Source organism: Mercenaria mercenaria, chromosome 12 (genome assembly GCF_021730395.1).
Source record: "Mercenaria mercenaria strain notata chromosome 12, MADL_Memer_1, whole genome shotgun sequence".
NCBI classification, from domain to species: Eukaryota; Metazoa; Mollusca; class Bivalvia; order Venerida; family Veneridae; genus Mercenaria; species Mercenaria mercenaria.
This window is the reverse complement of record NC_069372.1, coordinates 57,381,240-57,525,418: the sequence shown is the minus strand read 5'-3', so window position 1 is coordinate 57,525,418 and position 144,179 is coordinate 57,381,240. Positions and strand designations below refer to the sequence as shown.

The 144,179-nt window shown below is 34.3% G+C and overlaps 8 protein-coding genes and 2 long non-coding RNA genes across 12 annotated transcripts in view; 3 read left to right on the top strand and 7 right to left on the bottom strand.

The window, feature by feature from the left end:
• The window catches only part of LOC123534989 (sodium/glucose cotransporter 4-like), a 15,095-nt gene extending 8,303 nt beyond the window's left edge, over positions 1 to 6,792 (bottom strand). The window contains exons 1-9 of the mRNA XM_045317493.2: positions 6,586 to 6,792; positions 5,878 to 5,949; positions 5,385 to 5,489; positions 5,057 to 5,116; positions 4,365 to 4,469; positions 3,828 to 3,933; positions 2,709 to 2,789; positions 789 to 994; positions 175 to 310 (exon numbers count right to left, since the gene is read on the bottom strand). Coding sequence (XP_045173428.2) covers positions 175 to 310; positions 789 to 994; positions 2,709 to 2,789; positions 3,828 to 3,933; positions 4,365 to 4,469; positions 5,057 to 5,116; positions 5,385 to 5,489; positions 5,878 to 5,949; positions 6,586 to 6,669 — 955 coding nt within the window. The 5' untranslated portion in view covers positions 6,670 to 6,792. The remainder of the gene's footprint in view (positions 1 to 174; positions 311 to 788; positions 995 to 2,708; positions 2,790 to 3,827; positions 3,934 to 4,364; positions 4,470 to 5,056; positions 5,117 to 5,384; positions 5,490 to 5,877; positions 5,950 to 6,585) is intronic.
• Positions 6,793 to 25,203: 18,411 nt separating this feature from the next.
• Positions 25,204 to 39,399, top strand: LOC123534384 (dynein regulatory complex subunit 2-like). The gene is made up of 10 exons (XM_045316611.2): positions 25,204 to 25,320; positions 29,445 to 29,594; positions 30,697 to 30,949; positions 31,822 to 32,045; positions 32,711 to 32,908; positions 33,501 to 33,578; positions 34,589 to 34,729; positions 36,520 to 36,672; positions 37,580 to 37,797; positions 38,867 to 39,399. The coding sequence occupies exons 2-10, from the start codon at positions 29,457 to 29,459 to the stop codon at positions 38,961 to 38,963; spliced, it is 1,500 nt and encodes a 499-aa protein (XP_045172546.1). The 5' UTR covers positions 25,204 to 25,320; positions 29,445 to 29,456; the 3' UTR covers positions 38,964 to 39,399.
• Positions 39,400 to 42,777: 3,378 nt separating this feature from the next.
• On the top strand, positions 42,778 to 64,112 carry LOC128547410 (uncharacterized). Its single transcript, XR_008366510.1, has 3 exons — positions 42,778 to 42,825; positions 46,580 to 46,808; positions 63,982 to 64,112. It is a non-coding gene; the product is annotated as an uncharacterized LOC128547410 (long non-coding RNA).
• Positions 45,061 to 49,794, bottom strand: LOC123533791 (refilin-B-like). Of its 2 annotated transcripts, none has more exons than XM_045315666.2 (2): positions 49,303 to 49,794; positions 45,061 to 45,988 (listed from the first exon to the last, which is right to left on the bottom strand). In XM_045315666.2, the coding sequence occupies exon 2, from the start codon at positions 45,834 to 45,836 to the stop codon at positions 45,246 to 45,248; it is 591 nt and encodes a 196-aa protein (XP_045171601.1). In that variant the 5' UTR covers positions 45,837 to 45,988; positions 49,303 to 49,794; the 3' UTR covers positions 45,061 to 45,245. The 2 variants fall into 2 exon arrangements, with proteins under 2 accessions (XP_045171601.1, XP_045171602.1); XM_045315667.2 differs by lacking the exon at positions 49,303 to 49,794 and adding an exon at positions 48,243 to 48,557.
• LOC123533390 (alpha-(1,3)-fucosyltransferase 7-like) lies at positions 53,492 to 58,834 on the top strand. Its single transcript, XM_053520161.1, has 2 exons — positions 53,492 to 55,880; positions 57,688 to 58,834. Exons 1-2 carry the CDS (start codon positions 54,705 to 54,707, stop codon positions 57,745 to 57,747), a joined length of 1,236 nt encoding a protein of 411 aa, XP_053376136.1. The 5' UTR covers positions 53,492 to 54,704; the 3' UTR covers positions 57,748 to 58,834.
• On the bottom strand, positions 63,532 to 69,488 carry LOC123533389 (alpha-(1,3)-fucosyltransferase fut-3-like). The gene is made up of 2 exons (XM_053520162.1): positions 64,946 to 69,488; positions 63,532 to 64,093 (listed from the first exon to the last, which is right to left on the bottom strand). Exons 1-2 carry the CDS (start codon positions 66,083 to 66,085, stop codon positions 64,034 to 64,036), a joined length of 1,200 nt encoding a protein of 399 aa, XP_053376137.1. The 5' UTR covers positions 66,086 to 69,488; the 3' UTR covers positions 63,532 to 64,033.
• Positions 69,489 to 69,765: 277 nt separating this feature from the next.
• LOC123534301 (uncharacterized) lies at positions 69,766 to 75,432 on the bottom strand. Of its 2 annotated transcripts, none has more exons than XM_045316474.2 (3): positions 75,312 to 75,432; positions 74,270 to 74,616; positions 69,766 to 71,592 (listed from the first exon to the last, which is right to left on the bottom strand). In XM_045316474.2, exons 2-3 carry the CDS (start codon positions 74,599 to 74,601, stop codon positions 70,236 to 70,238), a joined length of 1,689 nt encoding a protein of 562 aa, XP_045172409.2. In that variant the 5' UTR covers positions 74,602 to 74,616; positions 75,312 to 75,432; the 3' UTR covers positions 69,766 to 70,235. The 2 variants fall into 2 exon arrangements, with proteins under 2 accessions (XP_045172409.2, XP_045172410.2); XM_045316475.2 differs by having other exon boundaries at positions 75,272 to 75,426.
• A 14,874-nt stretch (positions 75,433 to 90,306) lies between these two features.
• Positions 90,307 to 92,624, bottom strand: LOC123535344 (uncharacterized). Its single transcript, XR_008366332.1, has 2 exons — positions 90,863 to 92,624; positions 90,307 to 90,624 (listed from the first exon to the last, which is right to left on the bottom strand). It is a non-coding gene; the product is annotated as an uncharacterized LOC123535344 (long non-coding RNA).
• A 33,776-nt stretch (positions 92,625 to 126,400) lies between these two features.
• On the bottom strand, positions 126,401 to 134,611 carry LOC123534288 (uncharacterized). The gene is made up of 6 exons (XM_053520156.1): positions 134,453 to 134,611; positions 133,725 to 133,941; positions 129,178 to 129,326; positions 128,842 to 128,995; positions 126,815 to 126,998; positions 126,401 to 126,567 (listed from the first exon to the last, which is right to left on the bottom strand). Exons 1-6 carry the CDS (start codon positions 134,466 to 134,468, stop codon positions 126,535 to 126,537), a joined length of 753 nt encoding a protein of 250 aa, XP_053376131.1. The 5' UTR covers positions 134,469 to 134,611; the 3' UTR covers positions 126,401 to 126,534.
• Positions 134,612 to 144,033: 9,422 nt separating this feature from the next.
• The window catches only part of LOC128547409 (transcription intermediary factor 1-alpha-like), a 6,050-nt gene continuing 5,904 nt past the window's right edge, over positions 144,034 to 144,179 (bottom strand). Inside the window, exon 2 of the mRNA XM_053520158.1 lies at positions 144,034 to 144,179. This exon is cut by the window's right edge and continues 2,218 nt beyond it. The gene's annotated coding sequence lies outside the window, so the exon portion shown is untranslated.

Genomic DNA, 144,179 nt, shown 5'->3' with positions numbered 1-144,179 from the left:
ATGTGTATTTATTTCGTGTGATAAAAGGACATGCAGGTACCTGTATTCCATATATTTATAAATATACCGAAATTACTAACAAAGAAAGTAAGAAACAATAATGTAATAACAGAGGAGATACAAAAAACTTCTTTATAATATACAATACATTAAAATCAAGATATAAAGCAATACCCGGATATAAAATTCTGCTGATCATGCCGGGCATTATCATGATAAACATAGGGAGTATTTTAAGGTAGCCGGACACCAGCGACCCAGCTTTGGCATGTGGCAATGTCTTGGCGGCTAATGATCTCTGTACTATCACCTGCCAATATAAAGAATTGATAAGGCTTAGCTGAACCAACATACGTATGTATAACAAAAACCATAAAAGAGGTAATGATGTTACTTACGTTGTGAACTTAAAAAAAAGTTAATTTCATAATTATAACATAGCAAGCACCAACGAGTAAACGTTTCAAGCGAATGGTCTACCTATAATTATTTTTTAACTCGCGTTTAGTTTAAATGTATGTTTCGTAATGTTCAAAAGAATTATGTCAATTTCGATGAAATTTCCTTCAGAAAAATATATGTAAACATTATTAGCAATGACGGAGTTAGGTTAAACCTAATGTATCTGTATGAGATAATTGAGAGTGACATACATGAGCCTATAACAAGCCTTGCCTTACTGGTTACTTGCTGGCAAAACTATAAAAAGCATGTTATCAAGTGGTTTATCTGAACTATATCTGAAAAATCTAGAACATGAGGTTACTTGAATTTAGTAGAATTTTTACCTGGTCACAACAAAAATACCACAAACATCCAAATAATATATGGAGTGTTGTTCCTAACCAAGGTATATCAGATGTCACTGGATGACGTAATATATGAAAAGCATCTTCTCTCGGCAGACCGCATGTACTGTTTGTGTCACGAACGGCTGTTGTTGCATTCATGTACATTGGATAAAAATTTGCAAATCCACCGATTTCTTTAAAACCTTGAAATAATCAAATATGTTTACTGTTTGACTCACCTTCTCCGTAACAGGATTTTTGTGTATGTCTTTTATAACTGTTTAATGAACTTACTGCTCTTTTCAAAATTCTACGGAACTGAAAAGGATGGTAATACAATTATTTAAGTTAAAAAAAAATATTAATTAGTTTTGATTTATCATAAAAAATTATATGCATGATGTTGGTATGGTATTTTCGATTGTTAATTTCAGTAATTATGCACATCTAATTTTAATTTTGTTTGCTGATTAGTCCAAGTAATGATAACAAATATTCGAAATTGTCATGAGACCATACTTTTATACAAGATTTTATCCTGCGAATTGAAAAAACAAAAAATGACTAATGCTGTGTGGAGAATTATTTAAGAGTGATGAAACGGTTAATATATATTTGGTCTTGAAACTTAAAGTAAATCATTGCAAAAACATCCCTATTAAACAAATGTTCATTCATACTGACAACATTTCCGTGTATCGTTTTAAAGATTATATTTGAAAATATTAACAGTAACATCTATGTTAACATAAAATCAACATGCGTGTCAATAGCTTAAGATTTAAAACAATACACACCTAATACCTGTATAGCTGAAATTTATTTTAAAGAAATAACTCTTATAATGGCATTTAATTGTGAGTGAACTTTTATAAACACATAAGTCAAATTCCTTTGATGAGGACTTTTTTACAATCCCCATCCATCCATCCATCCATCTGTCTTCGAACATTATTTAACTACTCTTTCGGATATGATTAACAGACGCACAGTCATTGCAAGAGCGTTTTACAAATATATTGACATTGAGAAGTCATTATATATCATAGAAACATCTACTTTTACGACTACTTAACTGAGCTCCACCATCAATAAAAAGCTGATAAGGAAAGGACCTGTGGCAATTTCAGTTATGAGGCTTTTACCCGTTTCAGATTGCATTCATGTTGAACAAATCAAGACTCTATCACACATTACTAGGTTAAGCTGAGTAGTTCCTTTGAAATGTGGAACGGAAGCCAATTAAAAAGTTTCCACTTGGACCTAGAGCATGCGCAATATTGCATGTTCTTTCTGTGCATCGAAGTGTAGTTCGAAAACTGACCAATATCAAACGAAAATCTCTACATATCTATCTTTACACGATATTTAACACAGTCATAGCCAATCTATGTGAAAGTGCTATTGCATGGCACTACATTCTCTGATGTTGGATATGAGTTACATAAATAAATATCACTCAAACAAATCTAACTCAAATGTTTACAATTTGAAACGGATAATATCTGCAAGGAAAAGTCGACAGCATCTTTCCTTAACACCACTTTTGGTAGTTCAGCTAGAGTTTAGTAGCCATCTAATTAGTATGTCATTTTATCATTTTACATAAATACGAATTTCCATATCTAATCAGGGCAGTTAAAGTAAGTTTCTTTGTTGCAATCAATACAGTTTCAAAACAATCACCTTTTTCAAAGTATGTAGGCAATTACTTAATACTGGACACTTACTAAACATTTTACACCCATTTACCACCCTACGAAAGGTATATCAAACTTGATAATAACAACAAATACAAGAACAATAATAGTGATAATACAAATAATACAATACTGGCTGTCTGTCATGTAAGGGGTATAAATATAAAATTGCATGTGAACGGACATATATAGAAAACCAAATAATAATGTTACTTACTCAGTACAGTCAGAACGATAGAGCCAATCAGCATAATTCCTGTCTGAAAGGTGTCTGTGTATATGACGGCGGCCAAACCACCTTTAACAGTGAGAAAAAAAAGGTAACATACTAGTTAAAGTTTCGACAAGTTTGTTTTTCCTACCTAAACTGTGCTACATAAAATACAAAATATAGCTTTGCCCTTTCCTTACAGGAACATAAATGATTTGAGCCGCGCCATGAGAAAACCATCATAGTGCGTTTGCAGTCAGCATGGATCCAGACCAGCCGGCGCTTTCGCGCAGTCTGGTCTGGATCCATGCTGTTTGCTAACGGTTTCTCGAATTGCAATAGTCTTTGAAAGCGAACAGCATGAATCCTGGCCAGACTACGCGGATGCACAGACTAGTCTGGATCCATGCTGATCGCAAACGCACTATGTTGGTTTTCTCAGAGCACGGCTGATTTAGAATGAATCGCTTTTTAAATAAGCTTACACTGACTCCGTTCCTTAGTGCTGATCATCAAACACGTCATAAGCTAGACTGAAGCACATAATTTCATTCTAAATTCTCCAATATGCACTACAATGGAACTGAAAACAATTTACAAGGATATAAATGCTTGATCTCTGGTAAGAATGAGACGGCGAATGCCATATTGGAACAAGTTGTTTATTCTACGTAGATTTTTTATATTGTGTTAGAGGAAGACACCATTTGCACTTCCCTGTAGCGTTTCAGACATGAGCAAATGGATTCAACGATAGAAACAACGACCGTCAAGAACACAGATCGATGGCTTCCTCATAGACACAGTCCTATACACTAAACGAGATTTCGAGCCCACGTCGAAGTCTTCACCTTAACCACCACCTTAACCAATCGATAATAAATACCAACACTCTATATAGAGGAGATATTTATATTTGAGTATAACAGTATGAATTGGGGACTAAATTAGATTGTTATCGTAGCTAAACTACCTACAGTTAAATTACATATATTGAACAAGTCTCATACGTTGTATCAAAGCTCATGTTTACTCGAATTTAAAATGTTTTCACCTCTACATACACAGCCAACAGTTCCTGGGCAAAATATTATTACGTTAATTTTGAGGTTAGGTAAAACTTACCAAGAATTGTAAAAATGCCGGTAACTACAAGCAAAACAGCCACTGACAAGTACATATTCCAACCCATAGACAATTGGATAAAAAGAGCACCAGCAAATATGCTGACCTGCAAAAGAAGCAATCTGACACCAAAATGTATACATGAGACGCACCATGAGAAAGCCAACATAGTGCATGTGCGACCAGCAAGTATCCTGACCAGCCTATGCATCCGCGCAATCTGGTCAGGATCAATGCTGTTCGCTAACGGTTTCTCTAATTATGGTCGCACATGCACTATGTTGGTTTTCTCATGGCGCGGCACATTTCGTATAGCTGTAATTCAGTTTCACAGCAATAATGTCGAACAGAACTTTTGCTTTGATCTATAGGCAATTAAAAACAGAAGAAATCGTGCTAATATTGATTCAGTTTGGATACGCTGTGGACTGTGGACGTTTGTTCGAGTTAAGCTAATATCGAACCTCTCAGAAAGTGATAATGATCTCAATATTTTAGTGATTCACCATTATACTAAACATATATAAAAGAAATTACCGCAAGTTTAGTCACAATATACAGAATCACAGCAAGCACACTCAGGTAGATTCGTATTCTTTGCCCTCCAAATCGTTTAGTCATATATTCTGGCATTGTGTACACCTATTAACAATGTGAAATCGAAATAGAGAGACATCGAATAACACTGAGGTTAAAATAAATCAAAATATTAAGTTGTAACTCGTGAGTAACTCATTACTTTGATGATCGATTACTGACATAATGTTATACTTTGATCGATTTGATGATTGTGTGTTTAATATAAGAGCCTTCCGTGCCTTGTTATACTATATACTATCACAACAGGGAGTAAAATATGTCTCCTGAAGGTTTCTAACAAATACAATCAATATCTGGACATAAAAAAGATTATAGCCATACAACCCTTTTTATAATAAAAGCAAAATGCTTCAAAAATTGAATGCATGGATGTATATATAATGTACGTGCATACTTCACAGACAGAGGCAAAAAAAAAATAATAATAAAGGAATACAGTGGCGCATCACCTTTAACGGGATGTGGCAAAACACCATCTGGAGGTTTAAACTGGCTATTTAAGACACAGACTCTAATAATATTTTTTCTATGTTTTGTATAGAAATAAGCTTATTACAATATTAAATAACTTCTACTTAGTATTAATTCTATAGAAAATTCGGCACTGCTTTATAGCAAACCTGACTTACCCCTGCAGCAACATAAACTGGCACAAATATCCATGCTAGAACAATTAGCAATGGCATTGCCTGGAAAGACAAACGTATGAAACACAAATATGCACAGCATGCATTTAGTTATTAATAATTAAATGAGTAGCTTTCAAACGTAAACTTATTCATCAAAAAAAATATAATAAAAAGTATATGTCAGTCATTTTAAATTAAGAAATCAGCCAAGCGCAGCTTTCTATACTTGTTTAAAATATTATGTAATGCATTGTAATGGTATAGCATTTCACACAGTAGATATTAAAGTATTTGTTGTCTATGCAAATTCTCGTTATTTCAATATTACCAGCCATTCATAAAGAACAATTGAATATCCACTGGCTGCCCCTGTTCCTGCCAGGCCAATGAAATGTTCACTTCCAATATTGCTAGAGAACAACGATGCCCCAACCTAAAGAAGATGATTTGATTAAACAATATATATCTTTGCTCCTGCTATGAAACGGCACTGCGAAGTACATATTTAACTTAAATATAATTATCTCAACTCACTTAACTCTTCCTCATTTTAAAATAGACCACACTACGTACAAACGCAAAACGTTATGTTTGACAGTCCCTACTTTTGAAAGCATTTATAACGTTTTAGCGATTTCATTAGAGTATTGAGTTTACTGGTTCAGTGTAAGGAACGAATCTGTATCGTATAGAAGTGAAACCTGTAGCCAAGCTTCTTTCGACAATGTGTCATATTTTCAATGAATTTATTCATTAACCTGTTTACAAGTTATACTTTTACCCAGTCTACAGAAATGTTACAAAAGAACGCATGTACTTACTGGGATCCATGACATTGAACGTCCGGCTAGAAAATAACTCCTTACTGTCCCTCTGTTTGGTCGGCACAAACTCTATGGATGAAAATAATCAATCACGAGACGTAGTCCGCAGTATGTATTTACTTTTCATACATATTGGCAATATTATATGTATACCTATAGCAAATGAATCAATGAAATAATATAATTAACTATTTAACTATTTAACTAATTTCAATTGGATGCCATCTTTGAACTTTTCTGATATATATCCGAACATCGTTAGATATACATTTAGTACTATGGAATCATTTCATTTCTTGCGGATGAAATTTCTTGTAGACAAACGGTTATGAATTCAAGGATGTCAAATTCTAAAGATAAAATAAAAAGGTTTTTTTTTTTTTTTTTTTTTTTTTTTTGGTTGCATTTAGGTTCGTTGAAAACATGCAACCACGATATCTACAAAGATTAATCCATTACTTATATTGATGATTTCACCGTAGTTGGTTTAATCGCATATATAAAACAAAATGTTTTGAGATAATTGTGTGTTTATATACTAGTAATCATAGTGTTCAAGAGATCTACGGCAAAATGGAATAGTCACATGCACACAACTGCGATCACAATGGCTATAGAAAGATTTATAAAGAAACTATAAAGAGTAGTTTCCGCTTTGTAATTGTGTGTATTCAGATTTCTATTCCAAAGAAGAGTTTTTTTTACCCATATTCCAACAAGCAAAACAAGAACAAAATAAACAACAACAACAGCGATGTCTCCCCAGTGAGTTATCCGTCGTGTCTCCATTTCTCAATTGTCTGGCACCCTTGATATAAAATATAATCCAGTATATTAATTTAGTCTGAAGTCTACCAGTTTCCTATCAGATTCTTAGATACAAACATATCAGTTATAATAACATAAGCCCCAAACCAAACTTGAAAACTAGATCACAAGATAACGTTAAGATGATAAGTAAAGTATGTCAATCTATGAGATTACAAGCGCTGTCGGCATAGTGGAATGACCTGCCGGTTTATACTTGCCTAACATTGGAGATTAAAGGTTAGAATCGTTATAATTTAACTTAAATTCGATAGACTGTCTCGTTAATATTGAGAGTTATTCAGCACTCTATTAATGATCTTAAAAGCAAATGGTCTGTTTCACATAACGTCCTAGATCTATCTTCAGAGTTTATGACATTGTGTTGTTATTATTGTAAAAGTTATTAGACTATTGGCGCCATGATTGCGCGAAGAAACAGTTCAATCATATTTAATATAATAAATTTAACAAAAAAGAACACATAAGAATGGAAATAATTTATAGCAAAACAGTGCTTTCACTATTTATACACGATGGTCGGTTATACCTCGGGCGTAATAATTTCACGAGGGCGCAACAAAACTTTTTGTTGGAAATGCACTCCTTTACAGATACATGAAATGTCTACGTTATGTACCACAGACGAATTTAAAATAAAGAAAATGTCCAAATCGCCCATACTTCTACGTCATCAATCTCACAAATTGTTGACATAAACCCGTGACATAAAAAAATTGTTCATGATGAAACCCGTAAGAAAACATAATACCCGGTATTAGGTGTACGTTTCTTTTTCTATATTCAGTTCAATGGTAGGCTCTTATTTGAGGCCGAATAACACTACAGGCTCATTTCGAAAATCAACCCCTTAGTGATTGTCCCATAATTTTTCGCATACCCACATACTATAGTACGGGCTAAATCAGGTTCATACTGAACCTCGTATACTATTTTTCCAAACGAAACATGATTTTACTTAAGCTGTTGCATTAGATCTGGTGCATCATACAATAACCGTCCTGAAACCCATGACAATTTGCTCAAAAATCCGTTCTAAAGGTTCATCCGTATCCACTTCTTCGCATGACCCCTGTGACATCCCTAAGAGCGGCTATGATGGCGCCTTACCTCAAATATGTTGGATCGCTGTATTTCGTATCAATCAGCTATAATGATGCCATGCCACCAATTTATAGTGTGAGCAAATGAAGAACAAACTCTTTTCCATAATTTTACTTGATACATAATATGTGATTACAAATGTATAATACTAAGCATTGATGTTTTAGAAAAACATTTCTAGATGAGAATATATATTTATTGAATGAAAACTATTTTAAAAAATGTACTTGTTAAGTTTAGGTGACCTTTTTGTTCTAATGTGGTATAATCAGCATCACTTGTTGAAATCTCTACAAATTTTAAAATCTATTTCATTTTGTTGCGGTTCGATACTTAGGTTAAATACACGATAGACGTTAAGGCCTAACTACGACTCCAGGCAATACGAGTTCAGGCTCCGCGTCTCGCTAATAAGATGTCCTTAAATTTGTGTTTTGTACAGTAAAAACATGTCTGTAAGAAGTTCTCTTTTATATCCTGAACTGTCCTCCAGCTACAACCACTTAAATTTCTCAAAAGGAATCAGCTGTACTGACAACAGCACTTAAAGGTCTAGATTGACTACTATATAAGTGTCCCTCACCCCCCCCCCCCCCCCCACCCACATCCCAAATCCAGTATACAACTCCCATCTTATCTGCTGTTTATCAGCAGTTATATAATAGCAACTGATTAGAGGGCAATTAGCACAGCAGGGACCCCAACTAGACCATGAAGATGTGTGCAGTGGAGTTTAGAGAAATTAATCTTTCTTCAGTAAATGTGGAATGATAATAATAATAATTATTATTTTGATATAATGTAGATGATAACTATTACTTTAAATTAATGTTATAATAATGATAATAATAATATTATTATTATTATTATCATCATTATTATTATTATTATGATTAGTATATTATTATCATTATTATTATTATCATATTACATATAGGATGATAAAAGATACAGTAATAATATTGAAAAAAATAATGATAGTAAAACACAAGTATAGTGAAAACTTCCTGAGTTCTTTGTGCTGACAAACAATATTTTTTTATTTGGAAATTGATTTTCATGTATTCATGTAATCAACATTATTTGAATATAAAATTATTGTGTTCCATCTATACTCAATTTTCATTTTCAGTATGTTGCCAAAAGGGACTTTTTTCATGCTTTGCTTTGTAACTTTGAAATTCACATTCTGCTTTCAGTTCAGATAAAATTAATGTTATTTACAGTATTCTGCAAGCTTTAGATGAGTGAAAGTCACATTTTTCAGAAATATCAAAATTCTCCAGTCAGAATTTGAAAAAAAATAAAAGCTTGCACGTTTCTTTAGTAAGTTTCGTGTTATTTCATTATTGTGAAAATAAGTTTCTTATTATTTTATTATTGTGTTTGATCAACAAATATTTTTCTTTACATAGAAATGCCAAAAAAAAACTAGTATAACTTTAAAAGTTATTAACTATTCATTAATTTAAAATAAATTACATCGTTTCCCCTTCTCACTAATAGATACACTTGTAAGGTAGACTGACTCTCCAATAAACAATGGCCCTTGTTTATTGGAGCCATACTGTGATGGTCATTAGCCCCCAACTGTGCTGGTGAAGACAAAAATCCCTTGACCCACTGCCAAAATCTAGGCCTTTAAGAAATTTAGAGACACATAATTAAAATTACTTGACAAGAAAGCCGTGATTCTTAGAGCTTTCCTCTTCCAGTTAGAGAACAAGTCGAAAGATTTCTTGTGGCCAGAAGTTATACAGACCAGAAATTGTTTTGGATGTATGTTTGACCACTCAGCCTAAAAAGTAACTTATGGGTGAATACTGTACTTGTTTGATTGTTTTCCGGAAAATTACGGACATTGACGAAAAAAGAATTTATTTACAAAATAAAAACAATAGTTAATTGCTGTTCATTAACAATATCTATAACAGTATCCAAACCTGATTCTTTACTACTTTTGATATATTGTTGCCTGAAAATTATCTTTGCCAGCTATATTGCAAAAATATGGCGATCCATAAATGCGATAAGCCAATCTCATATCGATAAAACAAATCACGTGAAAACACCCATGAGCTACACTACTTGTTGCTTTCCTATCTAACCTGCGACATGGAACAAATAAGAATAGGATACCAACTTCAAATGTACATTACAAGGAAGTTTAATAAATTATAGAATTGAAAGTATCTGTTCTTACAAGGAGTGTACCATAGTTAATGCAGCAAACATATTATCTTTAATATCATATGTATTATCAAACATTTTTACTACTTAAGATGTAGCCAGAAATAAGGAAGATGTTACTATACAGATGATAATTGTTCGTTTCAGTATAAAATCAAAATATATTTCACTAAGTGTTGATGAAATCCATGTGCAATGTAAATCATGGTGTTCAAAAGAGAAATATATTATCAATTTTACACTGAAACAAACAAATAGTACTTTCATGTTACGTATTTAAATGTTTTTAACTAAATTATGCCCATTTACCCGCTAAGCGTCAAGTATATTGTGAACGATGTCATAACGTCAGTTTCTAGATTCCTCTTGGAATTTGTTTTTACAAATGATTCGTATTCCAGAATCATCAGCATATAATAAACATTTGTTTTTACAACAGCATATATATTACTGGCAAATGTTAAAACCAAAATCGGACCTAGTATAGACACGTGTGGTATCCCACATGAGACAAAATCTGGATAGAATGGATTCTCGAAACATCAGGTAATCGAAATTTTCAGAATACATACTAGTAAATCATCTGACAGAATGTGAGTTGAAACCCGATGCCTTCTAATTTCATCAGCAAATATTTCTTTGGGTTTAATGGTTTATGTTGAAGCACTTCATTTTTTCGTTGCGGATAAAGATACCAGGTATCCTTTCCAGTATTATTGTTGGCACTGACGGGCACATAGATAGATCTTTCGGCCTTCCACATGCCATTTCGTAACCTTCTCACATGGACAAATCACACATGAGCCGGATGTTCCTGACAGATGCACACAAATGAAAATGAAGTAAGACGTCTTGTGACGAAACAAAGACACTAAGTAGATCTCCATTTCATTTTATCATTTTGCAGCATAATGTTATACAATTATGAAGCTATATTGGAGGTTATTTTAACAACTTGGCAAAGAATAGATGTATTATTCTGAAATCTTGAAACAAATTATCAGCATGTTAATTTCACAGCGCTAGCTTTTAGTACATATTATAGCCCAAGATAATTATCTTTGAATATGTATATAAATTTTCATTGATGATTTATATTTATTTGCTGTCGTTGACACATACTATTTTGCTGCTATTAATAGTCTGACATTTTTTTAAAAGCTGGGTCTTTTTATGTTACTATATGTATCAAAACTCAAAATTCAAACCTTTGAGGCATGGGAATGCAAAATTCGAACAGAGAAGTAAGTATATCTTTTCGTAAATAGAGACCCTTAAATTACATTAGAATGTTGCCATTCACATCAATGATTTGCATTATCTTCAATGCATGTTTATAAATGAAATGTTTCACTTTTATGTTGTTGTATGTTTTGTTTACAAATTGAAAAACTTTAAAACTATTAATTTACCGGATAATGTCTGTAGCATTGTGGCATCTTGCACATTCTTCATTCCTAAAAGTAAGAAAACTATCTCTGCAGGCTGCAGGCTTTGTCGTTTCGTTTAATGTTTTATTGCACGATATTTTCGTACCATCATCTCCTGTGTCTACCATATAATACGATTTACCTTCTGTTGTACGGTCTACAATATGCATGTATGCAGATCCACATGACAAGTATTTTGCAATGTCTGAATAGCAATTTGTCACAGGTAAAGGAGCATCAATGCAACAGTTATGTTCGAACAAACATGATTCCTTACATGAACAATTCATACAAAATAGAAGTAAAAGTAGAGACAGACATCTTTCTTTTTCAGGGCGTGATAACTGAAATGGCAGTTCTCGAACAAATGTAGATAGACATGATTATTCTTCAGGGGGTGCAAATAATAACAATAAAAACAATCAAGGTCATTACAGAAATGACACTCTGATAGACTTGATTACATTTCAGGTCTCGGTCCAAGTCCAGCATGAAAGGTCGTGGTGATGGCAATAAACGCGGGAGAGGTCGTGGTTCCAGCAACAGGAGGGGGCATTTCAGGTCAGCGCAGGTTTTTTGAATGTCCTTGGATGGAATATAGACAGTAGTTCGGATAATTTTAAACTTAGGAAGCAATGTATAGATTTTTTAAACTTTGACATTTTAGGAATTGCTGAAAGTCACCTGTTAGGCTTAGATACTATTGATCTAGATAATTATATCTGGTATGGTAATAATAGGAAAGCGCACAAAAATGCAAAACGCGGTTTAGGTGGAGTGGGTTTTTTAGTAAAGAGTTGTCTTTTAAATGATTTCAGCGTAAGCATTTTAAATAATTCACATGAAGGAATAATGTGGTTAGCATTAGCTCACAAGCATGAAAATTACTCATTTTTTTCCATGTGTTTGTTATCTTCCTCCTGAAAATTCATCACGTTTTTCAGATACAAACTCATTTTATGAAAACTTACTTAGTGATATTTATCAGTACCAAAATAAAGGATTAATCTTTTTATGTGGTGATTTTAATAGCCGCTGTGGCAATAATGATGATATTATTGCAGGTGTAGATAACATTGTAAGTCGTGATATTGTTGATTTTACTTGTAATTCATATGGTGACATGTTGATACAATTTTTGATTGACTGTAGTATGTGTATATTAAATGGGCGAAACTACATATGTAATGATTATACATCAATTTCATCAAAAGGCTGCTCCGTTGTTGATTATTGCCTTGTCACACATGAAAATCTACATTATTTTTCAGATTTTAAAGTGACACATATTTCTGATTTATTGAATACTATTGGTATACATAATTGTTTTTCTAAAAATATACCTGATCATTCTATAATTTCATGGAAAATCAATACACCAGACACTGAACAATCAGATAATTTGAATAGCTTTTCAAATGTTGAGGAATGTGTAGCTCCTTATGACAAATTTGATTTAAAAATATTCCCTCTGACTTTTTACTTGATACTTGTACTCTAACAAAAGTTAATCAGCTTATTGATAGGCTTGAACAGGGATTGCGTACACAAGGTGATATTGATACAGCCTATAGTGGCTGGTGTGAAATTGTGAAACATGAAATGTATGAAAAGCTGCCTCATAAGACAATATACTCTGGTACTACTATTACAAGGAAAAATAGAAACTCGAAACCGTGGAGGAATCCGAATTTAACAAGTATTTTTAAGAAACTACATACGGCTGAAAAGGAATGGCTCAAATGTAAAGAAAGAGCCAGAAAAAACAATCTTAAGCACATATATGTATCTATTAGAAAAGAATTTGATAGCGATGTCCAAAAATGTAAACGTTTCTATTGTTACAATAAGCAGAATGATATTTTGTCTGACCTAAATGATAAAAATACAGAAAATTTTTGGAAAAGTATTGGGAAGTTCGGTATTATATCTGACCGTAATATCTCTATTCCTATGCAAGTTGTTCTTGAGAATGGAACTGTTTCTTACGAAGTCAAAGCTGTTTTGCAAAAGTGGAAAAATGATTTTTGTAATTTATTAAATGTTAAAACTGATGATAATATTTCTACAGTTCATATTAATTCTTTTACACATAAAGTATCTTGTGATACGCTTGATAACGGAATAAGTATATTAGAAGTTGTAAAAGCAATAGAAACAGCCAAACTAGGTAAAGCAGCAGGGGTTGACAATATTCCTTCAGAGGTTCTAAAAAATGATTCTTCTTTGTTTATTCTGCATAGCTTGTTCAATGTATGTTTTGAAACAGGTCAGGTCCCTTCACTCTGGACAAAGAGTATCATAACCCCTATTCCCAAAGCAAGTTGTAATGACCCACTTTCTTACTGTGGTATATCACTGGCTGCTACAATGTATAAAATGTATTCTGGTATTTTGAATAACCGTATTGTAGCCTGGACTGATGAAAGAGATGTTATTGTTGAAGAGCAAAATGGCTTTTGAAGTAAGCGTAGCACTGTAGATCACATCACTAGTTTGACAAATATCATTGATACACGCAAGAAAAACCATCTCTCAACTTTTTGTGCTTTCATTGATTTCAAAAAGGCCTTCGATTCCATTAACAGAAACCGCCTTTGGCAAAAATTAATTGAAATTGGTATATCAACCAAAATGCTATCGGCAGTAAGATCTCTTTACAGTAATATCTCTTCATGCCTACGACTTAATGGATATTTTACTGACTGGTTTTCTGTCAATACAGGCTTACGTCAAGGCTGTTCACTGTCTACTGTTCTTTTTAATATCTACATTAATGATCTTGCATTAATGTTGAAAGGTACAGAGAAAGGTATCTATATTGATAATGAAAAGGTGTGTATTTTGCTTTATGCGGATGACATTGTCTTGATTGCTGAAAATGAAGCTGATTTGCAATTCATGTTAAATCTGTTAAATGATTGGTGTAAAATTAATTGTATGTCTGTTAATACCAGCAAGAGCAATATTGTACATTTTAGACCTACCTCTATTCAAAGATCTGATTATTTATTTGTATGTGGTGAATCAAAATTAGATTATGTCGGTCAGTATTTGTACCTTGGTATTGACAGAACACCTTGATTATAATGTAACAGCAAAAGTTGTTGCCGAAGTGCTGGACGTGCCCTGGGTCTTCTCATTGCTCGCTTTAAAAACAATGGAGGCTTACCATATGATGTATACACAAAACTGTATTATTCAATTGTATGTCCCAATTATAACATATGGCTCCTCAATTTGGAGAACTAAGGTATTTTCATGTATAAATGCAGTCCACCACCGGGCCATGAGATTCTACCTTGGAACAGGAAAATATACACCAACTGTGGCTGTTTATGGTGAAATGGGTTGGAAACCAATCCTTATAGATCAGTGGACTTCAGTATGTAATCATTGGTATCGCTGTCTGAGTTATGAAAATACACGTATAAATAAAAAGATCTTTAGCTGGTCCTGTAAGAAAGGTAACTCAAGATGTAAGAACTGGTCATTTATTGTTAAAGAAAAATTTAAGTGTTTAGAATTAAATGACTTCTTGCAATTACCTTTCTCAAGAAAACGCTTAATTGAAACTATGTCTACTGTTTTGTTAAATACTCATTTAGAAAAAATGGTTTACTGACATTTCAAGACTAACTGGTGTTAATGGTGCTGGTCAAAATAAGTTACGAACCTACAGAATGTTTAAGAATGATTGTAATGTAGAACCTTATTGTAAGTTACTTATGTCTTTCTCTCATAGATTTGCATTGTCTAGATTCAGGTGCGGTGTTGCACCAATAAGACTCGAAACGGGTCGTTACGAAGGTTTAACAGAAAATCAACGATTGTGCCCATTTGGTTGTAATGCTGTAGAATCAGAGATACATGTTATTCTATGCTGTCCGCTTTATACTGTTGAACGAAGACTTTTATTAGAAAAGGTTACTTCTATATTTGTAAACTTTGAGAGTCTTAATGACAATGATAAACTGGTTCTGTTATTCACACATCCAAATTTGATAAGAATAGTTGCAAAAACCTGTTACGATATACTTAAAAAAGAGGTAATAATTTATATAACATAAATACAGTTTAATGCACCTGTATAGATAGGCTTTTATTTATTTATATTTTTTTACTAAAATGTATGTAGATTCATTTAGTGCACCTGTCTAATCTGGTTCAGTGTCTTATAACCCTTTTTTAATTAAATTTTAGGACACATCTTTGTGTTATGATTAGCAGACATGTCTTGCTTTTTACTGTAATATATGAGAATTGATTAAATTGATAAATATGGTGATAAATTAAAGAGTAATGCCGTGTGGTGGGTGATGTGGATTTGGTCGTCTTGTGTCTCTGTATGGCGAGTTAGGGGACTGCAGTGTTCTCTTATCAACTCTTAACAACTACAACAATTGCGGTGTGGTGGATGGGAGGGTGCTGTGGTTCTGTTCCTGGTGGCTTGGATCTGCTGGCTATATCGCTTGTTGGACCACTTGCATTGGCTGTCACACGGTGATGCTCATTATATTATCATTAGAAACATATATTGAATAATGTGAAATATGTGATATGTAGAACTTTTATATATATAGTCTCTTGTAATTCAAACTTGAGTGGCCATTTACTTGTGTTTTATAATGTATATGTCATGTTTTTATACTGTAAACATGTAAATGGATGAGACAGTAATAAACAATAAACTCTACGGACTATACCATTTACGCACATCATATATAAATGTTTCCTGACTACAAAAATTTAAATATGAACAAACTGTCGACGCCGTAATCTCCACATATTCACTTAAGCAAATGCCTGGTGATAATGTTTCGGCTACCCTGCTTGGTCTCATTGAACTGTCTCGAAATTTTGGTTCTAGTTTAACATGTGGCCAGGCTTCTCAGAAACTATATGTAACCAAATGGTTTGAAACACTACATAATTCTCTGGCATCATAAGCAGGATGTCTAGTTTTCCTTTCGTTATATTCACATTCGCCCTATTCTTTTCCATTCAAAAAACTATGACGTTCATGTTTTATGAAAGCTAAAGGAGAGGCATCGCTGATTAGTAATAACGTGCCGCTGTTTTGACGACGTCGGCGTATAGTCAGAAAGAAACGTTCCTTAGATGACTTTGCTGTTGTTCCATCGTTTAAACAGAATAGTCGGGAAGCTGATTTAATGTTAACTGCAACAAAATGATTGTGTGCAATTTATAATGTAACCTTGTTTACAATTGCAAGGAAATACATATATAATGTAAATTTAAGAAATTAATTAACTTGTTTCGATGTTCATGCGAAATAAACGACAAAATACGATCGGCAAATTAAACATGAACCACTAGTCCTATTCTGTCATTGTTTTCGCTTGAACACCAGAAAAAAAAAACAAATCTTTAAAAGAATACCTATTTTGTTATAGAATTAAAATGCATATTTTCTATGTATCAGTTTTTTTCACAGCAACATAAGTTCTTGTATATTGATTTTAAACACGGCATCCTAAATTTGACTTATATTACGAGGTTCCACTTATTTCATTAGTATTTCGTAAAAAATATTAAATTTTAAATTTTCTAACACAAGACCTTTTTTAAGTTTTTCTGCAAGAAAAAGCTAGCAATCAAACAAAGTTAAAGTTATCTTTCTTTCCCTGTAGAAATAAGTCAAAAATGTAACGAAATGATGAAAGGAAATGTACATTTTACTGATCAATCTAATGGCGATTAAAAAGAACTAAATAAATCTCATAGGAACCCTTTCATTAAAAAAAAAACATTACTTGTTTGACATTTTTCGGAAATTTTTTTTATATCTTTCATATTTTGAAATGAAAGGGAGATGTTATTTTAGATATCTTAAAAGCTATTTGCGATGTCATATATTTAAATGGCGAATTTTGTTTATTTGTACCTTAGGGTTTGGATATCATTTTCATTTTCTTGACATTTTCTTCTATATACCGTTCTTATTTGAAAGTTTTTATTTAGTTCTATAGGGAAAATACATGATTTTTCTTGTTATAACATCTGCAGAATCCCGAGAGGTCGGTTGGTGACCGAGTCCGGTAGCACGAACGTACCAATGATTCCCGGGTGACTCTGAAGATGTTATATTACGAATTGAACATGCGCTAACGCTATTGTAACGCTGTTGTAACATAAAACGCTTAAAAACTAATAAATGAATGAATCATCCCGCAGCGTCATTAAGGAGGTAGGTTACCTTCATATTTGTATGTGCGCATGTCCAACCGGAAGCTAACATGACGATTTACGACGACGTTTACGACAAATTAAATGTGTTTGTATATTCATTCTCCTGAAAACAAATCATGAACCTGCCTCCGATCTGATACTTTATGGTTTAATAATGCAGAAATAACGAAACAATTGCCGCAGAAACGCTTCAAAACAATGTTGCCTTAAAATGACGTCATTGACGTCATGGCGTTACGTGTCAGTTACCGCGCAAAATTAATAGCTTTTATCTTGAAAGTACGTAATTCTGTGCATTTTCTTTATTTTAACTATCTTCAAATAACAAATATTTGCTGAAATATTTGTTATGAATCTTTTGCTCTGAATAATCATCAATATTTTGCTTCTTTTATGTAGTTATATTGAAACGTTATGCGGACTCTAAGAAAATGGATGATGGTAACCAATGTTATTTGGAATATAGTTGGATGAAAGGTTACTTGTAACGGCCATTTTCAGATAAAAAATCTAGCAGTTTGATTTGTAATACCTATTTTTCAGGTTCCGTTGATAATTTGTTACTTATATACTAAAAATAAGATCTAAAACTGTTGAAATTTCAGTAGAAAAATGTGGTTCCTTCAATTTAATTGATGTTACCATGGAAACGAAGTCCGTGACCTATGTATCTAAATGTAAAATTCAAAAGTGTTGTCACTGGTCTATTTAAGAAACACAACTTCGGCTTTTTATTTTCATTTCAACAATATCCATTAGAATAATATCAGCATGCTGAACGATTTTTCCATGAAAAATGCCAGGCGAGGGGTACTGCCGTATGTATTCTAAGCTGTGAAATTTGTTTGAATCAACGCAAATAACAAGAAAATATAACTTACGTTAGAAATAATATGTTTTAAAGCTACATTAACTAGAAAGATAATCTTATTCAATATTTGTTTATAAGAAATTACGACAAAAAGCAAGATATAAGCTATTTCAAACATCTCTGTTGCCATGGTTACTGTAAACTTTAAGAAAAATAGGGTACCATGTAAAGTGCATGGTATTTTGCTTATAATATTTCCCAAATATTCCATGTTAGTCATTAACAGAATGCCACTTAAGCCGTCGGAAACCCCTATTTTTATACATAGTTGTTTAAAAATGAGAGAAAATGCGTTACCATGGAAACACGAGCCCCGCGACACATGCATTTAAAGCTTATATTAGAAAGCTAACGTGCATACTAGTAAAATTATCGATTATGCAGACTTCTACGGATATCAATGAAACTAAAATACACTGAAAAGTGTTAAATATCCGTATTTTCCTTCTTCTTTTAATATGAAATACCTTTAGAGGGGCATGTTCTTCAAACCTAGATAAAAATTGAATTTGAAGGGACAGAGACAAACGAAATTGAGATTGTAGCAGGTAAAACTTCATATTACACGAAATACAAACAAATGTTGCGGTTAAACTAACTTGAATTTACCCTTGTAACAAGGTAACCTACCTCCTTAAATTTCCATGAAATGCGTGGGCGTGTCTGCTTTAAAATTCACGTTGACGTCATTTCCATTTTAAATATCCGTTTGGGGCAGTATTGCGTTTACGCTATGCCACGGAACGCGCATATATAAAAGGGGTTTAAACAGCACCAAACCGCGAGAGTCTCTCTGTTCACGCACGTTTTCTTTCTTGTTAAAACGCCCCTGAAAAATGACAAGAACAGCAGTTTTGTGCTAGAATGTAAGGAAAATGTTTTGTTTTTTTTTCGTCTGCAGAATCCCGAGGGATTGGTTTGTACCCGAGACCGTTTTATGCTACGATGTTTTTATAAGAAGAACAATAAAATTAATAAGTTCGTAAATTTAAGTGTCATTAAATGTAGGGATAACCATCTTTTTTTCGTGTGTAAATGAACATGCGCTAATGCTATTCTAGCATAAAACTCGATAAAAACTACATTATCCGTCAAATGCGCGGGAGTTGTGTTGTTTTGTTTTTTTTTTCACGTTGACGTCATTACCATTTGAATTATCGTTTGGGACCGTTATACATTTACACTCTGCCGTGGAACGCGCATATATAAAATGATGGTTAACAGCACTTGAGCGCGAGAATCTCTGAATCATTAGACCTTACATAATTTTCATAAATAAAATAATTTTTGAAACGAAACATTACATGCATACAAATACAGGTGTTAGGGATTGGACAATTTTAAGAGTACAATAAAAGCAATTACGTAAAACCTATGACTAAAAGTTATAAAATGGCGTCCAAACTTTAAAAATAAAACGCCATATTATAGACACTCAATTTTATTATATTTCATTTTTTTCTGTTTTTGCTATGTCAATGCCTTTTCGCGTTTGTTACATAATCTTTAACATCAAACTGTCAACATATTGGTTTTGACATTATAGATATACAATATCACTTACACAAGTATAGATATTATAATTAGCAGTCTTTTATTATAACATAATATGAAATTCTAGCCTTATATTGATGGCATTGTTGAGATTCAAATTTGTCTTACATTTACTATCTCCTATGTAGGACTAAGTATAGCTGTAATTTTGTATTTTTAAAAATTTTGTTTCCTTAAATTTATATGCTTATTATATACTCCGGGAGATCAATACTTGTGCTCTTTGTGATTTTTTTTTATTTTCCATAGAGAAGCCTAGCTGTTGCCAACTGGGCGAGTAGACCAGTTGGAAAGATAAGACATTTAAACGTCGGTAAGAGCCGGGAGTTCTGATTACCTTGGAGTATGTGTTCCCTTATGTCAATTTTTGTTCATTGCGTTTATTTGCTTCTCTTTTATTTCCACAAGGACTTTTTCTTAGCATGTAAACTGTAAATATGTCTTCTTTAGTAATAGATTAGTCAACATCTCTACCTTATATGAGCCTGGTGCTATTCAAACTATTTAATGTAACTATTAATAGTTAGTATTATTTTTATGTTTTATTGTTTTCTAACTGTCTTATATATATTCTAAACCTTGTCCTACGTCTTATGTTCCCCACATTGATCCAAACCTTAAAAATACCCAATTCTTAACGAAACATTATGAAATTCAGAGCATTTAAAGATCACAGTTTTAACAACCTTGTAAAATTTTTAATCTTAAATTCTTACTTTAAATACGTAAATATTTTCTTTTGTTTCTGTTTTTAAGTTTTTGTTGAGCACCGCATTGCAACAGAAATTCAGTCATGAAAAGATGAGCAGCTGACCTAACCAGTGTTCCTGGCTAATCAGTTCTCTACTAGCAAGTGCTAACTTCTCCATATTGAACAGAGGTGGAGGTTGAATGACTTAAAACACAATGTCCTGACAAGTAACGAAGCATACTGTGTGCAAAAGAGCTAATATTAACTATGTTTCAAGAATACTTTCTAAATACACATGTAATTGATGCAATAAAACAAGGTTGTTGAAATGGTAACTTAATATGTGTAAAATATGTTACATAATGATTATTCCTGCGAAGAAGTGTTTACACTAGATTCTATGTCAGCAAACAATTTTGCTCACATTATTTAAGAAATAATTTATAGCAAAAGGGTGTTTTAACACTATTTATGCACGATGGGCGGTTATACGTCGGACGTAATAATTTCACGAGGGCTCAGCCTGAGTGAAATTTTTTGTACGACGTATCACTGCCCGAATGTATAAATAGTGTTAAAACACGGTTTTGCTATTAATTATTTCGATTCTAATATGCCCTTTATCTAAAGCAGTAGATAGAATATAGTTTAAGCGCTCTTTCTTTGTCGCAACAAAAAAAACCTTTGACGTCACCGCACGTTGACATGACGTCATTCTAGACAAGCATATTAGAATGTTATTTCATTGATAACATTTATTTATATGATTTATTTAGTTTGAGTGGTCTCATTTTATTTCTATTTCACTGGTTCATTTTATGCAAATTAGCTAAGTTTAAGGATGTACGAGCGAATTTTTTGCAACGTTAAGAATTTTTTCATACGCTGTGAGCTTGAAGAACATTAGTTTCCAAGACAAACAAGAGCAGAAAAAACATAGGTCATCGAACTCGTTTTAATTTTATAGGGTATTTTCTTCACCCACTGTTTACGCATTTCTGAAATTTTGTAAAATTGAAAAAAATGTTGGTACTTTATAAAACATATAATATCCTACTTAATCTTATAGAGATTTCAGGTCTTACAGGTTAATATGAATATATGGTGACGTCAGTTTTATATAAGCATAAATGTCACTAACAGATCTTTTTAATTTTTACATGTTGACATAATTACCCCACCCACTTTATTTTCAATGGAAAAAACGTATTTAGATCTACAAAAAATATTCTGACGTTATGATTTTCAAAATATTTTGCAGCATTAATGACACACACAAATGCTTCAAAATGGAAAGAAAAAAGTTGGGGTCACTGTGCATCTAAGAGATTTATTAAGAAAAAACTGTTAAAAAGTGGTGAATTTTGATATTTTTGTTCTTTTTGTTTTAATTTATATTTTCTAGATAATATAAAGTGCTATCTTGAAAACTTTTATTCTATTTATAGCTTAACATTATAATTATGTATCAGTCAGACAAATATCAAAACAAAACCTGATCTACTTTAATAGATATTTAAAATTACCTACCCCTACCCCATTGTAAATCTTACGTCAATTTTAGGCAAATGCCAGCCAAAAATAAGGGTGGATTTTTTTTTCTTCGCAAAAAGCATAAAATATTTGTTTAAATGGTATATTATTAGTCATATTTAACTATTTAGCATTAACTTTTGGCAAAACTTTTGTCAATCTGACTAAAGTACCTCTCCTATATTACGCTACGCATAGGATCTGAAAACGACCTATTCATTGCCTCGTTCTGACGGCTCTTTCGCTAGCCATTCAGAGCCTAGCTTACAACATCTTGCAAATCTACATGTAGCATTGACTTTTGATATTTACAATTCTTATGTCGTAATGTATCAGATAGCTGGTTAGCTCAGTCGGTTGGCCACTTGCTTTGTAAACGAGGGGTCCCGGGTTCGAGTCCTGGAATAACCGCATATTTTTCTTATCCTTTGACAATCGAACAAGTCGTCTGATTGGATAACATAAAAATAGCAATAATGGAAATCCAAAATATACAGAAGACGAATGTGAATGGGTCGTTCTCAGATCTTCGTTTAGAAGATCAAGTACTTTAGTCAGATTGAACTTTTGTTAAAAAGCAATATTCGAAGAAACATTTTTCAAAATGGCGGATATCCTGAAAAAAAAAACTCGTACATCAATAAATTGATTTAAAATTTAGAAAATGTTATTTTTAACAGAATTTTGTCATTTTGTAAAATTCACATTGATATTCATGAATGTGCAAATTAGTTAATTAACATAAAATACTGCTATTAAAAGGCCAATTTCTCAGCTCCATTTTTATGCAATGTTTATTGTTTTATCACTAAAACTGATCAAGATATGACTAATTATCATCTATATGGTTGTCCTTTCCAAAAAAGACCGATTGCCGTGGAAACAGTTAAATCATATATAGGTCGGATGAGCTTTTTTCACGGGAATATTTATTACTTTTAAAAAGTTGGTCCTGCCAAACAATCTGGTACATATGAAAAAAGTCTAGGCGTGCATGGTAGACGTTGCTGGTCCCTGTACTATAATCCATTTGCTATACTCATAAATTGTGTAAAACTGCGTTTTCAAAGTACATGTATCTGTAAAATATTATAATGCTTAAAACAGTACAATACATAAATAGAACATTGATGCATGTCTTCAATAAACTACTCTTGTTATTTTATTGTATCTTTTCTATGTCTGTTTTATGCATGTTATTTTTGTATCTTCGTCCCGTAGACAGCTGTCTTCCAAGTAATAGTTTAGAAGTTGCTTCAAATTTTTAGCTAATATTAAAACATCTCAAGGGATTCTTAACCGTGTGATCTTTTTGCTATGAGGAAAACAAACCCATTATCGCTATTGGCAATTTCTTCATTATTTAATGCGGAGTATAAAGATTTGCCTGTGGTTGACAAAGCAATTAGCGCAAATTTTCTGTTTTATGTTTACTGCTTGAAATGCGAAAAATTAATTAATTCGTAAATTTATATTCTTGCCTTAAGACAAATGCGTACAGTTTTTTAGGATCTTTGCTTTTGGTGACAATGTCTCTTCCATAAGTGTTGTAATGTTTCTTATAAATGTTGGTTGTCTTGCTGGAGTTCTTTTTAGCATTGGAGAACCTCATCATCTCTTTTTCTAGTAGTTATGTGATAGACTGGCTTTTTTTTTCGTGGAAAGGTGCTACATTTTCTTCCGGTTTAACCACGGCTGACTGACCCAAACATGATTGATTTTCTAGGTGATCTATTAATATTTGTTACTTGTTTATTTTTTTCTAGGCATTCCTTTCGAATGGCTATTAAGTAAATCACAATTTTCAACTTAAAAATAAGAAGATTAAGATATATATGGCCGTAGAAACTTTTAATATAATTAATAAGCAGTCATCATCTTATCTCCACCACTTAGCTAAAATAAAAAATAAAATCTTATTCTTTTAGATACACCAACACGGCTGAAGTCCCACACGTAACAAACACAAGATATGGTCTCAAATCTTTCGTAATGCAGCTTCCAGACTCTGGAACTCATGGTCCCAGCATTTCAGAGATGTTACGGGGCTGAGTCAGTTCCTGGGTCTAATTAGCTCGTTGCAGATGCTCTTGTTGCTCTAATTAAATTATGTTCCTGCTTTTTCCACCCTCTATTAACCTTTATATTTTTCAGAGTGCTAACAGTAATATGCATGTGCTGGTTGCTTGTATTATGCATGTTTTAGTTTCTCACTTATTTTATATTTTTGTATGTAATAAATACCTTTTCTGATGATTAAATAAAGAAATGCCTATAAATACGCGATTTACTTGCCAACCTGAACTATTTCATAGTATATTAAGTGGGTGGGATATGATAATGTATATATATATCTATTGACAGAGCTTCAATATTTACCTATTGCATAATTTATTGGAAAAAAATAAAGGAGTAATTGAGACACCGGTGCGAGAAACAATTACTTACACGACGTCACGCTTTAAACGCGATTTTCTCGAAATCTCGTTTGCCGCATTTGGGCAAAAAGTCTCGTGGCCTGGCACATTTGTCTGCTCTTAAGTAGTTCTTCTTCCTTTATTGACTTCTGAAATGCAGCTGTTTATCAGTCGATAACAAATCTGATTTGATGTGGTAGATGTCTTAAACCATTTTCTAAAAACGCATTAGTGTTCTTTTTCACCGACTTTAAATATCATTTGTATCTTGTATCTATAGTCTGCCCATCAGGACGCCATACATTAAGTATACAGAAAAATATTAAGATACTGGTGAAAAATAAAGTCCTCCTTTAAAATAAGTTATTTAAACATTCGCTTAGGATATGAACATCATTATTCTGATCAAACTGATCATGTTAAATGACAGACATAAACACTTTGTGGTTTATGGCCGAAGGAAAAACAGTAGCAGTCTCATACCTAAAAATTAAGCGCTTTTCATAATTTCTTTGTGAAACAGGTCACCGTTTCAGTATCCACGGACAACACGGATCAATACGAATTTGATTGTTTATCTTTTGACAGCAATTTTCTTTAAAATAACAGGTAAATTATTTGATCATAGTGTCATGATAATTTTTATTCAGTAATTTCGATAAACATTACCTACATTTATGTGTCAGAATGCACAGAAGTCTACCAAAACTCGAGTGATGGAAAACATTGGCATAATTTAAAACTCTAAACATGCTCAAGTTAAGGTTAACCTGCAGTTTAGCATGAAAATACGCCAGCAGTACCCACATTTGTATGAGATTAAGCATCACTTATTAACATATGAAAAATCAAACCCCTTAGTATTCTGAAATGTTCAGTTTCCTATCTCTTTGCTGAAATGAACACTCCATATTGAAAAGTAGCCTTTTATGCTGTAGTTTTGATCCCCTTAACACTTCCTTCCATGCATGCGAATTAACACAGACTTGTGCGAGGGTCAGAATTAGATCAAAGTATATTTTGGGCATTCCTTCAAAGATATAAATAGCTTAAAACACAAAGCAATATAAGTTTTAAAACATGAAAATTATGCATATAGTAAGTGTACTCGGTTTCGCACAGTTCACGGTTTCGCGTACCAAAGAATTTTCCGTTTCTTGTAATGAAATACATGTACTTGCCAAGAGAAATTTAAACTGGTGAAATCAAGGGACCAGGTCTCCTTTTGAATGTTCCTATAGTTTTCTACATCTACATCTACATCTACATCGTTACAACCAACAATCGATTTCCGATTATGACTGGTCGGCGCTGTCAGAGAAACAGTTGTTAAAGAAATTTAGTATATTACAGTATTAAAAGTAAAAGATAAAAGGACAGTATGCTACAGTTAAAATAGGACAGAATGGAAGAATTACATAGTGACTGCCGCCAGCCTCTCTGTAAAGATACTGAGGCTGGGGCTAGCTTTGACTGATGTGGGGAGGGAGTTCCAGAGACGGATGGTTCTAGGGAAATAAGAGTTAGCAAAGTATTGAGTGCTGGAATAAGGGATCAAGTAGTTCAGGTTTCTAATGGGGGACAAGTAACCTTGGTCAATAGCAACGGTCTGGGTCCTTACTTTGTAAAACAAAAGTAATGAACAGTTTAACCTACGGTACTGGAGAGTTTTCCATTCTAAGGATTTCAACATTTCAGTTACACTGCTTGTATAGTTGTAATCATTCATAACATACCTAGCTGCTGACCTTTGGACTCGTTCAAGTTTATGGGTGAGGGTTTTCTGCCAGGGATGCCACACAGTTGAACAGTATTCTAGCTGTGGGCGGACATAGGTGGTGTATGCAGCTTCTTTGACCTTTATGTTATCTGTCTTGACATTTCTCTGAATAAATCGAAGGGAAGAGGTTGCCTTAGAAGTTATGTTTTCTATGTGTAGTGACCAGTTCAAGTCATTGGAGATAGTTACTCCTAGGTATTTAGCTGATGAGGTGGACTTTAACTCTGTATTATGTAACCTGTAGGGATATATAAAGGGATTTCTCTTCCTACTTACTCTAAGGACTTCACATTTGTCGGGGTTAAATTCCATTTGCCAGACTCTTTCCCATGTTTCTAATTTATGGAGATCTTCTTGAAGGGCTATGCTATCATTATTTGATTTGACAGTGAGGTAAACGATGGTGTCATCTGCAAACATACGGGTTTTACATTTGACTGAGTCAGGCAGGTTGTTAATGTATACAAGGAAAAGGCAAGGCCCAAGGACAGACCCCTGTGGAACTCCAGACAGGACTGGAAGTTCGCTGGACAGGTGACCTTCAACTGCGACCTTCTGGGTACGATTAGAGAGGAAAGATTTGACCCAATTAGTTATTTGGGGACTAACACCTAGGGATTGTAACTTGTAAGTTAGCCTCAAATGGTCAACTTTGTCAAATGCCTTAGAAAAATCCATTACGATGACGTCAGTTTGTTGGCCTTGTTCTAAATTACTATAAAGTTCCTGGGTAAAATTAATAAGCTGAGTTTCGCAACTATGACCCGACCTGAAACCATGCTGGAACTGGCTGATAATATTGTGTTTGTCAAAGAAGGACATAAGATTTGAAACCACGATGTGCTCAAGGAGTTTGGACGCAATACAGGTCAGAGAGATTGGTCGATAGTTGCTGGGTTTTGATTTGAGACCTTTTTTAAAGACTGGTGCAACTGTTGCCTTTTTCCAGTCTTGAGGGACAATGCCTGTATTTAGGGATAAATTGAAGATGTGGCAAAGGACGGGGACGATTTCTTGATGAGGTTCCTTGAGAACACGGGGGGATATTTCGTCTGGCCCCGACGCTTTATGTGGGGATAGGCCAAGAAGGAGCTTGTCAACACCCTCTGGAGTCACATTTATTTGGTCCATTAGGGAGGAAGGGGATGTTAACAGTTTGAAGCACAAATGTTTAAGGCTTAGGGGCTTAGGTGGGGAGAAAACTGATTCAAATTGCTTGTTAAGGATGTTTGCTTTAGTGACAGGATCAGTATGGGTGAAACCATCTGATTTGAGTGGAGCTATGCCGACATTTTCTTTTTTGTTATGTTTGATGTAGCTATAGAATTTCTTATTTCTACCAGGTTGGGAATCATGGCTAAAGATGACGTTTTCCATGTATGACCAGTAGGAGGCTCTTATTTGCCTTTGTTATAATGTAGGATTTTAGGGACTTCAGTTTCTGGTTCTTAGCTTGATTTGGGGATTTGTTGAGTTTGTGATAGAGTTTATCACGCTTGTGGATAAGCCTGATAATTCTGGGAGTTAACCAAGGCAAGTCGGCACGGGATTTGGATATTTTAGTAGGGATATGCTTGATACAAGATTCATTTAGGCTGTCCTTAAATGAGTTCCAAGCCTCATCAGGGTTTGTATAGAAACGACAAGCAGGCATTCTGATAAAAGACAAAGATATATAAAAGTGTAGTAAAAGTATCACCGAGACAGCATAAAATTAGACACCACTGAGGGTACCTCGTTTGTGCATGGTATAGCGACATCATTATGATAATGACAGCTAAAAATACAGTTTCTACAGAAGTATCAGTGTTGTGCAATTTCGATTCAACCAATATCCATACTGTAGAAAGAATTAGAGAATTTTTGTCATGGTGTGCGAAACCGGGTACAAATATGTCCAAATAATGGGTCATTTTCTGGCTATATTGGAGAGCTAACAGTGGTGAGCAGTTATCACATGAAAAATAACCTAGTGCATAAATATAGAGCCATGTATCTATTCTTCTGCCTGAAAATGCAAAATAATAAATTGCTTCCACATATTTCAGTTTATTTCAAGAAGTGTGTAAAAAGTGTGAAAAACCAGGTACACTGACTCTACATAAAACCAATCATGTCATCGGTCCATATATGGCCCAAAATGTGCACTGCTGCAGTGCACAACTGTGTCCATTTGTAACCTACTATATGCATTTGGTTACTGGGCATATCTAAGACAGTGGATCACTAAAGAGCTTTCTTGTTAATTCGCACCCTCTGACTGCATATGTGTAGAAAGTCTTGTTTAATGTGAACAGTTAGTATTTACAGCACAGTTCACTTTGTTCATTCCACCCTGAAGCCACTTGTATTTAGAATTGTAAAATAATGATGTACATACTGGATAGTGTAACTTTTTGAAAACACATATCAGCTGGGATTATTAGTTTCTGGATGAACTCTATGAGGATAAGCTAGGATTACGGAAGTATTTCATAGGTATCAAATATATGTTAGGACATGAACAGGTCTAGGAAAGTGGTAAATTTACAGATTAGCTTCTCATCCTGTCTACATTATAGATATCAGATAATCAAAGAACTTCAGCCAATGTCTTCTTTTGGTTGTTTTGTTTCTGCCAATCATTTTGTTTTAAGACCTCATGTTTAGTATCCTTTATCAGTTCAGTATACCCATGCAGTTTTGTTTTTTAGGTTAACACAAGCAAGGTTCCATTGTAAAGACAACCAGTATCATTTAAATGTCATGTAATGAACATTGCCTTTTGGCAGCTATATATGTGTTCAGTCTACATTCACCAGTTACATGAATATAAAAAGCAAATTAGTTTAAATAAAGTTTAGTCCAAAAGAATTCAGTGTTCCCTTTAACATAAAATGTCTGTAAATCCCACACAGAATGTTAAATATTAAGTTAAAACTCACCATTTCGTATTTACGCTATCTTATTTCAGTAAAACATCAAGATGCCAGCCAAGAAGAAGAAGTCGGGAAAGCTGTCGAAGATGACAGAGGAGGAGAGACTGGCCTATGAGGAACAAAAACGTTTAGCTGAAGAAGAAATGAGAAAAAAGAAAGAAGACATGCTTACACAGTTCTTAAAAGTACTAAAACCAGATCATTTTAACATCTGTACAAAATATGTTGATTACATATTAATTTATTCTGGATAATTAATTATGCAGTACTACACTTATATTAAACTTAATTAACCTAATTTTAAGAAATAATTTACCCTAAATTTGAAATGAATTATTGTGCGGAGCTCAGATGTGAAGAAATGTTGTAAGATAGAGTGAAGACCAAGTGACATGATAGATTGCAGGTCTGAACCTCAATGGTTTTATTCAACAAAATATTACTGCTTTAGATATCTCATTTCGGATCTGAAACAAGAGAAAGGATTACTTTGTACATCATAAACTACAGTCACCAGATCACATCCATTAAAATTTTTCAGCAAGCTGCTGTAATAATTGGTACTGTGACATGATAATTGTGATATACAAACAGTGATTTTGTCGGAAAATAACTTCAAAGGTTCATTCGTTTTTTGTTAACCCTTACTCTGCCAAATTTCTGTAATGGACTGCTCCATCATTCAATTTGGGCAATACCATTTATTATTCGAAGGGCTGACTGAATAGCGAACAGTGCAGACCATGATCAGACTGCACGGATATGCAGGCTGATCTTGGTCTGCACTGGTCGCAAAGGCAGAATCACTGGCTGCCAGCACTGGCTAAGATTATATACATAAACAAATTTGCTTATTTTAGAATATTTTATTTTATCTGTATACTGTAAAATCATTTAATTTCGTGGGCATAAAATTTTGTGGTTTTAGTCAAAAGGCAATTTTGTGGGGATATGAATTCGTGGATTTCAACTTTTGAACATAAAATGAATGGGAATTTTACATGTTCGTTGGCATTAAATTGACTCAACCACGAAATCCACAAAAATTAGTCCCCCACGAATATTAATGATTTCACAGTTAATGGTTATTATATCATTGAAGCTTCACTACAGTAAGTTTTTAAATTCATAAAACATATTCCGAAAATTTTGATTAAACTGAGACTGTTCACGTTTTTTGTTTTAAATAAGAATTTATATCAGAATCATTTCTTTTGACTTTGAATTAAAATCATCATCAGCTAAAAAATCAACATGAAACTACTTATTCATTTTTCTGATGACTAGGACAAATTAACGAAAGAAGAACGAGCCACAAGGTTTAACTTGAACAAACTAAATCACCAGTGGCGGAATATTATGAGAGAAGCTAAATCGAAGGAACTCAAGAAAGATATAGAAATTCTCAGTCAGACATTTGAGCGTGTTGTGGACCGGAAAGATGCGGTGATTAAGTCGCTGGCCAAGGATCTGATGGAGGCAGAGGAACAGTATGCTATGGCACTGAGGAGTCATCTCCAGAATATAGACAACCTCATAGGTAATTTTCTTCAGTGATTCATACATAAACAAAATGAATTCTGCATGGTATGTTCAGAGTTAAATCATGATAAAATCAGATGTTATTTTGGAATATCTCCTTAGCAGTGCAAATGAGATTTTATTATTAGATCTAGATTTATAGTTCTTTCCATTGGTCTAAACACAGCTGTGACCTAAGCGATAAAAGTTTTATCATAATACAGATAGATATAATTTTGTAAATATATTGATTAATTGTATTTCACAAATATCAATAAGAACAGGAAAAAAATCTGTATTGCATTACACGGAAATTAGATTCTTGCTTTCATTAATATTCAGGGCCCTGATAATAAGTTTATAAATAGTGGTTTTTGTTTCAGAGAAATATATTGTCATTTCTGGGTTAATAGTTGAAGATTTATTATGTAGCTTGATCTAGCTTGCATTCAGCTCTTAATTACACATTTGCTAAGTCAGATCACACTAAAGTCTTGATGCTTGCATGTTTCATGTGATCCAAACCTGAGAAAATCCACATGTCGGTTACAGCATCCAGGATCAGACTAATGTTTTAATACCCCTACTATATGGACTCAGGGTAGAGGCACAAACACTTTAAATTGACTTGTGCAAAAATCTTTATAAATGAACATGCTATGGTATTCAGCAGTGACAGCATAACATTGTGAGGTGATAAAAACATACCACCATACACAAGTTAAGATGTCAAATTACCAGATGTCAAATCTACAGACCTGTGTTAATGTTTGGAATTTACAAATAATCTGCAAGTTGTTTGATTTAATTTGATATTAATAGCTACATATTAGTAGCATTTAAGGTTTGCTCTATATCACTATTTAAATTCACTTGATATTGATTCTGCAGATTTACAGAAGTCAAGATTACAGAAATTAAAAGACGAGTACGTGGATGAGTTAGAGATTATAAAAGAAGAGTTTGACACTGAGCGTGCCATCATGGTAGACCAACATAACACAGAGATGAATGATATAGCTGATATTCTTTTTGCAATGGAACAAAACTTTCAGGAAAGAGAGGCAGAAGCAAAAGGCGAGTTCCAGAGTATGAGGGATGAAATTAAGAATAAGGTATTTGAAATGGTGGATTTCTTACTGTGGTTTATGTGAACAAAATTTTTATTGATTTTAAATGAATTTGCAACCTTAAGCTAACATGTGGACAAGTAAAATGCTCAAGTTAATTATCTGAGGTCTCAAATGATCTTACCATTGGCTATTTTGTGCTTGCAGAATTGTTTATATGTTTTTAACAGCCTTTCCAGCAAACATTTGTTGTATAACGGACAAATATGGATAGGTACCTACTCAGTGATTTTGATCTGACATTCATCAGATATCAGACATAAACATCTTACTGCTGTATGTTGGTAACAATCTATCAACTTTGCGAAATTTGTATAGGCACCAAAACTGAAAACCACACTGGTCTTGTATAGGCATGATATAGATAATGTTTGCTGAGCTTTTTGTCAGTGTGTATTTTCTTCATGGACACCTTAACTGCATAGGAGTTTTGTTGTAATAATTTAAAATCAAATTGAAAACATATAACTTGCAGTCTCCCAAGAGTTAATACTGACAGAAAGACTTAAATATGTTTGTAGAGCAAAGGTTTTTGTTCTGGATGGGGTACATTACAAAGGATTAATATAAAGTTGTAAAGAAAATATCTCCATTTCTAGAGAGGTATCATAACACAGGTAATACAGTATTTTTTTTTCATGTATTCCTAGAATCTGGAGGAGAAACATGCACTGCGTGTCCAGTTAGAACAGAAAGTAGATAACTTATGGATGCAGTTCCGAGATGCTCTGCAGAACTATAACATGACCACAGAGGAAAGAAAAACAGCATTTGAAGCCCTGAAAGTCAAGGATGAAAGAAGTGCAAAAGAGATTGAGTCACAAATGAGAAAATTACAGAGAATATCAGTAAGCTGTATAAAAAAAAGTTTTTATTTGTATAGTATTTGTACAGTTTTGAATTAAAAAAAAACAATCATGGGATTTTATAGGACAAATCCTGATTTTAGGTTTTGAGAAGCTTCCAGAAAATTTACCTCTAAATATTTTGTTGAAAAAAGGACATTTTTGGCTTTAAAAAATTAGGTGTACAGAATTGTCTTTTTACCCTTACCCTGCTTAATTTCTAAAATGAACTTTCCCATCTTTCAATTTGGACAGTACCATTAACTGTTAAAAGTGGTGCTTACCATAAAGATATTGACTGAATGGCGAACATCTGTGCAGGCTGATCTTAGTCTGCACTGGTCGCAGAGGCAGAATCACTTGCCGCCAACAGGCTAAGGGTTAAAACAATTATGCAGACCTGAATAATTTTCATAAGGATGGCTGATGGAATACATTAATTTAGGGCTAAATTGTTGTAGCTACTATATTATCAGTTTATTAAACTATTCTAAAGAAATGAGTGTTTTCGATAAGTTCTGTTGGACAAATTTTTGCATCATTTGTTAAGCTATGTATAAACTAACTATATAGTTGTATTTCCCTCACCTTTTAGGATCAGATAGCTGCGTTGAAGTCAAAGATGGCAACAAATGCTAAGGAATGTGAGGAGAGAAACAAAATGTTGAAGGAGGTAGTGTATTTACATACATCCAAATTGCCATTTAAGTGTAATCCTGTTCCACCTGAGGTTTATGTGGACAGGATGTCAGTTATATGCAGAGAAGTCACCTTTGTACTCCGGGGAAAAACTTAGAATAACTGATGGCGGTTTCATAACTGTACTGTTGAAAAAAAAAGAGTTAAACAACAAGCAAGCAAACAGAATCAAATTACAAAATTTACTTTTCCTTTGATTGACCTGTCAATGCCTCATGCCACTTCTGTCAGAATTAAAAGTGTCTTGTGAAGTACTGTATGCATCCTTTTAGTCCTTATCCTGCTAAAGTTCTATGATGAACTTGTCCATCTTTCAATTTGGACAGTACCATTAACTGTTAGAAGGGGTGCTTACCAAAAAAATACTGACTGAATGGCGAACAGTGCAGGTCATGATCAGACTGCATGGATGTGCAGGATGATCATGATCTACACTGCTCGCAAAGGCAGAATCAATCGTGTCCAGCATGGTAAGGGTTAGTATACCATTGTGCAATAAATACAGTATATGAAAATGTGACTGGAAATCATAGATAATGTTATAAATTAGAGATTTCACATCTAGATCTGTAAAAATCTGAAAATCTCATGATACAAAACAAGACATTATTTCAACATGCTGCAGCTGAATTATTGAAAGCCGATAGTTATGGACTAGTATTTAGAGGGGAGGAGTTTAAAACAAGCAAAACAGGTGTATGTAAGCTGATTATAGGTGGGAGAGGTACCTAATACCATTATATCTTGTTTTGTATGTGTGGAAGTTATGGGTTCATTGTGGAGAAAAGTGTTAGGTTTTGGAATTCATGTACTTGTCGTTAAACTGGTCACAATTACTATAGCTGAAAAAGGGTTGAGATTCAGTGTTGTAGAGAACATGTTATACACAGGTTGAATTAAGATAAATCTCTATACAATCAGTTTTTCACTTGATTTTGTTTTTGTATTACATACACAGCTCAAATTCCTAATTTTACATTAAAGGAAAGAGAAAAGATGTTGAAACATTTCCAGGAGCTCAAAGCTCAAATGAACAAAGTACGAGAAGCAGAAAGAGATAAGCTCACCAAGGTTACACTCGAGAGTAACGCAGCTATCAAAGAAGTCAAAAGACAAAATGATAAGGTAAGTGTTAGGTACTGTTGTATCATCTATTCTCTAACATGTTTTATGTTTGTTGATTTCTCATTCAGTATATAACATTACCTGTCCATTGAATTTAATATTCTGAAGATTGGTGTTAAATTATCTCAATTAATTTTGATTTTTGTCTTTAGAATAAAAAAGAATTACAGTCTTTTCCATTGTAAATTTCAGCAGTTTAAAATTTCTAAAAATTGCAATGTTGATCCTATCTATAGGTGTACATGTATTTAACTGAAACCCTCAGTGTATATATCAGTTGTTATAAACACACTTTTTTTTCAAAATTTTAATATTACCAGGAAGTTACAAATAATTTTCAAATGAAAATCACAGTTTTGCCAATAAAATTAAAGTGATTAACTGTACCTTAAACATTCAAAAAGCACCTACTTTAAACTCAGAAAACCTGTTAAATGATACATAATTGATACCTGCATCTAATTTGCCCAGAAAACTTTTACAGATTTACTAATAAAGTAGTCAGTTAGTAACGCATTACTGCATGATCTAACTGTTGAAAAACTATGATGATCTAAACTGAAATGTTATGATTGAGTGACATACAACAATAAAAATGATGAAATTGTGAACTCTTAGTGGGACAGTTAAAATTTATCACTAATAAGACACATGGTTTATTTATTGTATATCATAATGGTCATTAAATTTCTAATTGAATTACCTCCCTTTGGCCATAAAATTGTCACAGCTGTTAATGGAAGCATGAAAAATAGCAAGCTCTGTGAATGTTGATTTCTCTTTCGGTATAAGGCATTACTGTTGACTTTGTCATTTTTCTGAAGAAGGATAATAATTATATCTCAGTTAATTTTGATTTTTTCTTTAAAAATTTGTTTTGAAAAATATTAAATCTTTTCCATGTTAGTTTCAGCAGTATTAATTTTGTTAAAGTTGTAATTTTGATCCCATCTTTCGGTGAAAATGTATCGACACGAAACTTTCAGTATATATGAGTTATTATAAACACACATTGTTTTGTATTGGTAATTTTCAAATGCCGGATAATTATAAATGATTTTTCAATGAAAATCACATTTTTTCAAATAAAATGAAAATGATAAAAGATACCTTACATATGCAAAAAGTACTTATTTCCAACTCTGAAGGCCTGATAAATTATACTTGCATCTTACAAAACAAAGCTGAATTTGAAAAAAAAAATGTGTAACAGATTTGGCAGATAAAAAAGTAGCTTTGTAGCACATACCCTACATCATCTAAACTAAAATATTACAAATGGGTGACAGACAACAACAAAAATGATAAGATTGTGAATTCTCATTGGGACAATATCAACAAATGTATCCTGCAGGCAAGATTAAAAATGGTCAGTAATAAGGCACTTTGTTTATTTATTGTATATTATGGTCATTAAATTTGTGATTGAATTACCTCCCTTTGACCATACATTTATTACAGCTGCTCAGTATATAAAGAGAAAAGGAGATCCTTTGAATGCATGAAAAATAGCAAGCTCTGTGTGATTAGGTCTGTTATTGAGATACAATGAAAAGTGTAGCATCCCCCCACAGTCTCTAGCAATGGCTAAACTAAAAGAATATTGAATGGACTCCATGTCTGATTTTAAAAGAACTGAAAACAATAACAACATTGCTCTAACACTTGCTTGATATTATTTTATGTTCTGCATTGCAAAGCTAATAAATAGAACACTTTCAAAATGCAGAAAGAAGATTTGATACTTAAAATGTTTAACTACAATTAATTCATTCTATGACTGGTTTTAGGTAGAACAGATACTTAAGGTATCGGAGATGTGTCGTAAGTTGGAGACAGAAGAGGAGAAAGTACTTCCCTTCTATGCATCTTCACTCACTAAAGAAGAACAGGAGGATGTGGATGCAGCAGTTATCGAGGCTCCATCAGAACCTCTTGCTAATGTAAGTTAACTCTTATAGTGTTTGTTTTGTAATTTGTGCTTTTGTTAAACAGTTGTCTCCCTTTGGCATGAATGTCATTGCCTCCCCTGGGTTAGAAAAGAAAGTCCACACATTTTAAGGGAAATACAGTGATGCAAAGCTAGGTGGCACAATGGATTAGGGATAGAGCATCAGGATATTGCAGGTCCGAGTTTTGGTCATTTTTTGTCAGTTGATGCAACCATCAAAATTATGTTGCAAGTAATAATAAAATATTGTTTCTACTTTTGTGTCTAACATTGGCAAATATCAGAAGAGGCCAATTTTATTAGTCTGTGATTTTGCTGAGCACTTTTTTTTCTACTGCTTATATTTTAACAAAACCTTGTGTAATGTAGGCTAGCTGGTATTTGAATTGTTCAAAATAATTAACTGAAAATTCATGTATTATCCTGATTTATAAGCAACAGAGACTGTTCAAGAATTGCACTTTCACCATAATTAGTACACATGAGTACCTACCAATAACTCACATTCGTTTTACTCTTGTCCATAGAAAGTTGCCGTTTCGTGTTTTAGCAGTAGTTTTTTTCTATACAAGTAATTATGCTCTCTGCTAGTGGCCTGCATGGCTGAGTGGTTATGGTCACTGATTTTGAGTCACTTGCCTCTGACTGACAAGGGCCCAAATACCTCACTTGGGGTGTAAAAATCTAATTATCTCACAGAGGGTCAGTGATTCTGTCCAGGTGGTTGCTCTTGTCTGAAATAATGCCTGCGAGGCACCTACGGTCTTCCTCCATCATGAAATGCTTGGGAGTTGCCAAATGACCTGTAATTGTGGTTGTGTAAATGAAATGTTAAACCCAGAAAGTGTTTTGGATACTTCTTGTATGTGATCATTTGAATTACCTTGTACATTTAACAGGCTATGCATGAATACACCAGCCTAGAAAACTTTTGGAAACGACACAACAAAGTTCTCCTAGATAAACTAGCACTGGACAAAGAAAGACAAACATTACTCGGAGAAAACCAACAGTTACGTACCTTGCTGAAGCAATATTTGGATGGCATTTCTGTCAATGATGAGATCATCAGCCAAGTCAACCCACTGTTTATTGTCAACAACAAAACAAACGTCAAGTATGTTACATTTTTGTTTTGTTATTCCAATTATAAAGGTAAAGTTGGCTTGAATCTTTACGAAATTGCTCCTAATAATGAAACACCTGAGTCCATATTTTTCAACGTTTTAAGCTTAGCTATTTGAATTTTGAAAGGTTTGATGTCTAAAATTTCACACTTAAAACATTGATGAATATGGGCCCAGATTCCAAGGCTATAAACACTGACTTTGGAGACCAGTCTAAGACTGAAGCCTTACCATTGGTCAGTATCCAGATTCATCTCAGAAACAACCAAACAGACACAAGAGTTCACAGACTGGTCTCAAAGCTCAGATTTATATTCCTGAACACTGCAGTGGTATCTAACAAGGAAGTTTGGTACACACCACCTCTATGTTGAGTGACTGAAACATTATTTACTACACTTCTGGACTCATTATAATTGAGCCGCACCTTGAGAAAATCAACATAGTGCATTTATGACCAGCATGGATCCAGACAAGCCTGCGCATCTGCGCAGTCTGGTCAGGATCCATGCTGTTCGCTAACGATTTCTCTAATTGCAATTGGCTTTGAAAGCAAACAGCATGGATCCTGACCAGACTGTGCGAATGTGCTGGCTGGTCTGGATCCATGCTGGTCGCAAATACACTATGTTGGTTTTCTCATGGTGCGGCTCATAAATTATATAGAGGGCAGGAGCATTGGCATTGATTATTGCTAAAAATAGTGTAGGTATGGGAGTCTTAGAATATTCTTTAGTAGAAGATTCCGTGGCATCTTGTACCTGGCACTGCTTAGAAACAAGAAATCAGACACTTGAAATACAACTGGTTTACACTTTCAGTTTTTAGTGTGTGTTTTCACCTCTTTGTACTACTAACTGCTTTTCTGGTAAACATGTTTGATTGAAACTTTCCAGTAGTTACTTTATATTTTTGTCAGTATTCACATCTGTATTAGATTAAGAATTTCTGTCTATTTTTGTATGATATGACAGACTGTTTATGATATGGTTAGCATTTTAAAAAGAACAACTTTTGTATGCATGGAACGGTTAGTCACATTTTCCCCTTTCTTTTCAGGTTGAATGTACCAGTTCATGACCCAAGAATACGTAGACCAGCTGCCCAGACCGTCGTTGAAGCTGCTCATGTGATTAAACATACACTGCCTTCTTAGAGTTGTAGAACTTTATTTTTATATGTTAATGAACTTTGTTTATGAACTGTGCTTATGGACTCTGTTTGTCGAATGTATTTATGTTACTTGAAAAAAACTGTGATATAGAATATATCTTATTTATGAACAATGGTTTTGATGTATGTACATTTTATGTATAGATAAATTGATCAAATATAGCATTTATTCTTTTAGATGCCTGTCTTTGAATAAAAATCGTTTTTAAAGAAAAACATTCCATTCAGAATCATGAGTTTTCAAAATATAGATATTTTGGCATGCATATAGTTCACCAAAACAGCACTTGTCAAGAATTTGTCAAATTTGATGTATTTTCTTGAAAGGAAATCTCCTTTATTCTTTTACTTAATTATGTTGTTTCTTTTATAATTTACTGTAAAATATGACAATAAAAAATAAATTGTAATATGAACAATTTTATTTTCTCTGTTTTTTTTTTCTGTAACAAAATATAAATTTGCATTCGAAGACTGTGTCGTTACACTCTGAACATGTGTTTGCTATATATTTTTCATAACGGTTAATGCATTAAGTATCTATATAGGAACTTAAGTCTTCCTAGGTGGTCCACCTATGACTTTATATCATCACTTTGCCATTAATGGACTTCATCCAGTAAGAGTGCCAAAGGCCCAGGGGGGCACCTTAACATCTCAAATTAAGGTTGAAAAAATAGGCTAAGCATTTATCTTGACTGTGGAACCCGAAAAGTTCTATGATAGAAACAGGATTCTAAGTGTGATTATAACTTATATGAATAAGGCTGGCTCCATTTATTTCACTGGGCAACAAAATGCAAATATATATGACACGTTATTGTCAGACGCAGTTTTTACAGCATTTCTTGTCATTGTCAATGATTATGATAGTGATACATTACACCATCACAAGTAGATGCCATGTTTTGCCATTGACAAAGTCCGCTTCGAGTGCGGGAGGTCGTGGGTTCGACCCCCGGCCGCGTCATACCAAAGACGTGAAAAATGGTACCAGTAGCTCCCTTGCTTGGTGCTCAGCATTAAAAGGGAAACTGGCCTCTTCTCTCATACCCTCGTGACGATGGATTCCATCAGGAATGAGGTATCGAGAGTTATTAATATAAGTTGTAGAACATCCTTCACAATCGACCTAAAATAAATTATGTATAAACTAAAGACAACAAACATGCAGTATGATAATAAATATAAATTATGGTTACCTGACAATGGGGCATTGCATAAAAAAACAATATTTCATAGTGAACCGGTCATGTGATCACGAGTGCCTTGTTAGTAATTTTTAGCTCATCTGATTTTTTGAAAAAAAATGATGAGTTATTGTCATCACTTGAGCGGTTGTCGGCGTCTGCGTTGGCGTTGCCTGGTTAAGTTTTATGTTTAGGTCAGCTTTTCTCCTAAACTATCAAAGCTATTGCTTTGAAACTTGGAATACTTGTTGACCATCATAAGCTGACCCAGTATAGCAAGAAACATAACTCCATATTGCTTTTTGCAAGATTTATGGCCCCTTTTGTACTTAGAAAATATCAGATTTCTTGGTTAAGTTTTATGTTTAGGTCAGCTTTTCTCCTAAACTATCAAAGCTATTGCTTTGAAACTTGGAATACTTGTTTACCATCATAAGCAGACCCTGTACATCAAGAAACATAACTCCATCTTGCTTTTTGCAAGAATTATTGCCCCTTTTGGACTTAGAAAATCAGTTTTCTTGGTTAAGTTTTATGTTTAGGTCAGCTTTTATCCTAAACTATCAAAGCTATTGCTTTAAAACTTGCAACACTTGTTCACCATCATAAGCTGACCCTGTACAGCAAGAAACATAACTCCATCCTGCTTTTTGCAAAATTTATGACCCCTTTTGAACTTAGAAAATATCAGATTTCTTGGTTAAGTTTTATGTTTAGGTCAACTTTTTCTCTTAAACTATCAAAGCTATTGCTTTGAAACTTGCAACACTTGTTCACCATCATAAGCTGACCCTGTACAGCAAGCAACATAACTCCATCCTGCTTTTTGCAATAATTATTGCCCCTTTTGGACTTAGAAAATCATTTTCTTGGTTGAGTATTATGTTTAAGTATACTTTTCTCATAAACTATCAAAGCTATTGCTTTAAAACTTGCAACAGTTTTTCACCATCATAAGTGGACACTGTACATCAAGAAACATAACTCTATCCTGCTTTTTGCAAGAATGATGGCCCTTTTTAGACTTAGAAAATCATGGGTAGGACAATAGTTCTATTATACAATAAAAATCAGATGAGCGTCAGCACCCGCAAGACAATGGGGCATTGCATAAAAAAACAATATTTCATAGTGAACCGGTCATGTGATCACGAGTGCCTTGTTAGTAATTTAACATTTACTACCGTTGCCAGGAAGAGCCCAGACTGCTGTCGTTTATTTCCGAGGACACAATATTGAATCATTACATGTTCAGATGACTACTAGGACCCTGTTGTTGGTCAACTGTCATTTACTATCCTGTCGTTCGTAATTTCAATAACAGTAGGTTTAGTAATGCCAGTTACTGCCAATGGTAAACAACTCGTCAAACGACGACTTATTGCCATTAAAAACAAACAACATGAAGAACTTGTCACATAGTCTCGAGCACCTTGTTGACATTTCTTATTACCATTGACAACAAAGGTCACGGTAAACTGGCCACATGACGTCGATTGTCTTCTTTACGTTTCTTATTACCATTGGCAACGAAACGGCACGGTAAACTGGCCACATGACGTCGATTGTCTCCTTTACCTTTCTAATTTCCACTGACAACAAAATGGCACTTGATGTCGAGCATCATGTTGAGGTTTCTCATTTCCATCGACAACAAAACGTCACGGTGAATTGGCCTCGTGGCGTAGAATATCATCTTGACGTTACGTATTTCCATTGAAAACACAAACGGCATGTAGAACATGTCATATGACCCCGAGCGTCTTGTTGACGCCAATAATTGCCATTGACAACAAAACCGCATGGTAAACAGGTCATAATTATGACGTCTTTTTTACGTCTCTTGCCATTGACAACAAAACGGCACGGTTAACTGGCCACATGACATGCGTCTTTTTGACGTCTCTTGCCACTGACAACAAAACGGCATGGTGAACAGCTCATATGATCTCGAGCGTCTTTTTGACGTCTCTTGCCATTGACAACAAAACGGCATGGTGAACAGGTCATATGACATCGAGCGTCTTTTTGACGTCTCTTACTGCCGTTGACAACAAAACAGCATGGTGATCAGGTTATATGACCTCGAGCGTTTTTTTGAATTTCCTGAATGCTAAACACAGCAAAACAGCATAGTAATTACACTGGTCGCGTAGAATACTAATCATATTTTCATTTTTGTCTGGAGTTGTTAGATATGCACATATTGTAATGAAACTTTATATAATAATTCTAAGATCAAAGCTATAATTGTAAATTCGTATTTGCTCTTAAGTAAGTTTCAGACTTTAATCAAAATCGAGTTAAAATAAATGGGTCTAAAGTGTTTCAAGTCTGAAATTCAGACTTGGGCTTCAGTATGCTTAAATTAGTTTTGCTCATCATTGTTAGATTGTGAAGAAACTTCACATGGATGTGCATTCTGTAGGCATGGACAGCTATATTTACATTTTCTCTGTTCGTTCCGTTGATAATTACGACGTGTATTTTGTATGGTCCGCAACACAAGCGATACTAAAAGTTACGATACCGTGCCGCAGTATGACGTCGCTTGCGTGTAGTCAGGGAGAGGGTTCCTTAGATGACGTCGCAACGGTTGTTGTCTGGGGGACAGAGTGATCAGGAAGCTATTCATAGAAATACATTTTAACAAAGGTAAAGACAATATAACGTTAGAATAAGAAGTTATATTTGAGCCAAACCATGAGAAAACCAACATAGTGCATTTGCGACCAGCATGGATCCAGACCAGCCTGCGCATCCGCGCAGTCAGGTCAGGATCCATGCTGTTCGCTAACGGTTTCTCTAATTGCAACTGGCTTCGAAAGCGAACAGCATGGATCCTGAAAATTTGCCGTTCGCAAGCCTGCTTGACTGACTGATGACAAACAAATTTTTTCCAGCATAATCATTAAAACATTTTTGACTCGAGTAGGATTGTTATCATTCGGATTATCGATAAGTGGTGGTCCATGTTTCTGTTAAGTGGAGTAGCTGATTACCTTGTTGCCAAGGTAAACAAACTGAAATGAAATATGCAATCTGACTTAATGAGACTTTTATTGACAAAGCGGACAACCAGTGCAAGATCGATGCTCTATTTATACCGCTTGAATATTCTATCAATTTAAGCTACATTTTGCACTAATATGCGAAACAATGCCAGTTTCTGAAGTCATAACAAGCTTATAGTTATCTACCTAAATGGAGACTTGTTTTGACACTTGTATGTAACAGGGACATTTTCTGCTGATAAGGACATAAATTGTTGGTTTTCCATAGCCATAAACAAAAGCGTTCCTGTAAACGGTTTTAATACTTTAGAAAATAAATTACGAATTGAGGCATGTGGGCGGACATACCCAAGACATAACCAATATCATACTGGTAATAAATTATGGTTACGGGATTTTGGTTGCTACTTTAGACGGTATTTTGATACAGGCTTTCGACTTTTTTAAGATACATGCTTTTATTTTATTAACAATTTTCGGTCACCTAATCTAGGCAACAAACCTTGAAAAAGAATGTCTGCTTCTCATTTCGGATGTTGCTTGGGCCGGATCATGCTTTTAGAATAGACCCTGTTGTTTTCCAAAACAGACTCGGTGGTAATGTAAGTTTCAGTTCAATACAGTCTGCTGGAATTAAGTTCAATGCAGACTGCCTTAATTTAATCAAAAGAACCTCCTTCAAAGACAAATTAAATCTGAATAAATTAATACCTAAAAAGTGTGTACTGGTCAGAAAATTAACAGAAAACACACTTTCGATGTGCATATTGCATACAAATCTCAAGAATTAGACGTTTTATTCTTGCCTACCTAGCGGGGAAAGTATACATTTATCCGAGCACGCGCCAGGGATAGATATTCCAGTCTTTCCCTAGGGAAAAACCTTAACGCTCGGTTTTCCATTCCACACTGTCCCTCGGGTAGGGAAAACCCCATCTTGCACAGGCAGGCATGTAAGATCCTTATATTCTTATAATGTGATACGCAAAACCTAAGACATTCTTTAATTAACACTGCAATTGCTTATTAACGCATACTCGGGGGAAATGCAATGTACATACACAAAATGTCGACAAAAAAAATGAATTAAACACTATTATGTATAGTCAAAACATCAATGTTTAATGTTCAAACAGTAAGAAAGTACATTTAAAGCTGATTAATAACCTGATTATTGGGACATATTTTGCATATCGTGTACATCTAAAAAAAAATTATTTTCGCAATTTAAAACATATTAAAATATCACAAACACTGCATTATGCAGCGCAATTAATCACTCCGACTTTAGATGCATTAATTAACCACTATTATTCAAAAGTTATACAGTAAATACATTCTAATCTGTACATTAATTGGAGACTAGAGTGGTCTTTATTTCAAGGTGATATTTTATTCACCGGAAATGATTGATATCTAAATCGGAAATCAGATAAGTGGCCTTTAAGGAAAGGTCGTCTTTAGAACATGTTTGACTGTATAACTAACAAAACTTACGAATTAACTGAATTCTACACAGCGAGTGGTTTAAATTTAACGTTTCCACGGTCTGTCAAACTTTTAAATGTCACTCTTTAACTCGCTTAAAAATCTATTAACCTGGCGAAAACGAATAACTTTAATGAATCAGTAGTGATAAAGATCTATAGTCAACATAGGTAACCAGCTTTCGGACGAATTTCATTTTTCTCCAATAAATATTACTGTATATGGTCACATGAAATGTTTTATTTCATAATATCTGTGGGTTTTTGAATGTGCACATCTGATGATAAATGTACGTTTTACACAGTTGCATGTACATTACGTAGGTATTAAATAAAAGCTTGGAGGAGAAACTCCCATTTGTTTAATGGTGCAATAAACCACTGAAGAAGAGTGTATCTACACAATTTTATATAATCAGTCAAAACTAATGAAATTCACAATTTATGACACGGCAATAAAATGCGGGACAACTTTTTTGAACACATTCCGTCATGATGCATCTCTCTGGTGCAGAAGACCACTGTGAACTACAATCCAATTTAATTAAACTAACCCGCTCAAATCTTATGGTTGCTAATATCCGTTCAGCAATAATTCTCCGTTCACGAGTTGGGGAATGTTTTTGTTTTCATCGTAACTGTCTTTATTCCATCTTGGTAGGAAGATCTGCGAGGCACCTGGGCCATCCGAAATGAACATTTTTTCTTTGCTTTCATCTTCATCACTAGTATCAGTGTCACTTACATCCTCATCTTCTGTGTCGTTTAGAATCTTACTTGTAGTGTAAGTCCTGGCTTTGAATTCTAAGGTTGTTTTAAACCACCGTCTACATTCGTCTATATGATAATCCACAAGTGTCACAAAACTTCTTTGTGGTCTCTTTGGAAAAATTATCAAAGTGTCACTGAATTTTCGCGGTTTCACCTTTGGTTCGTAAAGTGTTTGACTCTTAAATCTCTTTTTGCCAGAGTCTGGCAAACAGATCACAGTATCCCTGAAAGCCACTGGTGTAAGAATGGGGGCCATTTTGACCTCCTCATTGTAACGTTTCATTGTCACAAAATCCACATAACTTGCTGACCGTTTCTCCTCGTAATTTACTAAAGGACACACCGACACCGTTTCAGTCACATTGTCAGGTACAATAAGCCGTTCGCTTCTCATACTACCTTATAAAGTAGGTCGGTTTTACTACTTTATTTTGAAAATGTGTATGAAGTATAGTCTGTTCGCGAAATTTCGAACACACTGATTTTGATGACGTAGTAAATACAAGTCTTAGTTTGCTCAGTTCTTGTTTGAAGTACACTGCGTACCTGAAGAAAAAAAATCTGTTATATATTTGTTTATAAAAGTATATCAACGAAATCTGAAAGCGCAAAATATTTTGCTCTAAAACGTTTCAACATGCCGATAGCAAGGTTAATAAAATCATTTCGTAAATAATTTACAAATTGATGTCATGTCAACTTGGTGATAAAATCAGATTAAAAAATATGACAGATTTGTCATTTATGGGGCTGTATTTTATAGGTTAAAATATTAGACAGCTCTGTCCAAACACTTTCTGTAATTTGGTCATAGATATAATTCAATAATTCTTATTCCAGAAATATTGCATTCACATCCCTGCTTATACCGAACTATCTTGATATTCTTCAATATTACCCCTAATAATATTTTAAACATAATACATGTATTTATATAAAATTACAGTATAAGTGTACATGAACAATCAATGAGATTATAGCAACGTCGGGCCAGAAGTTCTGCCAACAGTAAGAAACTACTGAACGAAAGAAAATATGGAAGTATGTCTAAGCATACTTGGCACTTGGCATTATATTTCAGATACGGGGAGAATTATACCTAGTCTGAATCCAGACTCTATGTTTTGTTCATTGTAGAATTCTCGACAAGCTATCCAAACTTCAAAATTTTGTCCTTTTTCCATCGGAGACAAGATTGAAGTGAAAGAAATCTGTCTGTTAGCCAGACAAATCTATGTATTGAGACCTTTCGAAAAATAGTGTCTTGTCGTTCGGAAAATAACTCGGGGAAACAACGTCTCCACCGAGATCGGCAGGGTTTGAGTAGTAATTCAAGCCCCTCCAAAGACAGGACGGTTTCAAACATGTAAGTCGTTTAATATAAAAAAAAAACTATATCGTTGTACATTAAATGTAGTATGGGTTTCATTAGATGGTAAGATCATATACCACTTCAGCAACAAATTAAGTGCGACAGGACGTTATTAGATACACTTGGTTAGGCAAAATGAAATTAATCAAAGGGCGTTAACTTGACAGGGTAAATAAATAATGATAACCAGAGGTTAATGTACTATACAAAGAAGTTGGGGGAAAAATAAAGCTTATTTGTATCTATAAAACATGCGTGTAGATCTATTTAAATAATTTATAACTGGCTTTTTTTTCATATATAATGATCACCATTCAAGAATTTAATGCAATTAATGCAATTTTTAAAATCGGTTCTAATGGGTCTGTTGAGTATTATTTGCAAGAGAATCACCTTTATAATACATTTTCTATAGCTCTTCAATATAAGAAAGTACATAAAATTAGCATAAACGCATTTATTCTGTAGTTTGTCATGTTACAGTTTTTTTTTTGTTTGTTTTATATGATCGTAAACTTTTCAACATGACTGTTACAAAATGGATAAACTTTAACGTGTGTAAATGCAAATATACACTGATACCCATCAAGGAAGTGTACGCTTTACAATTTACACAAAAGAGATGCGAAATATGAATGGTTTCTTTTCATGTTATACAAATACTTTCCATTAATTTAGATGATTTATGAAAGGGAAGTAACTTCAGGCATGCACAATAATAACATTAAAACACGAAAGCAAAACGTATAGGTAAAATATGATTTAACAATATATCTAAGCTGATATTATAGGAGTTTGATACAAAGAACAGACAAGGTCCTTCTACTCACATAAAATTATTAGTGCTTGGGTAACGCAGTAAAAATCTTAATATCTACATACCAAACAAATATTGCCCGGAATTACTTTGTGACTACGTCTTGTTAAAACATCAAATGTGAGTACTTTTATAGTTTCAAAAAGTTTAGCCTAACCCCGCTTGATATATCTGTATTAGTTTGTAAATAGTTTGTTCTTTGTATCTAATGGTTGGTAACGGTGACATAAAAGCTACCCAAAGTTTCATATATATATTTATCTTTAGGATCGAGTTGCCTGTCCTTGAAATAAAATTATGAAATATAGTCTTCATGTTTTAAAGCAGTCGCGCATTTAAACGATTCCTAGTAGATAACGAAGTTTGAAATTGGTCGGACAGCTAAATCACACTTAATTTTCTGATAAATATGTTAACATTTTAACAGGCAATTTAAATATACAAACAGGTCCTCCTTATCCAAGTTTCCAAGCTGACTATGAAGAGATGGCGATAATTTGATCATGTCTTTTATCGTGTATATGTAGTGTATCATACATATGTGTCATATTATGCACATGTATATGCCTTACATGTATATAAACCTAATTGCAAAACGAAAATCAACATACCTTGCGGCTTGAGATGTAACCGATTAAATAGTTAGTTCGTATAACTTCCTTTGTGTTTCTCTATCCTAAACAGGAAACTTTTAAAATCGAATATATTAAAGTTGCGTGTGAAACGCAACTTGAAAAGTTACAATACAAAAGAGTTTTCATGCGTGTAGATTCTCGTAAATAAAGATGAGATCCTAAAAATTCTGATATGTATATCCAAGGTGTGATAAAGCAGTTTTAGCAATTTGTTTTGACATGTCACTCGTCTTTATCAAACGATATTTATATTAAAACTGATTGCTGAACAAGTCCTTAAGCTGTACATGGTTTATGCAACTTAATATGATAAGGTTTATAAGCCTATTTAGTATGCTATGCATCAAAAAATCAAATGAATTCAAGCAGACAAATTAACTGACGGCTAAGTACATTTAACTTCAATTTATATTCTAATTAATTGTTACATACATATTTTTACATATGGATCTGGATATACAAAATGGTAATATCCGGTTTAAATACTGACAAAAATACAAGAAAGAGAATTTGTTGTCACAAATTTCAATTTGATTAAAAAAACAACAACAACAGTTCACTTGTTAACTCGACCGTGATGAAAATATTGCATCTGGTGTTCATTCGGTGAAAATTAGTTTGATGTTACATAATTATCGTATGATATAATGACACCTATAGTTTTTGCATGTAAACACTTATAATAAGCAAACGTTTTAGATAGATTACCCCAATGAAATGATGGTCTTATCAGCGGAATTCCTCTGTTTTGTGACATAATTTATGTATCAGTACAATGGAATATCAAAACAAAGAACAAAAAATTTGTTTTGCCTATTCCAGCAAATCATGCTCCAGCGTGTATCAATATTTGATTGCTTTTATTGATTCTTGCTATATGACATTGATCGATTATTGATACGGTCATGAATAAGTAAATGCATTTTTCTAGTCAGTACCTGGTGAACATATTGGTAATACACTTTCTTTTTCAAATATCTGACAAGTTATTTCTACAGTTTATAATAAGTATAAGTACAAAGTAAAAATGTCTCACCTTCCGCCTTAGATTGTATCGTTCTGTTACATTCAAAGATCACATGTAAAAGTCCTGAATAAGCCGAAAGTAGTCGTAAACTCCACGACTTTCAAATTCAAAATAACCGCTTTTAACGCTAGCTAGCTATTCTAGTTCAAAAGCTTTTAAAATAAAACCAGCGGTTTGTCAAAAATGTAAATCTCTTTTGTAAAAAAAGCTACACATTTAAATTTTATTTTCTTTGTTCGTGTGCTAGTGGCGTATTTTCTTTAATCCAAACTATCGAAGCGTTCCGCTGTAAGAATCTGTTTAAAGCTTAAGCTTTACAACAAAGAGTAGGTGTTTAATCCGTAAAAAGTTGAAAAATACAAGACATAACTCGAGATAAAAATTATCAAAAAGGAATGCAATTTGAAAGTCGTTTTATTTGCTTTATCGAGTGTTTATGCAGTCACAATCTGCCGCAATACAGACACTTTATAATGTCAATATTTCCTTTCTGTTTGTATATCACATATATTATGTTCGTAGGTGGGTCAATACCTGTAATATTGAGATCGATATCTCGAGTGTCCGGGACACACAAGTCGGAAAATATTTTACGGCCTGTCAGAAATTAATAATTATTAATAGTTATAACTGTCCAACATTGTCTTTTTAAGAGAAAGCTATAAAGTCTAATACGTATCTGGTTTGGTGGAATAGTTTTCGTTTCATATATCATTTCATACCTAATATTCAACTCGGATTTAAAAAGAAAATCGCTTTCAGTTTAAATTTTTTTCGCGTTTTCGCGATTTTTGAAACAGTGGTAGGCTCGAAAATTTATGAAACATAACTAGGCTCGCACTAGTCCGTACCGATGAAATGTTTACTATATAGAGGATAGGCCTATCTGTTTGTTTCACTGTGAGACTGAAATATCTTTCACCAGTGAACACTAGATGCAATATTTTATTCCACGAGTGAAAATTGTATGTTGTGATTTTTTGAACTTCGTCAAATCTTTCAAAAGATCCTTTTAGTGTCAGTATATGGCTTGGATTCAGATATTTCTTTATTTGAGAGCTGCAGACCTAGACATTTTCAGAATCAGATGAATTTTGTATAATAAATGTTGATTCTACGCCGAAAGCGCTTACGGCCGCGGAAAGGATATATAGGATATTTCCTGCAACAACAAATATAATTAATTTAAGAATTTTATGAAAAATTGTAGTATGTAAGGTAGCAGGGTACAGTTCGAATTTTGGCCCCCGTCAATATTTGTTATAATTAGAATTTCGTGATTTTGGATGCATTACCAACTTTTAGTAACATCTCGAAACCGATAAAGCGGGACAGATTACCTATCATAAAAATCAATAAAACCAATAATCCAATATCATCGCTACCGGACGGATTCGTTGATTTCCGTATTAATTGTTGTTGTTGTAGTAACACGGGGGAAAAATCGATAATTAACATCTTTGGTCATTATCTGATGCATTTACAGGCGGGCGGTTTGCTAAACGATATACTTGAATTGAATGAAGTTTTTATAATTATTAAAGTTAAAATCGGAACAAGTCGAAAATTTATATAATACTTTATTAGTTGTCAAATAAAAGTAATATTTAAGAATATGAATATGTTATCTAAAATATTTAGAAATCGTTACATTTTATACATCGAACACATAGATTTACTTTTTTTTTAATACTTGAAAAATCATGCTAACGTATATCTATGTACAGAAAAGAAATATTTACGCACAAGAAACTGTCTGTAAATAAAATAAATATTCAAGAATATGAATATGTTATTTAAAATATTTAGAAAGCGTATATACTTCCTCTATACGCGCTTTCTTTCACATATTATGAACATTAGAATATGAGCTTTTGATTCTAAAATATTTTCAAAATTCTAAACGACTAACGTTTTTCAATTTTCATCGTAAAAGGTAGTAAAAACAGCAAATTCTCATGTATTTCCATAACATAAAGTTTGTCAGTAATTAAGTTTTGAAGCCTTCATAAGAAATATAGCATTTTTTTTTTTCAAGATATCTAAAAAGTATTTTTGTTGTCGAACGATCTGGAGGCCGGTCGCTTTAAAGAAAAAGAAGTATAGAAATAAGACTTATACTTTTAAAAGGAAATACTTAACCCTTACCATGCTGGACACGATTGGTTCTTCCTTTGCAATCTGTGTAGATCATGGTCAGTCTGCACATCCGTGCAGACTGATCATGATCTGCACTGTCTGCCATTCAGCCAGTAACTTTTTGGTATGCACCCTTTTCATAATTAATAGTACTGTCCAAATTGAAAGATAGACAAGTTCATTATTGTAATTTAGTATGGTAAGGATTAAGTTTTTTATATCGTGCCCAAATAGAAATATCATATTTGCGTGACTTGAATAAGTACTGCTGACAAATACTACTACCATAGTATACTTTAACTATAAATATATTGTTACAGGAAAAAACAACATATTAAATAACAATAACTTCATCAATATCTCAATTTTAGAATAGCAGACTTAACTAAGTAATAACTTAAGATTTTTCGTGAAATTTGGGCCAGGATCTTTACTCAGTAGATATTTACGGAACAACACTGTTAACGATGTGAATTCTAAATTTGTACTGATTCTTTCTACTGTCATACGATTCATGAAATAAGGGTAAAAATCGTAAAAACAAATTTCATGAAAGAAAGGGAAAATACTATATAAAGACAGAAGAAAGTGAAAGACATATATTACAACGCAAAAACCATAAAACCATAAAAATACCCATCACTTATAGTAAATGGGGTAACATATTTTTTATGACCCGCCTTGAAACAACACTGACCGGATATTGTTTACCCCTAGGCAATATTGTAATACACAATAAAAGTCAAAGGGTAATTTTAAGATATTTGTTACAATTAAATCAAATAATAGATATCGCATTTTTTTAAAACGAATGATTAAAGAATTTACCAAAAACGTGCATTAATTTAAGAATACAGAATAATATATACAAAGGAGGTTCGGAAAGAAGCAGAATTATCAGTTCATCAAGGCTATCTTTCAAATTAAAGTTTGGTCATATTATGAATAATAGAAAATGATTTTTTTTTGTTTAAAAATTATTAAAAAATCCCACATGAAGAAAAAAAGCTGACCGCGTCGGAGATCGGACCCGGACCGCTACCGCAATAAAAAAAAAGTCTCCAGATCGTAATATAGGTATCTGGAAATAAATAAATTAATCAACGTTATATTTCTTAAGAATGCTTTGAAACTCAATTACTGACAGGCTATATTTTACGAAAACACATGAGAATTAGTTGCATTAAGTATATTTTGCGATGAAAATTGAAAGCATTTGTATATTTAACGCGAATTGAACACTAAATCCTCCATAGCGTTATTTTAAACGACAGCAGATCTAGGTTTCGGCGTTTCTGAGTTCAACAATTAATTTGTTTTAAATTGTCTAATTACAATCTGTTTTTGTTTGTTTGTTTTTTTTTTTTTTTTTTTTGTTTTTTTTTTGTTTTTTTTTTTTTTGTCAATGTGAAGTTGCCTACAATTTATAGGCTTTGAGCTATAACAATTTGTACCGACAAAGTCAGACTAGCAGACGACAATATTTTCCGTAACAGTTTCCGAGTACTTACGGATGACGGCGGAAAAAGCCGGAATTTTTTAAGAAATGTTCACTGTACACACTAAAATGTAAAAAGGACCAAACAAACCATTCTAAAATTTAAAACAAATTACACATAACGAAAATTTAATAATTTTTCTACATTTTTAGGGGTATCGAATTTTTGATTTTTTGCGGGAAATATCTCATTTTATCTGTTATATTTGAAAAAGTCAGTTTTTTTTACCCGTTTCCTTCAGAGTCTATATGAACTGAGGTGGGTCTATTTAAAGGCAAAAAGGACCAACCAAATATTAAAATATTTTTTTTAAAAAATATTCATAATATCCGGAATAAATTAAACTTTAATTTGTGGGGTATCGAATTTTTGATTTCCAAATAGAACTTTTTCTATTTAAGTTTAAGTATTTTTTTCCTTCTTTGTTTATATAGGCAAATTTATCGATTTTCCAATAGATCGATGTTACTAAAAGTTGGTAATGTCTGTAAATTAAGGTGAGAGATAATGATTGTTAATTCTTTAGAAAATTTATGCAGCCGACACATGTAAAATTCTGATGTCAGTTGTAAAACTAACTGCTGATAGCTTTGTATGAATCAATGAGTAAGTCACCTTTTCGCAGAAAATTCAAATCACGGAAGGGTTCTGTGCTTGTTGATTGATACTCAGGAACATTTTCGCTATTTTGTGAAAAAAAAAACGAGCTGGATGGGCCAGCATTCAGTTTATATCCTGAAGTTCAGTAAGGACTATTAAATTGAGAAATGCAATAACATTGGGCATTGTTCTTGCAGCGGGATCATTGCAGGCTGTTCAAAAAGTGCAAAATTGATGATTTTGGCATGCTATTTTTCATGGATGGTGTAAAACTTTCGTTTTGATAACTTTCTTTATTCTTGTATGAGAATCCCGATCTTGCCATTAATTAAAAGCACAAAACATGCACGCAATTTATAAAATGGCCACCCTGATTCTGCTCATAAGGGAAGTGCAATATTGCGACTTGTTACATGTAAGACTGTCCGTGCCCAAAATTTTCGAATCAAAGTGTACCCTGCTAGAGCGCAGATTAAGGGAGACTATTCAGCCAGCATTTTCCCAATGGATATACTTTTTGTCTCCCTTTATGAGTCACTGCAAGACACGAAACTTCCCTCGAACAGGTAGGTCAAAGAAGCCAAAGATCTATATTCCAAGCAACTGTGTTTAATTCGCTTCTTTTAATGTCTTTTAATCTGATTATAACATTTACATATTTTCTTCTGGGAAAGCATAGATCAATAATCATACCTGGAACAATGATATCATGAAGGATTTTCTATCTTCTTCCCAGATCATACTGATATTAAAAGGATTTGAAGTGTTTACATACGTTGATACATGTATATTTTGTGTCCAAAAATTGTATCGATATTTTACCCGGCGTCAACATCATAAATACTGAATAGTAAATGGAAATTCCTTAATTTTTGAAAACCGTTATTTTTCGGAACAATTTTTGTCACGACTTTTGTAAATGCAGTAGTTAATCCGTGTGTACATGGACTTGTACAGCGCTACTCGCTTTGTTCGGCGGATTAAATCCGATTTGAAATTAAATCCTACCCCAATATATATTTATACATAACCGCATGACGTGTACACATTTATTGACTTTATTGTGTTTAAATGTCGATATTGTATTATGGAAGTGAAATACAGTGTCAATATTTATGCTAAATACTGTGTGGAAGTAATCTATAATTCCGATTTGTGAATGATTCCACAGACATGGGAACAACTGGGAAATTTACAGGAATGCAGCGTGTTTCTGTTCAAAAGTTTATCAAATTTGGAATAGTTCTGATAGCTTTAGTTCTTCTTGTACACATCATTGCGTTTTATCATGTTGGATTTGACAAACATGTCCAAACAAAGGGTGTTCATTTTGTTGGAGAAGAAAGGTATATTAGGAAGCTGGGAAAAGGTTCAGCCGGAAGTTATAAAATATTATACTGGTTACCGTTCAATAACGTTAACCAAATGAACTACGAAACCAAATGCATGGAAACATGTCCGGTAAAGTGTGAACTAACAGACAATAAAGAAGATATAGACAAAGTAGATATGGTCAACTTCCACCTGACAGATTTATGGACAGAAAACTGGAAGATTAATACAAAATCTATCATAAAATTCCCTTCTTACAGGAGACCAGATCAAGTATGGACGCTGACCAACCTGGAACCGCCACCGAACTTGTTCGGGAATCTGCGTGTATTTAACGGCATATTTAATTGGACGTTATGGTACCGGAAAGACGCGACCGTGCATCTACCATACGGTTTGCATAAGAGGTTAAATGCTCATAAGGCTGCTGAAGCAGCAAAAGCTTTGGAAAATAGAAATTTCTTTAAGGAAAAAACTGGTGAAGTAACAGGAGTAATAAGTAATTGTAAAGACAGCAATCGTCGGTATAGATTTGTTAAAGAGTTAGGGGGGTATTTAAATGTTACCATGTTTGGATATTGTTACAATAAGATATGCGGGGACCCTCTGAAACACGCCTCGTGTGACAACGTCACTAGCAAGTATAAATTCTACTTAGCTTTGGAAAATTCTAAGTGTAAAGATTATGTGACTGAGAAATACTGGCAGTCACTAAATAGAGAACAAATTCCTATCGTAAACTGGGATTTAAAAATGGTGAACGAAAATATTCCAGTACCTGGTTCTTTCATAAGTATCTCTGATTTTAAAGATGTCAAAAGTCTTGCAGACTATTTAAAACACGTGAGCACAAACGAGACGCTTTATAACAGTTATTTTGATTGGAGGAAACAATATAGCATCTCAGGCAGATGCCCATCTTGTATTGTTTGTCAAGGATTGCATGAAGGTCGACATCCGCAGGTTATAGAAGATCTGGACGGATGGGTTCGAAACGACGTTTGCGATAAAGTTGAAGTAAGTTTCTGTTTTTTGCTAATAAACTCATCTTCCAACATTTAGAGCTATGCTTCAGTCACAGCAATGCCTCGTCATAAGACATCATGCGTATGAGCCGCGGCATGAGAAAACCAACGTAGTGGCTTTGCGACCAGCATGGATCCAGACCAGCTTGCGCATCCGCGCAGTCTGGTCAGGGTTCATGCTGTTCGCTAATGGTTTCTCCAAAAGCAATAGGCTTTGAAAGCGAACAGCATGTATACTGACCGCGCAGTCTGGTCTGGATCTATGCTGGTCGCAAAGCCACTATGTTGGTTTTTTCACGACGCGGCTCAATTATGAGTTTAGAGACCGGTCTCAAAATCTCCGGCTTATGATAACAAATGACTGGAACATATAGCAACACTTAATCCAATAAATTGTTTCCGGTAACATGCTCAAAATACTTAGGGTAGGTAGGTCGGTATTTTTTTCTTATTCTTTAGGACTTTTCGGAAATTATTTTTGTGCCAAAAAAGAAATGAATACAAATAAGGGGTTATGCCTTTAGCGTATCAGTAAGTTAATTTCTAACATCACTGACCATGTTTAAAGGTCATAAAAACATTTAGGGTCGAGCCAAAAATTTAGGATAGATAGGAATATCGGAAACAAACAGTTTTTAGCTCGACTATTCATAGACTAGTATAGCTATTGGACTCACCTATGCGTCGGTGTCGGCGTTCCGATTTGGTTATGGTTTTGTATGTAAGCTGATATCTCAGTAACCACTTGTGGGAATGGATTGAAACTTAACACACTTATTCACCGTGATAAACTGACTTACACTGCACAGGTTCCATAACTGTATTTTTCTTTTTTACAAAATTATGCCCCTTTTTCGACTTAGAAATTTTTGGTTATTTTTTTTATGTAAGCTGGTATCTCAGTACTCACTGATGGGAATGGATTGAAACTTCGCACACTTGTTCACTTTCATGATCTGCCATGCACTAAGCAGGTCCCAAAACTCTTTTTTACAAAATTATGCCCCTTTTTCGACTTAGAAATTTTTGGTTATTTTTTTATGTAAGCTGGTATCTCAGTACTCACTGATGGGAATGGATTGAAACTTCGCACACTTGTTCACTTTCATGATCTGCCATGCACTAAGCAGGTCCCAAAACTCTTTTTTCAAAATTATGCCCCTTTTTTGACTTAGCAGTTTTTGGTTAAGTTTTTCACACACCTGTTCACTGTCATGATCAAATATGCACTGTGAAGGTCCCATAGATCTACTTTGTATTTTTACAAAATTATGCCCCTTTTTCGACTTAGAAGTTTTGGTTAAGTTTTTGTATGTAAGCTGGTATCTTAGTATCCACTAATGGGAATGGATTGAAACTTCACACACTTGTCCACTGTCATGAGCTGATAAGCACTGTGCAGGTTCCATAACCCTGTTTTGCATTTTTACAAGATAATGCCCCTTTTTCGACTTTTGTATTTATTCAGTTGACAAGGCTGTTGAATAGTCGAGCGTTGCTGCCCTCCGACAGCTCTTGTTTTACGCCTAACGATCTTGCGAAAGGATTTCGCGTTTTTTTTATCTAGGTGACAGCCGAATCTGAAATAATCTCAACAAATATACCAGCAATGTTCTTTTATTAATTCATGAAAATTTAGTTCAAGTTAATTTCTTTATGTTTACTATTATTGCATGTGCGTTGTAAATTATGTACTTGATTAAAATGTTTAGATATTTACCCGCTTATTTTGACGGCTGTGACCATGAGACAGATGTGACCAATCGTCTTGGCTAACGCGTTATTCCTTTCCTTTTCAGCTTTTGAACAGCCTTGGAACACAATTAGACGAATTCCTTTTCTGGAAGCTCGGTGTATGAATGAAACGAATAAACATCAGATACCAGTAATTTGTTTCTACTAGTAACAAGGCACTGTTTACCATGAGAAAGACGAACAACTATGACAGGGCGTATATTAGTGCTTAAAAATGATATATTCTGCGAAGAAACATCCAGCTTAGTGATAAACTGGTCGCCTCACGCAATTACATAATAAACTTATAGTATTATAAACTTGAACATTTAATTCGTTTAGAAACAGTTTCTGATCGCATGTATTTATCAGCTTGGATTGGCATAATTGTGAATTGAAAATCAAAAGGCTTTTTTTTATAATTATTAACATCATAATATGATCTGAGCTGCAGCATGAGAAAACCAACATAGTGCATTTTGCGACCAGCATGGAGCCATATCAGCCTGCGCATCCGCGCAGTCTGGTCAGGATCCATGCTGTTCGCTATTAAACGGTTTCTATATGAAAGCATGGATTCTGATCAGACTGCACGGATGCGCAGGCTGGTCTGGATCCATGCTGGTCGCAAATCCGTTGTGTTGGTTTTCTCATAGTGTGGCTCAATTTTGAAATAATTTTCATTTAACAATTTTAGTTCATTACCTTCTCAAATCAATACACTAAATATTTGTTTAAAGATATGTTGCAGAACATTTAGCAAACAGAAGAAACCAACACATTTAATGTTTAAATAATGTCTCTTTATAACAATTTAATTATATATGACGGTTTATGGAAGGCTGCAACCGTCTTAATTGTGTCAATAGTACGGTGCTGCTATATGTTTGACAAAATTTACGATATCGTATTTTAGTATTTTATGACCCTAAACACTGGGTATTTTCAGCGCAGTAACTACAAAGGATCAAAATATCGAAGTAAAATGTGATTGTCGACAAATCATGGTTAAGAGCTGGTCGAAAGAGTTTACTATAATGAAACAACAGTGGTTTTAAGAACTAATAAATACATATTACATATTATTTCTTTGATTTGTTGCATATTGTCATCGACTGGTCATTTCTGCCACAATTCTGTCAATTAATACCAGTTTATGCGCACATTATTAATGTATGATGATGTAAAATTAAATTTTGCTTATTTCTGATAGGGGCATTGTTCGGATTTGTCAATTATTACAATATCCGATAAACAATTAAAAAAAAATAATGACGTTTTAAGTTTGGGTTTAATTTATTTACACTATAGCTCACAGGAGCATAACGACGGTGTCGATCGAAATTCCCGAAGAATAAAAAGGTCGTCTTCAGGAGAGGCAAAAGACTAATTTTTAGTGTTTCCTACCTTTTCCAAATGACACATAAAATATCGAATAATGATTTTTTTTTCAGATCAATTTCTGAAAAAAGTAAACAACACAGAACATCCATACTTGCAATGCTGATTGGTATTTGGATGTGGTACATGCTTGACTATTGAAAAGACCCTTGTAACTTGAGAAAGTGTTAAAATTCACTATTCGTTTTTTTTTTCAATCAGCGAATTCATTCGGCATTTTCTATCTATCTCATTGTTCGGTATTTTATTTCTTCATGTTTCACCCCTTTCTCATTGGCTAATTGATCCCAGATTTGGAGAGAATGTGCGCGGGAAAATGCTGAACATTATTCTTTAAAGAAAAAAGTAAGCATTTTCGTTATTTGGGATTTTCGATCGACACCGTCGATAAATTGCTCGAGGCGAGCTATTGTGATCACTCATCGTCCGTACGTTAGTAAAACTATACTCGAAACAAAAACTACTAAAAAGAAAAAAAGAAAAAAAGTCTCCAAATGAAATCTCTTTCCTCTCCCCCTTCATTTTATTAGCTCATCTGATTTTTTTTAAAACAAATGATGAATTATTGTCATGAGTTGATCGGCGTCGGTGTCGGCGTCGGCGTTGCCTGGTTAAGTTTTATGTTTTGGTCAGCTTTTCCCCTAAACTATCAAAGCGATTGCTTTGTAACTTGCAACACTTGTTCACCATCAATAGCTGACCCTGTACAGCAAGAAACATAACTCCATCCTGCTTTTTGCAAAAATCATGGTCCCTTTTGGACTTACAAAATAAGATTTCTTGGTTAAGTTTTATGTTTAGGTCAACTTTTCTCCTAAACTATCAAAGCTATTGCTTTGGAACTTGTAGCACTTGTTCACTATCATAAGCTGACTCTGTTCAGCAAGAAACATAACTCCATCTTGCTTTTTGCAAGAATTATGACCCCTTTTAGACTTAGAAAGTGTCAGATTTATTGGTTAAGTTTTATGTTTAGGTCAACTTTTCTCCTAAACTATCAAAGCTATTGCTTTGAAACTTGTAACACTTGTTCACCAACATAAGCCGACTCTGTGCAGCAAGAAACAGAACTCCAACCTGCTTTTTGCAAGAATTATGGCCCCTTTTAGACTTAGAAAATATCAGATTTCTTGGTTAAGTTTTGTATGTAGGTCACTTTTTCTCCTGAACGGTCAAAGCTATTGCTTTGAAACTCAGAGCAGTTATTCGCCATTAAAAGTTGACAATGCACAACAAGTACCGTAACTCTATATTGCTTTTTGCAAGAATTATGGCCCCTTTTGGACTTAGAAAATCATGGGTAGAACAATATTTCTATTATACAGAGACAAAAAATCAGATGAGCGTCTGCACACGCAAGGTGGTGCTCTTGCTTATTATTTAAATATAATTTCACTGAAAGGTTCTTTGGATGACCATGCGCCATTTTTGTTAAAACACAGGCATAAGAGCAAGCGGGGCGTGTATGTTTTGGGCGGTGTGTGTGTGTGGGGGGGGGGCTTCCAGAAGTATGTGAGTGAGGGGGCCAGCATATGCTTTGGACCCCAACTTTCGAACCCAACAACTGATTTTTTTTCGAAATAACAGAAGATAAAGGTAAAAAGCCAGTTGAGACAACAGCATTTAGATGTACTGATAAGAATTTTGTGTGACATGTATTGTCAATAAGGGGAAACTATTCAGGGAAAATATAAATAGGTTTAGCTGGCCCGTTTCCCATTGCCCTCCCCAACCCTCGCCCACCCCCACCCGCTCCTACGCCAATTTGATTCTTCAGAATAAACCATGGCTGCCAAGAAAAGCTGCGAAGATCACGCTAGCTTTCAAGGTTATTGTGGTTGAAATGTTTCAGGTCCTGTTAAACTAGTTTGAGATGTGAATCTGTGTTGAGCGATGCAAGGCGCTGTTGTAATTTTCTTCAAAAACATCTATCCTAGCTCTCTTAGTCTTATTCTTGAAGAAGGGATCGGGATAATATATTTTGAACAGCCTGCACTTTCTGGACAGATAAAGCCATGCGTAGAAATCATTCAATTTTCATGATGATATTTATATTTCCATTAATCAAATTTGAACTTGTCTCATGGACATTTTTTCTCTCGACACTTTGCCAGAGCGAATCAAATTGCTCCATGCCAGTAGCATTATATCACCCGAAGAATACAGCACTTAAATATGTAACTCACAAGCGGCGGTCCATAAATGCCATGACAAACTTGCACTGCCAAAACACGTCGTAAGTGCGAAAATTCATTTACCCAGTGCTTTAATCAAATTAGGGGTAATTTATTAGTCGAACATGTTAAATTATACACAAGCAATAAAGATAGCATGCGCGTATTCTTAGGTCTGATTTATTCGTTTAATTGATATACAGTTATGTAACGGTGAACAGTTAACCTGACCACTGCTAATGGATTCTTTGCCCGTAACCAGTATTGACATGTCCTTCGCAAGTATTGACAACTTCTCGAGTCAAAATCTAGTGTATTACCCACTGAACTAACTAGCTGAGACCGCCGTAGCCATATGGTTACGGTCACTTGCTTTGAAACACTTTCTCCTCACCGATGTGGTATCGAAACCTCGAGCTAAAGAATTCTTCATGTGAGAAATTATCCTGGGTGTATCACATAATGCTTGTAGGGTCATAGCGCGACTTCCTTCACCACCAAAAGCTCCATATGACTTGAAATTATGTCGATACATGCGACTTTAGAACCAGTCAAACAACATACTGTCTTACATGATGACATTGTTGAACCGATCTTAACATATCAAAATGATCTCTGTTATGAATACATGTTATCATTTATTAACGTTATTGTACTTATAAAATAGATTTAGCGGTTTTACAAGTTAGATCTGTTTAATTTTATTCGTTTTAACATATCCTTCATTCATTTTGTGATCATATTAAAGTTCATGAATTGATATCCTACGATAGAATTAAAGACGTCTGAATCATTTTGAGATATTTAAAATGCACTAAGATCATTAAGTGATCTCAAAAATACTTAAAGATATTACAAAATGAATGCACAATAGTGTCATAAAGTGAATTTCAGAGATCGTGTAAACATGAACATACTAGTAAGGGTAAGGAATAAAATTTGGAAATGTATTTAAGCCGCACCAAGAGAAAACCAACATAGTGCGTTTGCGACCAGCAAGGCTCCAGACCTGTTCGCTAACGGTTTCTCTAATTGCAATAGGCTTTGAAAGCGAACAGCATGGATCCTGACCAGACTGCGCGGATGCGCAGGCAGGTCTGGGTCCGTGCTGGTCGCAAACGCACTATGGTACGGATCATTTCATTCTTTTCATCAAATGTTATAAACATACTTAGTCTGTATTTAGTCCCTCTGTTTTCTTCACATGAGATAACTGCTGGGTTTTGAGAGTGTCATTATACTCATTTCCTTTAAAAGCGAAATAGTAGAAATTTAGAAAGAAAGAAGATTTGGACTAATGTATACCTTTTATATGGGATTTAACATATAAAACGTTTGTTTACGTTCTAATCGTCTTGTCTATGTCAAGATATGCAGTTCTAATATTAATCCGCACAAGGAAGTATGAAAGCGGTGATATAAAAGATTTTAGTTAAAATAAAGCAGGTTAAGGCTCTTATCAGACACAATATGTACGATGTTGTAAAACAAACCAGTATCATACCGTACACCACAGTCGTCCTCTTATACGGATGTATTAACGTATAATTATATACTTCTTTCCACGAGTTGGTGTCTGCTTTAAAGTAAATATATGTTTGGAAGGGCTCACAAGCAAATGCCGCGTTACTGAACTACGAATAAATCAAATTTAATGTATTGAAAAAATACCGATGGTCGCTTAATTCAGTTTATTCCTATACTCTTAATAGGGTTACTTTACAGTAGCTCGATCTTGGATGCTACATTCGGCTAGGGTGGACCGGATTTTGCCAGATCGGATCTCACGAGGCGCGCATGCGCCGAGTGTGATCCTTCCTTGCAGATTCCACGAGAGCCGAATACAAAATCCTAAATCTAGCTACTGCTGTAATGACCCTTTTTATTATATACCTCCATCTTTTTGTTTGTTTATTTGTAATCGAATGAAATATTAAATGTGTGTTGATGTTAAAATGATTGATGTTTTTGTGTGCGCTATATAACTGTGTAAGCTCATGCATATTAATGAAATTAGTCCGACAAAATACAATACGGAAGGTACAATACGGGATTTTGGAATGTTCGTATTTCTTTGTGAAATGCAAGCTGTATTTTAGACAGAGTTTATATAGGAATATAATAAAAGCAGATACTGACAAGGGGTTCAAGCTGCGAATGAGTAACTTTATGCTTATTCACATCTTCCAGGTAATGGCATATCATGGCATATGTGCATTATCCGCCCTTCATATTTTGGTGATCTAATGCCAAATTGATTGAACATGGAATTCCACTAACACTACCGTAAACTCGCTTAGTATAAAACAGTTCTATTATTCAACATGAAAAAAAAAACAGAACAGGAATTCTATATTCATTTCAAGTTAAATGTCACGGTATAATACATGTATTTGCATTGTTTGAATTACAATTTACATGTATTTCAATAAGAATCAAAATGATGAAAGAAAAAAAACAAGTCTGTATCTACCATTAGTTAAACATCGTTTTGTTGATATCGAAGTTTTTAAAATACAAATTTACAATACAGAGCGATTTAATTCATTCAGTGGCAGTAAAATAATAATTGAGCTGTCAATGAATATAGGTGTCGAGTTCAGCGCCTCAGCTTCAACAACTTGGCGAACGTCTTTTTCCCGGCCAAGCCAACAGACTCTTGGATCAGTATTCAACCTGCAAGTGTTTCTGCACTTACGTTAGGGCATATCGCAAAAACATGCGTCTGCTATACGTAAATTTCCTCATCACTCTTAATTTTGGTAACAAGCTTTGTTTTTACAGACGTCGGATTGTTCCTATCGTTGTGCCACAGGAAGTATGTCCTGGTGTTGTTTCAGAAGCCAAGCAATAGAAATCGCCAACCATAGAAATTCTTCAAGAAATTGTTCCAAAGCTGTAAACAGAAGAAAAAAATTGTTTTAGAAAGCATATGCATAGAACCTTAAAGCTAAAATAAGCATCCCGTCTTCCGATGGTGATTGGATAGAACCCTAACTGCATGCTCTATGCAGGGTCAAATCCTGCATTCAGCTTTACCCCATTATATTACTTTTATAACTATTTAACTATCAGTACACAATAGCTTCCCAAATAGGACCACAAGAAAGGAAACTGGAGATGAATATGGTGTACTAAAAACTGGTTCAAAAGACTACTTATTCTTGTACTTCAAATGTACGTCATAAGTTAAGATGTTTTCCTCAGGATCATTTAACATGCTAAGCAAATTACCTAAAATATATTCACTGCATGTTGATTATATTTGAAATAAAAATATAGTTTGAAGTAGATTGTATTCGTAAAATATTTATCTGTCATTGAAAAGGGAGACGACGAAATATTTTCATGAAAGCGTGAGTAGAGTTACTTGTGGTTAAGGTCGCTGGCATACCAGGAAAGATGTCATTTTGTATATAATACTCTACCCAAGGCATACCGTAAGAGCCATGGTATCAAGTGGGAAAAGAACTGGCATTTTCTTCTTGGTATAGTGCCACTTACTTTGAATGACTTGCCCCTCACCGTTGTAGGTTCGAACCTAACTTAGTGCGCAGAATTATTTTTTATGCGAGGAAGCAACCCATAATTCGTACAGAAAGTCGGTGGTTCTAGCAAAGTGCCCGCCCATGCACAGATGGGCACCAGGGAACTTCTGCCACCATCAAATGCTGGAAAAGTCGCCACATGACTCATAATTGTGTTGGTATTGCTCTAAACTAGTAAACAAAACCAAAACAACACTTACCCCAACTTTTTCACACGAATCATTCTGTACCCATCCATCTATATCTGTGTAAACTTGAGCTGGTCTACTTTTGTCGTGCAAAGAGTGACATACAGAACAAGCATGGCACGAGCGCTGCCGGTTTGTATAAAATTTCTTGTACTCAAAATAACTGTTGTACAAAGTTTCATTGGCGCTAACTTGTTTTACATATTGTGCAAGTTGCGCTATAGAGTCGAAGTCAAATATGTTTATAAAAGATTTAGGGATAGCAGTATCTGGACTGGCATCTTTCCAGTTGACTATTGGGATCTGGTCTCTTTCTAAAGTCAACCAATATTTTTCTGTGATATAATCCTTGCAGATATCATTTTCCAACGCGAGATAAAATTTATACTGTTTCATCAAAATATCGCATGATTTATCCGCAGGATCAGTAGATACGCCACAAACTTTGTCGTAGCATTTGCCATACTTATCTATCTCAACAAACTTATTAAGCTCCTGTATAATTCTGTATCTTTGACCTGGATCAAAACAATTACTAATTCTTAGCATTATCTCTCTTGATTTTTCCTCGTAAAAATTCCGATTTTCATATTTATTTTCAGCTTTAATTCGTTCCGTTTTATTATATCTGTATACTTCACCATATGGCCAACTAATATCCGCATCATTTCTGTACCACCTTGTCCAGTTAAATAGCCCATTGAAAATTCGAATATTTCCCCATAAATGTGGCGGTGGCTCCATATTTGCTAAAATCCAAACCTGATCCGGTGTCCTGTAACTTGGTAGTTCTATGATAGATTTTGTTCCAACTCGCCAGAATTTGGTCCATAAATTCGAAAGATGGAATTCTACGGCGTCTGCTTTCCTTATTTGCGATTTGTCGTCTGTGATATCACACTTAACTGGGCACGTGCTAAGGCACTTCCGGTCACTGTCTAGCGTTCTATGATTAAACATTGTAGTCCAAAGTAAGATTGTTTTCGCTGGCTTTTCCTTAAAGTAGGAATTCGTATAGGTCACTTTATAATTCCCATCACTTTTAAAATCAGTATATGTATCCGAGCTTATTGAACACACAACAATAAGAACCATTACTAAAGTCCCAGTCACAAACAGAATTAACTTTTTCTTTTTTCTGATACCAACCATTATTTGCTGTGTTTACAAATATGTATGGCATATAAATTGCATAAACTATGACAAATCCATTCGCGATAACGTGTTCAAACAACACAATGTATTTATCGGACGGATAACCTGTCTTGCCCGTTGTGAAAGCAATGGGTCACAATACACTTAAGTAAATACGGATTTTCATATCAATAATGCTATAATATGTACGGAAAATAAATGAACGAGTTAAATTTTAATGATTTTGTAAGATTAATAATGTTAAAATCAATACTATTCTTGATACATGTAGTGAAGATACAATTCAATAATTTTAATAAGTATATTACTGTCATAAGTGTTGAAAGTGATTTCTGTTTGATTCATTATCTAATCATAGACTAATGTGTTCTAATTTCGTTATTCGATTTAGGAAATAGAAAATCCCCGAATGAAATTTTTTAAAAAGCGACTTTTATAAATTTATTAAATGAGTTCGTTTTCAGTTTCAGAATTATTGGTGTATATGCATTTGACTCTGAATATTCATTTGTCCGTTCACAAACCAAGATATCACAAACAAATGCACAGTTCTTTACAGCATACGGCAATAATATATTCAATATAAGCGCCTTTAAAATGGTGAAGATATTTTTAGAAGCAGCAACACCTATGAGTTTTCCCCTCCTGAGCTGCGCTGCGGAAATTACATATTATTAATTAACTGGCTGCATTTCTAATAATTTTGTTATTCACGTCATATTTTTAACGAATGCATCTATAAAGTAATCCAACAATAATGATTAGATTCTATTAATATCCTTAGTGTATTTTGTAACATGGCAGTCATTTACTGATGTAATGTAATACTAGTATAATTAAACGTATCACAAACTCGCTCACCTGTCCCCACATGAACTGAGTATGACGTCGTTTTTTCTATTATTTGATATAGTGACCTAGTTTTTGAGCTCATGTGACCTAGTTCTGAACTTGACCTAGATATCATCAAGATAAAGATTCTGAGCAATTTTCATGAAGATCCATTGAAAAATATGGCCTCTAGAGAGGTCACAAGGTTTTTCTATTATATGACATAATGACCTAGTTTTTGAAGGCACGTGACCCAGTTTTGTATTTGACCTAGATATCATCAAGATGAACATTCAGACCAACTTTCATACAGATCCCATGAAAAGTACGGCCTCTAGAGAGGTCACAAGGTTTTTCTATTATATGATATAGTGACCTAGTTTTTGACCGCAGTTGACCCAGTTTCAAACTTGACTTAGATATCATTAAGATGAACATTCTGACCAATTTTCATGCAGATCCCATGAAAAATATGGCCTCTACAGAGGTCACAAGGTTTTTCTATTATTTGACATATTGACCTAGTTTTTGACCGCACGTGGCCCATTTTTGAATTTGGTCTAGATATCATCAAGATGAACATTCTGACCAATTTTCATGCAGATCCCATGAAAAATATGACCTCTAGAGAGGTCACAAGGTCTTTCTATTATTTGACCTAATGACCTAGTTTTGGACCGCACGTGACCCAGTTTCAAATCTGACCTAGATATCATCAAGTTGAACATTCTGACCAATTTTCATGAAGATCTATTGAAAAATATGGCCTCTAGGGAGGTCACAAGGATTTTCTATTTTTAGACCTACTGACCTAGTTTTGGATCGCACATAAACCAGTTTCAAACTTGACCTAGATATCATCAAGATGAACATTCTGACCAATTTTCATGCAGATGCCATGAAAAATATGGCCTCTACAGAGGTCACAAGGTTTTTCTATTATTTGACCTACTGACCTAGTTTTGGACCGGACGTGATCCAGTTTCGAATTTGACCTATATACTATCAAGATGAACATTCTGACCAATTTTCATGCAGATCCCATGAAAAATATGACCTCTTCAGAGGTCAAAAGGTTTTTCTATTATTTGACCTACTGACCTAGTTTTGGACCGGACGTGACCCAGTTTCCTTGATATCATCAAGGTGAACATTCTGACCAATTTTCATGCAGATCCCATGAAAAATATGACCTCTAGAGAGGTCACAAGGATTCTCTATTATTTGACCTACTGACCTAATTTTTGACCGCAGTTGACCCAGTTTCGAACTTGATCTAGAAATCATCAAGGTGGACATTCTCACCAATTTTCATGAAGATTTATTGAAAAATATGGCCTCTAGAGAGGTCACAAGGATTTTCTGTTATTTGACCTACTGACCTAGTTTTTGACCGCATGTGACCCAGTTTCGAACTTGACCTAGATATCATCAAGATGAACATTCTCACCAACTTTCAAAAAGATCCCACGAAAAATGTGACCTCATGAGTGGTCACAAGCAAAAGTTTACGCACGCATGGACGCACGCACGGACGACGGACGCTGCGCGATCACAAAAGCTCACCTTGTCACTATGTGACATGTGAGCTAAAAAGGAGTGCAACAACACACACTGCATTACGTCACGCACCCGATATGAAACTCAGGCGCCAGTGTATGGAAGAATATTGACGTTTCCGGTACCAGTGTAACTTTAACGGGGAATAGAAACGAGTATGTAATAAGTAGTAATATTATAGTAAATACATAGTAAACGAGTTATCATATATATAATGTTAGGCCTAGCACATCTGCCTCCCTTGAATTGGGAAGTTAAATCGTGTTGTATTACCAAAGGAACTTGAACAATTGTGTAAACAATTAAGTTTAATAGCAATACACGTTAATCAGACGGTACAAAAGTCTTTTGTCTTACTAAAAGCAGACCTTCGTTACTAGATACACTAGATACATGATGAAATCATGGCCGGCCGGGCATCTAACGTCTTCCTCCACAATCAAAAGCTTGACAGTCGCCATATGACCTGTAACTGTGTTTTAAATTTTTAAAAAAATGCTAGATACACCCACAGCATATTTACAAATGTTTTTTGTTGCATGTATTTGCTTAAACGGCGCCGTTTTTCAAAAAAATTTTAGTTATGTTAATGTGGGCAATGTTCCTTGATACCATTTCAGTACTAACTTAATTTCTGCAAATATCTACCGGCTTCTCCACATCAGTCAAATGTAGATGACGAGTGATTCGTATAACATATAATGTTTTGTATCAAACCGCCACGGAGACTCGAAGCGGCGGGCTTATTCACAAAAAGAAAACAAATAGTCTTTACCTTCGTTCAGGAATCAAGAAAACTTATTTCAAACTTCATTGATGGGGGATAATCTTTGATATTTTCTGTTGTTTAACTGTTACAAAGACAGCTTTCTTAATTAAAGCATCGATGGTGCTTCACAAACTATCTTTGAAGTCAAAACTCTCTCTATTGCAAATCCGAAAAAACATATTTTTTTTGTAAATGTTATAGTACTTTTAAATTTGTACCGCTAAACCAACTGCCCGGCCTCCCAGTTATGATCAGAAAGTATCTCCGTAGATGTAGATGTAGAAGAAGCCAAACGAATTTGTCTCCCTTGTTTAATGTCTGTCATCGCGGTAGCTTACTATTTTATCATACTTATAAATAAATAAATATTACGCTCTTGAGTGATGATTGTTAAATACATGTTTATTGCAGTAAATGTAAGGCATAATGATTGCATTTTAGTCAGTTTTCGCTTCTAAACCCGTCTCGACAGCAAAAGATATTAAAGAAACACACATTTTAAAACGCAGCAGCATACTAGTAATTATAGTTTTTATTTACAAGTGCGTTGTCGTATGGTTTGATGCAGATGCACTTACTTTGATCTGGCTAAGATCAAAATGGCAGAATTTCAAAATACAAGTGGTTAGCAAGACACAATAACTAAGTTTGGCGTCAGTTATAGTGACTGTTTTGAATAGCGAGATTGTATTGTCATCTATTGATTGCTCCATTGTTTTCTTTCGCAAACATCCAAGTTTAATCATATTTTATTGCTCAGTTTTTATGTTCATACTACTACATGATTATTATTATTGTCTTTTCATAATTATGGAAACAATCACTCTTGAATATATTTGTTTTTCATTTCATGAACAAGTCAGTTCTGATCATTTATTTATATTATATTATCCTTCTGCATAACGTCTTACTGATATAACAATTTCAGTATTCTCACGATTAGCTCTAATATACCTCTATTAAAATACATTAATTATTGATCTTAATTCAGTGTGCAATATCAAAAATAATCATATTGTCAGAAGAATCACATGTTGCAAATAAACATTTCCTTTTGTCGTCATAACGCAATGCGAGCGGATGTGCCAGATCAGCGTGTTTGGCTACCAACTCCCCGAGGCATTTCCCATTCTTATCAAACATCACAATATTGTGTGAACAGTATCCAGACATGAACACGGTTCCATCACTAGATACGCATACGCTTTTTGTATTGACAAGTCTTCCGTCCCTCAATTCTCTTTGTACCGTATAATCTCTTCCCAGACAAACGGCACCATCACTGTTGTCTGTTACGATAACAGTTTCCCCACTGACTGCTATATGTTGAGTATGTGATTTAAATATTTTTTCATTGATACCCTTGCTAATTGTTTTCAGTAGAGTACCGGATAAACTGTAGACATTAACACCAGTATTTCCGTTAGATATCCACAACTCTCCAGCACAGTAAGCCATTCCAAAATAGCCTCCACCTTCTATAGATATATCTTTTAACTTAGACAATGAACTGTCAACGGATATAAACTGAATCTTGTTGTTGTACATTTTCACAGCGACTTCATTCTGACCAGTACAACAGATACCCGTGGGGGAGTCGCCTAGGTCACAATGATCCTTGATGTTGTAATTCATATCAAGCCTCTTAATCTTCCTATTATTGCCATCAGCCAGTATGATCGTACCGTCCTGAAGCTGACATACATCATGTATAGAACACGTGGTACGGTCGTTCTGCATTTTGATATTAATCTCCTTCTTTGATTTCACCTTATATATACTTTGGGCAGTTTGACGATCATTTTCTGTTACTGTATTCACATGTCCTAAAAATGTTGCTGTCATAATTGAAGTCTTTAAATCTCCATTTTCTGTGAAACATAAAGTTTTACTACCTTTTGCCTCGCTATCTTCAACCACTTTTACTGCATCGTTTACAGTCTGTTGTATCAGTTTCATCTGAACAAATTTCTGTCCCGCATCCATACTGGAAAACGTCCGCAACTGGCTACTTGCATTCTCTATTTCTACTTTCATATTTGCGATTAGGGTGATATCAGATTTCATCTCTTCCTTGACCGAAGTATAGTCCTTGTTCACAGTATTCATGGCTTCACGTTTTAATTTCCGGATATGTTCTATCAAACTCTTCTCGACTCCCTCGACTTTGGTAATTATGCCATCTCTTTGCTCTTCAATGCGATCGATGTTTTTCTGTGTATTCTTATCATTGAGTGCTAAACGCTCTTGAACGTTTCTCGTGTCATTCTGTAACCGTTCTAACTCCTTTTGTTGAACGGAAGTTGTCTCTATTTCTTCTATATTAGTCACACCACTGCAGGCCCTAGGTAACAAATGGAGAACAAATTCTTAATACACAAGAGAAGTAAGTAAAACATTCTGGTAAATATATCAAAATAAATCTATTTCATTAAAAGCGCACAGTAAACACACAAATAAGCTAAATTGGCATTTGACATTTGTTTAGAAAATTGTCATAATCATACAGGCGAAAATTTAATCTAATACAACTAATTCGGTGCTTTAAATTGTTACGTACTTGATATTAACTTTTAATTACAATGTATTTCCATTGCTGTCTAAAGACACTGACCTCAAGATTTCGGTCTTTAAAATTTAAGTTTGGTATCATAATCATAAAAATAGTATGACATCATTCACTTAATTCAAATGTAGTTAGACACATACCGATATCTAAACATCAACTATCTGACAAAAGCTTTTATTCAGATTTCTATATGTATCTTGAATGCACGTGATATTTACATATAATGTATGATTATGCTGAAATGTTGATATATTCTCAAATTCAAATGTTCACAGTTTTAGTGTCAACAAATCAACTTAGGTTAACAACAAGAAACGTCGTCTCCGTTGAAACAAAGTATTTTTGTGACGTTACGTCTGTTGAATACGTCTGTGATAAACCATGTCACATTCGGTTTCACACATACATAATCTTTACAGTGATTTTCGTATGTATACTTCAAGCCGTTGAATGATCTGCTCATAGTTTGTAAACAGGGCGTTGAAATTGCTTCCGACAGAATGATAACATAAAACAAGTGATCACAGAGTGATCCTGGCGCCCACCATTCTGCCATTTTTGAATGTTCCAAATTTCAAGACTAGCTCAAGGTCAAAAATAAGGTCAAAGTTCATTTCGGTACAGTGCATGTGGTCAATGCATGTGGTACAAATTTGAAATCTGTAGCTTGAGAAATGTGAAAGTAGGTCACTAGATCAATTTCAAGGTCAAAGTTCATTTCGGAACAGAAAACTTTGCATGCGGTCCAAATTTGAAAGCTGTAGCTTGAGAAATGTAAAAGTAGGCCACTAGGTCAATGTAAAGGTCAAAGTTCATTTCGGTACATAAAACTATGTATGTGCTCTAAATTTGAAGCTTGTACCTTCAAAAATGTGAAAGTAGGTCACTAGGTCAATGTCAAGGTCAAAGTTTATTTCGGTACACAAACCTATGCATGTGGTTCAAATCTGAAGGCTGTAGCTACAGAAATGTGAAAGTAGGTCACTAGGTCAAGAAGAAGGTCAACTCATGTCAAGGTTCATCTAGCCACTCAAAACTATACACGTGGTCCAAATTTGAATGTTGTAGGTTATGGACAAGAAGATTTTTAAAGTTTTTCCCTATATAAGTCTATATAAACCATGTGACCCTCGGGGCGAGGCCATATTTGACCCTAGGGGGATAATTTGAATAAATTTGGTAGAGAACCACTAGATGATGCTACATTACAAATATCAAAGCCCTAGGCTTTGTGGTTTTGGACAAGGATATTTTCAAAGAGTTTCCCTATATAAGTCTATGTAAACCATGTGACCCCCAGGGCTGGGCCATATTTGACCCTAGGGGAATAATTTGAACAGTTTTAGTAGAGGACCACTAGATGATGTCACATACAAAATATCAAAGCCCTAGACCCTGTGGTTTTGGACAAGAAGATTTTCAAAGTTTTTCCTTATATAGGTCTATATAAACCATGTGACCCCGGGGCGGGGCCATATTTGACCCTAGGGAGATAATTTGAAAAATCTTGGGAGAGGACTACTAGATGATGGTACATACCAAATATCAAAGCCCTGTGGTTTTGGACAAGAAGATTTTCAAAGTTTTTCCCTATATAAATCTATGTAAATTATAAAAATAAACAAAGGGCCATAACTCACTCAAAAATTGTTGAACCATTGTCTGATTTTCAGGCGGACACAACTAGGGTACCAATACATCATTCTGACAAAGTTTGGTCAAAATCCCCCAAGTAGTTTCTGAGGAGATGCGATAACGAGAAATTGTTCATGGACGGAAGGACGGACGGAAGGACCACGGACGCAGAGTGATTTGAATAGCCCACATCTGATGATGGTAGGCTAAAAATACTGGTTTTGTAGCTTTTTTGTTAGGAGGTTTACTCAACTGTATCTTGTGAACCATTCATATTTCTTTGATAATATTTTCGTTAAAATCACGTTACATATTTAAAATGCAGTACTATCAAGATGACCGATTAGACTTTGTTGGTTTAGGCTGTTTATCTTATCAGTTCAGTTGTAACAGTATTTGTTTTACTTGTTAAAAAGAAGTTTGAGTGCCGATTGTGACAAACGATAATGAATATCTATAGTCATACGTGTTTCTTAAAGCCCCATAAGGCTATAAATTTTATGTTAAAAACAAATATAACAGCTGTCCAAATAGATGATATACATAAATACATGGCAAGCACTACTTTTAATACTGCATATGAATTCAAACTGTTAGAGTCGTAAATGGGGGTAAATAAAAACTATTTATTCAATGAAACATTCTTCTATGTAAACCAATATTCAAACCTTTGACACATATTAGAGAACACAATTACTGTAAAAAGGACTTATCAAGAAAACAATATATTTTAGATTCAAAACAAAATATGTGGCACCCACATTATAAAGAAAGGCAATATGAGCCTTTAAGGCAGTGTAAGACAAAGCATACACACCTATGCTCAGTAGCTATACACTTTGCACAATAAACCATGTCGTGTGCTTCACAGTACATCTCAATGTCGCGATCAGAATGATATAAACATTTCGTTGTCGTAGCAACAACAGAGCCTTGTTTGACAGCATCTTTGTCGAGAAGCTTGTGAGAACGTGTAGCTTTTGGCCGACCATGATGTCTTGTACAAGTTGTACACATATATTCCTGACATTCTACGCAATACTTGTCAGCTTCTACTCTAATATTATCTTCACCACATGGTGTGCACGCTATGTAAAAGTCCACATCTGAACCATTTTTTATCGAAGTAAGATCACCTCCATTTGCCATTGTGCAATGAAAGTCCTAAATCATAATGGAAAATAATTAAAGAATTTTATAAATTCTCGCATATCCGGTTACTTTTATGATGATGTTACATTTAAAATCGAAGGTTATTTTGATAGCTTCACCTATCACTATAATAATTCAAAACGAACAGTATTTGAATAACACAGATAATCGTATGTGAAATTTCAATTTGTTGACAATCAATATCCGCTTATGAAATGGGTCATTTAGGTAAAAGTGAGTTTACCTTTGTATTTAGACACAATAATATTATTACAAAAATGGTAAATTGATTTAAGCATGAACGTGCAACTACACTTATTGGAATATAACTGAATAAAAGCAAGTCATTGTGTTTCATCTAGATGCATTATGTGCCAGTTTTAAACACATGTATTTCTATGAATAATGGTAGAATAGGGTCGGAGAGGGTGTTAACTAAGCTATAAGGTGAATAGCATTTTATATCCAAACAGTATGTATCAGTATGTTAAGATTGGATACACACTTAAATTAGAAGACCAGCACGATCGTACATCACCCGCGAATGCGGAGTGCAGTCATAGCATGTTTTACAACACGTATATTCATGTCTCTATTTTACTTCCGTGAACCTACATTTTACAAACTTTTGAAAACATTAAATTATATAAACGTACTTTTAACTTACATATTATAATATTCCATGTGGTATAAAATGTAAACCTTACTTTTAATTCCTCGTCGATAACATTCTTGTTTCGTTTTCTTAAACGTTATCCCGTGACATAATACCCCTGTTTTATGATCAGTCTTTTCAGTGGCGTAGCTGATAGGTTCTAATCTTAAACGGAGGACAAAGATGAGGATATAATAACAAAATGTTGTGATAACTTTGACCATAGATGTAGCCTGTAGCCTACAGTGTAGGTACATGATCAAGGTCCACCTCCTATTTTTATGAGTGAGGGCAATCATAATTATGCTTTGACCCCTCAACGTGATTTTTTTTCAGAGAAATTACAATATAAACTAAGTAAATAATTGCCTGTTTAAGAGAGAGCATTTATATGTACTGATAAAGACTTTTGTAGGATTTTTTAGTGTTTTTTTTTAATATTTTTTTCGTTGTTCGAAACGTTTCTTGGAAATTTTGGGTACGTTCAGTATGTCCCTCCCTCACACCCTTGACCCTTAACTTCTTAAAGCTACTCGCCCATCGTTTGTTAATTTCCATCAAGTTTGACATTAATAGGTATATGGCATTAAAATGATAAAGTGTGTGGAGATAAAAGTTTTCTGCATTATTTCAAAAGCGTTGCAGGGGTTCACTATATTCTGCACAATAATTTTGATTATTTATAAGAATACCTTGCAAAATTCATGTCAATAAAAAAATTTCAGCTAGTCAATTTCAGAGTACTCACTTTTATGGGTTTTTGAGAGCAATTATTCTTCGCCTTAAATATGTGGGTTAGTCAATTTGACAATGTAACCTTGCGCAATAACTAATATTTTAGTCAAAGGTTTTGTGAAACAAGCCCAAGACGTGTGGTTAGACTGCTAACAAACAGGATGTCTGGTAAACTGTCTGACAAACAAGATGTAGAGCCCTGCCCTTAACCCTCTTTACGCAAGGGGAACAATCTGTTTACAGAGTGAAATTGTTGAGTGAACACTGTTTACCAATCATAATACTGTCCATGATATATTTCAGTGAAATGGAAAAGTAAGCACAGGATAAGACAGTCACATCTAACAGTCCTGAAAATGTTTTCTTTTTTCATATTTCTTCATATTTTCCCCATACTTTGACGCATATATTTGCTATGTACTTGGATAGCAGAGATCATACTCTGAATAAAAAACCTTGTTAGGATGCTGGTTATATGACCCAAGGAAGTGCCTACGCCTTTAGTATCTTGAACAATGAAATAGGTCCAATCGCTAAGGTGACTATGTCTTAGACTAGCTGACAAACGAAATAGAATGTCCTTTGTTAAAACGTATAGCTTGTAAGACCAAATATCTCATATATAGAATTTTCCTTTGGCTGTCTCGCCTAAATGATTGGTGTACCGATGATTCTTAAATGATTTTAATTATGAGCTAGACAATTTCAGGGATCAGGCAAATCACTAAATGTTTCAAACTAACAAGTTTCTATTAGCTCAAACTCCCATAGGTCAGAGACTATACTTAACTGGTCTTTTTGTTGAGGATCCCGTCAGACAATGTCTTTGAATCAACAACATACGAGTCCTATCCTATAGATCCTCGGCCTCTGTTCTCTCAACTCTATATGATTGCCCTGACTCCTGGATGCTCAGCGCCTATATACTATCATATGTAGCATTCAACTACCATATAGGTATATCCCCGATGCCTTGGATGTACTTCACCAATAACGCTGAACCGTTTATAAGCTGGAACTCTCCTACTCTCAGTAGATTACCAAACTCTGGGTCTCTGTCTCAGCTTTCCGATGCTCAGCCTGTATTTGCTATAGTCTATAGCATTCAACCATCATAAAGGTAAAACTCCTATGCGCTGGCCCTATAGCTCGAAACCTTGTTGAAATTCTGCAACTCTTCTTTAGTCTGTGAACTTCAAACGTCTTCTTTTTTTTAATAATTTATCCGCCCTGACAGGGTAACTGCAATAGTCTCCTTATCAAGGTATTAGTTGAATCCTCGATGTGTCTTCTTCAACCGCTAGATACCGAATGAGCTCTCTGTTATCTATCTATCTATTTATACCCTAGCAGACGTGCTATTTATAGAACCTGTTTCTGATTGGTCCAAAATTAAACATAGCGTTTTACAACGAGTACTTGCTCTATCAAATATCTGGTTCCTTTTAACTTTTGTATGTGACATAATGTGTGATGCTGGGATCCCGCTATCCACATGATGAACCCAAATCAGCCACAAATGACCCAAATTTACAGCAATTCAACAATAATTAATGCAATGGTAACATGAAAAGGGAGTCAAGCACTATCTGTGCTTATGTGTTACGTTATCAATATATCAAATATACAAATTATTCTTACAAACCTGAAGTCTTGTTTGATGTGCAACAAACCGGATGTCTAGAATGACGTATAACAAGCCGGCTGTCTTGTATGATATATAACAAGCCGGATGTCTTGTATGATGTACAACAAACCGGTTGTCCTTATGATGTATAACTAACCGGATGTCAAGTATGATGAATAACTAACCGGTTGTCCTTATGACGTATAACTAACCGGATGTCAAGTATGATGAATAAGTAACCGAATGTCTTGTATGATGTACAACAAACCGTATGTTTCATATGATGTATTGCAAACTAGATGTCCTGTATGTTGTAAAATAAATCGAATGTCTGGTATGATGTATAAGAAGCCGGATGTCTTGTATGATGTATAACAACAAGATGTCTTGTTTGCTGTAGTACAAACTGAATGTCCTGTATGATGTACAACAAACCTGATGTCTTGTATGATGTACAACCAACCAACAGGATGTCCTGTATGATGTACAACAAACTGGTTGTCCTTATGATGTACAATAAACCGGATGTCTTGTATGATGTATAACAAACATAAAGTCTTGTTAAATATACAAACCGCGGATGACTAGTATGATATATAACAAACTGGATGACTAACACAATATATATAGCATACCTGGCATGTACTACGAAGTATAACAAAATGATTGTCTTGTATGTTGTATAACAAATCGGATGTCTCCTATTTTGAATAGCAAATTGGTCGTCTTCAATGTTCATAAACAAAATGGATGTCCTTTACGTTATATAGCAAATTGGTGTATTTGGGCTGTCTTGTATGCTTATAACCAACCGGATGTTTTGTATGATGTAAAACAGACCGGATGTCTTGTTTCTGGTGTAACCAACTGAATGTCTTGTATATAGTATTACAAACCGGATGTCCTGAATGAAGTTTAAGAAACCGGATCTCCTGTATGATGTATAGTAAACCGGGGATCTTGTATGATGTTTAACAGACCTATGTATTATATAATGTACAACAAACCGGATATCTTGTATGATGTATAATAAACAGAATGTCTTGTATGATGTACAACAACAAACGCGGATGTCTTGTTTGATGTACAACAAACCGGATGTCTTGTATGATGTACAACAAACAGGATACCTTGTATGATGTATAATGAACCGAATGTCTTGTATGATGAACAACAAACCCGATGTCTTGTATGATGTACAGCAAAACGGATGTCCTGTATGTTTTACAACAAACCGGAGATGTATATCAAAACGGATGTCTTCTATGATGCATAACAAACCGAATGTCTTCTATGATGTGAAACAAACCGAATGTCTTGTATGTTGAACAACAAACCGGAAGTCTTGTATGATGTATAATTAACCGGATGTAAAGAATAATGTATAAGATTCAGGATGTCTTGTTTGATATATAACAAAATTAATCAGATTGCTTCTATGATGTATTTCAAACAAGAAATGTTGAATGATGTATAGTAAACTTAATATCTTGTATGGTGTACAACAAACCGGATGCCCTATATGATGTATAACTAATCGTATGCCTTGTATAATGTACAACAAACAAGATGTCTTGAATGTTGTACAACAAATCGGATGTCTTGTATGATGTATAATAAAACGGATGTCCTGTATGATGTATAACAAACCCAATGTCTTGTATGATGTACAAAAAACGGAAGTCTTGAATGATGTATAACAAACCTGATGTCTTGTATGATGTACAACAAACCAGATGTATTGTATGATGAATAACTTATCGTATGTCTTCTATGAGGTACAACAAACTAGATGTCTTGATTGTTGTACAACATACGGATGTCTTGTATGATGAACAACAAACCGGATGTTCTGTTGGTTGTACAAGAAACTGGAGATGCATAACAAACCGGGTGTCTTGTATGGTTTACAAGAAACCGGATGTCCTGCATATTGTACAACAAACCAGATATGTATTCGAATGTCTTGTACGATGTATAACAAACCGGATTTCTTGTATGATCTATAATAAATCGGATGTCTTCTATGACGTATAACATACCAGAAGTCTTAAATTAATTATAACATACCGTACGTCTTGTATGATGTACAACAAATCGAATGTCCTGTTTGATGTATCTCAAAATGAATGTCTTTTATGATGTACAACAAACCGGATGTCTTGTATGATGTATAATAAAACGGATGTCTTGTATGAAGTACAATAAACCGAATGTCCTGTATGTTGTACAACAAACCGGAGTGATATTACAAACCGGATGTTTTGTGTGATGTATAACAAATCAAATGCCTTTTATGACGTACAACAAACTGATGTCTTGTACGATGCACTACAAACCAGATGTAATGTATGATGTATAACAAACTGGATGTCTTGTATGATTTAAAACAACCCGGATGTCCTGTATAATGTACAACAAACATGATGTCAAGTATGATATATAACTAACTGGATGTCTTGTATGATGTATGACAATCCGGATCTTTTGAATGATGTATAAAAACCGCATATCGTTTGCAATGTACCACAAACCGGAGGTCTTGTATGCTGTATAACAAACCGGAAGTCTTAAATGATGTATAAAAACGGATATTCTGCATGTTGTTCAACAAACCGTATGTCTTGAATGATGTACAACAAACCGGATGTCTTGTATAATGTATATGGACCGGATGTCTTGTATGATGTATAACAAACCGGTTGTCTTGTATGGTGTATATGGACCGGATGTCTTGTATGATGTATAACAAACCGGTTGTCTTGTATGATGTATATGGACCGGATGTCTTGTATGATGTATAACAAACCGGTTGTCTTGTATGATGTATATGGACTGGATGTCTTGTATGATGTATAACAAACCGGATGTCTTGTATGATGTATAACAAACCGGATGTCTTGTATGATGTATGTGGACCGGATGTCTTGTATGATGTATAACAAACCGGTTGTCTTGTATGATGTATAACAAACCGGATGTCTTGTATGATGTATATGGACCGGATGTCTTGTATGATGTATAACAAACCGGATGTCTTGTATGATGTATATGGACCGGATGTCTTGTATGATGTATAACAAACCGGATGTCTTGTATGGTACATATGGACCGGATGTCTTGTATGGTGCATATGGACCGGGTGTCTTGTATGATGTATAACAAACCGGATGTCTTGTATGATGTACAACTAACCCGATGTCTTGAATGATGTATAACAAACCGAATGTGTTGAATGACGTATAATAGACCGATTATCTTACTTTTAACTTTAACCATCTTAAATCTTTCTTTTACAATTTCATTTTTTTTATAGTAAGATTAACTACATTTCAAAGTAAATTCGGAAATGACGAACTACATGTAATTGTAAAACAGAACACTGATGTGCAAAAACTAATCACCGGATATTGTAACATCCAAAATCAATATTAGAATAAAAAAGGCATGGCAAATTTGCTAAAATTGCAAATGGCGGCTTTCGTTATGATGGCACTTGTGGAACCATGTACTTCACGGTCCGCGTTAATTTACACTTTCGTGAAGAATAAATACAAATTCATATCAAATTACAAACTAAAGGTGAATTCCGTTTCTAAAGGCTTGAACGCCGTAAAATGTAAATATGTCGCTTTTTATCTACAGATTATGACATGACACAACTCTTGATATATACATACATGACATTGGCAGAAAATAAAATGACTCATCTATTCATGTAAACAAAGGGAATAAATTGTTGATAAATCGGATGTAATCATACATGACATTGGCACATAATGAAATGACATCTGTTTATGTAAACATAGCGATACTTGACATTGACATAAAATGTTAAGTTGATAAATCAGAAACGTAGGTAAATTTCCGAGATGCTCTTGCCTCCCACCTAACTTAGAGGCCTGTACTGGTTCTTTCCAGAAAAGACGGCTCATTGGTGCTATACACCGGGCACTGTCTATTCGCAAAAAGCTAGGCTAAGTTAGCCGGACAGGCCTGTATCGAAAAGGGATTTCTGTCTATCTGTTCTGGGAGCTTCATCTCACCCTGATAAGATCGCCCAGTGTCTGTCTTGTGTGGCTACATTTGCTATATGTAAAGCGTCTTTGAACGTGTTTATTATGAAAAGGGCGCTATATAAATCTAGTATATTCATTATAAGTACTGTTTTGTCGTTTCCATGAGGCGTTTTAATAAAAGAGTTTAACAAATGTGTGTTAACAGAGAGACTCGCGATCATGTGCTGTCAACACACCTTTTCACAAATGCGCGTTGGGTGGCAAAGAGTAAACCAAATACAGCCCACATTATTGCATATGTTACTAAATATGAAACAAATTTGCACTGAATTCAAACGTATATGAGCAGCGTGAGGCCGATATTGGCGTTCGTGTGAGCTGGTGTGACTGATATTGATATCAGGCACACATCCGGGTGTGCCAAAATTCCATATCAGGCACACTTCCGGCTTTTCAAAGGATCGAGATTTTATATCTCCACTGGCAGGATGTCAAGTATACAAACTAACATTTTTATTTAACAAAAGAATACATAATATGAATACATAACTTCTTCTTCTATCGCAGTTGAACAAGGTTAACACAAGAAACTACGGCACTGAAATGCATTCAAAACAAATGTTTGAAAGGAAATGACCTTAACTGAAACAAACATGTTAACCAGGTAACCTCAAATTCTAGTCAAACCTCAACTTCCTGAAAAGGAACATCCCCACTAATAACCCTAAAGTAAAAGAGTTTGCTTACAAAACCCTAGTCAGACCCAAACTTGAATACTCAAGCTTTGTTTGGAGTTCATATACCAAACAAAACTGAATAGGTTCAGCGCAGGGCCGCGTGATGGGTTTCAAATGACTACTCCACATACAGCAGTGTCTCCCAAATGTTGATTAAACTGGGGTGGCGTTCGCTTGAACACAGAAGAACTGATGCCAGGTTATAAATGTTCTACAAAATTGTAAATGGACTGGTTGCAGTGCCCATGCCCCCTTATGTTTTACCCCCTGCCCGCTTCACAAGACATATGCGCCCCATGTCTTACAAGCAGATCATAACACCCTGCAGTTATTACAAATTCTCCTTCTTTCCAGCTACTATTGTCCTATGGAACTCTCGGCCGAGGTTGTGCAGGTCCCTACCCTGGAACAATTCAGACAGGGAGTGACCAACACGATATAAAGTGAAGAAATTCAATGCTGTTTTTAATCCTTTTTAACTGTTTATACTCCTCTTTTTTAATACATTTCTGTACATTTCTTCTTTTACATTTCTCGCACAGACGCGCACCTGCACGTAATACCCGGAAAGAGGGCGTGGCAGTATGGATAGATAGATAGATAGATAGATAGATAGATAGATAGAAATGACGTCAGCGTCATCAGAAAACGTCGACGTTCCCGCGCATTACATACATTCAAATACGCTGTGCAACATGAATTTCTTTTTAGTGTCGTCTCAACAAATGCAATAAAAAGGTTATAAAACAGAGCTGGTGTGCCTTAAGGCGATAATGGCATACTACACCGGTATTTGCCCTCGGGCTAAAGCCCTCGGGCCAATACCTCACCTAGTATGCCAATATCACCTTGAGGCACACCATCCCTCTATAATAACCGCTAAATAGCGTATGATTCAAACGTAAATGTTGTCAACCTTACAAAAATGTATAAAACAAATCTGACATTTTCACACCCTGGTACCGGCGCTCCCAAGTACAGGTGGCACTCGCATATACAGCGCTCGATAAGCGATTTTGGAGGAGCGGTTTTGTAAGTATTTCTTATTGTATCTCCGGTAATTTAAAACTCTTTGTAAAATGAAAGATATCTGCGCCCTGATGAATAATTGATGACTATGTTCTGTGAGTGTCACAGCATTTCATCTTGAAATAAACAAAATACGGCGAGTTAAACGTGAACGTTTGACTAAAAAATGTTAGAAGTAAAAAAAGAAACACGTACTCAGTAAATACTCCAAATGTTTTCATTTTTGATACAGTATCGTATAGTCATGTCTTCCTACAATAACCAGTTCAAATTCCAAGCCTTAATTTGTTAATTTAAAGAATGACTCGTTTTTAAGATGGTAAGGGGTTTCAAAACGGCACTCACATTGCACAGGTGTGTATTTTTTTGACGCTCAACAAGTACAGCTAGAGAAAAGTCTTCAGAAATGTAGACCTTGTTGTTGTTTACTCTCAGTGTGGTGCCTGTATGATCATAAATCTTTATACCGTTAAAAAACTGACTCCTAGAAGTCGATCTTTTTATGTTAAAACTTACGGCGACAATATTTTAACATTATTTTTTATTAAAAAGGTTCTTGAAAACTATCAATGCTAAAATTTAATACGTCCTGGGATTTCGTTGAAAAATGAAAAACAAATAAAACAAATTGACATACGGGCCTTATTGTATCTGTAGTGTAAATGCAGGTATTGCATCATCTTTTTGTAAATTTTTGAGTTATTGAGGTAAATGTCTGATTTTACATATAGAATACCTCTCATGTTTTTCTGTATTTCATAACGGAAGCCATAGCACTACCTAGTATTGAAACTGAGAGAGTAGCAGAGGCATAAGTAGATATGTATAGTAGATTAGGAGTGCCAGAGGAAATGCTTACCGATTGTGGATCGCAGTTTACGTCAGACCTTATGGCAGAAGTTAGTAGGTTATTGTCATTAAGGCAGTTAACTACAACACCGTATAACCCTATGTGTAATGGTTTAGTAGAGAAGTTTAACGGTAGTTCGAAGCAAATGTTGAAGCGTATGTGTAGTGAGAGACCTAGAGAGTGGGATAGGTATTTGAATGCTATGCTGTTTGTTTACCGTGAAGTTCCGCAAGAAAGTTTGGGATTTTCTCCCTTTGAGTTACTTTACGGTAGAACAATCCGTGGACCGATAACTGTGCTAAGAGAGTTATGGGCTGGTAGGACGTGTGTCACAAATTGACATACGGGCCTTATTGTATCTGTAGTGTAAATGCAGGTATTGCATCATTTTTTTTTTTTGTAAATTCTTGAGTTATTGAGGTAAATGTCTGATTTTACATATAGAATACCTCTCATGTTTTTCTGTATTTCATAACTTAAATTTCCATGTAAATCTTATTAAATTCGGTTCAGTAATAAGAAAGTTGATATTTTATAAACTTCAGTAATTCATGTTTTTATCCCAAAAGCCACTATAACGGGCCTCAAATTGTCAATTTCAATCCGCGCCAAAGTAGTCAGATTTCCCGGCTATATTGTGAATCCCGTGAAAATAAAAATAGTCAGAGCTCACGCATTAGCCGTGAGTCCCATGAAATTTAGTATTTGGCGGGACATTACCCTACAAATAGACTGGACTAGATATGCTTAGCGCACACCACATTCCGACATTAGACGAATCTATGTCAGATTGATTTTTCTTGCTAGAAATTTATGCTCGATCGAGGTAAGAAATTTATTTGTTAGATTTTTGTATGATTTTTGCATTACGATTTTTATTTGGTAAATTTTTGTGCATTCTACAGAATTCTGTAACATTTACTTTCCGGAATGTGATTTGGCTAGTTTCGGTATGTCAGGATAATTTATTAAATTTTTCAGACTTTTGTAAATTATTTCGAAACAGGAGTCTAAATTGTTTCATTTATATAAGATGTAAGATTTGTACTGAAATTTGTAACATGATAATTGTAAAGTACTCAAAAACATGTCAAACATTTCGTTGTTATGGAACGCCGATGCTGCATTGCATTGTAATGTTAAATCTATATGGCAAGTCTAGTACCATGTATGTAATATATTATTGTAATATGAAATTGTGTGCCAGTCTATAGCATATACATACAATGTCCGTTTTGTTGTATGGCATTAGATATTATATGGATGCCAACTATGATATAACGTTTGATTTACATTGAATTTTGTTAATTTGTAGTTGTAAATAATAGCTGCAGTTTATCATTTCCATTACTATATTTTTTCATCATAAACTTTTCATATCTTTGTCAAACTTTAACTTTAGTCTTTTAAGTAAGTAAGTTTTGTAATAATGGAAGTAATTAGTGACGTATTTTAATCACGTGACGTATGAACTTAGTAGCACATATATTTTGTATAAGTAGCACGTATTATTTATGGGAGCCTACGGAAGTATGGTGTACCCAAAGGAGCAGTTTTATGCCCTGACTTATTTGTTTTGCTATGGTGCTTACCATGTGTTATATATTTTAGCTTCTTCCGCCAGACGATTTTTACCTGGTGATGATGTCACAACCCGAAAGTACAATGCCCGAGGTTCACATGTCTTCACTCGCCTGGATGTGATTTTCCCAGAACAGAGCTTCCGTCCCATGGTTGTGCCGTAAACCGCAAAGACGCTGATTTTTGTTATCCTCTGAAGTCAGCTCAGGGATGCAATCACCTACCATTATAGGGAGCCAAAACGGAGTCAACGTATTCACGGTTTAAAGGGACTTGATTTGAAGATATGTTATATATTTTTGTGCTACTTAAAGTTCGCAATTAACTGAAAGATCTGTGCCACGTCACATTACAAAGAAACTGTCAGTGATAGAACTTTGTATCTAGAGATACTTTACTCTGTTTTTTTTTTCTTTCTTATAATCAGTTTTTTTTTCTATTAATCATCTATTCATTGTTAATAATCATTTAATGTAAATAAATTTGTAAATATTGTAAAGGGTGTTGATTTGTTCTGATAGTTATTGTCGCCGGTACGTCCATCCTTGTCACAGTTTGCACTCCCCCTACCCGACCCTCCATCATAATTTGAAACTGCCGGCTAGTCTGCGATTCGCACTTTCCTTTTCGAATTGCGAACTGGAAACTGGTCTGCAGTTCGCAGTTCGCAGTTCACGATTCGAATAGCGAACTGCAAACTGGTCTGCAGTTTGCAGTTTAAAATAAAAGTACAAATGTATATAGGAACGTTATTCTTCTGATTTTAGTACTAAAATGTGGTGGTTAAATAGAGATTTAAAGTTCTAAGCTGGCAGTTCGTGATTCAGATTTCAACTACTGTCTGATCAGCACTTCCCTAGTCGGAGCTGTTCACCGGGCACCGTTCAATAATCGCAAAAATACACGGATAAATTTCATGCTGTTTTATAGGTTAACGAGTCAATATTTATTTCAAAATAATCAAAATCAGATTCTACAAAATACCGAAAATAATCCTAGTGGAATGTGCCAACGATATGAAAAACTACATTATATGCTGGTCATTGCCTTCACGCTTAAGAATTTAACACTAATTTGTGACAAACCGGACTGTCAGACAGACAGAAAACAATGCATCTAGCTTGTATTGTCAGTGAAGACTAATAATAAGAGGACCTTGATGGCCCAAAGTCACTCACCATAGTTTCGCAATGAAAAGTGTTGCACGTGTGTCAGAGAGTCATAAAGGAGTCATTTCTGTACTTTATACTTTGGCCTGCAGATTCTGAGGAAGTATACCATATAGCCAGAAAGGGAAATATAGCCATGTCTTTCACAAGTAAAGATGGCTTTAGTAATTTTGGTAGAGGTTCGTCGAAAGAAAATACCTTTGAAATGATTTTAAAATTTGGACAGTTTCTGATGTTTCGCCTATGTATGTATATAGGGAAATGTTACCATAGACTCTGAAGGCCATGTTTTGTACGAATCGGACTAATTTACAATTCTTGGTTCATGGTAATCTAACGAACCATGTCTGTGTAAAATTATTTAAAATCTGGCCATCAGACGAAGAGATCTTTTAAGTTACCATTATGTACATACAGGAGGAGTGATCGCGGCATTTAGCGGCCATGTTTTGGCGAATCTAAGGAACTTAACAATACCGATAGAGGGTCAAAATTAGCAAACATTTTATTTGAAGACTTTTTTTTCTTGCGACCATGTCTTTTGACCAATCGAATAACTTAGATACTTGATGGAGATTCCCTAATGAAACATTTCTGTGTAATAATTTTGAAATTAACATAATTTTGTTGAAAACATCATTTCAAGTAAAATATATTTTAATAAATTGTAATCCTTGAAAAACCGCTGCATTATCTAAAAAAAAACAACAAAAACATTCAATAAAATCATATCCAGAAATAGGAATTTTATATGCGCAACCAGGGGGCCTCCGCGGCCGAGTGGTTAGAGTCGTTGACTTCAAACCATTTGCCCCTCATCGATGTGGGTTCGAAACCTCATTTGGGGCGTAGAATTCTTCACGTGAGGAAGCCATCCAGCTGGCTTACGGAAGGTCGGTGGTTCTACCCAGGTACCCGCTCGTGATGAAATTATGCACGGAGGGGCACCTGGGGTCTTCCTCCACCATTAAAGCTGGAAAGTCGCCATATGACCTAAAATTGTGTCGGTGCGACGTTAAACCCAACAAAATAAATAAATAGATATATGCGCAACCGAGAAGCCATTCAAGAGTTACATTTGACCATACATGGCTGAAGACGATTCCTTATAATGGGTGTATATGTCTTCACCAGACTTAACATTGAAATATGTACATGTCACAGAGCTAACATATATCAACTCCCGGCGTAGGTTCGTTCTGTTTTATTTTCCGTAATATAAAAAGTCGAAAACATAATAAGGATGAAATTAGCAATCGTGATAAAATAAAGATAAAATAATACTAAAATTGCACAAATAATAATTCACGCCCTATGTAAAGAAATACAAACTACAATATAAACGATATTTCAAAATATTCCTTATCACAGCGACTGGTGAATTAATTGAAGTAATCGAAAGAATTCTAAATGATTTTAATTAATATAATCTGAAAAGTAGATCCCTCGGAATCACCGAGAACAAGTTTTCTCTGGATTTTACCGTCTTACTCGTAAGAATAATAAACTATTCTGAGGGCAGAAGGAATTTGGCGGTGAAAAGTGCTAAGAGATTAAAAATAACACACAAGTGTATTTATTTCTCATTCTATCTCTCATTCAAACCGGTAAGACAACCAAGAAGACTGGTCATACATGACAAGAATTCACAAAGACTGTTCGGACAAGTACATGAATGAAGTGCCTCGGAAATCTCCGTTAATATTCGTGATATAACGTACATTACCGAGGATATCCGATTCAATTAAACAGCAGACGATACAAACATAATAAAACCTGACGGACTTTGTCGGAAATTTGGCTTCGCGAGGGCAAAGTATTAGTTTAAAACAGCAAATAAAATGTTACGACCCGTGACATACACACTATAATTTCTACATGTTTTCTTTGTTTATATTAATTTGAAGCTTATCTATATATGTCACCGGTAATTGATATGGGCGGCTCCTCCATAAAAATGCTAGCAATTTCATTAGAAAACTCCTCCAAGATACAGAGGGCGCTCCACTTCAAGAATCTTCCATTCTTCTTTACTGTTCCAAATGTAAAGCACCCATGCACGGAACTCTTATCCAAATGTTAATAACTTTAACTAAAGAAGCGGGGTATCGAAGTCTGGTTTGTTTGCATTTAAATTTAATTATAGTTGCCAGTAGTAATCCATATAGGCGACTCCTTCGGAATAAAGACAACTAATTTTAGTGGGAGGATAGGGCAAGATAATGACAGACGCTTCCCTGACTTTAGCGTGTCACATGTAAAACACACAAAAACAAATGACCATTCAATATAAATGATAAATTGCAAAATAAAAAATGTTATGCACTTTGAATTACAAAACAATTAAGTGACTGGAATCTTCAATTTTAAAGACAATACCAGTTTGTTGTGAGAAAATGAATCTCTGTACTGTATATATCTTGAACCCCGAAAAAACAAAACAAAAAGAAAACAGATATAATTTTTGTAATTTGAATCACAAACTTCAAACCGCTATAAAGCTTGCAATTTGAATTATAAGCTGAGAACTGCAGAATAGCCGTCTGTTTGCTGGTAAAACGGTGGGGACCCTTTACCTCTATTTAGCAACCACTTACTTAAAACTAAGCTTATAAAAGTAACGTTCCGATATACTTTCATTTTGAATTGCAAACTGTAGTTCACAATTCGAATCCTAAATTGTAGTGTGCAGTTCTAAGAAATTGCAGGCCCATTACATCTATTCAGCAACCACTTACTAAGTATTAAAATCATAAGTGTAACGTTCCAATATACTGGCTTTCATTTTGAATCGTGAACTGCAGACCAGTTGCAGTTCTTAATTCGAATCTGAAACTGAGAACCGAAGACTAGTCGGCAGTTTGCAAAATTTATGGAGGGGAAGGGAGTGCAGACCAATATCCCCTACTTAGCAACCACTAACTTAGTACTTAAATTATAAGGAAACGTTCACATATACTTTCATTTTGAATAGAAAACTGCAGACCAGTTTGCAGTTCGCAGTTCGAATCGGAAACTGAAAACCGCAGACTAGCCGGCACTTGGCAATTATAATTGAGGCAGAGGGACTGCAAACCCTTAGGTTGAATACTCTGTGTCATATGGATATCTAGTTATTTGGCGGAAGCGAAGTGTGATAGACGGACTGACGGATGGACAGGGTAAAACAATATGTCTCCCCTTGTGTTGGAGACATAAATATATGGTGTGACCAGTAATCCTTCTTGATATAATTAAAATCGTAATATACAAGAAGAACTTTATAATGCAATAAAGCATATATGAAACATGAACACAGAATGATAAAACAAACATTTATTCAAAATATAGACTCTTACAGTAAATCTGGCGTTTTATTCTGGAGACATCTGCATGCGGAGTTGGAAGTGTATTTAAGAATATTTTGTTAAGTTATGAACAAGGTTTCAGTAGATTTAGTTCTCCGATATGCCCATTCAAATAGTTGGAAGAAGTTTATTGTCGTTTCTTTGTGCTTTTCCTCCACCGCACCGAACACCTAGTGATCCTCTGAGTAAAACATTTCTACTTTTGGAGATCTTTTCCTCCTTCGGTTTACCTTTGACCCTCGCACTTGCTTTGATATCGAAAGAGTCATCACTGAAAACAGATATTAATCCAGTTTTAACAGATACTTGCTAAAATATTATTCCATAGAAATATAAACTCATTATTCAAATGTAGTTTATAAGTACAGTTACTTCCAGTACAAATTTGACATTTCTGTAACAGTTTAATCACTACCGATTATCTAAATGACCCATTAAGTAACTGTTCAAGACACCTTTTGAAAACAAAACACATAACATTTGAGAAACCAAGAGTTGTAAAGTTTTACCTTGAATTTGGTTTTCTCTGCTAGCATAATGCTCGATAATACGAAAGTACTATGCTAGACTGAAATTAGAAAGGAGAATTTATTATTTGAACATGTGAAGAAGTATTACTTTACAAAGTTCCCTGTTAGCAATCTATAACAGGAGATGCCTTTTGAAATTCATGATAATTTACTTTTAAGTTCTGAATTAATTTCACTATATAAAGCATGTGTTATGAGGTTGATTTTAGGCTGTTAAAGGTCCCCTAAAGAATTTCTCCAGTGTATTTATTTCTTGAACATATGACATTAAAATATGAATGAGACTCGGTAGCAGATAGCTCCCTACGTTTGAAATATTTAGTTTTACCAAATAGGGGTTTCTCTGCTAGCAGCAAGCTTCACGATAATGTAGGACTGACTGTATGGCAGAATGAAATTAGAAATAGACTTATCATATACTTTTGATCAGTTTTAATAGAAGTAAACATAATTATACCATTACGAATGTAGGTTCAACCTTAATCAGACCAACTCTGGCTTTGCACTGAGACTCAGTCCGGTAATGAAATATGCTGACACAAGTTAAATTAGTGACAAACGCATCTCAAATGGAAGTTTCAATCACAAAAATAGTCTGATTTAACGACACACAAGTTCTGGTTGCTCTCGTCCATAGCACTCTGAAAATGCTCTGAACCATAGCAAGGTTGTGTTTTTTTTCAGAAACGAGTCTAGCATTTATTTTAATATTTTGGTTTTGGCCATAACTATGATATAATAAGAAAACTATGTGCTATTCAAGTTGCTAGTGATAAGAGGTTGCATATTTACGCATTTTTCCTGAAAATACTCCCAACCATACCACGGGAAATTCCATTCAGAAAATCACTTTTTTAGTTTTCTAAACTCAGCATTCCCCTTGATATTTCCGGCTGTCGAGGGTGCATCTTTGTATGGAACAGGTGTTTGTCTTTGGTTTGTGAAAATCCATCGAGTATTAAGAAAATGAACGACGAAAATGTAACCTGAATCGAGCCAGTTTTTGTTCGATTTTACTCGCAACCTTAGCTAATAAGTCACGCGGGTTTGTCGCCGTGTACATGCAAGTGAATGAAAACCTTTAACAATTATTTTTATGCTGCATGGACATTTAGTGTATACTTACTGTAGAGATGGTACCTAAAAATTCAAATTCATCTTTACAGATTTTTTTTTCAGAGTGAAATGATAGCTAAGTGCACCAATTTTCTAAATATATTTATGGTTTTCCCCTTCTCCGTGTGAAAATAGAAATATTTGATATTTAAAAAATGACTTTTTCAAAATATCTGAAGCAAAATGGACAACTCTTGTATTGACCGTTTTTCAACGATTTTAGGATTTCCCCAGCTATAGTCTATATCTTCAAGAGTTTCCACAGCTATATAAATTCAATAGAGTATAGTGTAAGTTTAATCTACTTTCAACACTTTGAAAGAGCCTATACTGAACTTCCTTTTGTCTTTTAATAAAGTCAGATTCCAAAACTAGCCAAGAGTCTAAAACGCTTGAAAAACTGTGGAAGAGAATGGCATGCTCTTTATTGTAAGCTTACCAAACCCATACCAAAAATTTACTTGAAAGAAGTTATTAAAGATTTTATAATGCAAACAAACCCCTACACCATTTTAGTATCAATATTTTCCACTCATGAATGCTCTCTATTCAGCTGATAATTGCTGACATAATTGTAAATGAGAGGCCCCCGCAAAAAAAACTTTTTTTTAAAGTTGTTTGAACAGTTTAAGTTGAAAAATTAATGTACACTGAAGTTCCCCCTTTAATTTTTAAAAACAAAATTAAAAACCCTTATACTTGAAAAAAGAGCTAACGTTACCTGTATAAAAAAAATTTTCAATAAGTAAACCATATGCTTTTTCAGCTTTTTATTTTTTTTTAAAGGAAAGTAAGTCGTGGAAGTTGCTTTCAGAGAATTTTGAATTGCTTAAAAACATACATAGGTCTTACCTATCGCTCCCTTAAAATGTTTGTAATTAAAACCACTCCCTTAAAACTTTGAATTAAAATTCGTTTAAAAATGAATTTTTGTGTTAATTATTTGAAGAAAAATCTCCCAAAAACAGTAAGAAAATTCATAAAAATGACTTGCAAAAGAAACATTTTCAAAATGTTTCATTGAAGTTAAAATATACGCAATCTAGCTACTTTTTTACACAAAAGCGTCCCAAATTTTAATTTTTTTTGTTATTTTCATTTTTGGGTTTAAAATTTTACTTTTTAATAATAAATTTTGTAAAAACCAATTATCCCATTGAAAACAAAAAAATAACTTTGCTAAAAAGATAGATCTTAAAACGTTTTTATTTCGAAAATTTTATTTTAAAGGAATTCATGCTAATTTTACATTATCCTCTGCACTAAAAAATTCATCATGCCCACTAAATTATAAAATAACGACATGCATCCCATGAAAAAAGTGTGCATTTTTTAAATTTTGAACAATGGAGTTAAACAATGAGAATTTTTGTTCCCTGACAGTTGTTGGAAAAAAGGACCTATCTGATTTTTTTTTACTTTTGACCAGTTTATGTTGGTTTGGTTTTTTGGAAACCCTTTTGTGTTGATAAAAAACCCTAAAAAGTATACGCAAAAAGTTTACCAAAACTAACGATATTGAGGGAAGCTATTTGTCTTTTTTTAGTAACAGCGCCCAAAAATCCTTTAAAACCAAATTTTTGCAAAAAAGTTTGATACAAAAAGTTGGTGGAGTGTGAAAGTTCAAACTAAAATTATAAAGGGGAAAAAACCATCTTTTGATGACACAATGAGAAAAAGACATATTTTCGTAACGTGCCCTTTAACCCCTTTTCCCCAACAAAAAAAAGAAAAAGAAAAAAAGAAATTGGATCACCGGTGGATTTGAACCGACCCCCCTTCTGACTAAAATGAAGTTTTAGCGAACGCCTAGCCCGTTTGAAGTAAAATCAGTTTCCCTGACCTTAAACTTGCCCCCGTGACAATACAATTCCACCCTTATTTTCTTAAGCTACCCATAGGCCAAGTTTTTTTCAATATATCAATAAAAACAAAAGGTATTAGGGGGAAACGAATTTTTCTATTTTTAGAAACAGCGCCCTTGCCCTGCCCCCAAAAACCCTAAAGCAAACCCGACCTTTGTCTCTTCCCTTCCATTTTTTAAGGAAAAATTTTGGTTCTAAAAATTTGTTCCAAATGACGTTTTTTCCCGAAAACCAATTTTTACACCAGCACCCCCGCACGCCCGACGACATATCTATCTAATAACTGCTTTGCTACGAAAACCGGTTTTTAAAAATTTGTGATACCCCCCAAAAACAATTTACAAAATTTTGTTTGTTGCAGTTTTTGTTTAAATTTAACGGGCCTTTTTTTCAACTTTTTTTTCATTATGTTGGGTTTGGAAAAAATGTTCCTTGATTCTAATCATGTTAATTTAATTCTGCAAATATCTACCACTTCCCACATGAATCAAATGTAGAGGACGAGTGATTTAGTATAATATAATAATGTTTGTATCAAACCGCCACGGAGACTCGGGGGTTGAACTCAAAGCCCTAGCCCCCATAGAACGTAAACTTGCCCACATTTTGCAATCTTTTAAGCGGGGGTTATTCCCCAAAAAAAATCGTCTTACTTTTTTTCAGAAACCAAAAAAATTTTATTTCGATTCTTCGGGGGGAGATATTGTAAAGGGGGAGTCTTAAATCTTGATTTTTCTGTTTTTTAAACTGAAAAAAAGACGGTTTTTCCCTAATTTTAAGGTCTCGATGGTGCTTAAAAATTTTCTTTGAAGTAAAAAATTCCCCTATGCAAAACCAAAAAACATAACTTTTTAAAATGTTATAGTTTTAAATTTGTACCGAAACGCATTTGTCTCCCTTGTTTAATGACTGTCATCGCGGTAGCTTACTATTTTATCATTAAATATTACGCTGTTAGAGTCATGCTTTTTAAATACAACAGTATCGAACTGGTTTCGTGCAGTAAATTTAAGGCCTACGGATTACATTTTAGTCAATTTTTGCTTCTAAAGATATTAAAGAAACAAAAGTTCAACGAAAACACATTGTTTGACAATTTTATAACATAGAAGCAGCATTTTTTTTCCGCAAACATACAAGTTTAATCATATTTTATACTGCTATATAAAAACTGTACAGACTTACAAAAAGCAAGCATATGTAAAACCCACAGCTTGCGACAAAGTAACCCCTCGGCTCTTCCCCCATAAGAAAACGACCCTTCTCTTTAAAGGGGTGTCGGCCAGTTAAATCTCTCCTTCTTTGCGTATAGTAAAACAACCTTTGGACATGGATTGGAATTTACAAAAAAATTGCAGTTTTGAAGTATGTTTTTCTAAAGAGAAATACTACCCAGTCAAAAATTCACAGAAAAAATCCCCATAAACGATGACTTTTTTGCTACACATCAAAGATTAGTCCATGTTAAATTTCCCACAAACACGTAGTGGGCAAGACGGTGTTTTTTTTAATCCTTTCCCGCACAAAAAGTATCCTAAAAAACCCACACAAAAACAACTGTTCAAAATCAGAAATGAAAAAAAAATGTAGACATATAAAATAAATACTTTGGGAATTTAAACATGCCCAAGGGGGGAACGTTAAATTGGGAACCCTCAAAATTTCAAAGAACTACTTCCTAGGATAAAAACCCCCGGAATACTTAAATACGGGGGTGACACCTTAAGTAACGGCCCCCCGCAAAAAAATAAAACAAGAAGTATCAAGAGTTTTTTTGAACACAAACCATTTTTAAATCTTGGCAAAAAAAAAAAGGATGGAGCCTCGGCGTTACTAGATTATTTCGTAAAATCTACAAAAAGTGCTTATGAAAACGTCAATTTATTTTTTGGTTTTTTAAATTTTCAGGATATTTTTTTAAAAAATTTCTCAAAAAAATGAAAAAAAAAAAAAAATAAAAAAATGCTTGACTCCCCAGTTTGTTTTCTTGCCTTGTGTGATTGTTTTTTTTGGGAATCAATTGGGGTTTTGAAAAACCCCATCATTTTTGCCAATGGGATTTTGCTCCCCCCAAATTTATCCAAAGGTTTTTGACATCCATTGAGGGGATTTGAACACCTTCTATTTCTGTGGGGGATTTTTGACCCCCATTCTTTTTCAGTCAATGAGTTTTGAGAAGGGTTTGAGCGTTCCCCATTAAGAGAGGGTTCTGCGGGGACGCGCGGTTAAAAATCTTTTACAGATGCTTTTCCATGGCAAGGAGCAAAACAAGTTGAAAACCCGTTTAGTTTGGGATTAATTGATATTATACATGAACCCCCCAAAATTTACAAAAAAAATGCGAAAAAAAATTTTTCCCATATATGGAGTGAGTTTAATTCTTTCAGTGTATCACATTAAACCCCTTTTTTGATTTAGTACATAAAAAATTATTGAGGGAAAATAATATTTGAAATTTAAACGGAAAAACGTGACAGATTTTATTTTTTTTTTTTAAAAGGGAAAACAATCACTCTTGATATATTTTTTTTTCTTTTTTTTCTAAAAAATATCGTTTTGAAAATTTTATTTATTGATATTTCCTTGTGCATAACTCTTATGACTTAAATTCGACCTATTTACCCAAAGGGGCCCTCATTATAGTACAAGTTATGAAATTTTAATACGTAAGTCAAAAATAATTATTTTGTCCGAAGGATTACATGTTACAATTAAACATTTCCTTTTAGCATCATAATGCAATGCGACCGGATTCGTCAGACCAGCGTTTTGGTACTAACTCCCGAGGTTTTTCCATTCTACAAACATCACAAAAAGTGTGAACATTTTCCCCAGACAGGAACACGGTTCCATCGCTGATACCCACACACCTCTTTGGCTAGTTTTTGCCCCTAAATTTCATTTGTACCGTGTAACCCCTTCCCAAGAACAGGGCTCCATCTCGCAATTGTTAGGATAACTTTTCCCCCGCTGACACCCATTTGTTGAGTGACCGTTTTTAAATATATCCCGGCCATGATATCTTGGCAAAAAGTTTTCAGTAGAGTACGGTGTATTGTAGATTTTGACACCAGCCCACCCGGGTAGATATCCACAGCATTCCAACAGTATGCCTTCCCCCCCAACCTCCAATTCTACAGATATCCTTCTCAGCTTAGACAAGAACTGCCGACTGATAAAAACTGAAACTTTGAAATTTTTCACACGATTCATTCTGACAGTACAACAGATATTTTGGGTGCTACTGGGTCACAATGATCCTGATGTTGAAAATTTCAATCAAGCCTCTTAATCTTACTATATTCCATCAGCAGTTTTATCGTACCGTCTGAGCTGACATAATCAACAAAAACACGCTTTACGGTGTTTTGATTTGATTTGTCCCCTTCTTGGTTTCACCTCTTACTTGGGGGCAGTTTTGGGGGTCATTTTCGTTACGATTCACATGTCCTAAAGATTTGTGCAAATTTGATTTTTTAAATCGCTTTTTCTTAAAACTAGAACTTTGTCCCTCTTGCCTCGCTACTTCGCCCAAATTTTTTACTGCACATTTACAGTCTTTGTATCAGTTTCATTGAAAAAACTGTGCCCCGCATCCATACGGGAAAATTCTGTAACGGCTCTGCATTCTCTTTTTTTTTCATGGGCCCGATCAGGGGAGAAAAACTTTAATTCTTTTTGCCCAAAGTATAGTTCTTGTTCACGATCCATGACTTCACGTTTTTTTTTCCGGATATTTTCTATCAAGTTTCTCATTTCCTCATTTTGGGAAAGTATGCCATCCTTTTTTTAAAGGGCATCAATGTTTTTCTTTGTCTTTTATCGGGCCCTCTAAACGTGTTGAACATTTCTTGTTTTTTTTTAAAAAAGCCACCCCCTTTTGTTACGGAAGTTGTTTTTATTCTTCATCCCCGTCATCCATGCCCCCTATGTAACAAATAAAAAACAAATCTTAAAAAATAAGTGAAGAAAGCAAATTTTTTTGGTAAATATCTGAAATAAATTATACTTTTTTTTAAAAGCGCACTTTAAAACACCAAATGATTTTTTGGAAAAAGCGATACAGAACTTTTGTAAAAGGGGCGAAAAAAAATTTAAATGCAACATGGGGGCTTTAAGGTATTTCGCACGTCTGAAAACCCGTAAATAATAGCTAACGTATTTAGGATAGAAAAAAAACCCCGGACCGGTATAAAAATAAAAACCGTTAAAGGGGTTAATGAAAAACCCATGAAAATTTATTTAAGCGTCAGCATTACCATTTTTTGAAGTAAAATGTAATTAAAACGTTCGAACATTAAATAATTTCAAACGTGTCTTAAAATCTGTTAATTAAAAAGTTTCATTAAAAACTACGTTGTAAAAATTTTTTCTACTTGCAAAAAATATAAAAAAAGTTTTTTTCCCATAGAGGGCCTTTATAAAAAACTTTTATGACACCCCTTTTTTTTAAATTTCAGCTGAAAAAAAAAAGACAGCCCTTTTTTTTATAAGCAATTTTTTAAAAACCCTATCGCAAAAGCTTTTTGGGAATTTAGAAAAATTAAAGGTTTTAAAAACTAACAAGATAAAAGAGCAAAAGTGCAGAAAAACCCTTATCGTTATTTGATTATTTTGTTGCTTTTTGTAGTAATATTATATACTGACAAAAAACTGGAAAAAGTGAGCTATTAATGTTAATATTTAAAACTTTTTTTTTGAAATCCCCATCGCATAAGCATTTTTTGGAAATTTATTGAAAAAAAAAAGGGTTTAAAAAAACAACAATGATTAAAATGAGCAAAACGGCAGAAAAACCATTCTTTACTTTTGATTTATTTTTTTTTTTTTGCTTTTTGATAAAAAATATTTTTTACATGTACAAAAAATTGGTTTTTCAAGTGAGATAAAAAGTTTAAATTTATATTATAGAAAACCATTTTAAAGTTTAATTGTTCAATTTATTTTCTTAAGACAGGTTGGCTTAGAAAAAACAAACTAGTTTGGGGCCCGATACATTTTGTGCAGGACCTACAGTTTTCACAGTACATCCGAGTCTCTATTGGGGTAAGACATTTTTTTTGCCATCAATACAGACGCTTGTTGGCAGCACGCTGCTAGCAGTAAAGAGAAGCTTTCCCTTTTTGACCGACCAGGTGTACTGACAGTTAGAAAAGATTTTCCTGCTTCCGGACAAATTTGAGCTTTTTCTCTGATTTTGTTCCAAGCACGGTGACAGGCATTCTCAAAGTCACATCTGCCCCGTCTTGAGGGACGTTAGTTCCCCCCTCTTTCCCTTTAAGTGAGTATTTCCCAAATAAAAAAAAAAGTCAACAGTGTATGCCCCGAAAATGTTTGATAGAAAATTTAACTTTCAAAAAGAGACCCCAGGGCCTAAGTCCCCACCCTGAAGGGGAACCTTTGCCATCTAATTAAAATTTTTTTAAACAGACTATAGCTTCAGCGGGGGGAATTTTAGTATTTTTGACGCAGGCGGGAGCCAGAGCATCACCTTTCCCAATACCACACGAAAAATTTTCAGGAAATTTAAAAAATTAAATAATACCCAAAATCGGAAATAGGGCACGTTCGTTTATTTTGGAGAAAGGATAGACACTATAGCAGAAGTTGTGTATACAAAGTACACATGTTTTTGAAATATGTTTAAGTCAAAAAGGCGGATGACTCAAAAATAATCATTCAGCTGATACTGGCCAAATTTTTATCATCTACTTTTTTAATCAGAGAAACAGGATGTTTCTGCAAGGGCCGTGATCGAATTATTTAAATTCTACTATTATATAGAAGCGCACTGCTCTCTGTTGCTGGAGGTGAAAAGTGGTTGTACAATATATGGCGACTCTCGTAGAAACTTTTCCAATACGTTATTTTAATGATTTAACAGGTCTTTTTCCCAAAGACATACCTTAAATTGTCAGTGTATCCAACTATTTTTTGATACGATTAAAAAAACAGTTGAAATAGAATTAATACAGTCCCTAAAGATTTTCATCTTCTGCCATTTAAAACTAGAGAAAACCGTGCTTACCCAAAATGAACTACAGATAAAACAAAAGGCATTTCTTTTCCGCACATTTAAACACAAACAATGTAGTCATCAGTGGCCAATGTATAAGATGATTTAAAGTGACACAAACGTAGGAAGAGTTTTTATGCCAAATGGGGGAGAGAGACGGAGGGACGAAAAAGTTAAACAGGTAGTTTTTTGAAAACTAACTAATGCGGGTTGTATATGCTGTTGACGAGAAAACTTAACTATCGTATTTTCGTTATGTGGCGAGTTACTTAAATTTTTAGAAAATTCACTTAAGATGCATACGAAACCCTTAACTATACACAGGACCCCTTTTCAAAGCTTAACTTTACCCAGTAATCGCTATTAACTATTGCGGATTCCCCAAAATATCTAAAAATAGCGGTTCACTCTTTTAAACGCGTTTTGGAAATTTAACTATACGCAAGATTTTTTCTTTGGGTGCTAATGAAAGTAAATAATGCATGATCCGTAAATAGTTTGTTTAAAAACTTAATTTTAAAAAGGATTAGCCTTTGTAGCCCTGAAACCTAAAAATAGGGTTTCGTTCGGGTGTGCGTATTTAAAGTTTTCCCAAAATTTGAAAGTTGCACCATGGCGCGATTAAAAGATTAACAATACGCAGGATTCCTCTATTTAAAAGGATTAAAAACTTTCCCTAGCGGATTCGCAACATGGCGCAAAATTGAAAGCTTAACTATAACGGGTTTCGCTCATAACGCGTATTGAAAGCAAAACTATAGCGGGGACCGCTATTTTGAGTATGAAAGCTTAAATACGCGGTTTTCGCTCCTGTCGAAAAAGAAAGTTTAATAACACAGATTCGCTAATTAAACGCGATTGAAAGCAAAACTATACGCAGGGACCGCTACATTTACGAGTATTGAAAGCTTAACTATACGCGGGATTCGTACAGTGGCGAATTGAAAGCTTAACTATACGAGGATTCGCACATGTGCGCGAGAAAGTTAACTATCCCAGGTTTCCCACATGTGCGCAAATTTAAAAAGCTAACTATACAAATTTCGCTCGTACGCTTTTGAAAGCAAATATCCAGGATTCGCTTATCGCTAAAAAAGAAACTTTACGCGGATTCGTACTGTTCACGTATTAAAACATATCTATAAACCCAGGAAAACGCTACTTTTTACGCGGCGAAAGTCAAACTATAAGCGGGATTCGCTTCCAGTACGGCCAAAACAACAGTTTCCCCATTAAGCTTAAATAGGAGAGCTTCAATTTCAAGAAATGGTTCGGTTTTTTTGGAGTATATACTGTATTTTTGTATGTAGCTTTTTTTAAATTAGACACAATCACGAAGTCAAGTTTTAACAACGGGCCCAATATTACAAAAACCTGGGTCAGTCCTTTTATATCAATGCATATAATATATACGTCGGCAAATTTCACTCTGCCTTGAGGAACAGGTATAAACCTAAATATTTGCGTTCTTTCTAATAAAATTGATTTTTCCAAGGCCGCAGCACACATCGACCAATTTTAAAGCTTAACCCAATTTTTCCAAAGGGTATTGTCAATGCTAAAAAAAAACAAAGAAAAGTGGGGGTCATGTTTTTATGCAAGAAAAAAAATTCAGTCAACACACAAAATGCAAATCAGCTAAAAAAAAGAGACCCCAAATTTCACTGGGGTTTTAGATCAAAAATTTCCAGAAAAAAAAATTTGTTGTTGTTATTCATTAGAAAAATCTACCTAATGTCGCAAATTTCATTGATTTTTTGCAAAAATTGCAAAAAAAAAAGAAAATAGCTCTAAGGCAAAAAACTGAGAACTATTTGTATCCGCATTATGCGGGCACCCTTTTTTTTTTTGCGCCATTTTTCTATTAGTGTCGTTGCCCAAAAGTTACAAAAACTTATCTTCCCGTGAATGTATTTTGAAAAGTTTTTAGGGCTGCAAGCATTGGGAGTGAAATTATAGTTCCTAAGTAAGTGTGTTCAAAAGCTTTAAAAAGCCCAATAACGGATTTTTTTCACTTTTGTAGAATGATTACCTACAAACAAGAAAAAATGAACAAAATGTTACCTCTTAAAAATGGTTTGTAATTAAAAACGTGATATCTAAACCCAGTTCGTTTTTCAGAAAACACTTAGTATTCATTTCCGGGTTCTGAAGCGTTAAAAAGGTATCAAATTTCTAGTATCCATTAAAATATTAGGAGAAATCTGAAACACAAAAAGTAGATACATTTATTTAAATCAAATTAAAATAGATTATTTTCATTTTTCACAAAACAGACTATCCTGTAATGAAAATTTTAAAAGTTTGGTTAGCTACACCCCAAAATTTTTCTTTTTGCATGATCTAATCCTGAAATCAGAAATGATTCATAAAAGCAGTATCCTATTTTGAAATTTTTTCTTCATTTTATGAAAAAATCCTTTAAAAACATTACGTTCGTCCTTTTAAAAAATAAATAAAAAATAACAACAAAAAAAAACAAAAAAATTCATACCCTTGGCTTTAACTCGTTCAATTGCATTAAATAAACTCTTGGGAGTCGTGGGCCGTTCCCGGTATAGGCTGTGGTGAAATTTACTCTTTGTGATAACTTATTCCTTTCAGTTAGTTTTTCATTGAAAAAACTTAACTTACCCTTTTTTTTTATCCGATCGAACGCCCTTAAATTCACTTTTTGTTTTCGATTTGTAGAAGAAGGTGAACACCCAAACCGCGTTCTTTATTTCATATAAAAAACCCGGTTTTCGACATTTTTGACATATCCGATTTTCAGGAAATTATATTCCAATTTTAAACCATACCCCCCCCTTTGAAAAACCAAAAAAGGGAAAAAGGGGGTTAATTTTATTAAAGGAAAAAATACAGTTTGCTAAAACAAAACCCCTGAATTTTCCCCCCTTTTGTTTTTTTAACTTCTCTTTTCAAACATTTAGGAGGGGCAAATTTGGGAGTTTCCCGCCTTTGATGCGAATTGGCTATCCAAAAAAAAAGGGAAATGCAAAAAGAAGGCTTCGTTTTCGTTTAAAAAAAATTTAAAGCGATTTGTGCTTTTTGCGTGAATGGGCATTTAAAAAAACTTTGACAGTTTTTCGTCGACCTGAACGGAAATTAAAGTCGAACTGGGAAAATGGGGGAAAATGCGAAATGTTATTGCTTGGTTAGTCAAATGTAAAAAAACAGAGGCCAAATTTAAAAAGGAGTATGAAAAAAATAAACGGTTGAAGATATTTTTTTTATGCAGATTTAAATACAGGAGAGGTTGTTTCAAGGCACTGTGCATTGTTAACCCCCGCTTTTTTTCCTAAAATTTTTGCCAGGTTTTTAAAAGGTTGCATTTTGTGGGGTAAGTAACCCAAAATTCGTCTTTTTTGGCCCCTTTCATTTTTTGGGTCGGAAGAAGTCATTTTAGTTTAATGACGTAAACATGGTCAATTTTAACAAAATTTCATTTTATTATAGTCATTTTAAGTAAGCAGTGAGAAATAGACTGGGGCATTTTTCAGAAAATATTCGTCGCGGCATTTGTCCATAAACATATTTTGTTGTCATTTTAAAATTTTTTATCCAAGAAAAAAGTAAAATTTAGGGTTTTTTTCAGTGTTTCGGTTTGGACAATGTTTCGGAGGAAAGTGTTACGGTATGGGCAAAAAAAACTTTACACTGATTTTTGGGGAAAAATGGCTGGTAAATGTAGCCTTTGCATATTTTTTTGATATTTACTTTAAAGCAAAATAGAGACAAAAATTTTGCATTCCCCGACAAAATTTTAACTGCGCTATTTTTTTCAACTATGCTAACACACGTCGTAAATGTTTTTGTATTAAAATAGAAAAAGCCACGATAAGAGAATAAGGCAATATAGAAGCCTAGCCAAAGTTTTTTCAAACCCCAAACCCAAAAAACTTTTCTAAGTGTTTTCCGCGCTTAATTTTATTTAAGTAATTTAAGCCATTTAGAAATAATGTAACGAAAATGGTAAATTTTAAACAAAATTTTATTTCCCTTATAATCATTGTAATGTAAAACAGTGTAGAAATGATGGGGCGAGTTTTTCAGAAAATAAACGCTGCGGCCATTTGTCCTGAAAAATATCTGTGTCATTATAAGTTTTCATCCAAAACAAAAAAACATAAATTTGGGTATTGTACGGTTACGGTTTTGGGGCCATGTTACGTTGGACAAGTGTTACAGATGGACAATAAAAACTTCCTGATTTTGGGAAAAATTTGGGCTTGGTAAATGTACATTTGATATGTTGACTTGAAAGCAAAAAGAGGAAAAAATTATGCTCCCTTTTGACATTTTTAACGCAGCTAATTGTATCGATAGGCTGAAAAAAAGTCTGTAAATGTTTTTATATTAAAAAGATTTAAAACCACGTAAGAGTAAAAAAAGGCAAATTTTGGGAAGCCCAGGGAAAAATTATTTTTAGCAGTTGGTATTTCCCGCTTAGATGCGAATTGGTGGGTCAAAATCCAAAATAAAAGGGGAAATGTCAAAATGAAGGCCCCCCTTTTCATTTTAAAAAAAAATTCAATGCGATTTTGTGCTTTTTTGATGTGTAATGGCATTTAAAAACTTTGACAAGTATTTAGCGCCTGAAAGGGAAATTTTGTCCTGAAGTTGGGCAGATGCGAAATGCAATGTTTATTGTGGGTCTATGGGCAAAGTAAAAACAAAGGGCCTAAACAAGAAGGGGTACTGAAAAAAAGTAATCGGTCATTTAGCTACCAGGATAAAACGTTTTTAAATGGAAAAAAATTTTATTGAGTTTTAAGAAAATTAAAAAATACAAAAACTAAGCTTTATTTCTTTTAAATAATGTTTCTGTTTTTTTGCTTAACGAAGGAAGACGGTCTCCGGCTGGCGTGCGAAAAAACCAAAACTGGATTGCTACCTTAGGGCAGTGGGGCATCGTATTAAACCCGGGGGCGTTTCTAAAAAAATCAAAAGTGTACTTTAAAGGGATTTAAATTCGACTTGATTTTTGAGTTTATAGACCAAAGGTTTCTGCGTCGAGTAGTTTTGTTAAATAAAGTTACTTGTTCGATTTTCCTCTCCCTGTAAACGGCCGGGTCTAATTTTTTCCCGAGGTAACAAAGTCACGAAAAAGGAAACGGTCACCAAATCCGGATTTTACCTAAATTTGCGAAAAAATTAAACGGGTTTTGAAATTTTTTTTCCCATTTTTATTTCGTCTGGCCCCATGCTTTAAAAATAAAATGTTTTAGATCAATATTTCAGATAAACAGTACAGGACGCAATGGCATTTTGGGGCCCCTTTTGCCCGAACATTTAGTGTCCTGTAACAGGCTTTTTTTCTTGTTTTTATAAAAAAAACAACGGGTCGAAGGCGAAAAGTTACATGAAAAAAAGTAAGTATTGCTAGCATGGAAATAATCGGGTCAACAAATTTGCTTTAATTTAAAATTTGGGTTTTTTTTGGTGGCGATTTATTCCCAAATTAAAAACCATAAAACGAGATTCCACAAAGTTCAACAAAAAATTTTAAAGTACGAATGAAAAAAAATAAAATTTATAAATTTAAAAGTTTGGGCAAATATAATTTTGCAAAAGAGTTGAAAAGATTGTTTTAAAATTATGTTTCAATATATCATTTTCTTTAAAGTGTTAAATAGTTTTATTTTTTTAACGGGAAATACTTGAAAGATATTTAGAAAAAATTAAAAAGATGGAAAAATTAATTCGCCCCCATGAATAAATTTGTATGAATGGAACTTTTTTGTACTCAACATATTGATAGGTGGTGATTTATGCCAGTGTGTTTGCCCTTCGGCGCCCCCCCCAAAACGAATAACACAGAAGCAACGGACGAACGAAAGGGAAAGACATTATAAACGGCGCCCCAAAAAAAAGTTCTTGGGGTTCGTCGCCCCGCCAAGATAAAAGTTTTAAAGGGGCGTTTTTTAAGGTCTTCTTTCGTTCTGGCGTTTCTTCTTTGTTAATCGTTTTTGGGGGGGGGGTGCCAGAAAGGGAAAGAAAAAACGCCCAAAAGAGGAAAAACGTCATTTTTCGTCATGGCGGGGGCCCAGAACGACGAACCACATGGGAGAAAAACAGCCACCATAGTTGACCGTTTTGATTGAACTTTTAAATTTTGGGTTTTCAAACTGGGCCTAGTTTTGATGTGAATATGGTTTACGACGTTATCCCTTTTTTTCGCCAAAGAATAGGTTTACATGCTTATAAGTTTGAAAAACCCAGTTTTTCCCCGTAATAAGTTTTCACTGTGAACCTGGGTTCAGAAAATTTTTGGACGTTTTTAACAGTCACATCTGTAAACTATGTTTAAGATATAGACCTAGGCTCAGGGTTTGTATACAGGGGTTTAAGATTCGTAAACGCGGTTTTTATTTGAAATTTATGGTCCAGTGACTTTTTAAACCAAAATCGGTGTAAACCATATTTTAATTGATAAAATATTTCCCCGAAAAAAAATATGAATTTGTTCATTTTCCTATGTGGTTCTCGGAATTGACTTTTTTAAAATTTTTTTTTTGTGGTTTAGATTCCCCGTGGCATTATGGCCGTTTGCTCATTTTTATGTTTTTCCCCCAAAGAAGCAAACAAAGTATTTTTTCACCTCTGTGTCTTAATTTCCTTACACACCCTTTACAAGTTAACAAGATGGTTCATAACAACCAACAAAACCTTGTCCCTTAGTTTTATATGGAAACCCCCTATATCTAAAAATTTGCAAAAAACCTTTTTCGCACAGATTTATCCGTGTTTTTGGGAGCCCCTTTCTGACTTTCAGTACTTGAAAATTTATGATATGTTTCGCACGGTACAGCGAAAATTTTGGGAATTTTCAAATTTTCGTCCCTTGCCCTCATAAAAAATTTTACCCGCCCTTTTACCTAGCTGCCGAACGATAGAATGCTAAATGATTTCAACTGAAAAGCGTAGGTAGGAAAAAAACACGATGTTTTTTGAAAAAGGGACGATAAAGGGAGAAAAATTAGCACCATTTTTATTTGGACTATTTTGATAGAACTGCGCAGCTTAAATTTGATTTTGGGGTGATCAGGCTAGAAGTTGGTAAAAATGGGGAAAATGTCGAAAAACGTAGCATTTTTGTTGTCAAATGGGCAGGGAGAACGAAAACTATTTTCAAGTTTTCTAACTAAAATTTATCCCGCACAAAATATTACAAAACCAAGACAAAAAAAAAAAAGTAATTACAGAGTTGGAGAAGCAAACCATTCTCCTCCCGCAGTTTCACAGTTTATTCAAAATCCCTCCAATTGTAATTTTAAAAAAAAACAATACTCTTCGGCGAAATTTCAAAGGAACAAATCTCCCCCTCTTTTTTAATGGCGAATCTCCTCCGACAAAAACCACCCCCTTGTGCAAAAAACTGTGAAATAAATATATATACAAAAATGAGTTTTCTCTTGAAAAATCGTCATGTTTTTTTTTATTTTACGGGTGATAAAAATAGTTATTTAATACAAAGGTTTATTGCAAAAACATGTAAATACATTGCAGACTGCAAATACGACATAAATGAGCAGAAACACTACATTAAACAAAGCTTACCACATACTGAACATCGGGCTTAGATATGGAACTTGGCAGCATTGTTTCTTTCCCCCGGGTTAAAGGGAAACAAATAACAAAGTCCGCTTTTTAACCATCATGGGTTTAAATAGACTGCGTGTTTCCCGTGTCCAACGTTGGGGTTTTTGGTAAATGCCCCGGCAAAATTGAACAGTGCCTTTGCCATTTAATTTGGGGTAGCTTTAGGTTTTTTAGGTAAAACAGGGAGTTTCCCCGAGAATCCATCCATTCGCATCTTGGGCAATGAGAGTGTTTTTTGACCCCGCATTTCGTGTCAGTTCAACTGGCGAAAATAATTGCCAAATTTTAAAAAAGTAATTTAAATTTAAAACTATTCTCGGGCTTGGTGGATTAATAAGGCAACAAAAGAAAAACAATGTTTAGGTATAATGTACAAATTTTTTTCTTTTGGGATCCCCTTACATGCAGCAGTAAACAATTATTTAAATTTGCATTATCGAAACCAGGGCGTCCAGGTAAAAAAATTTTTTTGATATGGCATTTTACTGAGGGATTGAGGGGTGCGGGAAAAATACATGTTAAGAAAATTTTGAGCCAGAAAGAAGCAAGTTTATTTTTTCCCATCCTAATTAGCATTGGTAATAATCATTCAACAGTTTGAAATATACGTCAGAAATGTTTGTAATGTTTCTTCATAACTATAGTTTCTAGTAACAAATAAGCCAGACTTTATGATACATTAATAAACTCAAGTTTTATGTAATAAGGGAAACCCGAAAAAAACCATGTTCCCAAAGACACACCTGTTAAGCATTAAAAAATTCTAACCCGACCCGCAGAACCTACATACATGTAGAGCAAAATTTTCGGTTACTGCAATTACCAAACGCGTGCAATGAAAGTATCCATTCAGGGGGTACAGGCTAAAAAGTATTTACCAAATTTTTTAACAGTTTGGTACTTGTTTCGGTTAGAAACGAAAAATAATCCCAAGTGTGATTTATTATAGAATAACCCCCGGGTTTTTGTTTATGCGAAAAATATATCACTCAGGGCCGTTTTAAACCCCGTTTGGGAACTTATTTTCTTAAATTTGTCGATTCAATCTAGGGGCTCCTTACTATTCTAAAAAGCCCAAAATTTTTCCCGAATTAAGGTTTTAGAAGATGCAAAATCTGTCCCGCCACAAAATTTTTAGGTTGAAAACTGCGGGATTTTTTTCCAAAATACGCTAACAGACAAAAAACATACAGACGACAAACAAGCAGGTTTTAAATTCCCCCAAAACATTATAAAGGTATTTTCAAAATAACAAAAAAACATCTGGAGTTTCGAAAAAAATTCCCAGTCGTTTATGACTTAATTTTGTTATCTTAAATTGGGCTTGTAGGGCCCTGATTTATGAGGAATGCAGAACATGTCGACGTATTTCTCCAACTTCCCAAACATATTCTTCCCTTTTGTTTTGAAATTTACTTTTATTAAAAATGTCATTTTATAGAAATGAAACATGTCTTACAGACTTTAAAAAAAACGACAGCGGCTGATACCATCTCATCCTGGATCAAAAGCAATTTGGGTACACAGGGCCCCTTCATTTTGTTTTGTATTACATTAAATCCCTTTTTAAAAAAAAGGCCATCAGGCAGGGGTCCCCTCGTTCAAAATTACTCCCTAAAGGGTTTTTTGTTTGTTTGTTTTTTTTTTTAACGCCGTTTTTCAACAGTATTTCAGTCTGTAACGGGGGGCAGTTTAAACCCAAACCCGTGTTCCCGGTTCGTATCAAAAAAAACCGTTCTCCGCAAGTAACTGCCAAAATTTCCCCCCAAAAATTTTAAAGGGGGAGGAGAAGATTTCGGAACAAGTTTTATCAAATCGTCAGATAAAATCGGCAAAGTTTACTCTTCCGAACAATTTCTTGTTCGTTTTTTTTTACAAACAAAAAGAAACGCTGAAAGTCACTGACACTTTCACAAAAAGCTAGGTCTAAAACATGAATGAATGCAACTTTTTTTATTACAATGTAACATCATAATTTGGGGATTTGACATTTCCCTTTTTTTCCGACTTTTTCACCAGGGTTATAAGAGGGGTATTTCAGCATAATCTTTTTTTACAGTATTTTTTTTGTCATTTAGCCCGAACAAGGAAACACCTTTACCCTTTAAAACTTTAAATGTTAAGCTTTTTGATTTGAAAATACATATAAAAGCATTTGAAGATTATGTTAAACCCTTTCGTCCAAAAAAATAGACAAAATCATAGTTAGTGCCCTCTGATATATTTTTTTGTCTGTTAGACATTTCAAACAGCCCCGTTAAAGTCTGAAATACGTGAGGTGATAATTTGTTGGGAAAAAAGTTTTAAAACTTTAAGAACCAAAAAAGCATTGAATGAAACACGCAACACCAAACGAAAAAATTTTCTCCCAAAATTTTTTTTTGGAGCGCAAAAGCCAACCGTCTCGTAGCCCCCCGGGTTTCAGACCATACTTGAAGTGGCCCATTTGCGTTTTGAGTAAGAGCATTTTAAACAAAATACAAATGTCTTTATATAAATATCGCTTTTTTCTTAGGAAAAGGGAGCATTTTCTTTTTTTGTCCCCTATTCGGGGAATAGAGGTTATTTTACTCGCCCGCGGGCGTGGGGGGTGTGCCCCAACCTTTGAAGGTTAAAGTTTTCGGCAACCCTTTTTTTTCTTTATTTTTTTTACTATGCTTATTCATATTGTAACTTTTCCCCCTAAAAAAGTCCAAAAAAAAAACAAATATGTGCAGGGTGGCAATTATACCCAAGGTCAAGGTCACCCCAAAGGGGTTTTTACTTAGGTTAATTTTTTAATGTTAAAGTTTTTTGGTAATTTTAGGGGTTTTTTGTTTCTTTTGTGAATCTAACGTAACTTCACATAAAATTTTCCCCATTAAAAAAAAAGGATGTGCAGAGATGGGGCCCTTAAAACCCAAAGGGCAATGTCACAAATTGATATATTGAAATTATTTTCGTGTTATTTTTTTTTTCCAAGCTTCGTTTATAGACTATTTTTTGTACTTTAGAGATAGGCTTGAAATTAAAAAATTTTTATAATCAGCATGTGTGGTTAAATCCCCCCAATTTTAAATTTTATTTTTGACCCAATTTTTATACTTTTAAAAATGTTTTGAAAACTTTGTTTTTTTGGAATAACTTTTGGGATTAATAAGATAATGAAACTCAAAAAATCTTTACCATCTCTGACTGCTACGTCTGATAATAAGTTTTTTTTTTAAAATAATGTATTTTCCTTTTCAGATACTTTATTTAAGATAGCTCCCCGTTTATAAAGCTCCTTTTAAATATCGGCTGTTTTTTCATTCGGGAGCAAAAAGGAACCCTGTTAAACAGAAGGGAAGTAATTTTTCATAAAATATAGAAGAGATATGCTGGCAAAAGTAAAGGGCTTGGACCCCCTCCATCTCATCAAAATCTCTTCAATACTTGACCTTTAACCCTGCTGAATAGTAGGGTCTTTTTATATCTTGGTGTATCTTCCCTTTAAAGTAAAGGTATCTTACGGAGGCATGAATTCATTTTACTGTCAAATCACCAAATAGTGGAGCGCGCTGTCTTTCGTACAGCTCTTGTTATGTTTCATTCGTCGCTAAATGCAAAGACATTTTCATCAAAATGGAACGAATATCAACCGTAGTAAATGTTTGTTAAGTATGCAGTGTGCAGATATTGACAACTGAACAAGTTGTACGGTAAGTTTTAAATCTGATTTGAATATACACTATATCAGCATACTTTAACCCTTATCATGCTGAACACGACTGATTCTGCCTTTGTGACCATTGTAGATCATGATCAGCCTGTACATCCGTGCAGTCTGATCATGATCTTCACTGTTCGCCAGTCAATCAGTATTTTTGATAAGCGTCCCTTTGAATAGTCAGTGGTACTGTCCAGATTGAAAGATTGCCAATTTCATTATAGCAATTTAGCAGGTATCGGGTTAAAGAATGCCCAGAAATGATAACAACACTAATCCAATTAGGGAGCGATTTCTTATGAGTTTTGAGGGTGCCGGAGAGGATATTTTATACAGAGGCTGTATGAGTGATCTACTCCCAGACAAAATACAATAGGGTAAGGATGTTGCGTAGTTGGAAAAACCCTTGGGAGCTATATTATGTTCATCAATGCATGCCTTTTTACCATGAGCTATGTTGCCAAAGGGTCGTGAAAATCAAGTACATGTTATTTAAAAGTAAGCAACAGATTAAAACTTTCAAGTGTACAATTCGGTCGCTGCTACTATGAAGGTCACTTTGTTTGTGTTTTCAAATAGGATAATTCCTTTTTTCTTCAAAATCTCATTCATTTATATGAGCATGTCGGTTGAAAACTACAAGACAAATCTGAACATTGCAGGAAAGGTTTTAGCAGCAACAGCAGTGTAACTGCTATAATTGTTGGAGCATTTAAGTAGTAGTAAAAGTTTCACTGCTATTATTGCTGTAGCATTTTAGCAGTAACCTCATTATTACCACTCAATATAACTGCTATTATTGCAGGAACGCTAAAGCAGAAACAGAAATATTACTGCTGCAACGTTTTAGGAGTAGAAGCAGTATTACTGCTATTATTGGTGGAACGTTTTAGCAGTAGCAGCAGTATTAATGCTGTTACTATTGAAACTTTATATCAGTAACAACAGTACAACAGAACTACTGCTGTTACGTTACTGCTGGCAGTTATAGAAGTAGCACTAGTATAACACATACTTATCAATTAAGGATATGTCGCAGTAAAATAGTCATCAGAATCATATATTTTACACAGTTTCCAGGACATCACGACGCTCTGAAATTTGTAAATATACCCCGACAATACAAGTGAAGAAAGTTCGGGACTTTTCTGAGATATTTTGTTTTCTTTAATACTTTACCTAACCTAACTGTATTCAAAGACACAACGACGATATTATGCAATATAGCTTTTAGTATGAACTTTGTACCTATTTCTACCTTCTGTCAAATACCCGACTTGGCCACGATATTGGTGACAAAGTTAACTAGAACATCAGTACTACTTGCGCACGGTATTTGTAACAATATGTTATTATTGATAGTTGTACTACTTTTGAATCGTATTGACTATAAAGAAAACAATGATATACCATGATGTAAACCCTGATTTACCAATAAAGACATAATCGACTTTTCCGATAACGTTTTCGTTATCGTTTTCTATTTATACAGTAAATGTTTTTCGAAGTCCTCACAAAACAAACGGCACTATTTTTTTTAGCGTGTTACATTGAAAATCACAGGGAAAATGAAACCAATTACTTTTATACATTTGTTTCCATTTCAAACTTCGGGATTTACAGTTATGTTCTGGAATGTAATTTTCGTGAATGCAAACCCTCGCAGGTAATATAAAGTGTCTAGTATCTCTGAGGAAAATATTATATAGACATGTTAATGGCAGGTATTATTTATGTTGACAAAAACAACTTACTTATGACCCAAATGGTGTAGGTGTGACTCTAAGCTATAGAAAATAAAATAAATAAATATTGTGCCTTTTTCTGTGAATAAATAAAGGGTATTTGTTCATTTCAGTTTAAGATCGAAATATATTACATCGAGCAAACACCGTGTGATATATCAACGTTTTCGTCTTACGTTTAAAACAAATACACATCTATTATATATATTTTTTAAACGGTACACATTTTGCAGCTCCGCATCAATAAAATGTCGCCATGATACGTGTAGTGTTTTTATTTTCTGTGAAATTACCTGATATATATATTTAACTCTTAGTTAACATTTGAAATCTTCAATGAAAAGAAAGCATAACAAGTATTCTCTTTTTATGAACTAAAAATTGCATTTCATGTAAGGATATACATATTAATTTAATTTCTCATTGATTGATACAATATACTCGAAGTTTTTTCTATTTAACCATTGCCTCTGTGACAGACTGCAGAAATCTACAGCTTTAGGACAGAGCTGTAGATCATGGATGCTATCTCTCTTGCCATTTAAGATTTTAAATCATTCTAGCCTTTTTTAGTTTTGGAAGACTATTTTTTGAATAATGAAATATGATGAAAAGAGAATACACGTAATTTAAACCATTCTTTTAAGTGTGTCGCTAGAGAAACATATTTTATATCTTAATCAATTCTGTGTAATATTTGGCTTTGAAATTAATAAAATCTTTTCCTGAATTCATTATATCTCAATATTGTTTCTAAGTATCCCTAACACCTCCACATTTTCTCACCCCCTGTTTTTCTAACATGTCTCAAGCTGTTTGCACTACTATACTTTCATACCTACTACAGTCTATTACACACCCTCTCTCACCTTGAAAACAACGCAAAAGCAACATTTCTTACAGCTATTTATATTTTATAATAACGATAATATTCTTGAGTGTATTGCATGTTAGGAAGTATGTACTTAGATTTTCTTTGCATTTTTAAAATCCTCAAAACATAATCTATTCCGTTAAAGAACAAAATTTTATTATGTGAAAATAGCCCTTTTTTATTTAAGAAATTTATTGCGGTCACAACGTCCATTAAAATGCACATATCTCGTATGAGGACGTGAAAACAAACTCTGTGCCGTTTATTCGAATGCTGGAGTGTCTCAACGTGTGCTTATGTATAATAAGACAGAATCCACATTATGTCAATTTATATCAAAATGTTTAATTAGCTTTTGCAGCGATAAAATTATACGACACATGTGCTCATAAAGTTGCTATGTGAAATATTCCAGAGGTTACAACGCTTAATTGGCTGTTTATATAACATGTTGTTATATATAATATACACGTGCATTTAGTCAGAAAGCGCCGTTGTCACGCTAAGAAAGAACGTTTGCTATTTATAAAGACGCCGTAAATTTACACATTTTTAGTTTCGGAAATGTAAATCTATAACTTGAAAATTTTGCAACTATAGATAAATTGAAGCAGTGTGAAAGAAGGCGAAAGCTTTTAAAGTTGGTGACTACGCTTTCTTTTGTGATCGTGCGATGACGGGACAGATGGTGTATCTCATGACATTAAGCTCAAGAGACGGACTGTTTTAATATGAGTTCACTAACTTCTTTCGTTTTGCCCTTAATGCTTTTTCTCTTAATGCTTTTTCTATTGTAGCTTCTGCAGAGTAATCGAGTGCATACGTTTTATGCATAGGGTTTGATGTATTTATTTTTACATGAGCATATTAAATTTTGTGTTTTACAATGTATAACTGATACGTGTGTAATGGATTCACATGGCAGGGAGCACTTTTATTTGCACTGCATCATTAAAGAGAATTCCTATAGTTTGTTTCCTTTCATAGATTTTTTTTAAATTCACATATATGATAGGAAAATTTGTGCTGAAAACAATGAACAAATAAAAACAATGGGTCACCAGGCTCGTTTTTGAGAAAAATTGTTTTGAACACACACACTGTTGCTGAAACTGCCAGCGATTTTTCAACATTTTCATAATTTTCTGCTTTTTTATAAGTACCAACCAAAATATACATCAAGACAGCACAATAAGGTTTATTCTTTTTACAGATTTTATTATATACTTATTTGATATCATAGTTATATTTGTAATACTATATCCTTACAATAATGGGCACAAATGAAAAAAAAAAATTGTTTCATATTCACTTTTATGAACACAGTCTACAAGTTTAATTTTTCTTTTTATCCATAACAATAGACGTCGTAGATAAATTCTTCTTTCCTGACTAAAATAGATAGTCTCAATGTCTTTAACAGTTTCTTAAAGTTAATTATCAATAACACTTCTAATATTACAAATTTGAACGCCGCACTGAGAAAAATAAAAGTTCTAAATTTAAACGTTCTTATATAATAGCCTTTTAGTTGGTATGCCAAAGGAGATAACCGAGTGTCAAAGTTAAAAGCTATTCCATCTTATCTATTTAAGGAATCAAGCCATGTTGTATCCCTTTTTTAAAATGATTGATCATAGAAAAGAAAATTGGCAGGTCCTTAGATAGCCTGTTCAATCATTAGCCTTTAATAGATCAGAACGGAACAGTAATTTATTGATATAACTTGAACATGTACAGTTCATCGTTATAAGAACAAAATATACTAAAACATGGATAGCAATGTGAGAGTGAACAAACCAAAAAAAAAAAACAACAAAAAACATTTAGTTAACATTCAATCAACATTGGTTGAAATGTAACCTGCCGTGAGATTCAAAGACACATATGTAATGTTTCATAATAATCCTCTTTCAGGAATAATACAACAGCGAATGTACAATATAAGCTACTGGACGAAGGTGTACGTGTAGTATAATTATTAAGTAAAAGCATGCAGTCTAATAAACCCTACTTCAAGAAAATGCAAGGATTACCTTAGATGCACAATACTGGTTGACATGAACCTCATTAGGCATACACTTATTTGTGGAATGGAATGAGATACTTATTCCATTCCATTCCATTTCACTATCTCCTTCCATTCCATTCCATTCCAAAACATACTGATTTGTTTACATCTTTAGGTCATACTAGTACAAAATGTATCTCATTGCCATTTGTAACAGATTGACAAACCAAAGTTCAACTTTAGGTAAAATTGGTTCATTTAACTGTTGGACAATCTCAAGGGATATCTCTTGCAGAAATTTATCCACAGTTATTGTCTTATTGTTATATTTGAAATTATTCAGATGGCTATGTTATTGTTGTTTTGCCAGAAATAACAAGGTCATTAGATTCTTTTTGGGTCTGATTTTATTTAATTAAGGAGGAAGGGTGTAGGGGGCGGGGGTGGGGGTGGAATAGGGATCAGGGATCGAGTGATATCACAATGGATTATTTGTTTTGCTTTGAAACATTAAAAAATAGGGCCAAGTTATTTATTCTGATGTTCATTTGGAGCGCTGGTCCCTCATGGGGGGACGTGGGTTCAATTCCGAATCCAGGTCGGAGCATTTCCCATGGCATTTAGTCAGGGAGTTTCTTCACCCCCTACCTCTGTTCCAATAAGGGAAATTGTTACTTCGTATAGGAAATTGTGCATCAAGTACTGGTAAACTGCGGTAGCTTGCCCAGAAACGGTATGTCACTAAACTAATCGTCTTGATATGAATGAAAAAATTATTAGTTAAACTCCAAAACACAAACCGCAACTCATTTGGATCCAAAGCTAGACATTTTTATTCAATTTGAACTTATACAGAGTACTGTGTAGGTGAGGACACGAAAAATAGCATGACAAGATTAGATCCCACAGTTTCAGACTACCTGTCAAGACTGCATCATACTCTAAGTACGCTAGTTTGCCCTTGACATGCTTGATTCCAATTAAATATTCTGGGGCATTACCAAAATGAATGGAAGCTTGGAATGGAATGGAATGGAATGAGATACTGGAATGGAATGGAATGGAATAAGTATCTCATTCCATTCCACAAATAAGTGTATGCCACCTCATTATGCGCAAATCCTCACGGCTGGTCATACATTAAACAATTGCAGCCTGTGTCTAAAAACATTTTTACAATAAATGGCTAACTTATATAATTCTTTTTCACTTGTAGAATATAATAGTTGTTTAAATTTATACATGCTTGGTCGTTCGAAATAAAATCTAGATATACTTGTAAACGCCTCAAAGTATTATAGGTTTCACATATAAATACAAAATGGTATTCATTTTCAATGTCATATTTTGTGCATAAAGTAAGTAAATTTTTTATCAGTTCTTGTGATGGTTTGATGCCTTCCTGTTGTAATCTGTAAGTTTTGTGACGATAATCTTACTTTTATGTTTCTAAGTTTATAATATTTTATCTTTTTCAGGTACACTGATATTTCAAAGTTGTCCGTAGGTTTTAATTCTTTTATATATACAATATCATTGAACTTCTTAATGCTATATCATTTCTCCAGTTACCATGATATCAACAAGTCTATTTCTAAATATAAAAATAAACCTATTAACATTTACAGATTCTGGAAACAACCATACATCATATAATATCATTTAAAAAATCAGGTGACATTTTTACCGATCTTTCTATGGTAAAAGCGTAGGATAATTAAATACTTTTCTGCACCAATTCGTAATCTGATAGTTTGGACTAATTAAATTTAATACTTATCTGCAACCGTAATGATATTTTGAACTATTTCAAATCTACTACCTGAAGAATCAAATTTGTGGAAAAAAAATTTAGAAGAAAAAAACTGCTATAACAAATATCCAATGTTTACAATAAATCTGTTGATATTCCAGAACATGAACTCTTGTTAACCCGAGTTTCGTAAGAAATCCCAGAAAATGTGGTTAATTTTACTCTTAGGCGAGATCTCTAGCTACATAGGCATGTGGGCATGTTCTAATCTCTGGCCTGGCCTGGCCCGGCCCGGCCTGGCCTGGCCTGGCCCGATGAGCCCAATTTTCGACTGGGCCGGGCCAGGCCAGGCCAGGCCAGGCCAGATTTTATTGTACATAGAGAAATGAATGGCATGAAATCTAAATATACAATTACAATAGCAGGCAGTATTAACCTGCATTGTTTACTTGCTGCATGTCAAACAAAATGAGAAACCAGTCCCCTGGAGAATCATTAATTAGCCATCATTCATCTTATTTGAAATACAGATTTGCACTGAAGAAAATTGTGTAACTAAATGATAACTACCCATTTTTTTCTGTGATCAAATTATTTAAAGTCAACTTTAACACTTAGTTTTAAAACTAATGACTAATTTCATTGATAAGCTTACCTGCTGCAATATAACTGAATATTTGCATGCATCTCTTTGGGAATTGTAATTACAGGTTGTGTCCCTACTATCCTTAGCTGACCTTCTAACTGTTCAGTTGAACTTTTAATGTGTTTGGTTTAGTTAATCTGATGTTCAATTTATGGAAGAGTAATAAAAATAATATTCATTGTGGGACCTCTAACTCATTGTCAGGGTGTTGGCATTTTAGATTATTGATATTTGTCTTGCACAAAAAAATAATGGTGCTTTGTGTTTATGTAATTTCTAAGTGATATATTTAATGCTAAAATATGCTCTTGAGCCTGTTTCACAAAACTTTGTAGGATTTTTTTTCCACATACATATATCAATATAAAAACAATTTTACAAAAATATTCAGTATATGTATAACCTAAACTACAAAATTTATATATTGCTTCCCCGCACCATACTATCCCAGATTCTAGAACGGAGATAGCATTATTTTAGAAATTGAAAGTTGTTGTCCGTTAGTATTGACAGGTGCCACTCTTTATTTTACACCATATTTGTAACCTGAAAATATTAAATTGACCAAAATAACATGCAATTAAAGTTTACCAATGACACAGTGGCGTAGTGATAAGTTCTGCAGCTTTCACACATGTTACCATGGGTTCGATTTCAATTCAGATTGTTTTCATTAAATCAATAAATGTCATTTTATTGATACTGGTTTTGTTCTTACATCATTTTATGGTAATAACTTGTATGTAGAAGAATGTCAAATACTTGTGTATTTCATTCAACAAATGAACAATAAATCACGATAAGTGACAATTTTCCTGCATTCTAAGTTTACAGAGGAAATTTAAAAAAAAATGCTAATGAAAATGGTCAAACAGGTCACGGTTTCGAACTTACAGTCCCGAGATTGGTAGCTGAACGTTTTGTCAGCACAACTTTATCTGCATGTACGACCTGGCAGTAAAGAAATGTAATTTGTTTATATTTTATTTGGTTTTCAATATTTATATTTTTATTTATGTTTGGGCACCGATTTTTTTACGGAAGCATATGGAATATTCTGAGTGCTAGTTCAATAATTTTCAGACATACTAAATAATCCTCAATAGACAAAATAATAAACTTAGTTAGCTTATTCAATTTGGGGAAAACCAAGCCACAAGTCGAGAGTCAATTGAGGTGAATATCCCCTGATAATAGTCATAACAATTAATCAGGCATCGCCTTTAAATTAGACATTATAGTTATGTTAGCTACAGGCTTATTCCCAGGTGTATAATTTTACAGAGTGAGAGTTCAAAATGTATTTATATAATGTCTGAAATATCCAAACTTATTCCAAAAGTCAGATTTTAAAGTTGCTATAAAAATCACTTTCACCCTTTACGAAATTGAAATCTATGGCCTGGCCTGGCCTGGCCTGGCCCGGCTCGGTCGAAAATTGGGCTCATCGGGCCAGGCCAGGCCAGGCCTGGCCTTGCCAGGCCAGGCCAGAGATTAGAACATGCCAGGCATGTGAAGTAAAGGAAACTATTATACATGTTAACAAAAACCCGGTCTACTAGCTAAAAACTGTAAGTAGAAGCTTTTGAATATTTTTTGATAAAGTTGTATAATCATATAGAGAATTTCTTTTTATAGCCTGTATGCATGTAGTGTCTATGTGACTTGAACATATGTCTAAAACTGGCGGATGGCACTAGTGTTGAGTATTTAATTCTGTAAATAAAATAACTCATATTCTCGTTAATTTTAACATATTTTTCTCGGTTAAATACAGACAAAAATAAATTTCATACAGTTTATGTCCAGAGGTTTATGTGCATCTGTGTAGTTATTGTTATCAATATGACGTAGATGGTTTAATCAACATTATGATTTTCGTTTTTTTTACAGGATGCTGTTCAAGAGAGTAATAATTGAGCGCCTAGCACTGTGAAGCACAGGGGAAAAAAGAAAAGATAGAAAGCTGCAACTTCAGTGAGAAAAGAAAACAATCAGACAGAACTTGGATATATAATGAGTTAAAATACAGACAGTAATTCATTTTAATAGGATTTAATCAGTGACTGAAAAAATAAAAATAGATTTATAAATGGCTGGAATAAATATTTGACATGTTGTAGTTATATTTTTTAATCAGGAAACTTGCAAACAAACTTTAAATAAATGTTAGATTTTTTCTTGTTAAATGTTAAACAAAATCACAATTATTGTATAATCTTATAGAGAATTTCTTTTTATAGCCTGTATTCATGTAGTATCTATGTGACTTGAACATATGTCTAAAACTGGCGGATGGCACTAGTGTTGAGTATTTAATTCTGTAAATAAAATAACTCATATTCTCGTTAATTTTAACATATTTTTCTCGGTTAAATACAGACAAAAATAAATTTCATACAGTTTATGTCCAGAGGTTTATGTGCATCTGTGTAGTTATTGTTATCAATATGACGTAGATGGTTTAATCAACATTATGTTTTTCGTTTTTTCATTGGATGCTGTTCAAGAGAGTAATAATTGAGCGCCTAGCACTATGGGGCACAGGGGAAAAAAGAAAAGATAGAAAGCTGCAACTTCAGTGAGAAAAAAACAATTAGACAGAACTTGGATATATAATGAGTTAAAATACAGACAGTAATTCATTTCAATAGGATTTAATCAGTGACTGAAAAAAGAAAAATAGATTTATAAATGGCTGGAATAAATATTTGACATGTTGTAGTTATATTTTTTAATCAGGAAACTTGCAAACAAACTTTAAATAAATGTAAGATTTTTTCTTGTTAAATGTTAAACAAAATCACAATTATTTGAAAATAAAATGCGTACTAAATAATTTTATTAGTCTATTCTTTCAAATTCGTAATCGTTGGGATAGCGTTGGCATCCTTCTTTCGGCCCAACGTAGGACCAACCATGATAGACGAAAAAATGTTGTTGGCCCATTGGAGGGCCAACGATAAGTGTAGGATACCAGTAGTTGGCCCAGTGGAGGGCCAACGATAAGTGGAGGATACCAGTAGTTGGCCCAATGGAGGGCCAACGATAAGTGTAGGATACCAGTCGTTGGGCCAACGGTGTACCAACCGTTGGGCCAACGTTGCGCCAATTAGCAAACTGGCGTTGGGCCAACGTTGGAAATCTTCGTTAGGCCAACGAAGAGTCTGCAGTTGGCCCAACGTTGGGCCCACGCATGTCTGCTATCTAGGTTATTACCTCCTCTGACACCTATGGCTCACCTAGGCGTTCCAACATGACTTTAAACTGTAGCCAGGACCCATACCTAGGCGACCATAAAAGTGACACAAGTTTAGGTCAAAAGGGATCCAACTTGGTAGTAAACCTTCCAGACATGGTCAAGAAGCTGTTTCAAACACTACCTTGTAGCCGTATATGACCTGCCCTGGCCTCTAGGACTACCCCAGGTACTTAAACATGGTCTCAGTCAAAAGCCAGGACTCGCATCTACATGAAAATGTATAATACAGGTATATTACTTTGGCAGAGGGCCTCGACCCTGGTCGAAAACCTCTTAAATATGGTCAAAATAAGAACTTAGAAGAAGACAAAACTGTTACCTTACATGTCCCACCTTGACCCCTACGGCTATCCAAGGTACTTGAATATGGTCTCAATTGATGGTCAGAACCCATACCTACACGACCATGTATGATACGGATAAATACTTTGGCCATAGAGGCTCAAACTTGATCGAAAACCTCTCAGACATAGTAAAAATAGTCATTTTATTAATGAAAGAACACTACCCGGTGACCTTGTACGGCCTTAAACACTTTTGTCGTAATATTTGATTGAAAATGACCAATTTTTGAAAAACAAAATATATAAACAACATTTGACGTAGATAACCTCCACATGTAATACTTCTGTCATGGAATTGTCGACTGTCGACACTAGACAACCCAACACGACACACGACACGACATTCGACAATGAACAGCGACACTTTTACTGCAATATTTTTTGCCAAAATGTAGCGCGACAGTGAGACATTATAAAGTAGTTGACAGGCAGCAGTTGACAGCTGACAGTATGCAGATAGCGGATAGCGGTTGACAGCTGGCAGTTGACAGCTAGCAGTTGGCAGTTGTCAGCTAGCAGTAGGCAGCTAGCAGTAAGCAGTTGGCAGGTAGCAGCAAACAGCTGGCAGTAAGCTGTCGTTTATGGAATTCGTAGCGATTAGATCCCAAAGAAAATCTTTTTAGCAGTATATAGCGCAGCCGCAACTCTGTGTGTGTGTGGGGGGGGGGGGGGGGCAAAATCGCCCGATTTTTTTTTTGTTACAGTATCAAGTTTCAAGGAAAACAGAACATAGAATTATACCAAGAACTCATCAAAGTGCACAATTTGCGCCTTAAATTTAAAAATGTTGTAAGGGGAGATCCCCTAATTTGCATAAACCCACGCACCAACCGCTTTGTCTGTTTATACATTTTACTGCTTGTCCAAATAAAGTTTTAACATTTAAAGGGGCTAAAAATCGCACCTTAAACTCATTAGATTGAAGTTTAAATTACAAAATCTTTATGATGGAGATCCCCCAACACCACCCTCATGATTTATGACCCGCGCTGCATATATTTTTGTACATTGATTAATAGTTCATTTCTATCCCTTTGGTGGTAGGCCATTTCATCTAAAAAAGGCCGAAACGCGCAGAATCCCATGTAGTTCTGTTTAGTTTAAACATATTTTATTGCCATATATATACATATATAAACAGATAACTACGATAATTGTACATATAATATTAGTTCTGAACAGTTCCGGAAGGAGTATCTTGTACTAGCTAGACCGTCCTAGCCCGCGTCATTTTGTTTTCATAATGCAATAAAATATGTATATGGTTTTCATATCAAAAACATATGGTTCTCATATGGACAATATTTCATATGATTTTCATATGTTAATTGTTTCATATGAGTAGCACATGAAAACCTTCATATGAAAATCATATGAAATATTACATATGAAAAGTATATGATCGTATTACGATATGATTATCAAAAGAAATTCATATGGTAATCATTTCATATAAGAATCATATGTGGCGAAATTGGCTATGTATATTATTAACTTCTAAACTGTGATTTATTTCTTTATATGCACTGACCGTACAAAACACTGACTTCCCGAAAAGAATTGGGAAAGCTGACAGGTTGTTAAATAAATTGTTGATAAAATACGACATATTAAAAACCTGTGAGCCAAGGCTTTTTTGGTTGTTGAAATTTTCAGATAATAGCATGCTAATATATATATGTGCTGGTATAAAATATATAAAAGTGGCCAACATGCTTGTAAGGAAAGAGCCCAGAAATACACTGCTGACATTTCCTAGCGTTCCTGTGTGTAAACAGATGGGACTGCGAGAGCTTAATTTCGCAAAGATATAATTAGTTGTATGCTTTTAATTTACATAGAGTGACTTGTTTGATCCCTGATTTTTTAGAACATTACATAAATCATAATGTGTACCATTTAAAACTGGGTAATACACAATTCGGTAAGTAGACGAATTCTGAGGAAATCATATTTTCGAGATATTACAGTCTCAGACGTTTTGTTGTTAAACAAAGAGTAAGTCAATAGGAATGGCCACTTTCCGTCTTCCCTAACCAAGCTGTACAGCAGTGTATGTATGGATTTGCAAATTACTGCCCATTACACAAAAATACATAGACAAGACCAACAAATGAAATCACAGTTAGATCATCATCTTGGAACGGTGAAAGGCAAAAGCTAACTCTTAATACCAAACATTTAACAAAGTTACTGGATAGTGGAAACAAAATGTATCCACATCAGATGAATTCCTGGCACATTTGTAACGAAAATACTCGTGTAAACAATGAATAAAAAATATAATCAGACGAACCGTATACGCATCTGCTGGTTGCAATTGCAGAAGGCAGAACTATCATCGTTACAGGCAAAACAAAAAAGTCCCTACGATAAGTATCAAAGCAACTCCACTTACAGGTAGGCCCCATTTTTATTGCCTTAGACAGAAAGGCGTAGACACACTTCTTCGTTTGTCTTCCAGAATTTCTTTAAAGAACATCTCTTCATAAAAAACTATGTCAACCAAACTTCACAGGAATGTTCTTTGGATGAAACCTTCAAACTAAGGCCATCAATGGTGATTTCTGGTTGAACCATGGCCGAAAGGGTAAACTTAAAAACAAATTTCTTCACAGAAACCGCTGGCTCTTCTTTGAAATAGTTTCACAGAAATGCTCGTTTGGTGACATTATACCAAAAAGAAACAGAGCTGCTTTTACATGTACCTATATGGCTACATGGAAAACTTAAAAAATATTCTTCTCGGAATTTGCAGGCTCGATTTGGTAATGATTTCACAGAAATGATTCATGGGTGACCTTGTGCTAAATTTCTTCAAATCATTCTGTTTCGTTAAAAGTAGCCATCAGTCTGGCGGGATTAATTTTCCCTATATAGCTTTTAAGAAAATCCTGAAAATATTCTCTAAAACTAGTTTTTCAAATATTTCTTTTGGGTGAAAAACGTGGGCGTCATACATCTATGCTACATCCTAATACATCTTCATTAACGTAATTAATTATTAGTAGCTTAAGGAAAATCATTTTAATATGTCACATAAATAAATTTATTGGATTAAAAAGTATGATTTGTTTCGAAATTTGTCGTAACTGATCAAATTTGCGCGAATTAATATATTATAATTTATGTTATTTCCGCCCACTGTACACTTTAAGGCCCATCATTATATAATCTGCTTAAGACCTTGCCTTTTTACTGTTGTCCATTTACAAAGGGTATTTTATAGTGTAAGCATAAGTCTTTTACATAATGTCGTCTTTTACATTTTGTCTAAAATTACTGAAACCACATTTTTAAGCTGTCAAAAACATATCCTCGTCGAATTGGAGGAAGGTGGGAACCAAGCGTAGCCATCCCTAATCCCTGTCTTGCAGCTTTATTAATTTGAAATCAGTCTAGCAGCGCATGGATGAAAATGGTGTCACAGTTAATATAGGAAGTTTTCCTATATATTTTTCCTATTCCATTGCAGTACCTTGCCTAAGTTTCCTTCAAATATCAAATATTGGGTGAAAGCAAGTACCCAAAAGTCAAATGTTACTTGGTATCAAAAAATACATAATTAAGTATATCTGTAAGAAAAACAAACGCATATATGCCATACTCTGTTTTGACAATCAACTTTAAATCCATATTCGTACATAAACCTACTTGAAGAGTCAGTATGTGTAATTGCAATGATCTTACCGTAAATATTACTTTCTACTTGCATCTTTAAACCTCCAACCTCTCAACAGGAAACATTATGGTAGAACATCGTATTTAAGACATTAAGTATAGGAGAGAATTTCGTATGTTCAAACGATATATTTTTAGAGTTTATAGATATTCTTGACTGAGACGTGCGAGAAATACTTGACTTGATACGATATATTATAATTCGGCGCACATGCAGTCTAGATTTGTTGCTATACAACTTGGCACCTGTGTTTAAATGGTCAACTTGAATGTTTTCTGTGGTAATTGACAGTTTTATTTTACAATCACTTAAAACAGTTTGGGATAATTATTTTAGTAGTCTACTACTGCATATTATTGCTATTAATTTGCTTAGTTGCATTTTAAGCTTCCAAAGGATCTTCTAACAGATTGTATCATCTATCGCAACAGTAATGTTTAAGTGTCGTGTTGTAAATAATCTCCTCGTACATTGATTCTGTGTTGTAATTCTTTGGAGACTTTGAGGCCGTTTAAGACCTGTGTAATACAGTTCCGCGTAAGTCGATGCTAGGGGGGCATAAGTGGTGTTATTATACCAGATTTATATAGCGCCCTTTTCATGATCAATTTCACGTTCAAATGCGCTTTACATAGTTCAAATGCAGCCACACAGGGCGCATAATTAATCCTCTACTAGTACAGACACAGAGCGATCTGACCAAAGGGACAGAGTGAGACAAAGCCCCCACGACAGAGAGATCAGAAATCAGATACAGGCTTGTCCGGCTAACTTAGCCTAGCTCGTTGCGTAGACAGCCTGGTTCTTTAACGTGCCCGGTGTATAGCACTGATACGCGCAATGATTATATGGCGTATTAAACATTAAGATCCAACATTAATCGCTATAAAGTCATAAAAGAAACACGCACTCTGCCGTTTGCTGTTTATTTTCAAAAATGTTAGCATTTCAGTTTACATTCTTTGGTCAGAACATTAACGCATGTTATTTACTAAATTTGCAGGGTTGTCATAAGTTTCACTATGTAAACACTTTCCATCTAAGTCACTTCTTAAACGCTAGGCCAGTTTTGATAGCCTGAAATAGTATCAAGATATTATGCAATGTGATTTTTTTTTTAATTTTAAACCTTGCACAGTTTTTAAATTAGCTGTTTCTGGCCTTGAAATGTTTAAAAATATGAATTTCACATGAAGCCGTTTTAAAAACGGAAACAGTTCATTGTTTTCAAACAAAAATCAACAATTATAAAATTCATGCAATTTCAACTTACAAATGGACTATACTGAATGCTAAGTTAAGGTTCCAGGTGACAGGAATTTACCTTTAGCTTTAAAATTTCTTGAGGACCAATTTTGACACCTAACGTATCAAAAGCAGACATTCTCAAAGCAAGTGTTAACACTAAGTCTTGCCAGGTGGACCCGCATTTCAAAACCCCATCGCCATCTTCATCTGGAAGAGAAGGTGCTCTATCTACCATGCACTGGAACCATTTCGAGATTTTCCTGAGAATACAGTAAAAGATGATACGTGTTAGACGATATAACTGTCATTAGAATATGTCAGATTTTCCTGGGAATATAGTGAAGTTCATTCTTGCACAATTGTTTAATTGGCATCATAATTCAATAAATATTTCAAAATTACAGAAAAGAAAATTGTCCAACTATCTTATTAGTTGAATCACTTAATTTTACATTGAATAAAATTCAAACAAATAATTTATTGAGTCTGTAAATTGTAAGTTATTGCATCCGCATCAGCCCAGACTAACTCTCTGTATCACCGAGTTAATCGAAACTACAGCACAAGATGACATTGAAATAAACCCTTGATCCCAAAGGAAAAGTATTAATAATAACACATGGTGATTTCCAAGAATCAGCTTTTTCCCACTACAATAACTCAAAATTATTTTAGACAAAATTAAATTCAATATTCTAATATATTTTTTTTAAAAAAATGAGCAATATGATTCCCTATATGTTCATCGTATTCTTTCTTTCGCCTCTACCTTCTGTGTTTCTGTGTGGATCTGTTTGAGTATATTTCTAGGCCCTATATTATTATTATTCCTCATGTATAAATGGGAATCCCTCGGCGAGTGGTTAAAGATTGCTGACTTTGAATCACTTGCCCCTCAGCGATGTGGGTTTGAAACCTCACTGGGGTGTAGATTTCCTCATGTGAAGAAGCCATTAACAGGCTGGTACGTAGGCTGCACATAGGATCTTCCTCCGCCAACAAAATATAGAAATATCGCCATACATTTTAATTATTTCGATTTTACTCTAACCCAGACAAACCCAACTCCCGTAAAAACTCAATTATACGCTGGAGTATTTTTTCAGGCGAAAAAAAACAAACTAAAACTTGAAACAGAGAAACACATTAACTGACGGAAACAAGGTGTTAAAACAAACGTGCGTACAAAAGGCATATGAATATTACACGGTGGTACAGAGGTGACATGCACTACTCTTTTTTTAATTGCTTTTCTCTTTTTTATGTCATTCCCACCAGATACTAACTCGAGGAAACGACTTAGTATGTCGTGGTAACGAGTTACTGAGTCGTGGGAACGACATAAACAAAAGAGAAATGCAATTTTATAAAACAGTATTGCATGGAAATAAAAAGAATACAGCAATAAAAAGAGTAGTGTAATAAACAAAGAATAGTACAATAAAAAAGAGTAGTGCATGCTAGCTATGTCGTGGGGACGACTTACTATCTCCTTCCCAATTATTATAAGAGTAATCACCTCTGTGCCACCGTAATATTATAGTCCTCGTAGGCATAGATTTAAATTTACAAATTACAGAAAGTAAATTGGTACAATAAAACTGTATTTAGATATTATGAAAATATATGTGCGCTGTCGTTTGTATGCCCAACATCACACAAAAGCTGTAAGATAGCACGGCTTACATGAAAACAAAAAAAAATGTCCTCTCTCAGTGATATTTATTGGAGATGTTCATATGCAGTGTAACAGATAATTTTCAAGCTTTAAATGCCAAGCCTGTTTGCATAATTATTTTGCTTATTATTGTCAAAAGGGTTAAGCAAATCAAATAAAATAGGCTTTCGTCATTAATTCTATAACGTTAATAGCAATAAAATCTACAAGATCTTTTTGGCAGCATAGAAAGCAACCAAGCAAAACTAATAGCAGATTCGGTTCGATTGAGTCTGTTCATGAGAGGTAATGAAAAGTGTGATACCCCTCACATCCATTAGCACAGGCTTAAGCGAAATTCTGATGTCCAATAACATTGAAATGAGTGCATGATGGACCGGATAATATAACAACACTGAGTCACAGCTGTTAAAGACAAGCCATACCTCTGCATAGTTGATACGACGGAGATGACTGACTTGTTTGAAAAGTTGTCCGGAAAGTCTGCCTCATCTAAACACTGTTGTACCACTAGGAGCATACTACTTCCGTCTTCATCAATGATGCATTGGTGATAGTACCTGTATTCATTCTGCAAAACTAACAACACAGGTAAAGGAGTGATTAGTACTTTACAGAGAGATTGTTATTCAGCTTGCCTGAATTATCAATGGTATTGAGAGATTTTCAAAGGAACAATTATTGAGTATCTATTTCTATTGGTTCTGCAAAATCGACGTACGATCTACAATTGCATCCACATGTTAAATAAAAATAGTTACCAGTGCTGAGCCATTCAGATGGAGCTCCGTTTTCACAAAAGACTGCTTCGTCTTCGTTTACAGTGTTGGCTACATCAAAGGCAAACTGGGGACAGTCAGCGGTGCTTCTGTCAGCACACACTGTATAACTGTCAATGACCGATTCATTGCTGCAAGAAATTAGACTTTAGGTAGCATTGCATTTACGCCTCTAAATCTTAATAATATAATCTTAGAATATTATCATTTAGTATAGATAAATACATAAATACAAACAAGAGCTGTAACAGGAAACAGTGCGTTCGACCATTTTGATACTGGATAGTGAACGTGAGCACATCTCAGGAAGCTGGAGCTATTTGTGGAGTGTTTAACGATTCCAATGTGGATGCTGATATTGGACAATAGCTTTACTGAAATATTTCTTAAAGAGTAATGCATCATCTGTCGTATCAAGTGGCTAATATTGTGGAAGAACTATTCTAAGTTTGAATAAAATCCATCTAATGATAACTGAGACAGAGCAGAAGTGTATCACAACTTTAGCCTGAAATTCTAAGTAAAAGGAGCATACCCCATGAAATGTTGCTGGCAGAGTAATGAACCTTGGGTCGCATGATGTGGCAGATGATGTTGAACAAACATTTTAAGTTTGAAACAAATTCATTTAGTAACAACAGAGATATGGTAAAATAGCATTAAAATTAAACAAAAATTCTAAAGAAAAAGGGGGATATTTCATGAAATATTTGTGCCAGAGTTATGGATCTTTTGTCATACGATGAGGATGTTGATGTGGCAGAATAATCTTAAATTTGAATCAAATCTATTAAGTTACTATAAAAATACAATGAAAGGTAATCAAATTTAATGAGAAATTCTAAGTAAAACGGGATCATAATTCATAAAATAAGAGTGAATGAATTATGTCCCTTGCGTCATATGATGCGAGTGGTGATTTGGAACAAATATTTTGTGTTTGAATCAAAACCCTTCTGTAATAGCAGAGATATAGTGAAATGCATCAAAATTAAGCTTAAATTTAGATGTAACTTTTTATCGGAGCGAAAAATACAAGACATGAAAATTATCACTTGACTGCAATGGCTTTAGTGTAAGTATTTGAACATAACTAGAGTTGTATAAACACACATATTAAGAGTTTACAGTGTGTTTTAAGCTGGTAAGTGTAAATAAATATTAACGGACTATCTTAAAGTATTCTTAATAATATTGTTACATAAACACTTTTTGATGCATAATTTCTACTTTGTAACATAATCCATTCTCTAAACAAAATGGCTCCAGCATTGTCAAATGTAAATTGGTAGTACTTCCGGTGGTTGGATGCAATTCTACTGCACTGGACCGCAAATGGTTAAATGAGACGAACACCTGATCTTATCAGGTGACCAAGCAGAACCGAAACGTTTTTCTTATCAGTGTGGAGACTAACATCTACTTTCTAAGATTAATTCGAGGTCTCCGTGGCCGAGTGGTTAAGGTCGCTGACTTCAAATCACTTGCCCCTCTTCGATGTGGGTTCGAGCATGAATTCTTCATGTGAGGAAGCCATCCAGCTGCCTTAAGGAAGGTCGGTGGTTCTACCCAGGTGCCCGCTTGGGACGAAAAAATTCACGGAGGGATACCTGGTGCCTTCCTCCATCATCAAAGCTGGAAAGTCACCATATGATCTATAACTGTGTCGTCGCGACGTTAAACCCAACAAAATAAATAAATTCTGGGATTAATTGAGGTTTTTCGACAAATTGTAGTATTATTCTTTAATGTATTTACGTTTGTGATTATTCAATTGACACATTCTGGTGTATCTTTTGGAATGATATAATAACATTTTGCTATAGGATTGTAACATATTTGTAAACGTTATTACTTGATTAAAATCGGTGTAATATTTCTCGTGCGAAACTAAGCTTTATCAATCCTGTTAGTCGCTACATCTAGTACAGTAGGTATCTAGTACAGTGAATCACGACAATAGATTAATTTGCTTAAACCAGTACAGTACATACTAAGGCAATTAAATTGGTGGACACACAATCGTAATATCCGACACAGTAGGTTGTGAGGCGAATCATCACAATGAATTAATTTCCTTACACCAGTTCAGTAGGTACTGAGGCAAATAAATTGTTGGAAACTGAATGCGGTGGCAATATCCAGTACAGAAGTTTCTGAGGCAAAAGATGTTTTCAAGTTTTATTAGCCTTCCATTACAGTTATGCTTAAGTAAAATATGACAACATATATCAAGATATGTATTTAGGAAAATTGGACAAGGCAAGGTTTCCTAATTCACAGCTGTTGTCAGTGTATCAGAAATCAAACATTGTTATGCACTGTCAAAATTACTACAGAATGGTCTTCAAAAATATGACAGAAAAAGCAAAATCGAAACTCCAGCATGGTAAGCAATGAGCTAAGGAAAATATGCAATAACGCAAATCTTTAATACTGACACCATACATGATAAACCTTATTTATTGTCATTGCAACAGAAGAGAAGACAAAGCTACGGGCTTAGATTGCATAACACAGCCTCACTAGTTTAGTATTGTATACTAAGACAAGTTGTTACATTATTACAATATGTACAATGGTGTATCATGACGGCTTCAGGCTGTCAAAACTCCAATACATTGTAGACAAAACTTACAGTTTTGAGATTGCTGGCTGTTACAGAATATCAATGTATGGTTGGCTTAGATAAATTGTAACAATGGTTTAAGTCATTGCAACGATTTAAAGTCACTTAATACTTCAATAAATGTACTTGTATTTGTATCTGGTAGAGCATACAGCGCGTGTCTACTTTACCGAACAACATTGTCTGGGAAAATCTTTCAGGCAACATGTCTTTGTAGAAAACGTTGAGTCATTATGCTTCATATTTATGACATGTGTTGTATCAATGTTACTTAAGTGTGCAAAATGTAGACTGAAAGTCTGTATTGTCGTATTATGCGCATGTTGTGAGAGCAACGTTAAAGTCACTTAAACAGCTACACAAACAACATGACAGGACAAATGCAGATGCTGATTAAATATCAGATGTATATATATTTTAACTATTTACATCACCTGATAAAATTGTAAAGTAAGGATTATTTGCATAAAACGTTTCTCCGTGGCTAAAGAACTTTACTTTAAAGCGAAACGTATTTTAAACCTTACAGGCTTTGTCTCTAAACAGACTGTCAGTTGATTAACAGTGTATTCACTAGACAAACTAATTTGGTTTTCACAAACCTTCAGTAACCGTAGTAACAACTCAGTACAAAGCTACAAAGAACTAAGATTAATTGAGATGACTGGGTGAGCTGTGTTCAAGGTGATGGGAACAAAATCACTATTTACGTTTTCTTAGCCTAATGTCCGATAACAAGTGGTGTTTTATTAAACTGAACTTTGGGAAAACTATAGCAAAATACTTTTCATCTTTGTGTTGAATTCGAACCTAATATCATTATACAGTGGGATAAATGTTCGCAATATTCAGCAAAAGAATTTCTGTTTTCAGGGAAAATTTCGATAGTAATATGAAGTGCTAAATACTTTCTAGTCTCAATAGACTTTGTATGTCTAGTCTGTAGACCTATGTCTAGTCTGTAGAACGATGATTAAGCAAAATTTGTAATAATGGCATTGAAGTAACATCATCATACATATGTAAATACTGGTAAGAAGTGCATTGGTGTCAAGTGTCACCTGATATTGTCATACAAAACATATAGTGCACATACTGGGTATTTCGCTTAGAACCAGGTATCACAGCATGATTTTCCCGTATATGAGATGCATTTACAAGGACAATCGGCATACCGATATTGCACTGTAATAGAGATTTTTAAGCTATGTGTTTGCGTACTTGTGCTACGCCTAATAGTTTGTAGTCTCAGGATTTATATTTCGGAATACTTTGCTACGTAGCTAATGGGGGCAAGGGACAGTAAATTTTAAAATTTCACAAGTCTGCGCTGTTACCAGTGCGAAAAAAATCCATTAAAAATCCGATTTTGAGAAATTCCAGGGAAGTTTTGAGCGGATGTATTGCATATATTTAACACTTCATCATGTGACATTTTCAGCCTGCCGATTCCGTTATTCCTATGATAAAAACGACTAAAACTCCGGTTTCAGGAGACTAAGTTTTGAGGCAAATTGGCCCAAAATGCACACCTTGCGCGATTTGTATCGTATCATCTGCAAATGACTGACCTAAAACATATATACTTTTAAAGCATGTGACTAGACGAAAGTAATGGTGGGAAGAAACGTGTCTCATAACCGTTTACTTTTTCCGCAAAGTTGAGCTGAATCTGGATGGATAAATACGAAACTGGCCCCTGCCACTTAGGTAAATGTGCTGATGTTTATATGCGGTGAGTTTATTATATAATAGTTTAATGATAATCCTGTATTTCAGAAAATCAAATGAAAGTGTGAAACAAACATTGATGAAAAAATATAGTTGTCTAAACTGATATAAAGCTGTCTTTATAAATGTCATTTCTTCATATTGTTTGAATAATAACGTATATACTTACCCGCAAAGTGATGTAAGTTCGGACAAAAATTGTTCTTCATTAACTTCTGCCCTTTCAAATATCCCTTTCATTAGCTCATTTAAATTGTTACCATCCGTTTGGTTCTGTAGGCAGTCTGAAAACTGGCTTGAAATATCACTGTACAAACAACCAGTACTTGCTGCATCAGAATACTGAACTACTGTAGTAAACAGTATAGCAAGGGATGCAACGTCCACTGAAACACATATGTATAATTACGACATCTTTTGTTCGAATGTATATCTTAAAAGTATGTTTAAAGACATTCAATCTCATATCTACATTTTCAAACACGTGCCTGGTAAGAATATCTAACATGAATGTTTTAAATAATAACTGGTCCAATCACCGCTTGGTCTCGGAACCGTAGGTTTTCAGAAAATAAAACGTAGAATATGTGTTTTTAGACGGAAATTTTTATGCAGATGACCACCGGAAATATGCCAGTTCAGAAATATTGCCGGGCATTTTTCTGCTAAATTAATTCCGTTGCTGTAACAACAATTTAAAACTAGTACAGATTTAGTCGGGAATGAAGTCTTCTTTCATTGATCAACAGAGTTAACCCTAAACTAAAGCAAATAACTATCATTGCAAACTTTTCAAAATTGAAACTTGGTGCAAATTGTCAAACATACATTTTTACACGTATATCAAACATATGAGCATCGGTTAAAGTAAAAATAAGAAACACGTATTTAACGTACCGGAGAACATTGTCATCACTACTGAATTCTTGAGCACCTGTCACAAAATCCCTGCAAAGTTACTTGTACAACAGAATGTGGGTTTAAAATGAGACGGGTTTTACATTGCCATTTATATATCTGAGAAAATGGCGTTTGTGTCATTGCTAATAATTATATTTTTCAAATGATCATATTTTTCATTGAAACAAAACAACATAATGGTAGATATATAATCGTAGTACCTAAATGTCAGAACTATTTTACTAAAACACTTGACAATGATAAGACTCGAAGCGTCATTTTAAATTGTTTGATAAACAGTGACAGCAAAATATTATACCGTCGACGGGATTTATTATTCAAACATACGGACATATTTTGTTCCCTATTTGTGTAAAAATATTTTTGAAGTGAATTTGGCATAAAGTCATTGATACCTTATTCAAAATAAATGTTCATAGTACGAGCCAAATTTAAGGTCAAAACAAATAGAGAGACAAAATAGACGAAAGAACATAGTTGTCTTTCCACTTAATAATTTAACTTAATTGCAAGTACAATTTTTAGTGTTCGGGACATTTAAATGTATTATTGAAAAGTTTACATCACTTCTACGAGCGGTGTGCAATAAATTCCTGGACTGGCTCTGCAACTTTGTTCCAGTAATGTGCAATTTAGAATAACTGGTACTGTAATAAGCAGTAATCACACTGGCCATAGCTTTTTCAGATCAAGTGGTTCCAACATTGTTTGAGCGGTGAATTGTACGCAGAACAGATGGAGAAATATGGCCGATTGTATAAATTTCCGGTCTTGTAAGTATGATTTAAAGAAATTTCTACCCGTTATATAACGACTTGAATGAAAACGATGGGTGCACATGGAGCGCAAATGTCTCCGTTTCTTAGCGCATGTGTTCATTTAGCTGAGATTTATGCCATTTATTCAAACACTTCTGTACAGCCCGGCGGGGGAAGGAAATTTCTGTCAGTTTTTGACAATATCGCATCATATATAGTGCATATCGGGAACAAATAATTATTAAAACACTTCTTATCTAAAGGGCTACCTCTTAAAACAAAGCATGTGTATTTTCATAGAATTGTTCGGGTTTGTTTCAGAAAATTCGGCCGAAAAACCAGTGCTATAAATGACTGAACGGGTTTTCATTTTCCTTGGTATGATTCTTCTTCTTGATGTCAGATTATAAGACTATTTTACTGATCGAAATATCCGGCTCGTGGGTAACTATTTAGATGGTAACGATTCTCTGTCGAGTTAAAGCAAAACAATTACCTGAGTGCCGGATATTGCAATCCATACCTACAACCATTGATTAATTACTTTTTTTGTATGCCGTACTCTTCTGATAACCTAAAGGAATAAAAAGTAAAAAGGAATGTGTTTCTTTTAAGTACTACTTTACTACATTCATGTGTCATCTTACACGTCGCGTCGGGTGTAAAACGAGTTTTTCCAACATCGACGAAAACATTGGAACATTCTGTACATATTTTATTTTTACGCCATTCAGTTAACACATACTCAGTCAATTATCTATTACATCAGTTAAAGTCGGTAAAAAGTGAGTTTTTACCTACTAGTAAATTATCAAAACATAGAAAAGATGATACTTGTGAACGATTTTGGTACACTGTTACCAATGCGCAAATCCGTTTTTCAAGTAACACACCAAATATTCCGGGACTCACTGGTTTTCCCGTTTGTTTATTAGCAACCGTTACGAGAGCTAAAATTAAACTTTATTTATACTTAGATCTGGTGCTATTTGGTTTGCATAATTTTGATTCTCTTGCTGCCGTAAAAGGGCTATGAATATATTGAATTTTTAAAGAAGAATCACGCACAATCATGGTTCTTTTGTGTTTGTTTTCCTGTTGTTTTTTAATTAAACAAAGTGCGTTTTCGCTATGTATTGAAAGCATGTAAGCTCGAAATTGTGCGTAGAAAATAACTGTTTATAGCACAGCCACAATTTAACACAGTCTTACTCCAGAAGGCAGTTTACTTGCGGCATCACATATATCATACAATAATATAATTACACTATTATGCGATACATGTTACATGAATGCACATCATTGTTAAACGCAGTCTAATGACGTAGTAACTTTGCACGCAATCTGCAAGTACCTGAAATCGATAGCTGGAGAGACGAAAATTTAGCTTATTGTTCCATAGGCGTAGGAGCCGGGGTGGGCGAAGTATAGAAGTTGCTCAGTAATGAAATAGCAATGCATTGTTTTAAAGGAGTAAAAATGAACGAAATGTAACTATACTGATTTAAAGAATTAACCCGCTTGTGATTGTTTTGGTACGCTTTACCAAACGTGGTGGAGTTACATCCGTTAACTGGTATTTGTTTTTACTAACTAATATTTAGTTGATGATATTGTTCGATATTCAGTTTTGCTTTAAGTTTTGTCTCTTTTTTACAATGTCCGAAAAATATGTTTATAGTTAAGCGAAAATAAAAATGTAAAGGCAATCTGTTACAAATGGCGGGATCAGCATTATGATATACAACGTTCTAAAGTTAATCTGTGTGCGGTTCTAGTGATTGATTTTTTCATGACGGATAAAACTTTGCAAGTAAGACACAGAACGATATCCACTTGATTGCGTTGCGTAGCGACCCACTCGAAACCGCGTTACGTTAGGTTTTCGGCCGATTTTTCTGAAACAAACCCGAATAATTCTATGAAAATACACATGCTTTGTTTTAAGAGGTAGCCCTTAGATAAGAAGTGTTTTAATTATTAATTGTTCCCGATATGCACTTTATTTCATGCGATATTATCAAAAACTGACAAAAAATTCCTTCCCCCGCCGGACTGTACTGAAGTTTTTGAATAAATGGCACAAATCTCAGCTAAATGAACACATGTGCTAAGAAACGGAGACAGTTGCGCTCCAGGTGCACCCATCGTTTTCATTCAATTCGTTATATAACGGGTAGAAATTTCTTTAAATCATACTTACAAGTTGACGTTATAAAGATGTCGCTGACGTGGACTCGTATACGTATGTCTTTCTTTGTAGGCTAGAAGTTATGACGTCAATCTACGCATTTCGCGATCAATCCTTGGTCAATGGACTTGTTGAAACTAGTGAAATCCAAATACTATGCTAAAGTCAGTTATATTTTGGCACCTACTTGATTAAACGGGAAATGCACTGTGTAAAAGACCCTCGACAAAGCTTCTATATCATTTAAAGCAATGCGTTTTATAAGAATTATTGCTAAAATACAGAAACTATTGTTCTTCCAAATTTCGAAAATATGAATTCTAACGGTATAAAGAGAAGTAAATGACATTTTACTTTCCTGTAACGTTGATGCAAATGTCAATATATAACATTTACAAAATATCAAATTTACCAAATTTTCATTTCAGAAGAGCGAACACCGAGGTTAGATGAAAAGGCGAGCAATTTATTTCAATTATCTTCTTTCGTGATTGGGGCTATTAATAAAAATATTGCATTTAGGATGTTACAATTCTACCGACTTTCTACCGAAATTAAAAAAAAAATAGTTATATGACAGGAAAAGCAAAGTGGCTAATTTATATAAGTGCTTTGGAACTGCGGGAAAATACGAACTAATACACCATTTAATTTAAAGAATAACTTTGGAGATTTTATTTGATAAAATATAAAATAACGACTGCCACAAGAATAAAGATCATATCATAGCTGTGATCTATAAGCACATTCCTAGAACGGTCATAATACAGTTTGGCCGAGAACAATATTACATTTAAAAGAACAGAATAAAAAACAATTCTGTAATTCCTGCATTTACTAGGCATTTCTAATGACTGAAACTGACCAAAAGATGTTCTCTTTATATTCAGCTTCGTGGCTAAGGTGGAATAGTATTTAAGATTGTAATTAATTTTAAGCTCTCAGATTCGAGAGCTATCCGGATACATCTTGTATTTACATTTTAATATTAAATTGTATTCTAATTTTTGCTTTGAAAACTGTAAATTCGTTGAATCGTTAACTTCAATGTGCTATGTTTCGTTTGACAGTCACACCAACACAACATAGTTCATACAATTGTTCACATTTTGGTGGTGTCTGAGGACATCATTTGGGGCATTGTGTAAGGCATGGTCTGGCACCTGGCTAGAATTACCGACCTTCCGTAAGTCAGCTGGATCCTTTCCTCATATGACGGTTGAGGTTGTGTTGAAAATAAGATACTTGATCTTATATGGTGTTATTCCTTGTCAGATTCCATGTCGGCTTTATTTTCTATGTCATTTATTATTCCATACAGCTTGGTGATTCCCATTTATTGGGGGTTTTTTGTACCCTGGCATTTTTATTTATCTATTTTATCGGGATTAACGTCGCACCGACACATCATTGGCCATATGGCGACTACCAGCTTTGATGGTGGAGGAAGACCAGTACCCTAGCTTGGTCCTTGGGCTATGAGATTAGTTTACAGTACTTGCAGACTGTGAAACAAACTGGTGTTCCGGATCTCTAATGTCAGTAGGATGTTTGCTGAGAAAGGGTTTGTAGAGAATGACTTGATCCTTTTCACTGACAGGACTGGCACAGGCTTGACCTTTAGCTTATCTAAAAAGAAATGTATGTTGTTTTAAATGTACATGTATATAGTTTTAGATCGATTCCTGAGGAATTTATTTGTGGCTAATAGACATTTGGGAAAATATTTATAAATATTTTGACCACAAAGAACGATGAATCAAAACTTTTGCAAATATACCTGTATCACATTCGTTAATACCAGTTCATAAAAATATTGTGATGCATAAACAGGTAAAGCATACAACTGAACACATACTGTTTATCAGAAATTAAAGAAGAAATAATAGGGGAGAAATATCCTAAAATAACTTTTTGAAACTGTCTTAACTCATATACACCCTATCTATACGAGTACATCTTTCATAAAAAAAAAAATATAACCCGAGGACGTAAAATCGTTTGACACGGTTCTAAGTTCCCTCGTGACCGTGACTTTACCATTTCTGAAGTGATTTATTCAACTGTTGATACGTACACGAATACCACCATAATTATGTTGCACAATATATGGTGGGGTTGACATGAATATAGAATTCATCCGTCGTTTATCATTCCATATCCAAAATGGTCAACGCATTGAAGAATTTACCTGACCTATGTTCTACACACTTCTCTCGGAATGAGATAACGGGAGAACGATGAAAGAAACTTTCTTTTGCAAGCATTTAAATATATCAGAATTTCAAACTATTTACAACCTTGGAAGCCTAGAGATAGAGCATCCGTTTCGGTGAGGTATGTCGCGGTTCGATCCATGGCTATGTCAAACCAAAGACGTGATTAAATGGTTCCAGCAGCTCCTTTCATTTAAAGGGAACCCGATTCCTTCTCTTGTACACTCGTAGCGATGGATTTAATCAGGAATGAGTTATCGAGAGTGATTTATATACGTTTTAGAAGTTGTTTCACAGTCAACCTATATCCCACGTCAATGTGGGTTCGAAATCTAGCTTCTTGTGAAGAATTCTAAATGTGAGGAAGCCATCCAGTTGATTTACAGGAGGTTGCTGGTTCAACCAAGATGCCCGCCCGTGATAAAATAATGCTTAGAGGGTCACTATAATGATTTTCACCACTGTCAAAAGCTGGAAAAGTCGTTTTTATACCTAAACCCGGCACACAAAAAAGTTGACCTATAGCAAATTAGTATGAAACATCAAAGATTCTTTCATTAGTTTAAAGTGTCAGCCTTTTGATTTAAAGTCCAATTTTAATATTTAAATTATATCTAAAATATAACAATTTCGGCGTGGGTTTTAAAACTATGTGTACGAAATATTTTCAACCAGATTCTATCATTATTTTGATTATCTGCATCATGGTATTATTTTAGGTTGAATTTACTAGTATATCTCTGTACGTTAAAATACCTTTTATTCCAGGTTCGAGTACCACAATTTCTATGGTATCTAGTTTGAAGAAATCCTTGTCCTGTCAAGAAATAATTCTATAAGAGCAAAACGAGTATCTAGTGAATGCACCAGCTTAGAACATAAATTCCTAATTAAATGGCATGATTTAAAACACATTTTCTGTACGTATTGACGAACACGATCCAAACTTTGTATATAATAAGTGTGACTGATGTGGGAAAAGAAGTACTTAACATTTACTTTTATCTCAGTGACCTGTCTGATAAAATCTTTTGAAAGTAGTTCTGATAGAAACATATGTTCTTATAATTATAAATAATCCTCAAATAAGCTTGTATTACGATATCATTTGGAAGTATATTTCACGTGTAATTGTTTCTAGTACAAATGCACTACATTTGATATTGAAAAAAGAAAATAACTTTGCTAATTTATCAGTTAACACTTGAGTTTCTATTTATACGTGGTCTGTTTTACGTTCAATTATGACAGGCGCAGATTTTGTTTTTGAGAGTACGACTAAATGACGTAAAGTCATTTTCATAACAACGTGAATTGATTAAAAATAATAACAAAAGAAACAAACATGCAAATTTCGTACTTCCATATAAGACATTAATGCATGGGCAAGCCGAAATACTTTTTAACAACAGAACAAAAACATATAATTAAAAACTAATGAAAAAATTACTTTTCTTGCATATGCCAGGTATTTTGTTCGAAACTATCAATCCATTTCAAATGGTCAAACGAAGACTAAGTCATAGTCATTGTGTTAGACTATCGCTTGCAAATACTGCGTAACATAATATTATAAGGGTTGTGTGGATTATATATACATTGTATGTATATAAGACATTTTCAACTATATGTCTAAGAGACATAACAGTGGCATATATATATACTGAATAAAAAAAACCAGCTTAACCGCAATGTTTTAATTTGCCAATATCATTTGTTTTTAATTTAGCGTGCGCTCAGAGCAATGCAGTTTTGACAAATTGTAATCTTGTAAATGTTCTCATTTTATGACTACGGCTCATTTGACAACATTGTCTTCATAGATTCGCTGTTACTATAATATCTGGTCCTTGTGGATTATTGAGTATATTCATTTGTCTAGAATAGAGCCAGCCAGGTGCTACGGGATGTAAAAGACGTTGCACATATTATACATCTCTTGATTAAACGCAACCAGACCAAGTCTAATACTAATTGCTTGGTTGCGATCAATGCTTCCAACGCATATTCTTCTTACTGGAACAGTATATATACTAATATGTATGAAGTCATAACAGTTAATACTTAACATTAACCAGAAATTCTAAGTATAAAAGGGGGCATCTGAGATAATGATGACACGGTTACTAAGGCACAATATCAAGAAACACAATAAAACTAAATTCTAAAACAAAACAGGAGGGCCATGGTGGCCCTACGTCGCTCATCTGACCGTAGCTAAAACGGATTAGAGGACCTTGTCATGATGCTATAGATCACATTTGCTGTAATTCTGACCAGCACCTGTTTAAGATTAGAATAGGGACGACAGACGATGGACTCTCTGGCATCCATCCATCTGTTTTAATAGTTAACCCTTAACCTTTTGCAGAGATTGAATGGGGGTAAGGTTTGGTGTTTACTTGGTTAGAGCTCAATCGAATTTGGAATTTGTTAGACGGTCACCCGAGAAACATCTTTGTGAAGTTATTTTGTCTTTGGGACAGCAGTTTCAGAGAAAAACAATTCATAACGATACATAATGATTTTGATGACTTTTCACCCAAGAAACATTGCTTATCAAATTAACATCGGACTAGCAGGAAAAAAATTGCCAACTTGATTAAACCAAGTTGTTACTCTGTATGTAACCTGATATATATAAAGACGACTACATTTGATGTTGTTGCTTACCGGTACTTAAAACTGGTGTAAAATAAATCACCCTTCCCACTACGTTTTTATAATAGATCTCTAATCTATTAATCCTTGTTTCTTTATGATCGGCACCTCCCGTGATACGATAAGCGTAGATAGCCGAACCGAACCTGCAACACTCGCTAAAAACATCCGATAGTGATCGATATTTAGCTAGACGGTCGAAGGGAGACAACAATGTATAGCGTTGATCTCAATAAACAAGGAAAGATAATAGAATCGATTTTTGCCCAATTCTTTAGTATGGCCCTCTGGCGGTCATGTTTTTATACAAAGCAGAACTATTTGAAGGAATTTAGTAGAGGGCTACACGAGAAATGTTTGTGTGAAAATACTAAGTCGAGCCAGCGGTTTCTGAGAAGAAGACTTTTAACGTTTTTCTTTTCAGTTCCCGTGTAAACCAGGATTTTGCACGGACGACCAAGATTTGAAGGACTATGAAAAGGAATAATCAATGAACATCCCTTAGAAGTTTGGTTAAAATTTACCTGGTGGTTTTCATTGGTTGCGTTCTATGTCTCCAAAGGATATTCTTATAGCTTGAGGCAGTTCTGCACGTTTGATAAACCGGAAGTGATGGCGTAACGTCATTTATCTGTATTACGTAGAATAAAACCTGGATTCGGCGTACGATAATGAAAATCATTTTATGAATAAATGACAACAGGTGAGTAAATGTGTTACAACGGCAAGGTTACTATCTCTCTAAGATTATAATATGATATTAAACACATCTAACATGTTAAATAATTAAAAAATCTTAACATCAGCTTGAAATCACTTGCACCTAAGCTTTCATATCAATGGTTTTATACAAAAAAAAAAATAGCTTTGAAAAAACGCATATATGGGATTTTTACACATTTTATATAGAAAATAGAAGGAAACAATGACGAAATGATGGCATTATAATCGTATTTTTACGAATCAAAAATAAAAAAGAAATCATTTTAAAAATAGCGTGTGATGAATCAAAATTACTGTTAAACATGAGTAATATTTTCGCACCTACGGTTTCTTATTTTTAGTAATTTTATTATTAAGTAAAATGTGTGCATGCCGCTTTCGATTATTGGCTTGAGAGATATTCTTCAGTATGGCGTGGATCACTTTAATCATGGGCAAATGACTCAAAAACAAGCATACGAACCTATACATTTTATTTAACAATTTTATAGGTCATAGTTTTTATGTGTATTTACGACTATGACAATTTTCATTAAAATCTACGTTGTAGAAAAAATTCTATTCGCGAAAATTTTATCAAAATTGTGATTTTCCCATAGACTCCCATTATGAAGTAGAAAAAGTTGAAACTCCACAGGTCGTTTAACACAACAAAAATGAAAATGTTACAGGCTCGGTTTGATTGCGCCTGTTCACGGTAGTGGAAATTTATACTACCGTTAACGCCCTCTAGCTCCGGGTTGAGCAGAACTCAACATTTACACATGGTAAAGGTACAAAAAGCACTTTAGAGACATCCGCAGATGTATTCATACGGCAATGCACTTTGAACCTTCAATGATACACGTGTTGTGGCGTGTAATTCCATGAAAAACTTGTGTGAGGTCAAATCAGTCTAGCAAAATATCGAGCACACTATCTTTTTTATTTGCCAAATTTTCTAAAGAAATTGTAGACAACGAACGCATGGACGGATGACGAATATTCAATGATCCTAAAAGCTCACCATAAGCACTTCTTGCGGAGTTTGAGCTAAAACTTATGAAATAGCTATCACTAATTGCTATACCTTTGGTACAAGTTACAAAGTTCTAATGTTTAGGAATATAAATATGAAATAGAAGGAATTGCGTTAAATTAAAAAAAAAAAGTCA

Bases quoted from the DNA above. Each gene is read 5' to 3' on its own strand.
- LOC123534384 (XM_045316611.2), top strand. From the start codon at position 29,457: ATGCCAGCCAAGAAGAAGAAGTCGGGAAAGCTGTCGAAGATGACAGAG. The intron at 34,730-36,519 runs GTAAGTGTTAGG...GACTGGTTTTAG, and splicing joins TCAAAAGACAAAATGATAAG to GTAGAACAGATACTTAAGGT. The intron at 36,673-37,579 runs GTAAGTTAACTC...TACATTTAACAG, and splicing joins CATCAGAACCTCTTGCTAAT to GCTATGCATGAATACACCAG.
- LOC123533389 (XM_053520162.1), bottom strand. From the start codon at position 66,085: ATGGTTGGTATCAGAAAAAAGAAAAAGTTAATTCTGTTTGTGACTGGG. The intron at 64,094-64,945 runs GTAAGTGTTGTT...TTCTGTTTACAG, and splicing joins ATTCGTGTGAAAAAGTTGGG to CTTTGGAACAATTTCTTGAA.
- LOC123533791 (XM_045315666.2), bottom strand. From the start codon at position 45,836: ATGAGAAGCGAACGGCTTATTGTACCTGACAATGTGACTGAAACGGTG.
- LOC123533390 (XM_053520161.1), top strand. From the start codon at position 54,705: ATGGGAACAACTGGGAAATTTACAGGAATGCAGCGTGTTTCTGTTCAA. The intron at 55,881-57,687 runs GTAAGTTTCTGT...TTTCCTTTTCAG, and splicing joins ACGTTTGCGATAAAGTTGAA to CTTTTGAACAGCCTTGGAAC.
- LOC123534288 (XM_053520156.1), bottom strand. The intron at 126,999-128,841 runs GTATGGCTTGTC...CTGTATTCTCAG, and splicing joins GTCGTATCAACTATGCAGAG to GAAAATCTCGAAATGGTTCC. The intron at 126,568-126,814 runs GTAAATTCCTGT...ATACTATTTCAG, and splicing joins AAGAAATTTTAAAGCTAAAG to GCTATCAAAACTGGCCTAGC.
- LOC123534301 (XM_045316474.2), bottom strand. From the start codon at position 74,601: ATGGCAAATGGAGGTGATCTTACTTCGATAAAAAATGGTTCAGATGTG. The intron at 71,593-74,269 runs GTGTGTATGCTT...TTTGTTACCTAG, and splicing joins TGTATAGCTACTGAGCATAG to GGCCTGCAGTGGTGTGACTA.